Raw genomic sequence first — 112,227 nt, 5'->3', positions numbered from 1 at the left:
CCCAGAGTTATCAGAATGCTAACATTTTTCAACATTTGCGTTCTCACTATATATTTTCCCACTGAACCAGTGGAAAGTTGACATCATGTAACAAGACATTAAATATATTTTCAATCATATCAAATGTACCATTCATGTTTAAATTTCCTCTCCTGTCCCAAAATTTCTCTCTCTCTCTCTCTCTCTCTCTCTCTCTCACACACACACACACACACACACACACACACACAAACACTCTTCAGGATCTATGGAGAATCAGCTTGATGCAGTTGATTTCACATCCCTAAACTCAGTCTGGAACAATACTCTCACTTTTTTTTTTTTTTATTCTTTATAGCTTTCACATATTTGAAGTCCAGGTCAATTGCCTTGCAGACTGCATCACTTCTGGATTTATGGAATTGTTTCCTCATGATTAAATTCAGGTTAAATATTTTAGTGAGAAAAGTAGGAATGATGATGTGTACTTCCCACTGCTTCACTTCAGGAGGCCCACAGTGTTCCTCTGACATCATTATACACCATGTCAAGTCCAACCCCTTTGCTCAAGGTTGCTTCTGTCAACAAAGCTATCTGCTGCATTTGTATTAATATCTGAAGGGATAGACTGAACCCCAGTGAATATTTGTCCCCATTTTCTGACTCCAAATGCAGCATTTCAAATGCAGCCTGAGGCTCTACACTGTCATAAAGGAATGAGAACATTTTGAAAAAAAAAAAAAAACCATAAAGAGATTGTGATGATTAAAGAAATTCTATTAATTTTAATTAAGGAGCACAATCAAAAAGGTACTGCTGATAGGATGTGTCTTCTAAACAATAAAAATGTGCTTAATTTCAGACAGAACCTTAAAATTTTCAGAAGTTGAAGTCATTCTAGAGAACAATAATTTATTCCAACAAATAATATACAAAGATAGCACGCATGTGATTTTTTCCAACTTTTTTTTAAAGGTGAATTCATATAACATAAACCTCTTTGAAGTGAACCACTGAGTGGCATTAGGGCATTCACAATGTTGTACAACTAAATGACTTCAGTATATACCTATGGACACATTATATCCATTGTAATATGGTGGCTTTCCAACTCCACCATTTTTTCTACATTTTTAGCTGACATTCCAATCTTAAAAAAAATGAAAGAGGAGTTCTCCCTTTCTCCCTCCTCTCTCTTTTCTCCCTTTCCCATCCTCTTCCCCTTTCACACTTTCCCTCTTCTTTGTTTTTGAGAAATGGTGTGGACTCCTGGATTCTTTTTATGTTCAGTCCTTACAATCAAATGCCATTATTATTTGTTGGTGCTCAAATTGACCACATTTGACCAGTAGAAGCCCCCTGGCCTGGTTCCTATGTCCTTTCAAATGTCTGAAAATCTTTGAGCTCTTCCTTGCTTTCTAGCAAGAGATCTACCAGTTCTCCTTAAATTTCCTTGTATTGTGCACTTTTAGTTTTATATTTATAATTTTAGGGTTTTGTGAGCCCTAAAGTTCTTTTTATACTTCACTACAATGAACAGTACAAGCCTTTACCCAGATACATACATATGTGTGTATATATAGGTCTATAATTTTTTTTTTTTTTTTTTAGATTGGGTCTCATTATGTTGCCTAGGCTGGCTTTAACTTCTGGGCTCAAGTAATCCTCCTGCCTCAGCCTGCCAAGAAGCTGGGGCTATAGGTATACACAACTACCACTGGCTTCCCTGATCCCAGATGTGTGTGTGTGTGTGTGTGTGTGTGTGTGTAAAACATCATGTAACAAGACATTAAATATTAAATATATGTATATATACATTTTAATTTTTTTTTAGTTATACATGGACACAATATCTTTATTTTGTTTATTTTTATGTGGTGCTGAGGTTGGAGCCCAGTGCCTCACATGTGCGAGGCAAGCGCTCTGCCACTGGGCCACAACCCCAGCCCCTCAGGTATGTCCCCACCCCCTCTCTACTTCCTCCTTTCCATGTTTGTATCTTCCATCTCCTCCAGTAAAAATCCTGGTTCCCATCAGCATCAACAAATTTACTCATTTGTTCTATTCTACAATCTACACAAAACTTACTCACCAGTACCACCAGCAGCAACAAATCTTCTAGGTTTAAGATTTCTTTGCTGTTCGTTTTTGTCTTTATAATATATCATTTTAAATCATTCAGTTAGTGTATTGTATTCTGAAATTGCTTGAATTATTATATGCTTTTTAATATGGCTATATTATCAACTTATGTTTTCATTTTTATTTGTGTCAATTTTAGAATTTTGTTTTTTCATCTTCTTAATTTTATTTTTTGAAAGTATAAAACACTCATATAGAATAAAACAAAATCTTATAAAGTTATACTCTGAGAAATCTTACTCCTATTCCCATTCCCTGAACTCCCTTCCTATTCACCCCTATCAGAAACCAATCAGTAACCATCAGTTATGGTTTGAATATGAGGTGTCCCCCCAAATCCCACATGTGAGACAATGTAGAAATGTTCAAAGATGAGATGAGTAGATTATGAGAGCTGTAACCTCATCACTGGGGTTGACCCATTTGATAGGTCAATAATTTGAAAGAGCTATTGGGCCAGGTGGTAACTATAGGCAAGTAGGGTGTGGCTGGAGGAAGTAGGTTATCTAGGGGCATGCCCTGGGGATTATATTTTGTCCCTGGTGTGTGTGTCTGTCCCCACACCCTCTCTTTCTGCCTCCTGGCTGAGCGGAGCAGTGGTTCTCCACAAGCCTTGTACCATGATGTTCTGCCTTATAGAGCAATGAAACTGTCTGATCATAAACTGAACCTCTGAGACAGCGAGCCCAAAATAAACTTGTCCTCCTCTAAGTTGTTCTTGTCAGGCATTTTGGTCACAGCGATGTAAAGATGACCAACACACCATCTCCTATCAGTTACCAACCACCATTAGTTTATAGATTGTCTCTCCAAAATTGAGAGAGAGAGAGAGAAAATGTGTGTATGTGTGTGTGTGTGTGTTGTGTGTGTGTGTGTGTGTGTGAGAGAGAGAGAGAGAGAGAGAAAATGTGTGTGTGTGTGTGTGTGTGTGTGAGAGAGAGAGAGAACCCGATGGGAGGGAGGAGGGAGATTGCTATATAACAAATCACTCCAAACTTGATTAAAACAGTAAACCTATATTATCTCACAGTTTCTGCAGGTCAGAGATACAGGAGCCACTTGGGTGGCTCCACGTTTCTCATAGGCAACAGTCAAGGTGTCCCTTGGGGGTGCAGTCATCACAAGGCTTAACCTAGAGAGGATCCATTGCCAAGTTCACTCAACCCGGCTGCTGGCAGGCCTCAGAAGATCCTCTTTCAAGCTTATTAGTGGCTGTTGGCAGGACTCAGGTCTTCTCTGGCTACTGGCTGATGTAATAGTTTCCTGTGGCTACTATCACAAATTAACCATAAACTTAAAAAGATCAGAACTTATTCTTTCACAGTTTCAAAGGCTCAAGGCCAGAAATCAATATTTCAGGAATGGCCACATTCTCTCTGAAGACTCAAGGGGAAAACTCCTCTTTGTCAATCTCCTGGCACTTCATTTTCTTGCATCATGAAACTTTCCATAAAATTACAACACAGCAACTTGCCTCACCCTAGAAAGAAAGACTTCAAGACAGGCAGGGTGGCATGTAATCCCAGGAACTCGGGAGACTGTGGCAGGAGGATTGCAAGTGCAATCCTGGGCAACTTAGAGATATGCTGTCTCAAATTGAAAAAAGGTCTGGAGACATACTGCAGCTGTAGAGCACCCCTGGGTTCCATCCTCAGTGACCCTACCACACACATGCACACACAAAGAGAGCCTTCAAGACAGAAATCACAGTCATTTAGTGAGAATGCTGTAGTGACATCTTATTATTTCTGTTGCATTTACTAGGAGCAAGTCAATAAGTTCACCTCACATTCAAGTGGGAAGGAATTATATTCAAGCATGAAGTACAGGAGATAGGAACCTTTGGATGCCATGTTAGCGGCCATATGACACATTACATGTCACCTGGAGAGGGCTCCCTGGCTGTATCAAAACATGATGGTGGCATCACATGGTTAGGACATATGGTGGAAGCTCAGGAAAGAGAGCTCACATGGCAAGAAAGAAAGCAAGAGAGAGCAAGCTGAGAAGGCCAAACTCACTTTCCAGCAATCCATTCTCCCAGGAATTAATCTAGTCTCATGAGATCCAACCACTCTTGGAGACAGCATTAATTTCGCCTGGCACGTGTGAGGCACTGAGTTCGATCCTCAGCTCCTCATAAAAATAAAATAAAGGTATTGTGTCCACCTACAACTAAAAATTAAATGTTTAAAAAAAATTAAAAAAAGAATATTGGGAGGAGGAGATTTTCCTCCTCAATTCTCAGAATGAGAATTCAGTGCAGCCAACATCTTGATTTCAGTTTTGTGGTACCCTGAGTATACAATCCAATCATGCCAAGTAAGACTTCTGATCTGCAGACTTGTGAGCTAATAAACGGATGTGATTTTAAACTGCTAAATTTCTAGTAACTCATTATGCAGTAATCAAAAACTAATATAGATGGCCTATAGGTTGTTGGCAATATAGTGGCATAATGAACAAGCATATATGTAAGTGTGTGTATATATGTATACATGTACATAAACACACAATAAAGCTATACCTCCTCAAATAAAAACAATGCATGTATGTGTGTGTGTGTATATATATATATATATATATACACACACACACACACACACACACACACACACATATATGTGAAAATATACACACATATTGTTTTTATTGGAGGAGGTACAGTCTCAGGATAAATTGCTGGGAGTGGGATTGCTAGGTCAGAATAAACACATAAGCAAAAACTTTTAACTATGGATGCATAGTGCTACTCTCCAGGAATACATTCATTGGTTCATTTAAGCCAAAGAAGTTTTAGCTCCATTTTTCAGATGAGGGAAGAGAAGATTTAGGTGGTAACTGGCCTATGCCATGGCCAGGGCCTGGAGCCATCTCTCTCCCTTGTTCCTTTCTATTATTTCTCTAGCTTAGATTTTAGGTTGGGCTAAGAGCCCCTTTCCTGCTCTCTAACTTGAACTCTAGGTGAATCCCTGTGTTTTTGTCCACACCGAGTTTTGATCAATACAACTTAGGTCTGTTTAAGGTATCACCTGAATCCTGACCATAAAAACAAACACAATTCCCAGTCTGTGGGGAAAGTCATGGGAATGCTTTCTTTTCCAGGGCAGGGAAACAAGTACATGCCTCTGTCTACCCCTACATTCCCCTCACCAAGTCCTGACTCTGTGGCACATGCATACAAAGATGCTAGATTCCTCCCTTTCCTCTAGAGCCTTTAGTCACCCAAACTCCACCACCACACTCAGCCCCAATAGCCTGTGCCCATACACACATAGCACAGTACTTTGTGACATAGTATAAAAATCCCTTTGAGAGTAAACTGAATTTCTAAAAATCTCGAAGTTTCTGTAAAATAGATGGTAGTATTTTCAGCATCCGTTATGAAAATGCATATTGAATCTGAAGATCTCCTGAAGTAAACTTGGGTCCCCATGATGGTCTTAGTGCATGGGTTGGAAACCACTTCTCCAAAGACTTGTAACTTGGTTTCGGTAGCATAACCAATTTAGAAATATCCAGAATACAAAAAGCAGTATAATCTAGAAATATTCCTAGTAAATATTTAGTGCTAGTTCCTGCTGGACACAACTTATTTTGTAGCTATTCTTTGCCTTCAATGTTACCCCCATACCAGCTGTGTTTATGTGCGTGTGTGTGTGTATGTGAGTGTGTGTGTGTGTGTGTGTGTGTGTGTGGTGCTGGGGGGTCAAATCCAAGACCTTGCACATGCAAAGCAAGCACTCCACACTGAACTACATCTCCAACCCTGTATTTTTTTTATCTAACTACAGTAAACATATCCAGATGGCAATATTAAATGAAGACTTTGTTTCTATTCAGTTCTAGCTACAACCCCATTAGCTCTCTGACCTTGGTTAATTAATGTCTCAGTTAATTAAAGTTCTTAGTTGCAAAATGGAAACAATGTTTACATTAGAGAATGTTAAATGAGGTAATGTATGTTTGTTAGCATTCTGTCATCCTAACAAATACCTGAGACAATCAATTTACAAAGAGAAAAAGTTGATTTTGACCCACAGTTTTGGAGGTCCCAGTTCACATTGCTTTCAGGCTTCTAGTGGTGTGGGCCGCAAGAAAGAAGGCAAGAGAGAGCAAGCTGAGAAGGAGCATGTGGTACCACATAAGTATGTGGTAGAGCAGAACCACTGCCCTTGTGGCCAGGAAGAAAAAGAGAAAAAGAAGAAGAGACTGAGGTCCCACAATCCCTTTGAGGACAAACCCTCAACCACCTAAAGACCTCCCACTAGGCTCCACCTCTAAAAGTTTCCACCACATCCCAAGTGCCAAGCTGGGGACCAAGCCTTTAATACATATCTACCTTTGGGAGATATTTCAGATCTAAACTATAGGAGTGTGCATGTTTTGTGAAATGTTAAGTCCTGTAGAAATATCTTCGAAATTTATCTTGTTGTGTCACTTGCCAATTTAAAAGTCTTCAATGGCTCTCCAGTGTGCTCAGGATTATGGTAAGCCCCGAGGCTGCCTTACAAGCCCTAGCTTTCTAGGCATATAGGGATCCTGTTTCCCATCCTCCTTTCCCTTTCACCTGCCTCTTAACCGTGTATTCTGAAGTCTGACCATTTTGTGGGGAAGCTGGACCTTTAGGCTTCTTTTCATTTAGGCCTTGTGTTAACACACTGTGCATGCCATTATTGGTACAGCAAGGTGGCACAGCTGTAAGCCAGCACTGCATTCCCTGAGGTGGACAGCGGCCATCCCTGTGAAGAGCTAGGCAGTCCTCACCCACATGGTAACTTTCATCATCTCTGCAGCTGCATTTGAACACTGAATAACAAATGCCTTGGAATTAGCTGAAATTTAATAGATGTGTGTCCAACTACATTGGGCTACAGGAATGAAGCTGATGCATTGTAATATGGCCTCCATCTTGTCAGGAAAGAGTCTCTTGGGTGTTCCTGGATGCTTGGTGTAATGCACATTGAAAGGCTTTAATCAGACTCCTTTTAGGAGGAGTCTTCAGTGGTTGGTGGAGGGAGGAAGTTGTATCTGACTGAGACATTTGGTCACTTTCTCCCTTTGAGTAATTAGAGATTGCTACTCCTAACAAGAACACCTATACTGACAAGAGTTCCCAGCTGGTGTACTGGGATTGAGCCAGTGAAATTCTTTGTCATATCATATAGAGGAGGTTCCCAATCAGAAGATTTTGCTCCCCAGGAGACTTCTGGCAATGTCTGGAGCTTTTTGGTTTTTATAACCTGGCATCTAGTGGGTAGGGACCAGAGATGCTGCCAAACATCCTACAATGCCTAGGACAGTTCCCACAACAATGAATTATCCAAATGGAAATATACCGAAGTATGAGAAATACTGTTTTATAGGAATATTGCTTTTGGTAAGTTTTCTTGGTTTCAGGTTCTTTGTTATAAACTTGTATTTATGGTACTAAAAAAATCAAAACAAAACATATATTTATCAGGGTGCTATAGATGCACCTGTGTCCCAGCATTCAGGAGGCCAAGGCAGGAGGATCCCTTGAATCCAGAAGTTCAAGACAAACCTGAACAACAAAGTGAGGCAACATCCTCATTTTGTTTTTTTAAATCTGTAAGCAGGAATGCCTATTTTGTGTGTGTAGAGAGAGTTTGTAAAACACCTACAGCTTCCCAAACAGGCCAATAGTCACTTTCAGCTGTGGAACTTGGCATATGCTACCTTGCACTTACTGAGTTCTTTCTCTTGCTAATCCCCTCTCATCCTTCAAGCCTGTTGGGACACTATCTCCTCCAGCAAATCTCTCCTCATCCTGGCAGCCTGATAGGACAAACCAGCTGTCAATACAAACTCTGAATATGATTGAGGCAGTTTATATTCTTAGCCAAATTCTCTTGCAGTTTCTATTTAAAATCACAAGTATAAAAATCAATTGCACATTTCAAATTAAAATAATAGGATAAATTGTTAGATTGTTTAAGGAGAATAATTTCCACCTTTGCTATTGTATTTCACATAAATAATAAACTCATGCAGATTGTCTTACACTTTATAGCCAGTACTAAAAATATTAGTACTGTGAGTTTAATTTAGATCATCGTTTCTATATTTAATCCTAAACCTTTCTGGAGTTACATAATCATATAACTAACAATAGATTTACCAGGTCAGATCATCTGAATAAATGAATGATGGGGGAAAAAATCAGGATATAGATGAGAATTATTTATTTTGAAGAAATGTGAGAATGGAGCCCAGGATGTGGGAGCAACACTGTGGTATGGCCTTTCTTACAGAGTGTCTGAAACATAAGCAGGAATCTCAGGTCTGAGCCTTTCCACTGGAGTATTTTCTCTCCCTTCACCTCTGGGTACCCCCAGTTATACACTTACCCAATTTGTCTGTGTCCTGCTTTGACCTTTGCAGAATGATTTAGGTGCAGAGAGAGAGAGATCACATTTAAAGGATTAAAAAAATAAGAGTAACTTCAAACTTCTCAACAGTAATGCTGGAAACTAGAGAAAAAGGGAGCTATGCCTCAACTTGACGGGAAATTATTGTCAAATTGTAATACCTGCCTACCCAAAGTAGAAATGGGGAAATTAAAAAAAAATTACAGTTAAAGAACTGATTTTTCAGCGTTTATCATCAGGGAAGCTAAGGAGCCTATGCTTTCACAAGACTAGAGAATAAACACAAAAGGAAGATATAGAGCTCAGGAAATAGGAGATTACACACGCAGGGAAGTGAGGAATCCCCAAGATGGCAGTACAAAGAAATCTCAGAGGACAACAGCAAATAGTCCAGACTGCAGCAGGGGTAGATGAGATCCTGGAAATTCATTGCCAAGAAAAGCCATGCAACATCTTCATTACCTGATATCTGTAAAAATATTGATAGGAGAGCTCAAAGATGAATTAGAAATAGATACCTGGGAAATTAAGCCTCCAAAATTTTTTATAATAAAGGCAATTATTAATTCCAGGAAAAAACAGAGGTTATATAAAAAAGGAAGTATAATCATGGTATACTACCTGGCTCAGCTATGAATACCATTTATAAAGTCAGAGTAATAAAAAGACTATATTATTGATTTAACCAAAAATTGTGAGGTGCAGATGCTCTTCAATTTACAATGAGGTTACACGCCAGTAAACCCATTATAAGCTGAATATATCACACATCAAAAATGTGCTTAATGCAATTCACAATAGCTAAACTGTGGAACCAACCCAGATGCCCTTCAGTAGATGAATGGATAAAGAAAATGTGGTATGTATACACAATGGAATATTATTTAGCATGAAAAGAGAATAAGATCATGGTATTTGCAGGTAAATGGTTGAAGTTGGAGAATATAATGCTAAGTGAAGCAAGCCAATCCCAAAAAAACAAATGCCAAATGCTTTCTCTGATTTAAGGATGTTGATTCATAATGGGGATGGGGAGAGGAGCATGGGAGGAATGGAGGAACTTTAGATAGGGCAAAGGGGAGGGAGGCAAAGGGAAGGGGCATGAGGCTAGGAAAGATGGTGGAATGAGATGGACATCATTACCCTAAGTACATGTATGAAGACACAAATGGTGTGACTCTACTTTGTGTACAACCAGAGACATGAAAAATTGTGCTCTATATGTGTAATATGAATTGTAATGCATTCTTCCGTCATATATAACAAACTAAAATAAATATTTACCACCAAAAAAATGTGCTTAATGAATCTAACCTACCAAACAGCATAGCTTAGCCTAATCTAGCCTACCTTAAACCTGTTAGAACATCTGTATTGGGCAAAACCATCTGATTCAAAGCCTATTTCATAATAAGAGCTTGAATATCTTATGTAATCTGTTGAATAACTGTATCTGAAAAAAAGGCTGGCAACACAGTACACTGTAGATTAGTGTTGTGTCCCCTGCCGATTACATGGCTGACGGGAGCTATGGTTCGTCTCCATTGCCTACACCACAAGAGAATGTGAAGCTCCATATTGCCAGCCCAGGAAAAGATCACAATGCAAAGTAGGGTTTTTGCTGAATGCATATGGCTTTCACACCATCGTTAAAGTCTGTGAAGGTAAACCAGGGGCCATCTTTAACCAGAATTGGAGGATAGTGAAGAAGTGTCTATGAGTGTGCACATGTGAGCACATGTGGGAGTGAGTATGTACAAGATAAAGAGAAACCACCTTTAGTGAAAGAAAGTGTATTGGTGCCAAGAGATAGGGCAAGAAATTGCAGATACAACAGCTGTTTAGAGATTCTGACCAAGTGCAAGTGGTTCCCTCTGGGAATCAGGAATCAGTAAGGGAGAAGGGTGGAGAAGGCTACTGTTACTTTTACCGTGAACCCTGTAGAGCAATGTTACTTTTAAAACTAAGAACACATATTATTTTTTAAATTTTATTTTATTAATGAAAAAAAAATACATTTCTCATGTTCCTCCTTGGCCATCCCTGGTTGGACCAAACCTGCTCAGTCTCTCTTTCACTGATCTTCTTTCTATAGATCTTTAAATACTAGAATGCTAAGGTTTCTACTGAGCTCCTTCTCTCAAGCCACACTCTCTCTGATGGTCTCACCTAGTACTGTGGTTATGAAAACACCTGACAGTTGCACATTTAAATCTAGTACTGCTCTGTTTGCTCCTCCACACCCATATCCTTCTTCCTGTTAGATGCCTCCTATTGGGTGTACTTAGCCTCAAACCCAACACAGCTAAGATTCTCCTCATCTTGTTTCTGAAGACTATTCCTTCCACATTGTCTCTTAGTAAATGTTACACCATCCTCTCAAGTGCAAGCCAAAAATTAGACATCATACTTAATTTTTTCGTTCGCTTTCAACTTCAGTATCCATATTTGATGTCCGGGTGGCTCTGCACTTAAAATGCACTCAGGCTTGTGTGTGGTTTAGCAGTAGAACTTTTGCCTAGCATGTGGGACTCCCTGGGTTTGATCTCTGGCACTGCAAACAAAACAAAAACAACCTAAGGTCATATCCATTCTGAACTAGATGGCAATATAGAAACATTGTTACTATTTACAAAGCAAAGGCCCTGGGTTGGACCTCCAGTACTACAAACAACAATTATTGCATCTCAAATCTGGTTACTTCTGTCCATCAATGCTGCAATCAACCTAGTCTAAGCCACCACAATCACTTGTCTAGACTTTTGCAATAGCCACCCCCTGCTTCCTCTCTTGCCAACCATGTACTGTGCCACTCTTCCTCACTATGCCCCTCCTGGTGGCATTAGTTAGAAGAGCAGGTGAAGGCATTGCTTCCTGTGCATACATTCTCCAGCAGACACCCTCTTAGAAATCGAATGTTTGCACAAAAGCGGTTGCATGAAAGGAGTTGCGCCAAAGCTGGTAGCTTGCCATGAACCCTTCCCTAAGGAGAGCCTCTGCTAAGCTTCTGGTTCCAGCCACACTGGCCCCTTTTCTATTCCTGCCAGTGTGTCCCATGTTTTTCCCATTCAGGTTTGTTGCATTTATTAGTTTCTTTATTCTGAAAGCTCTTCCCTCTCTCTTCTCAGAACTACTGCTTCTCATCTTTCAGGCCTCAGATGAAATGTCACTGCATCAGAAATGCCTTTCATGAGTACACTTTTTGAAATAGCATCCCTTCTGGTTATTCTGTATTATTTTATGCACTTGTTTCCTTCATAGCTCTTATTAAAACTTGAAATTACTTTATTTACTTGTTTGCTGCTTGTGTATTAATCCAGATTAGCTAACTACCATGAGTGATAATCCTAAAATCTCAATAGCTTAATGGAGTGAAGATTACTGCTCTCTCTCTCTCACCCCCACCAATCATAATGGTAATGGGGTTCTGCTACACAGGGTCATTTGGGGGCCCAGGCTTCTTCTTATAATGCAATCATCTTTATACCTGGCATCCTAGATCTCCATAGAATAGGAAGAAAAAGAACATGGAGCACAGACACTGGCTCCTTTTCCACCTCTGGCCACAGTCCACTGGCAAAAGCTAATCATAAAATCTCACTTAAATACAGGACGCTGGAAGACATGGTTTAACCATATATTTAGTGAGAGGAAATAAATTTTGGTGAACAAACAGTCAGTCTATGTCTAACTTTGGTGGAACAGAGTTCCATAGGGACAGGCATATGATAGTAACTAGTAACTCATTCCACTCTTCTCTCTCCTACCCATCTCCACAGCGCAGAGATCAGGATCAAGCTTTCCTGTTGCTAAAAGACCTTTAACAATGTTAAAGCTATTAAGGAAATAGATTTGTTTCTAGAAAATGAAGTAAAAAAAAAATAGATTCCCTCAGAGAGTCACCAGAGAGGAACACAGACCTGCAGAATCCTTGGTTTTAGCCCAGTGAGTCCCATTTCAGATCATCTAGAACTAAAAGAAAGGAGGTTTATATTGTTGTAATGCACTGAATTTGCGGTGATTTATTATAGCAGCAATAGGAAATGTATGTACTTTTCCTGCCTCCCTGACTCCCCACCTCTCTGCCATGTTAATTGGATGTACATCTTATTTTCTTTGTTCTCCCTTTGCAGGCATAAATCTCAGTCGGTTCTCTGCACCTTCTGGGAATGAACCTGACCTTCACCTTCACCTTCACTTCACCCAGTTTCACCCTAAACACTTAGAAGTCTGTTCCTCCCCACCCCACACACTCCAAATTGTGTGCACCCAGTGAGTTGACAAGCAAAATAGGCAAGAGGGGGAACAAAAATGTAGAGGTCCCCTCAGGAAAAATGGCCAAGAGGGCTACTCTTGTCTGAATGAATTCTTTCCCTCCACGTAGATTCTGCAAGAGAACTTAGCATTCTAATAGTAAGAAACTTAAGAATACTTACATTCTTTATTTCAGTTTCTTAAAAATGAGCAGTTATACTTTCTTAGGTGGATTTTGTAAGAATTAAAGGAAATAAATGAAATAATTAATAATACTCTGCATATAATAAACATTCCAATGACCATTGTTATTATTACCATTATTATTCCAGATGTCTCTATCATGTTACATTCAATGGATCCACCCTATTTAGACCAGAAAAACTGCTATAAAGAGTTCAATATTTTAATTTTTCTCATTAGTTTATACTCAGTACTGTTAAATATTTTTTTGAGCAGTCCTATTTCAAAAATCTTAGTTGAAACCAAAATATTGTTGTGGTTAGTTATATCTATGAGACATTAAGAAAACCAACCAATCCGACATGTTAAGAAAAAATCAATTTAAGCCTTCAGCAGAGTTGTCTGAATTATTTTTTAGCCTATTATCTGGCTAAATATTTGATTCTCCAACTTTCTGTCTTACCTTCATATTAGATACTTGCCAGAGCAAACTATTGGACTTAATTTTTTCAGAAACCACATTTAAAAGGCAAATTTTAACCTCCAAAAATAGATGGAAAAATAACTTTTTCCATGAAAAAGAATTTAGGGAACTGTAAGTGATCTGAGATTTGAGACACAGCAGAAAAGGAATTAAACAGGTGGCTCCCATGGGGTAATTTTAGCCAGTGTGCTCTGCAGCATGCCTCTTAGTGTAAGGGAAGTTGGTTAGGTACATTCACAGAACAACCAGGGACAGCAGAGTCAGAACTGATACTATTTTCAACAGTTGGAAAATTGAAAAGTTATATGATCCTATGAGGACTGTGTTTTCAGTTCTTGGAACTTACCCTAGGAACAGATCATCGTGTTCAGTTTTTACCTCTGATAAGAAGTGAGCATGAGCTTAGCAGGAGGACTCTGATCATATCAGGGTAATATTGGAAGGATCAAGGAAGCATGCTGAGGCCCAGGGCTGGCAAGGAGGAAAAGTCTGAGCAGTTCTGATGGGGCCATTGAAGTGGCACCCCCTTTCTCCACTGAAAAGTCTTAACTGGGCTTCTCCAGAAATCTTCACCATGGCTGATTTTAGGACTATCAGCAAGAGTCTCTACAAAAGAGTTCAATGTAGATAAACTTCCAATTTTTGTGTTGTCCTGTTTTACTTGGCCACTGGCTGGGAAGAAATCAGCACTCCAATGCTGCACACCCCCTTACTAGTTTTTCACCAACATGTATCTAGTATAGTAGTTTGTAGAAATGTATAAACAAGGCCTCTGGCCTTAAGCTGGGGCTTCACAGAGATGTCTACATTTCTAAGATAGGAGAACTTACCAATTGGGCTCCATGGTAACAGCTGGCAGAGGGAGGAAAAAAAGGGGAGAAGAAGCTCTCCCCTTCTCAGGTGCTGTCCTTAATAGTTCACATAAAAGCAGCTTTTTCTTTCACTTCTGCAGACTGTGAACTTCTGAGCCCCTCCCCTTATATGCTGGGTATAAAATTCTGAAACTTCCTGAACTCGGTGTTCAGGGGATTGATTGATTACAGCAAAAGCTGTGCCCTCTGAACCTGGCTGCAGCCAAATAAAAATGTTTCCTGCTATCTTTGGTGCCTTGCCTTGCCTGTTCCTACAATAATCCTAGCTACTAGGGCACTGAGGCAGGAGGATCATGAGTTCAAGGCCAGACTGGGCAACTTAGAAAGACCCTGTCACTAGATAAATATTTTTTAGAAGGGATGGGGATGTAGTTCAGAGGCAGAATGCTCCTGGGTAATCCCCATTACCATTAAAAAAAAAAAAGTTGAGTGGCAACTGATCCTCTGCTAACTCATATTGAGGCATTAAGCTGGAAAATTCCTCTTCCAATGAGTAAATGAAAGAAGAGCTTCTGTTTTCATGTCGGACATAGTTACCCATGACCTTGATGGTGACTCACATTGATCATCATTTGGTTTGCTTTTGGGTGAATCTAATTGCTGGCTAAGCCACCATAAAATATTAAACAATAAATGACCAGCAAATAATCTGCATCTTACTGCAAGAGCCATTTGAGAATAGACAGCAAGAGACTGAGAGGGTGATCCTATTACATTTGCTCAGGAAGATACCTTTTCCTTAAAGCCTATCAAGAAGATTAGTTAATTTCATAAACTATACCTACTGGGGTCAGTCTGACAGGCAGTATTGACAGTCTTTTCCATATAGAAGATGAGATCATCCCTAACATTAATACACAAATTCAAAGAGCTTGATCATACAACAGTGTGATGCATTAAATGCCACCAAATTTATGCACTTCCCCTTCCTCGGGTGCTAGGGATTGAATCCAGGGGAGCTTTACTACCAAGACACATCCCTAACCCTTTTTATGTTTAATTTTAAGACCTTATTAAGAAGCTGAGGCTGCCCTTGAACTTGCAATCCTCCTGCCTTTGCCTCCTTAATCGCTGAGATTATACAGGTGCACCACATCTAGCCAAATTTGTGCACTTTAAAATAATTAGACTTTATCTTATGCAAATTTCACTTCAATTTTAAAAAATCCAATGACATCACAGTTTGTTTTATTTTGTTCTGGCTTTCTGGCACTCTGGATAGTAAAAGCAGAAAGCTTTTATGGCTTTAATTTTAAACAAGTAAATAAAGATGAATCAACAGTGGAACCACTGTAATACAAAAACAACAAAACAAAACAAAAAAACCAGCAGATGGCCTAGGGCTAGCCTTTGCTCCATTAGCTCCATTAGCTCATCTGGAAAGCCTCAGGAAGCTTAAGTCACCCATGTCCCCTCCGAGAGGGACCAAGAGTGGTTAGACAATTAATCTACCACAACAGCCACACACATGAGCCAAGGAGGCCATTGATAGCAGCTGGAGGTGGCCTTCAGAGCTCTGCAACAGGTGCACCTCTACTGCCTGGTGAAGACTGAACTATAGAAACTCACTTGGGATATTTGCTGTAAAATACAAGGAAAAAGTCTTCTGATAGGTCAGGAGTAGTCAATTCAGAGGCAAAATATTAGAGGCACCATCATGGTGGAGCCTCAGAGCTGGGCTCCACAGTTGTCCAATTCAGAGGAGTCCCCCAATAGGAATTGTGACTGCTATTGGAGTAATGGGGCTACAAGTCCTCTGTGGCCTGGGACAACTTCCCAACTCCTTTATTTCCCTATGTAGCCTTCCAATTGACCCTCATTCCCAGAAATAATCTGAGGATGTAGGTACTTTGAAACCCAGAATCTAATTTACATTTAAATGCCATGAAAAGGAGTAATCAAAAGGATTCTGGCCATTCCTTTATTCCCTAATGGAGGATTGGTGGTAACTTGGTAGCCATTTACTGGTAGGGCAGCTCAGTTCCTATTCCTCCTCTGCTTTGCCAGTCTCCACTAGAAGCAGAAAACACCAAATACTTCTTTCCCAGCATTTCTTGCAGCTAAGTATGGCCAAGTGACAAGTACTGCCCAAGGAGACAAAAGTGAAACTCTTAGGGGGATACTGAAGGGAGTGTTTGAAAACGGTTTCCCTTCTATAGTCACCCTTCCTTATCTGTAACTTCAGTATCCTTGGTTTCATTACCTCAGATTCAACCAATTTGGGATAAAAATTATTTGGAATAAATTCCAGAAATCTCCAGAAAGAAAAACTTTAATTTGTCATGTGCTGAGCACTTGGCTGAATTCAGACAAATGCAGTGATATGTAGGCACACTCTGCTGTGGCCCCTTGGCATTTCACAGGTCCTCAGTCTCTCCAACACTCTTTGGACTCTGTTTGCCTTGAATCTCATTTGTGTACCAGGCAGTTGGCTCTGATAATTGTGTCTGTATTGAGAATGTGCACACTTTTTTTCTTCTCATTGTTCCCTAAACAATATAGTACGATTACTATGTACATAGCATTTTCATTGTATTAGGCATTGTAAGTAATCTAGAGATGATTTAAGGTATATGGGAGGATGTGTGTAGGTTATATGGAAATACTAATACATTTTATATAAAAAAACCTGATCATCTATGAGTTTTTATATCCTACAGGGTCCTGGAACCAATGCCTTTGGGATACCAAGGACTGCATATAAAAGGGCCAGGTACAAGAACAATGTGCCCTGATTCTGCCCCTTCCCCAAACTCCTGCCTTGAACACAAACATGGTAGCTGGAATAGTTGCCACCATCTTACTATTGTAAAATAACAAGCTTTTTTAAAAAAAGTCCCAGGAATTAAGAAGTATAGGACTGAAAAATAGCAAGAGTCAAGATTCTTATTGGGCATCTAAGCCAACACCCAAAACTTCCAACCTCCAGAATTCTTGTTCCAAGAGAGAAATACCTGCCTGGATATTGTAAACTTGCACTATACATGTAAAACTAATAAAATATGTTTCATAAATTTATAATTTCCTAAGTCAACTTTTCAGCAAATCACATCATCATCCCATGGTAGAATTTAGTCACTCCAACTATTTCCTATACAATCTCAAGTTTTCAAAAATCACTTTAGGTTTTGTTAAGGAGAGGCTTACAGGGGATACAGCCTTGTCATATGCCAATGCTCAAGCTTTCATATATGCCTGAAAAGGACTGATTTCTATTTGAATGAACCACCTCTTACATGGACAATATTCATGTGGCCTGGTGACATAGTTTCATGCAATAAGAAAGTGGAGACCTAAATCATACATGCAGTGAAGCCTGCTGTGTCGTTACTCCCTCTCTCATGAATCAATGTCCTAAGCAACTTATAAGAATTGTCACTAAATAAAATATTTTTTAAAAGGCTGGTCAATTCCAAAGAAAAGGTCTTATTAAGCAAGGATAAAAAATAAATAAATAAAGTTAGGTAAAGAAGAGAGAAGCAGGGGAGGAAAGAGGCACTGTAACTTAAAATCTACAAACTGACAAATGCCCTCACCTTCACCCCTCTGGCCTGTTTTCCTCTAGGCCTAAATCCTTAAAAGATCTAAGAAATCTAGAGTACTAAAAGTCCAATCAATTAGTGCCCATATACTTTGTTATCTTACAGAATGTATTTTCAGAATGATTAAAAGAAGCCAACAGGGAGCTATTGTTAGAGACCCAAGATATGGATATAGTCCAAGCACCATATATTAACTTGATAATGTCAACCTTAAGATTTTAAAAAGAACCAGACCTCCATCAACAATCAAAGGAGTTCAGCTTTCTTTCTTTCTTTTTTTTTTTTTTTTAATGTTTTTTCAGTTATACATGGATGAAAGGCGAGTGACTCACCAGAGATGGAGATTCAACCAGAGAATTATTGGGGGGCTGCCCAAAGGGGAAGAAAAGGAGGGGCAGAGAGCAGAGAGAGAGGAGAGGAGGAGGGCAGAGAGAAAGAGAGAGGAGAGAGAGGAGAGGAAGAGGGCAGAGAGCATGAGCTTGCAAGGTCTGGCTTGAGAAGGGTTGTGTAGGTGTCCTGCAGGTGCTGATTGGCAGGGTGACTCAGGAATGGCGAGAGAACACCGTGCGGGACCCTGTAAACTTTGAATTTGGTGTTCTTCGGCTTGGCGCCCTTAGGAGAGGAGGGGGAGGGGTAAGGGATTCTGTGATATTCTCCAAGAGACAGAAACTTAACTTCAGCAGGGAGTCCCCCCCACACCCAACAATGGACACAATGTCTTTATTTTGTTTGTTTATTTTTATGTGGTGCTGACGATGGAACCCAGTGCCTCACAAGTGCAAGGCAAACGTTCTGCCACTAAGCCACATTCCAAATCCAGGAGTCCAGCTCTTTAGGCTGTCACCACCCAGGTTTTGCTTGTCATGTTCATCAGTTACAAAGTTTCCTTTAAAAGAAGACTGAGAGCCACACAGTCCCCTCCCCCACCCTTCCTCTCCCAGAGAGTACACACCCTGCTCTGTTGTTTGCTCTCCTGAATAAATTTCCTTGCTTCCCTAAATAAGGCTCTACTTGTGCCTGGTGTGACCCCACCTTGAAATTCTTGTGTTGTGTAGGTCAAGAGCTTGCCACAGCTGAGCTGATACCCTACTGCCTTCTAGGGATTGGTGGAGAAAACTGGGACCTCATCTGGCATGTCTGTCTGTCTGTCTCTCTCTCTCTTTCACACACACACACACACACACACAGTCAATCAAATGGACACAGAGGAACTTTTGGAGACAGTGTTACCCTGATTATGGCAATGGTATCACAGGTATATCACAGTTATATCCTCATCAAATTGCATACCTTAAGTATGTGCAGTTTTTGTGAATCAATTATACCTTGTAAAGCTTTTTGAAAATTAGAATAAAGAAAAGGACCATTGTAGAGTCTAATATGAACATGATATAAAAAAAATTATTAGGGAGTTGCTCTTGTGGAAATACACAGCTATGCATATATTCACTATCTATCCCAAATGTTCAATATATGTATGGACTAAAGAGTTCATCATAGCTAACCCATGCAGCAGGAGCTCTAAATAGATGGCTCAACAAATGCTAGTTAACTAACAAATTCCTCAGGAGAGGGAAGTTCAGGCAGCAGGCATAGTTAACTGGTGCTTGTGTAGCACCTGACACCAGAATGGTGCTGGGTTTCTTCCCTTATCATGTCCTTCCCCACAGCTCAAGGTCAGTGCTCAATTGATGTTTCAAGTCACATGGACATGCATTCCTCTTACAGTGGACAAGTGCCAAACTTGTTCTATTGTAGTAGAGCAAAATGGGAACTTTAGCAGTTCAAGAGCTGACAGGGTGAGGTTTTGCCCAATGACACACAGTAGCTTTGCTTACTGACATTTAACCATAGGCTTACAGTGGCTGACAGGTGCCTGTAAAAGATGCAGAAGCAGGAAACAAAGCAACAGGGACAGAACAACCCCGTCTAGGCTTAGTGCAGTACAAGTCCCTTAGCTGTATGAGCTAAAAGTCCCTAGGTTGTTGACAAGCTTGTATTCATATAAGGAATGTGGAATGTACCTTCCAATAGAATTGCGCCAACTCTTTTGCCTTGATGTCCCCAAAACTTTCTTATATACAAAGTAAAAGCCCTGCTGCACTTTTTTGGGGGGAATTATCCCTCTGAGCCATGGTGCCACTAATAGTGTTGCTTCCAGATCTCCGTGTCCTGACCCTCATTTCCCAATACACTATGAGCACCATAAAAAAGTATTGAACTGACAGAGGTCTCCATGTGACCAGGAAGCCCTGTCCAGATTTTGGATTTTCCAACAGCCTGGGAAAAATTCCACAGCTAAAGCTGTAAGTACCCCACGTTACCTCTGTCACTCTTTCACCTATTTACTTAAAAAGGGAGAACAAGACCTTGGCCTGAGGTTATTGATCTAATTCAGAGACTTCCCTCTGACACAGTATGTATAAAAAAAAAAAAAAAAATCCTATCTAAATAAATAGGATAACCTTTTCCCCAAATAAGTTTCCTTTAGTCAGAGTTTATTGAAATACACAAGCTAAGGAGGAGACACATGTGCTGCTGTTTCTTGCCATGTGATGCTGAATCACTTCCAGAAATTCCATCAACAGTTGTAGCACATAACCTTCTACTTCTAGAACCAGAGCCAGAATAAACCCCTTTTCTTAAGTAAAACAAGCAAACAAAAAAGCTAAAGAGGATTTGACAAAGTGATTTCCATGTGGTATTCATTGTCCTCATTCCATTTGTTCTAAAAAGAAAAAAAATCTTGATGGGCTGGGCAGATGGCTTTCCCAGGTGTGTCACATGCAGCATGATGTGAGTGCTCAACAAATGTGAGGTGAATAGCAATCAGCACAGCCAATCTGGAAATTGGTAAGATTCAGCTAAGAACAGTTTTCTGTGAGAATACCACAGGGTCATCATCACCTTGGGATTTGTCCATGATGGATGTCTCCAACTTTAGATTCTATTACTTGCTCTCACCCTCCAACAACATTTCACCTTAAAATGAATCACAACAGCAAACTATCCCACAAAGTCAGGAAGGAAGATAAATTGTATCATTGTGGTAATTCTATAGCCAGCCTCAGGAAGGACATAAAGAGACTCTTTCTTCTAGGAAAATATTTCCGATTGTTAACTTTGTCTGGTTTACAAATTCAATTTCCTTTGAATATCTACATTCACTTAATCCTCTGGCTCAGGAAATTAGAATTAAGCACCAGAGTATACCCTGAAATTTTTTTCTTGTGGTGCTGGAGATCAAACCCAGTGTCTTACACAATGCTGGGAAAGCTCCTTACCACCGAGCTCCACCCCCAGCTCTGCCCTGAGTCTTAAGACTTATTTTACTAATGTAGATAATGAAACAGAAACACAAGAGAAGGAAACAGGCAGGAAAAAAAATTGATAAAACTTGTGGAGAAGCAGTAATGGAGACTCCTCAGAAAACTTGGAATGGAACCACCATCTGTCCCAGTTATCTCACTTCTCAGTATATACCCAAAGTCCTTAAAATCAGCATACTATGTCAATGTTATAGCAGCTCAATTCTCAATAGCTAAGCTATGGAATCAACATAGGTACCCTTCAACAGATGAATGGATAAAGAAAATGTGGTATATATATACACAATGGGATATTACTCAACCTTAAAGAATGAAATTATGGCATTTGCCGGTAAATGAATGGAATTAGAGAAGTGAAATAAGCCAATCCCACCAAACCAAAGACTGAATGTTCTCTCAGATACATGGATGCCAACACACAAAGTGTGTGGGGGTAGGGGGCAGGGGGGATGAGATTAGAAATTCATTCGATTAGACAAGGGAAGGAAGGGAAGGAAGAGGGTATGGGAATAGGAAAGACATCAGAATGAATCAGACATAACTTTTTAATGTTCATATATGAATACATGACCAGTGAAACTCCACATCATGTAAAATCGACAGGAATAGGAAGATATACTCCATGTATGTATAATTATTCTAAATATGCTCTACTGTCATGTTTATCTAAAAAGAACAAATTTTAAAAATTTTTAAGAAGAAAACAAACTTGTGGAAAGCTGTAGGGAAACATGGAAACATCCTATATATAACCACATAACTTACATTTATTGTTTGGTTTGGTTTTGGTTTTAGTGTGTGGTGATACTGGGGATAGAACCCAGGGCCTTGCGCATGCTAGGCACATGCTCTACCACTGAGCTACTACATCCCTATATCTTACTTTTATGATTGGCTATAAAAACATTACTTTCTCACTTTGTTCACTTATTTACTCATGCATGTGTGCATTTAACAATCATTGAGTGCAGTGCTGGGTATGAAGATTGCAGAGTAGGGGTGCTTTGCCTTTAGAGATTTATGGTCTGTTAGAAGAGAAAAAAAAGAAAAACTTACATAATGGCCTGAAGAGGCTCTTTGAAAGCTTTCTGGGAAAGATGACTGACACTGGAGCTGACTAAGTTTTAAAGTATAAATGTAGGTTCCCAGTGGAAGAGCTAAATTAAGACAGAGTTAACTGAGGAAATGGATTCAAGACGGTTAAGAAAGTAGAATCTATAAAACTGACTGATCTGCTATGGATGTGGAAGAGAAGTAATCAAGGCAAATATCTGGGTTCCTGGCTTGTGGTGAAAGGTGTCTGATGGAGCCACTCAGAGCACAGATTTCAAGAAAAGGGGCAGCTGAGATGTTCTGATGATTCTATTTAAGATATTCGAAGAGACTTTAAGGAGATATGTCTACAGTCAGTTTGCTATATGGGTCTAGAGCTCCAGAAATAGATATGAGCTGGAAACAAATGTAGAATCATTGAAGTTACACAAGCAGAGGGTGAATCCGTAACTCCTGATGAAGGCTCCCAGAGGCAGTGAGATGACCAGCAAGTCAGGAGTCTCCTTAGGAAGTGCCAACATGGAGGATGTGAGCCAGAGAGAAAGAGAGAGGGCCGTGACCCACAGCTGAGGAGGGAGTGGCCAGCAAATCACATATAAAAGGACTGCTATGGGCTGAATGTTTGTGTCCCTCCCAGATGCACATGTTGAAACCCTCATCTCACTGTGATGGTATTAGAAGGTGGGACCTTAGGGGAAGCCAGGAGTGCTTGGTCCTCTGAATGGGATGAGTGTTTATAATAGAGGATGAAGGATGTGTCCTGGTACCGTTCCCTTCCAACTCCTGCACTATGTGAGGACACAGTATTTATCCCTTTCAGCAGATGCAGCATTGAAGTGCCATCCTGGAAGAAGAGAGCAGCTCTCACTGGACATGAAATCTGCTGATGCCTGGATCTCAGACTTCCATCCTCCAGAGCAGTTAGAGAATAAATTTCGGTTGTTTATAAATTACTTAGTTTGTGTTACTTTGTGATAGCATCCAGAAAGGACTAAGACAGAAGGTAATTGTGTCTCGAGGATGGGGCGCTCATGAGATTAATGCCTTTGTAAGAAGAAGCAGGAGAGAGTTGTCTCTCTCTGCTCTCTTCCAGGGAAGAACACAAGGAGAAGGCATCCATCTGTGAGTCAAGAGGAGGGCTCTCCACCAGAGTCCAACCATGCTAGCACCTTAATCTTATACCTCCAGCCTCCAGAACCATAAGAAACAAAGTTTTTATTGTTTCAGTCACCCTGTCTATGGAAATTTGTTATAGTAGCCCAGATTGGCTAAAACATGACAAATAAGGTAAATATTGGGATGGAGGATGTTACCTTTTCTTCTGAGAAGAAAGCAAAGGACAAAAGGAGAGTAAAGGAATGATTTAGAGAGAAAGAAAAAGGTAAATGATAGTGTAAGAAACACACTGGAGGTAAGTTTACAAGGACAGTTCATGGAGTTGAACAACAAAACATTTTCACAAAATACAGGGACCCATGACAGAGATGAGGGTCAGCTCTGTCACTAACAGGCTGGGTGATTCTGTGCAATGGTGAGTTGCAGTGACCTCTAAGTTTTCTTCTTCCTCTAAGAAGTTGGACTCTCTTGTCACTATGCTGCTCCAGTGTGCTTTTTATTGGCCTTCTCAAAACCAAGACGGGTCCTACTTGAGCCTCAGAAACCGAATCCTACCAGGTGCAGTAGTGGGTGGGATGAGGTTTGTTCACATGGGTCTTCCACCCCTAAAGAACTTGGAGTTCTGGCATCCTGATTGTAATAGGAAGACCCACCACAGCTGGGCAGGGCCCCTGTCTCTGCAGTTAGAACCCAGGGTATTTGGCTATGTGAGTCATTGCTGATGCAGGCCCCATGGTTTTTGGTCTGCAAAGCTACAGAGAAGCTGGCTTCAAACAGGTGTGACAGTTCCCACATTGCTCTTAGCTTTCATGATGTGCCTCGAGATCATCCCAGACCTTTATCCTGTATATTGTGCCAGGTTCCAGCACAACAGAGACCTTTTATGACCAGAGAGTGAAAGCAACTGACCTTATTTTGTGGAGTTCATAGCTGCTCTGTTAAAAATTAAGCTTCTGAACAATTTCCTTTCACTTGGCTATTAAAAGGATCCAGGTCTAGCTGATCAGTTTGGAAGAAATGATTCAAATGATTCACTCACAATCCTGTAAATCCATCTTGGTGTCTCTGTTCACACCATCATTTTCTTCTTTCCTCCTCTTATTCAAGACCAGGTGAAACTTCCCATCCTCTAGAAATGGTTTGTTCACCATGACACCTAGGTCCTTAGATGCCTACGACCAAATATGTTACAGATTAATGAATCTGACCTCATAAAAGGTTTTGAAGATGCTATTACTTCAGTAATTAATATCATCCACAATCAACATGTCTTGGCACATTTCACATAATTTCACTTTATGTAAGTGTGTAGATTATCACCTAGGGCTAGTGTTGATAGCGTCTCTTTGGGCTTCACTTTAGCATCAGTGAACACAGTATGTTGTTCTTTTTTTTTTTTTATTTTTTATTGTTGGTTGTTCAAAACATTACAAATTTCTTGACATATCATATTCCACACTTTGATTCAAGTGGGTTATGAACTCCCACCTTCACCCCATACACAGACTGCAGAATCACATCAGTTACACATCCATTGATTTACATATTGCCATACTAGTGTCTGTTGTGCTCCGCTGCCTTTCCCATCCTCCACCCTCCCCCCTCCCCACCTCTCCCCTCCCCTCCCCTCCTCTCTCTCTACCCCCTCCACTGTATAACCCTGAGGGTCTCCTTCCATTTCCATGCAATTTCCCTTCTCTCTCCCTTTCCCTCCCACCTCTCATCCCTGTTAAATGTTAATCTTCTTCTCCTGCTCTTCGTCCCTACTCTGATCTTAGTTACTCTCCTTATATCAAAGAAGACATTTGGCATTTGTTTTTTAGGGATTGGCTAGCTTCACTTAGCATAATCTGCTCTAATGCCATCCATTTCCCTGCAAATTCTATGATTTTGTCATTTTTTAATGCAGAGTAATACTCCATTGTGTATAAATGCCACACTTTTTTTATCCATTCGTCTATTGAAGGGCATCTAGGTTGGTTCCACAGTCTTGCTATTGTGAATTGTGCTGCTATGAACATCGATGTAGCAGTGTCCCTGTAGCATGCTCTTTTTAGGTCTTTAGGGAATAGACCGAGAATGGGAATAGCTGGGTCAAATGGTGGCTCCATTCCCAGCTTTCCAAGAAATCTCCATACTGCTTTCCAAATTGGCTGCACCAATCTGCAGTCCCACCAGCAATGTACAAGTGTACCCTTTTCCCCACATCCTCGCCAGCACTTGTTGTTGTTTGACTTCATAATGGCTGCCAATCTTACTGGAGTGAGATGGTATCTTAGGGTGGTTTTGATTTGCATTTCTCTGACAGCTAGAGATGGTGAGCATTTTTTCATGTACTTGTTGATTGACTGTATGTCCTCCTCTGAGAAGTGTCTGTTCAGGTCCTTGGCCCATTTGTTGATTGGGTTGTTTGTTCTCTTATTGTCTAATTTTTTGAGTTCTTTGTATACTCTGGATATTAGGGCTCTATCTGAAGTGTGAGGAGTAAAGATTTGTTCCCAGGGTGTAGGCTCCCTATTTACCTCTCTTATTGTTTCTTTTGCTGAGAAAAAACTTTTTAGTTTGAGTAAGTCCCATTTGTTGATTCTAGTTATTAACTTTTGTGCTATGGGTGTCCTATTGAGGAATTTGGAGCCCGACCCCACCGAATGTAGATCGTAGCCAACTTTTTCTTCTATCAGACGGCATGTCTCTGATTTGATATCAAGCTCCTTGATCCATTTTGAATTCACTTTTGTGCATGGCGAGAGAAAGGGATTCAGTTTCATTTTGTTGCATATGGATTTCCAGTTTTCCCAGCACCATTTGTTGAAGATGCTAGCCTATGTATGTCTTTTCCTATCAAATGCATCTCCTGTAGGCAGCATATTGTTGGGTCTTGTTTTGTGATCCATTCTACTAGCCTGTGTCTCTTAATTGGTGAGTTTAAGCCATTAACATTTAGGGTTATTATTGAGATATGGGTTGTTCTTCCAGCCATATTTGTTTATTTCTGTTACTAAACATGGTTTGTTTTCCTCTTTGATTATTTTCCCCCCCCTTTACTGTCCTACCTCCCACTGTTGGTTTTCATTGTTATTTTCCATTTCCTCTTCCTGTAATGTTTTGCCGAGGATGTTTTGAAGAGATGGTTTTCTAGCTGCGAATTCTTTAAACTTTTGTTTATCGTGGAAGGTTTTAATTTCATCTTCCATCCTGAAGCTTAATTTTGCTGGATACACAATTCTTGGTTGGAACCCATTTTCTTTCAGTGTTTGAAATATGTTATTCCAGGATCTTCTAGCTTTCAGAGTCTGTGTTGAAAGATCAGCTGTTATCCTGATTGGCTTACCCCTAAATGTAATCTGCTTCCTTTCTCTTGTAGCTTTTAAAATTCTCTCCTTATTCTGTATGTTGGGCATCTTCATTATAATGTGTCTAGGTGTGGATCTCTTATGATTTTGCACATTCGGCGTCCTGTAGGCTTCTAGGATTTGGGATTCTGTCTCATTCTTCAAGTCTGGGAAGTTTTCTCGTATTATTTCATTGAATAGACTGCTCATTCCTTTGGTTTGGAGCTCTGTACCTTCCTGTATCCCAATGACTCTTAAGTTTGGTCTCTTAATGTTATCCCATATTTCTTGGATGTTCTGCTCATGGTTTCTTAACAGTCTTGCTGAGCTGTCTATGTTCTTTTCCAGTTGAAATACTTTGTCTTCATTGTCTGATGTTCTATCTTCTAAGTGTTCTACTCTGCTGGTAGTATTCTCAATTGAGTTTTTAAGTTGGTTATTGCTTCCTGCATTTCTAGGATTTCTGTTTGTTTGTTTTTTATAACCTCTATCTCCCTGTATAGTTGATCCTTTGCTTCCTGGATTTGTTTGCGTAATTCATTGTCGAAGTGATCTTTCATTGTCTGATTTTGCTGTCTAATGTCTTCCTTGATACTCCAGATCATCTGAAGCATGTATATCCTGAATTCTTTATCTGACATTCCATCTGCTGCAGCTGTTACCTCTTCTAAAGTTGTGTTGACCTGCATTGCTTGTGGTCCTTTCTTTCCTTGTCTTTTCATACTGCTTGCGTATCTTTCCTGCAGGCGCAGGCGGCGGCTCTGCTCTCTCCTTATTCCAATTGGGGTGTCGTGGCTACCACGCCGGGAGGTCACTGGGCCTGTTCTGGGCGCTGGCGGCGGCTCTGTTCTGCCCCTACTCCAATTGGGGTGACGAGTGTACCACGCCGGCAGGCCACCGGGCCTGATCCGCCGGTCGGTTGCAGGTTTGCCTACCCTGCAGGCGCAGGCGGCGGCTCTACACTGCCCCTACTCCAAATGGGGTGACGTGTCTGTTGTACCGGCAGGCCACTGGGCCTGTCCCGCTGGTCGGTCGCAGATCTGCCCACCTTTCGGGCACGGGTGGAGGCTCTGCTCTGCCCCTATTCCAATTGGGGTGTCGTGACTACCCCGCCTGCAGGTCGCTGGGCCTGTTCCTGGCACGGGCAGCGACTCTGCTCTGCCCCTACTCCAATTGGGGTGACGTGTTTACCATGCCGGCAGGCTCCTGGGCCTGATCCGCCGGTCTGTCGCAGGTCTGCCTACCTTGGAGGCGTGGGTGGCGGATCTGCCCTGCCCCTCCTACCACACCTGCGGACCCCTGGGCCTGATCTGCAGGTTGGTCACAGGTCTGCTCACCCTGCGGGCACGGGTGGCAGTTCCGCTCCGCCCCCACTCCAATTGGGGTCACGTGGCCACCACACCGGCAGGGCCTGATCCGGGCGTGGGAGAAGGATCTGCTCTGCCCCTACTCCAGTTGGGGTGACGTGTGTACCACACTGGCAGGCCACTGGGCCTGACCCGCCAGTCTGTGACAGGTCTGTTTACCTTGCAAGCGCGGGCGGCAGCTCTGCCCTGCCCCTCCTACCACGCCCATGTACCACTGGGTCGCGGGTCTGCCCACCTTGCGGGTGCGGGTGGCGGCTCCGCTCCACCCCCTCTCCAATTGGGGTCACGCGGTCACCACGCTGGCGAGCCGCTGGGCCTGCTCCGGGCGCTGGCGGCGGCCCGGCTCCTCCCCTCTGGCTCGACGACAAATTGAGGAGACTCGGGTGTCTGTGCCTCACCCCCCCTACCAGGAGACCAACTGTTTCTGTCGCCGCTGGTATTGATGAAGTTCTCTCCTCCGCCGCTTTCTGATGACATCAGATCTCTGCCATGTTGGTATCCTATGCAAATGGCAGCATTTCGTTCCCCTTGCCGGGCAACCAAAGCAACGGGTGAGTCCTGACCGGCCCTCAGCAGGACCCGGACCAAGAAGCAGTTTCCGTGGGCTCCTAGCCCTGGGCCAGGGCAGTTCCGGGAGCCGGAACTCAGCCGCTCCGTGCTCGGTGTAAGCTCCGATAAGATTAGGCTCCAAGAAGCAGTCCCCGCGGGCTCAGTTCCGGGACCCGGAATTCGGCCGCTTAGTGCTTGGTGTATGCTCTGATAGGAGCAGGGTCCAAGAAGCAGCCTCCGCAGGCTCCCCAGCCCTGGGCCAGGGCGGTTCCGGGAGCCGGAACTCGTCCGCCCCGCGCTCGGTGTTCGCTCCGATAAGATCAGGTTCTAAGAAGCACCCAGGCACTGAACCCTAGCAATCTGTCTGCAAGCCGCAGGCGAATGGCAGCCTGAAATTACCTGTTGTATGGCTGAATGAGCTGCGGTCAGTCGAAAACAGGGATGGTGATGTCAGCTTTCCAACATGGTGGCTGCTGGCCTCCTCTGTGGTCTGACCGGTGTGGAGAACCGAGATGGACCGCTTCCTTCCCCCGTCTCAAACCCAGAATTCAGCCCTGAGTACGGTGCTTGCTCGGCTGGCAGAAACTGCAGCGCTGTATCCCTGCGTCGCTATCTCCTCGTTTCCCAGCGCGCGCTGCAGACTCTAGCCGCGGGGTGATTTGCTGAATAAGAGTGTTACCCTCCGTGCGACAAACCTCTCGCGTTTGAGTCCCCGTAGCCGATCCTCGTGCGATGGAAATCCTTCCTCCAGGTTCCGGAGCACCCCACTATTGCTGGAAATTCCTAACAAGATAGCCTTTAGCCGTCTTGACTTGTCATACTCCCACACAGTGAAGCAGCACACGGGGGCAATGCACTCCCCTCGCCGCCATCTTCTAAACCATGTTGTTCTTTTTTGATAGAGAAGTTAGAATTTTGCCAAAGGCTTTCCTTCCCCTGGACTCTTTTCAGACTCAGTTTTACTCTGCACTCATTTGTCCTGGGACGTTAAACACAACCCTCTAACAAGCTTCTCTCTCATCTTTAGAAAAACACAGAATGATCCAGAGAAAACAACAAAACTCAGAAAGAGCAGTTAAATGGAATGAAGCTTCCCTGGGAAAACATTCTGGATAAATGAAAGCATGGTGAGAAGAAATCTTTCAAACTGAAAAAGTCCTGAAAGCAAATCACTACTTTGTGCTGTAAACAGTATCATGAGGCACTGTTAATTGGGAGATGACCTTGACATGAATAGTTAAAGCAGACAAAGGCAGTAAATTGCAAAATCGACAGTGGAAGTCACTTCAAGAGATGATTCTTTTAATGTTTTCCAGGGACTTACCAGAAAACCAGGCGAGGCCATACAAAAAACACCAAGCCAAACACTACCTCAAGGAGGGTTTTACAGGTGAGTTTTTGATCAACTTTTATTTCTTATGTATTACCTTTATTAGGTACTTCAGGATTCACCTTGGCCAGGTTCCAATTTTTTTGACTTCTGAATTAATTAGATCTGATTGTCAAGAATGTATATATCTGACATGGCTATTTATAGTGTTATTGATTATAAAATTATTCATACTGTACTCAGTTTAAAATGTATTTCAGCAATTAATTATTAGGCTCACTGAATATATATATTCACATCCACGTGCTATGTGTGTTTCGTGTTATTTTGTTTAGTCCTTGTAACAACTCATGGGAGAAAGGGGTTATTACTCTCACCTTCCAGACATGGAAACTGAGGCTCAGGAGATGAAGTTATTAAGCACCTTGATCTCATTCAGCATTCTGTGTAGCTTTGCTTATTGAGAAAGAAGGCCCTGAGCAGTGATTGTACATTTCTTAACTAGTCCATATTTTCCATTGAACATAAAGTAGCATTCTGGATTTTTATGTTCAGACTCTTGCAAAACTGTTTGATCTGAGCAGTTTTCTGTAGTTAGATCACATCAAACCAGCTCTCAAGATGGGCCAAGCACAAAGTGGTGACATCAAGAGCCCCTGGTCCAACAACACCCATCTCAGAATTTCCACTCAAAGGGTACCAGGCCTGTTGGAACCACTCAGACATACCTTGAAGCTGGACTGTGTTTGACAGCACCAGGAGCACAGAAGTCCATCCTTTGAGGGCTGGCAGGTGGTCATTAATTACTCTGTTTCTTTTTTTAGGTGACTGAGGATAACAAAATTCTGAAAATACGCCTGGTATTGAACTGAACAAGAAGTGCATTTTTCAATCAGCCCAAGCCAATGTGGAATTCATTCACTTCTCTGAATACATGGATTTATCTCCTTTCCTTAACTGCAGACTATGAAGCCTCCAACCTCTGGTCCTGCCTAGGCTACACTGTTCTCTACATCCAAATGGAAAGGTTTTTCAAAAATGAATTTATGTTCATTTCCTCTTCTTTGTGTTTCTCTGATTCCTTCCAAGAAAAATCTGAGTGCCCTAGCCTGGCACCCAAGAGCCTTCTAGATCCAGCCTTTATCTTTGCTTTAGTCCCTCTAAGCTTTAGCTCTGGTAAAGCAGGAACATTTTGCTAAAATACTGGGCCTCCTCCCACTCCTCTGTCCTGGCTAACTTCTTACTAGATTCTGTGTGATAACTGCCCCCATCACTTCCTTCTTGGGATCCAGACCCTTTACAAGGTGCCTCTGCAGCTTCAATCTGAGAGATAGAGTCTGTTTCCATGAACCTGGAATCTGGACTGACCTGTGACTTGCCTTGACCAATAGAGTGTGCTAGAAGTCCACGTGTGGACTTCTAGCCTCAGCCAGGCCTTAAAATGCTGGCAGTCACTGTTAGCTCTCTTGGATCCTTGCCCAACCACTGCATGAACCTGAACTTCATTTTTGGACATAAATATATCAGTATGAAATAAGGCTTTAGATATGATTCCTGAGCAGCCTCTGAGGAGAGACTGAATGGAAAAAAGCAGAAGTTCTGGGGCATTAACTGCCCATGGGTGAGCCTTGACCACTTGGGAAACAAAAAGAAGCCAGACATACATATTTCCCCCTCTTCCCCTTTCTCTCTGAGCCATGGGTCTTCTTTGTAACTCTCACTGTGAGTGGATGTACCTGTTGAGCAAACCCTTGGTGTCTCCTCACAGATCACTGCAAATCAGTGGCCAGGGCTAGGTGTGGTGGCATATGCCTGTAATCCCAGTAATTCAGGAGGCTGACCCAGGAAGATTGTAAGTTCAAAGTCAACCTCAGCAACTTAGCAAGGCCCTAAGCAACTTAGCAAGACCCTGTCTCAAAATATAAAAAAAAAAAAACACCATAGCTCAGTGGTTAAGCACCCCTGGGTACAATCCCTAGTACAAAACAAAAAACAAACAAACAAAAAAAAACATACAATTGAAGATGAAATAAAACCCTTCCATGATAAACAGAAGCTAAAAGTATTCATAACCAGAAAACCTGCACTATGAAACATACTCAATGAAATATTTCATGAAGAAGAAAGGAAAAATACAAATTGAAAATCAGCATAGGGATGAACTACACTAGAAGAATAGTCAATTAAATGAGAATAAAGTCTGATTTAAACACTACAGATACATCATAATGGCACAAATTAAAGAGCATCTCTCTATAATAACATGGAATATAAATGGTCTAAACTCTTCAATCAAAAGACAAAGTTTGGTGCTTGAGTTGTGGCTTAGTGGTACAGCACTCATCTAGCACGTGTAAGGCCCTGAATTTGATCCTCAGCACCACATAAAAGTAAATAAATAAAATAAAGGTATTGTGTCCATCTACAACTAAAAAATAAAACAAAATTGAAGAAAAAGAGACACAGGTTGGCAGATTAGATAAAAATAAAAAACAAGACCCAATGATATGTTGTTTGCAAGAGACTCACCTCATAGGCAAAGACATCCACAAACTGAAGGTGAAAGCATAGGGGAAAAATCCCATGCAAATAATTCTCTTAAATAAGTAGGACCAATTATTCTCCTATCAGACAAAATGGATTTCAAGTTAAAATTAATCCAAAGAGACACAGAAGCTCACTTCATATGCTTGAGGGAATCATGCAACAAGATATAATGTTTATAAATATTCATGCCCCAAACAATGGTGCATCTACATACATAAAGCAAACCATTCTCAATAATAAGTATCAAATAGACCAGAATACAATAATATTGGGTAACTGTAACACAACTGTCTCACCACTAGATAGACATCCAGATTCTACAGAACTAAAAACTATGATTAATAATGTGACCCTAACAGACATCTTTAGAATATTTATCCATCAATGACTAAATTTACCTACTTCTCAGGAGCACATGGAGCATTTTCTAAAATAGACAATATTTTAGGTCACGAGTATCAACAGTTATGAACTTAGAACTGATATGACTCTTGAAAGTAGCTGCTGTGGAATCCTAGAATTAAAAAAAAAAAAATTGCATCCCTGAGAAAAGCCCCACTTGATCATGGTATATACTCTTTTCAATGTGTGCTTGGATTCCATTTGCTAGTGTTTTGTTGAGAATTTTTACATCCATACCACCCCTTGGTTTGCGTGAGGACAGGGCCATTCAGGTGAGCTCAACTGGGTACAGTGCAGCATGCCTGGGGCTGGGTGTCTGCATAGGTGAATTAGTTTTTACTATATATTTTTATTTGTTCATAATGGTAGAACATATTTTGATATATCATACATACATGGAGTATAACTTCTCATTCTTCTGGTTGTACATGATGTAGAATTACATTGATCCTGTAATCATATATGCATATAGGAAAATAACATCCAATTCATTCTACTGTCTTTCCTATTCCCATTCCCCCTTTCTTCCCTTCATTCGCCTTTGTCTAATCCAAAGTATTTGTATTCTTCCCCTCTCCAACCCCCCATTGTGAATTAGCATCCTCATAGCCTTTGGTTTTTGGGAATTGACTTATTTCACTTAGCATGATATTATTAGATCTTGCTTAGCAAAATTTTCTTTTAATCTTCAGTTGTGAAGACTCTTACTATCTGAGCAACAAGTTTAGAACACTAAATACTCTTACCAGTGACCCGCGCAAATAAACTGGGTTTAAAAGAACTGGCTGCAACATTAAGCTAAGAGGCAAAAAACCACACAACACAGAGAGTAGTTTTCTAATTGAGGGAGGGATGGTTCTGAGACCTTAAGGGTCAGCTTCCACGCTGGAAAGAGCTCTGGAGAAGAGAGCATGCACCTGGAATCTCTTTATTTTCATAAGGGGACTAGCAAAGGAGTTTCAATAAAATGTTCTTCACCAAATAAGGCAGGGGATAAGGTTTCAAGTGTGGAATCTTGCTTGGTGAGGTCTATTGACATCTTGGTGAGTTCACACCCATCTCAGGTGCTGTGTGGGATCTTAGGCAGAGCTTGAGAGGGAGGTCCACCTGCATCATGGGATCTCTCCCTGCAATGCCAGCCTAGCCCCTCATATGGCTACAATGCACAATAGCTCAGGTAAATCTCCCTCTATGCCCATCTCAGGATTCCTTCTACAGAGACAGAGAGGCCTGGGATGTTGAGAATTCAAGCAGTACAGAGTTTGGGATCTGAAGCTAGGTAGGTTTGGCCATGGGTGTTAAGGCATGGCCACTTACAATGAAAGTGGATCATACCAAGGGGAAAGGAGGAAAAAACAACATAGACACTTTAAATTAACACAGGGCCTGGGTTTAAAAAAAAAAAAAAAAAAACACCTAACTCAGTCTTTACATCTGGACAAACACTTAGAATTCATATTACTTTGCAACTCCTCCTCCCTGCCCTCCTCTCCACAATCCTGTCAGGCTGAATTTGTTGTGTGTTTGCCTTTTTTTAAAAAAAAAGATAACTCAGCTTTCAAACATAATTTAGTTACAACATTTCTATAATTGCAGAGAAGCAGTAAGGTCTGTGCCAACAACCTGGGAACTAGTGGTTGGTGTTTAGTTCTTGTTCTGCAACTTAGGAGTTTTGAAAATTTGTCCAAGACTCAAATTACCAATACCTCAGTTTTCTCATCTCTTAAATAATGATGAATCCATATGCCCTCACAGAGTTGTTGTAGATTCGAGTAAGACATGAACCAGTTGTGTGACTCTAAGGAAAGTACTTAAGCTCCGTGGATTTCAGTTTGTTCATCTACAGAAGGAATAGGTTGCAATCAGACAGGACTCTAATTCATTTCTAGCTTGGAACCTGTTTATAGCTACATTAAGAATGGTTTGAAAAAATGTGAAGTACCACTCAAATAATTACACATTAGAAACATCATGAAAATAAAACAGATGAAAGGAGAACTCATTTTATATATTTACTATGCATTTTTGTAAATTCCTGCCATTTCTATGACTATTTTTGTTTGTGTACCGACCATCTGAAATCAAGGCAGCAAATAAGTGGCTTAGAAAGAGAATTTAGAATGAAAAGGACAGTGGCCCAGGAGGAAAATGAATCTGCAAAGGAGACTGAGGTGGAGCAGTCAGGAAAGGCAGGAGGAAAATTGGGATGAGATTACCATGGAAGCCAAGGGAAGAATGAGCTTCAAAGCAGTGTGCTGAGTTCAGTGCAGCTCAGGGACCAATAAGATGATGACCAAAAAGGGCACACTGAATTTAGCAACATGGAGGCTACTCATGACATGAGCAAGGACTACTCTGCAGGGGGAGGAGGGGATGAAATGGAGGTCTGGCAGTAGCCACATGTATGGGGACACTTATGTGAAGAGGTTTTGCTGTGAACAGGGTTAGAATTATATAAGTTAGAGTGAGAGTAACAGGAGACTTGATCTTTGGGAACCATGAGATTAATGTCTGAGAATTTGGGGGAAAGTGGCTTGAGGTCTGAAGAATGTGAAGACTGCATGAGACTGTCAAGACTAGGCTTAACAGATGGGGTAGAGAGGGAAGATGAGAGGGAAGGGGAGGGGGGATAGTAGGGGATAGGAAAGGTAGCAGAATACAACAGTCATTAATATGGTATTATGTAAAAATGTGGATGAGTAACCGATGTGATTCTGCAACTTGTATTTGGGGTAAAAAATGGGAGTTCATAACCCACTTGAATCAAATGTATGGAAGATGATATGTCATGAGCTTTGTAATGTTTTGAACAACCAATAAAAAAATAAAAAATAAAGACTAGGCTTAAAAGACTCCTCCCTTTTCATCTCAAAAGAATTTCCAAATATGCTCCTTGAAATGGAAGTTTTGGGGGTGAATAACATTTTTTTTTTGGAGATATTAAGTGCTAGATGGAAGTGCATGGTCTGAGAAAGAGAAAAGGAGGCTAGATCAGTGGAACCTAAGGCTACTTTCTGTACAAATTGCAAGTATTCCAACATGAGGGCAACTGGTACCTCCCAGAAGTTGAACTTGAATTTCCCAAACAAAAGATGCTTTCATTCCTCTGGGCTTTCACAGCACTCTGTAAATCTCCATGTTGTCCTCTGGGCTACAACAGTCTCATCAATCCATGTAAGCTAGATCCACTACTAACCCCTAGGCTCCTCCAAGTCAAAGTCCCTGGTTCACAGCTGTGTTGCACAGTGTGTCTTCCACTATATGCAATCTGTGAAATGCTATTTAAGTTAAGGAGGAAGTGTCATCGGGTATATGCAGATTAACTTTACACATGACACTGAGTGACATATCTTGCAAGAACAAAGGTCTCCAGAAACAGCAACACAAAAACACTTGGGCCAGCCATGCTTGGAAGCAACATGCTGCCTATGAAAACTGCATGGCCACTCTGTTTTACAATTTTAAGAGAGCCCTGGGTAGCCTAGGAAAGCCTCCATGCTCCTAAACTTATTAGGTACAAAAGCCAGATAATTACCTAAAAGCATTTCCCAAAATGAACAAAATGGAAAAGTGACCTTTGAGTCTGTGACAGCCTATTCACGACATGTTTTAAACATGAGCAAAGCATTGTCAAGGCTTAGAGAAGCTCACAGGAGCCAACTTTTTTGCTCTCCCTTATGTACATATGCCATAAATTAAAAAAAAAAAAAAAAAAAAAAACTAGTTTACCAACAGCCAGAACCAGAACCCAATGGCTCATAATCACCCTGAGGAGTGATAAAATTCTGCTGCTGGTAGACTTACATAAACCAAGATGGAAAGAATTTTTTTAAGAATATTCCCATTGCTCAATAAACCTTAATGTTTTAAACCTGAAAGATAACTAGACTAAGAAGGAAAAGAAATCCATTTGGCAAGAAAAAGCAATTATTCAGAGTGTTGGTAGTTTAACTGAAATACATAGACTATCATATTTAGAGATTTTGAAACTATGCTTGCTAGTTAAAAATCACTGTTTGTAGCTCTTTACCAATTTTTTAAAATGCACTAAAATGGCTTTATCTAGTGATTCAGCTACTTAATGCTAAAAGTTGGAGCTTCTGTTCAATTTCTGATTTCTCTGTATTCAAAAGAGAAGATACAATAAATTTCAAAGTCTGAAACTTTTAAAAGATTCATCTGTTGTTCAATTGCAACTGAAACAAAAGTACTTCCCCAGATATAATAAGTCAGTCCAGTTGATAATCCTGACAATAATGAAAACGTAGAGGCTTTTTAAAGAAGAAAGTAACATTTCTAATTTGTTGAGGCAACGTATCCAAACGATTTATTGTTTTATTTAAAAAGAAAACCACAAAAACAATTTTTTTTTATTTGAGAAGTCCTCCTACCCAGTCCTAATCTCTGATAACCACTGGGATTGCAATAATTTGCTAAAGTAATAGTACAATTTCTCTTCTAAATAGCCTTTGCTTTGTTCCTCCAACATATGTATACATATATTTCAGTCTTTAGGCACACACTTGAATGTAGCCAAAGGACTAAGAGGACTGGCAGGGGACTTATGGTATTTGTGGGCAAGGTACAGATAATCAATAGGCTGGAAACATTTTCTAGGAAAAGAATGTACTAGACCTGCAGTTCTTATGGGAAAAAGGTGATCTTAAAAATTAATGAAACAAAGCAACACTGAAATATGAATTCTATGAAGAATAAGTTCCAAAGCATTTAGAGAGACTTACTGGTTTTGGAAAAATGACAATGCTAGTGTTAATAGATTATTTTACTTAGCAATCTCGTTAGAAATGTAACCGGGCACCTGCTTAGGGTTATACACAGCCTGTCTGGAGCTGTCTGGAATTCTGGACCCTCTTATATGTACTGGCTCAGCTTTTCAACAGTTTCAATGTCTGCTGATTGGCGAGAGTTCTGTCATGCTGTGTTGCTTACTACTCTTTTTCATTTTTTACATCTATTTGTTCTTTTTAGATATACATGACAGTACAGTGTATTTTGAATAATTATACATAGAGTATAACTTATTCTAATTAGGATCCCATTCTTGAGGTTGTACGTTGCATGGAGTTATACTACTCGTGTATTCATATATGAACATAAGAAGGTTGTGTTCGTTTCATTCTACTGTCTCTCCTATTCACATTCCCCCTCCCTTCCCTTCATTCCCCATTATCTAATCCAATATTCTTCCTCTCCTTGCCATCCCTAGCATCCACATATCAGAGAGATCATTTGGCCTTTGGTTTTGGGGTTTGGCTTAGTTCACTTAGCATGATATTCTCCAGTTTTATTCATTTACCTACAAACGCCATAATTTCATTCTTCTTTATAACTGAGTAATATTCCATGGTGTATATGTAGCACATTTTCATTATCCATTCATCTGTTGAAGGACACCTACATTGTTTCCATAGCTTGGCTATTGTGAATTGAGTTGCTACAAACATTGATGTGGCTGCATCACTGTAGTATGTTGATTTTAAGCCCTTTGGGTATAAACCAAGGAGTGGTATAGCAGGGTCAAATGGTGGTTACATTCCAAGTTTTCTGAGGAATCTCCATACTGCTTTCCAGAATAGTTGCACCAATTTGCAGTCCCACCAGCAATGTATGAATGAACCAGTTTCCCCACATGCTCACCAACATTTATTGTTACTTGTATTTTTTTAAACAAACTTTATTTTGCTTATTTATTTTTATGTGGTGCTGAGGATCGAACTCAGTGCCTCACATGCACGAGGCAAGCGCTCTGCCATTGAGCCACAACCCCAGCCCCTACTGGGGTTGAAAATTGCCATTCTCACCGGAGATGAAATCTCAGTGTACTTTAATTTGCATTTCCCTAATTGCTAGGGATGTTGAATATTTTTTCATATATTTGTTGACCATTCACATTTCTTCTTCTGCGAAGTGCCTATCCAGTTCCTTTGCCCATTTATTGACTGGGTTATTTGTTCTTTCAATGTTAAGATTTTTGAGTTATTTATATATCCTGGAGATTAATGCTCTATCTGATGTGCAGGTGACAAAGATATTCTCCCATTCTGTAGGCTCTCTCTTCACATTCTTATTATTTCCTTTTCTGTGAAGCAGCTTTTTAGTTGATACCATCTCATTTATTCATTCTTGATTTCACTTCTTGCACTTTGGGAGTCTTATTTAGGAAGTTGGTTCCTCAGCTGACATAATGGAGAGTTGGGCCTAATTTTTTCCTAGCAGGCACAGTGTCTTTTGTCAATGCCTAGGTCTTTGATCCACTTTGAGATTTGGGCAAGGTGGCAGGATAGGGGTTCAATTTCATTCTACTACATATGAATTTTCAGTTTCCCCAGAACAATTTGTTGAATAGGCTATCTTTTTGCCAATGTACGTTTATGGCGACTTTGTCTAGTATAAGATATGTATTTATGTGGGTTTGTCTCCGTGTCTTTTATTCTGTACAATTGGTTTTCATGTCTGTTTTGGTACCAATACCATGCTTTTTTTTGATACTATACCTCTGTACTATAATTTAAGGTCTGGTATTGTGATGCTTCCTGCATCACTTTTCTCACTAAGAACTGCTTTAGCTATTCTGGGCATTTTATTTTTCCAAATGAATTTCACAATTGATTTTTCTATTTCTATGAAAGTGTCTTTGCAATTTTAATAGAAATTGCATTAAATGTGTATAGCACATTTTGTAGTACAGCCATTTTGACAATATGTGTATCTAAGAACATGGGAGATCTTTTCATTTCTGAGGTCTTCTTCAATTTCTTTCTTTAGTGTTTTGTAGTTTTCATTGTAGAGGTCTTTCACTTCTTTTGTTAGATTGATTCCCAAACATTTTTTTGAGGCTATTATGAATGGTATAGCTTTTATATCCCTTTCTTTCGTCTAATTGCTTTGGCTAGGCTTTCAAGGACTATGTTGAATAGAAATGGTGAAAGAGGGTATAACTGTCTTGTTCCAGTTTTTAAAGGATAAAAAATGTCATTCTCCATTTAGAATGATGTTGATATGGGTTTAGCATATATAGCTTTTACAATGCTGAGGTTTATTCCTACCATCCCTAGTTTTTCTAGTGTTTTGAGCATGAATGGATGCTGAATTTTCTTAAATGCTTTTTCTGTATCTACTGAAATAGTCATGTGATTCTTGTCTTTAAGTCTATTGATGTGAAGAATTGCATTTATTGATTTCCATATGTTGCAATAACCCTGCATCCCTGGGATGAACCTCACTTGATCATGATGCACTATCTTTAAAATATGTTTTTGTATGTGATTCACCAGTATTTTATTAAGAATTTTTGCATCTATGTTTATCAGGGATATTGGTCTGAAAGTTTTCTTTCCTGATGTGTCTTCATCTGTTTTTGGTATCAGAGTGACACTAGCTTCATAGAATAAGTTTAGAAGGGTTCCCTCCTTTTGTATTTTATGGAATAATTTGAGAAGGATTGGTGTACTTCTTTGAAGATCTAATAGGATGTAGTTGAGAATCCATCTGGTCCTGGGCTTTTCTTTGTTAGTAGCCTTTTGATGTCATCCTCAATTTTATTGGTTGAAATTGATGTTTATATTTTCTGTGCCCTCATAATTCAATTTGGGTAGGTCATATGTCTATAGAAATCTGTCAATGTCTTCATGATTTTCTATTTTGTTGGATATACATTTTTAAAGTAGTTTCTGATTATTATCTGTATTTCATTAGTGTCCATGGTGGTATTTCCTTTTTCATCATGAATTTTAGTAATTGGAGTTTTCTCTTTTTCCTTGTTAGCTTGGCTGAAAGTTTATCAATTTTACTTTTTTAAATAACCAAATTTTTGATTTGTTGATTTTTTGATTTTTTTTCAATTTTTTAAATTTCAGCTTTGATTTTAATTATTTCCTGTCTTTTGCTGCTTTGGTATTAATTTGTTCTTATTTTTCTAGGACTTTGAGATGTAAAGTTAGGTTATTTATTTGGTGACTTTCTTTTAAAGAATGAGCTCAGTGCACTTTCCTCTTAAAAGCACCTTCCTTGTGTCCAGAGATTTTGATATGTTCTGTAGCTATTCTCATTTGCCTTTAAGTATTTTTTATTTCATCCCTGATTTCTTCAGTTATCAATTGGTCATTCAATAGCATATTATTTAGTCTCCAGGTGTTAGAGTAGCTTCTATTTTTTATTTTATCTTTGATTGCTAATTTCATTCCATTATGATGTGATAAAATGCAAAGTATCATCTGTATTTTTTATATTTGCTACGTTTTGCTTTGTGGCATAACGTATGGTTTTTTTTAAAGAAGGATCCATGTGCTGCTAAAAATAAAGTGTTTTCAGTCATTGATGGATGAAATATTCTATATGTGTCTGTTAAGTCTAAATTATTAATTGCATTTTTAGTTCTATAGCTCTATATTTAGTTTTTGTTTGGAAGATCTATCAAGTAGTGAGAGAGGCATATTAAAGTCATTCAATATTATGGTGTTGTGGACTATCTTCCTGTTGAAATTGAGAAGGGTTTATTTGATATATGTAGATGCTGCATTGTTGGGGCATTATATATTTATGTCTTGTATGTTATATTGTTATGTCTTGTTGATTTTTAGTTCCCTTAAGTAGTATGAAATGTCCTTCTTTGTTCCTTCTGATTAACTCTGCCTTGAAGTCCACTTTATCTGATATGAGGATAGAAACTCCAACTGTTTATGAGATCCATGTGAATGATGTTTTTTTCCCCATCCTTTTATCTTCAAACTGTGGATGTCTTTGCCTATGAGGTGAGTCTCTTGGAGACAGCATATTGTTCAGTCTTGTTTTTTAATCCAATCTGCCAATCTATGTCTTTTGATTAATGAGTCTAGGCCATCTACATTCAATGTTATTATTTAGAAATTATTTTTATTCCCTGTCATTTTGATTTATTTTTTATTTTTTTATTTGAATTGGTTTCTCCTTTGATTGATTATTCCTTTAGTGTAGTTCCTCCCTTTGCTGGTTTTCACTTTTATTTTAAATTTCTTCTACATGAAATATTTTATTGAGCATGTTTTGCAGTACAGGCTTTCTAGTTGCAAATACTTTTTTTAAAAAAAATCATGGAATGTTTTTATTTCATTGTTAGTTCTGCAATTTAATTTTTCTGGGTATAGTATTTTTTTAATTTTTATTGTTGGTTGCTCAAAACATTACATAGTTCTTGATATATCATATTTCACACTTTGATTCAAGTGGGTTATGAACTCCCATTTTTACCCCGTATACAGATTGCAGAATCACATCAGTTACACATCCATTGATTTACATATTGCCATACTAGTGTCTGTTGCATTCTGCTGCCTTTCCTATCCTCTACTATCCCCCCTCCCCTCCCCTCTTCTCTCTCTACCCCCTCTACTGTCATTCATTTCTCCCTCTTGTATTATTTTTCCCTTTCCCCTCACTTCCTCTTGTATGTAATTTTGTATAACCCTGAGGGTATCCTTCCATTTCCATGTAATTTCCCTTCTCTCTCCCTTTCCCTCCCACCTCTCATCCCTGTTTAATGTTAATCTTCTTCTCATGCTCGTCGTCCCTACTCTGTTCTTAGTTACTCTCCTTATATCAAAGAAGACATTTGGCATTTGTTTTTTAGGGATTGGCTAGCTTCACTTAGCATAATCTGCTCTAATGCCATCCATTTCCCTGAAAATTCTATGATTTTGTCATTTTTTAATGCAGAGTAATACTCCATTGTGTATAAATGCCACATTTTTTTATCCATTCGTCTATTGAAGGGCATCTAGGTTGGTTCCACAGTCTTGCTATTGTGAACTGTGCTTCTATGAACATCGATGTAGCAGTGTCCCTGTAGCATGCTCTTTTTAGGTCTTTAGGGAATAGACCGAGAAGGGGAATAGCTGGGTCAAATGGTGGTTCCATTCCCAGCTTTCCAAGAAATCTCCATACTGCTTTCCAAATTGGCTGCACCAATTTGCAGTCCCACCAGCAATGTACAAGTGTACCCTTTTCCCCACATCCTCGCCAGCACTTGTTGTTGTTTGACTTCATAATGGCTGCCAATCTTACTGGAGTGAGATGGTATCTTAGGGTGGTTTTGATCTGCATTTCTCTGACAGCTAGAGATGGTGAGCATTTTTTCATGTACTTGTTGATTGATTGTATGTCCTCCTCTGAGAAGTGTCTGTTCAGGTCCTTGGCCCATTTGTTGATTGGGTTATTTGTTATCTTATTGTCTAATTTTTTGAGTTCTTTGTATACTCTGGATCTGGGTATAGTATTCTTGGTTGGCATCCGTTTACTTTCAGAGCTTGGTATATATTATTCCAAGTCCTTTTAGGGCCTGGGTTGAAAAATCAGCTGAGATCCAGATTAGTTTCCCTCTAAATGTGACCTGTTATTTTTCTCTGGAAGCCTTTAAACTTCTATCCTTATTCTGTATGTTAGGCATTTTCATAAGAATGTGCCTTGGTGTGGGTCTGTTGTAATTTTGTATATTTGGGGTCCTGTATGCTTCCTATATTTGATTTTCCATTTCTTTCTTAAGGTTTGGGAAATTTTCAGATGTTATTTTATTAAAAAGATTGTGCATTCGTTGGTTTGTATCTCCAAGCTTTCTTTTATCCCATAAATCTAAGTTTGATCTTTTCATGTTATCCCATATTTCTTGGAAGTTCTTTTCATAGTCTGTTAACATTTTCTCCATGATCAAGTTTATTTTCAAGATTATATATTTTTCTTCATTGTCTGAAACTCCATCTTACAAATGGTCTAGTCTGCTGTTGATGCTTTCCAATGAATTTTTAATTTGGTGTGTTGATTTCTTCAGTTTAAAGATTTCTCCTTAGTTTTTTTCCAGAATCTCTATGTCATTTAAGTGATCTTTTGCTTTCTGTTTTTTCTCCCTTAAACCATCCTTTACCTCACAGATCAATTTAAATATGAATATTATAATCTCCTTCTCTGACATTTCTTCCACTGGGGTATTGATAGTTTCTGATATCAAAGTATTTTGGTTTGTTTGGGGTGATTTATTCCCTTGTTTTTTGTGTGTCTAACCATCTAACAGTTTGTTTTGAGGCAGTAGAGTTTCTGTCCTGTGGGCTTGCAGTGTCCCTGAAGGTTTCCAGTACCTTACCGTTAAGGGGGAGACAGATAATAACAACAACTGATGCAGCATTAAACCAAATAGCTCTTGCCATGAAATCTACAATGTTGATTGTCACAATAATCAGAAATGATACGGTCAGTTAGTTATTGCAATGGTAAAAACATTAAGTTTACAAAAGGTTTTACAATTTCATGTGGTGAACAAGGATAGAACAGAAGTGATGTATGATGTGATGATTATGAGAGAGGAGGAGAGAAAATAGAAGTAAAAAAATGTTAAGGGAGATCAATAGAGATTGGCTGATAGCAGAGGAGAAGGGAGAAAGAGAGTTGAGGGAAACCAGTAAGGGAGAGAAGAAAATGTAAAAAATAAAAATTAAGAAGATTACAACGACAAAACTGATATATACTACTCAAACATCTTAGTCCTCAAAATTTTGATCCATGGCTGGGGCTGTGTCTACCTTCAAAATGGGGTGAAGAGATGCATCGAGGAAGCTCGATCCCCAAAGAAAAGAAGGAGCATATAGAACAGGAGTATGCAGGGTCCTGGTGGGCGCCGCTCTGCTCCAGGCCATGGTGCAAGTGGAGCTCTGGGCTATCCCCAGGTGAGGGCAGAGGCTCTGCCAGGGGTTTCCACCTCAGCAGAGCCAGTAAATGAGGGTTGGGGAAGAAAGGATGTTGCCTGCACTGCTTGGTGGTAGCATCCTCAGCAGCCATAGTTGCATCAGGAGCAGCACAAAGCACAGTGCCAGCCCAGGAGGTGGCTGGAGCTGTTAGTGAAGTCACCTAATAGCTCTTTCTCCCTAGTATGCAAATTGACAAACAACCACAGAATAGGGCTCCGCATTTCATAATATCCTTTGAGCTATTTTTCCTCGCTATGCCGATCTGATTTATGCGAAAATATGCCTTGCACGTGTATGTGGAGGACCTGGAGACAGTGGATTCGACCTTTAGCTGTGGTCATCTACCTGGTGTCCATATAGTCATTGCGATTCCCCTATGCGTGTGGGAAATACAGAAACTGGATGATGGAATACATACCAAGGCTTGTTTTATTGCTGGAATCTTGTTGCTGTTGACTGTACCTATATCGCCGTGGGTGCTACTGCAACACCTACTGCATTATACACAACCTGAACCACAAAATCTAATAATGATTCTTTGGATGGTAACCATATACAGTTTAGGTAGTTAGATAGCTTTAAAATATCCCAGCATTGCACTATATGTGATTACCTGCAGAGAATGCTATGAAGCTTATGTCATTTACAACTTTATGGGATTCCTTACTAATTATTTAACTAACCAATATCCAAATCCGGTATGAATCCTTGAAGCCAAAGATCAGCAGAAATGTTTTCCACCTTCATGTTGGTGTCCATCATGGCCGAGAAGTGTTGCTATTTAGGTACAAACTGGGTGTACTGCAGTACAAAGGTGTCAGACCATTCACCACCATCTTTGCTTGAATCCGTGAACTGCTTGGTATATATGATGAAGGAAACTTCAGCTTTTCAAATGCTTGGACTTATTTGGTTATAATAAATAATATGTCACAATTGTTTGCCATGTATGTCTCCTGCTGTTTTATAAAGTACTAAAGGAAGAACTGAGTCCAATCCAACCTATTGGCAAATTTATTTTGGCATAAGGATGGTGGGTTCTGTTTCTTTTTGACAAGCAGTACTGCTTTGTTTGTAAAAGTTGATGCTATTTCTGAAAAGCATACATGAGAATGACAAGCTATAGAAGCCATGGCCACAGGACTCCAGGACCTTATTATCTGTATTGAGACGTTCCTTGCTGCTGTTGCTCATGGCTACACATTCTCATATAAACCTTATGTCCAAAAAGCAGGAGGGCTCCTGCTTTGATTCCTTTCTGGACATGTGGGATGTTGTTTCAAATATCAGAGATGATATTTCTGAACAAGTGAGGCATGTTGGACGGACAGTTGGGGGACATCCTAGGAAAAAAATTTTCCTGAGGATCAAGATCAAAATGTACACACAAGCTTGTTATCATCATCATCATCACAAGATGCAGTTTCTGTTGCCTCTTCTATGCCACCTTCATCCATGGGTCATACCAAGGGTTTGGACACAGACTCCACAGACTATACATACTACAGCTAAGATATGTGAGGAAATACTTAATGAAACTACTACAGAATAGAAAAAAAAGAGGCTTTAGATAAATCTGTGGACTCTTGAACAGTGTGCAAAAGCAAACTGCTACAACCATGCTATTCTATTACCTGGTATCCCTTGGCTCAGGATTTTGTTACTTGGGACAAGCCATAAATGATGGAAAATTTCAACATAAACACAGGTGAAGACCAAGTACAACTATTGGATTTATACATTTTGAGTTTTGTATATCACAAAATAATCAGTCTAAATTTCCTAGACTTAGACTTGATTTCTGAACTAGAACATCACATACTCAAATGATAGAAAATGACTACAGCTAAAATGCTCCTAATGTTTTACTGCATTATCAAGAGGATGGACCTAAATGAAGAAAATTTAAAAATCAGTGCTTCTGACTACTGCTGCATGAATATAATGCTCTGGATAGAAAGCATAAATTCAGAAGTATGAATTAGTAGACTTAATAATCATGTGCCATACAAGCTTACCTAACAATTATTTATCTACTTCCCAACTGAACATCTTTCAATAAAGAAGAGTTTATCATTTATTTTCTGCAAAATAAAATTGATCCATGAAAAATATCTGCCTTCAAAAAATTCCAAAAATGAGAAAAAGTAAATGAAGATGAATATCTATAAGTATCCTGTAAAAGACAGAGTTCATTAACAGGAAAGAAGAAGAGAGGGGGTAGAAAAGTGTTTTTTGATTTGAGAGACTAATTAGACAAATGCAGAGGAGAGATAGGATATGTTTATGAAGAAGAAGAGGAAGAGGAAGAGAAGGAGGAGGAGGAGGAAAAAGAAGAAGAAGAAGAAGAAGAAGGAGAAGGAGAAGAAGAAGGAGAATGAGAAGGAGAAGGAGAAGGAGAAGGAGAAGGAGAAGAAGAAGAAGAAGAAGAAAATAAAATAATTAAAGGAAGAGTGAAAAAGCGAACACTAGAGTTTGGTTGTTAGGAAGAGGAGAAAAAGGGAAATAGAGTTATGAAACATAAAAAAGAAAATCAATCCAGAAGATACTAATCAAAATTTCTAACCCTGAAAAAAAGAGCACTGAAAAATAGCTACCTTCAAGAAATGCTAAAAATGAAAAAGTGGAAACAAATATGTGTACAAATGTATAAATGTCCATCATGTATCAATCAATACACATTCAAAAACAGAACAACAAAATAAAAACAAAAACAACATAACAGAATAGTCAATGAGAGTATATGCACACTGTCTATGCCAAACTGTCCTTCATTTCTTAGCTTCCTTTGTCAGAGGAATGGTGTGAGGGTCTGTGGAAGACATTTTTGGCTTCACTTCCAGGGTATGGTTGCCTCTGGGTTCTATGAGATGAGTTTCTGCAAATGAAGCTCCCAGGGATGGCACAGGTTCTGGTGTTGCCCCAGGTATTTCATTGCAGGGGAGTTTGTGGGTGTTAAATGAATCAACGTACTTTTAGGACTGTACCCCACTACTCTCCCCAGGGTACCAATTGTGGGAAGAGGGAGTCAGTCCTTCTCTGGTTCTTTTGTTTGGGGACACTGCCCTTTTTGGCCTCTCAGAGACTGTTTTTGAGCACTGAGCTCAGTCACTCCGCCTGTTCAGATTCTCCCTGCTGCTGGTCCTATAGCTGCTGGGTTCAAGGAGGTGGGGAGGACTGGCTTTCTCGGGCCTCTCTGATCTGTGTTGCCCCCCGGACAAAGTAGTGTCCGTGCCAGTAATACTCTGTGCCAAAGATTCTCCTGATTTTCTAGGCTCAGTTTAGATTTCGTGGTTGGCATTTGCTGGATTCATGTATTGGACTCAGCCTGGAACTCACAGATCTAAGTTCCTGGTCTGAGTTTGTGCTGCTGTCACTTGGAGATACTAAAATGTCTCCAGCCCCACAACAGGCAGACTGTGACTTTCCCACAGCAGTTTAATGAGCCAAAAGTCCCTGGGTTGGCCCAGGGCAGGCTGCCCCTCTGACCCTGGGATTCCCCATACCAAGACCTCCCCACCACTTTTCTTCAGTCCTTTCTGACCTTGTGTATTAATTTTGCCCACCCCCACCCAGGAGCTCAGCTCCAATTCTGTTCCTTAGCCTTGTCTGATATATCCAAAATTTCCCAGTCTTCAAGGCTCTCTGTCCAATATTGAGTGCCAGTGGGGTGTTTTCACTCACAGAGAAGTAGTTGTCTCCCTGTTTGAGTCTGAGTTACTGAGCTTTGAGAAAAGCCACTTCCCACTAATCCGCCATCTTGGAATCCTATGGTTAGATAAGAGAAAGGAATCGGTTGCTCTAGTGGTTTAGAATGACGCTGGGTTTCTAGTCAAATACCCTGTTGCAACTGTGCTTGTTGTCACCTCCTTCATGTTAGTAGGCTTGCTCTTCTAGAAACCAAGATCAGATCCTCTTGTCTTGCTCACGGAATGGCACAGCAAAATAAGCAACATCTGTATTTATTTACCAAAGGAAAGAGTGCCTCAGGGATTTAGGAAATGTCATAAGAAACACTGAAAACTGCTTTCTATTATTCATATTTTAGGGCATCCCAAATCAGCCTCACTGCTGCTTGCCTCTGAGCTGTATAACATTACTTGGCTGCACAGAAACATTGTCTTCCATGGAAACCAAGGTGATCTTATGGGGTTACACAGAGACAAGATTTTTAATGTCAGTAGCATTTTCAGATTTTGGCAGGGTAGACACTGCCAAAATCAGGGTGCACACAGATTTTTGGCTAGTTGGTCACTATCTGACCAAATGGTAAAGTAGGAAATGCTGCTTGTACTACAGGCCATGATGGATAAAGAGTACAAATTACATAATCACTAATCCTGCTGTATGACCTGGGGCAAGTTACTTAACCTCTCTGGGCCTCAAATTTCCCCAATTATGAATTATACACTTGGAATATTTTCTTGTTCCCATATTGATAACAAAGGACAGAAATCTGTTTTTAGACTCTTTAATCAAACTGCTTTTTAAACCTTAAGATTTATAAAATATTAGCTTGAAATAATGTTGTAATTAGTTTCATATTCTCTTGATAATAGTAACAATGAGCAATAGAAGACACAGTAGATGTCACTTACTATTGTATACTATTATTATTCTTGGGCTTACAGCTATCAGGTAATTTTATTTATGTATTTTAAATTTTATTTTTATTTTTGTAAATGAATGGTTTTTTAAAGTTGTTTGTTTTGTATATAGATATCAAATTTTTCCAGCACCATTCATTGACTACCCTTTCTCCATTAAACTGCTTTTGTGGCCTGACTGAAATTAATTGACAACATATCTCTACGTCTATTTTGGACACTCTAATGTGTTCTATTGATTTGGTTTTTTGTTCTTTTGATAACATCATAATGTCTTGATTATTGGAGTTTCATAATAAATCTTAAAATTGTGTAGTTTGATTCTTCCAAATTTATTCTTCTGGGGCTGGGGATGTGGCTCAAGCGGTAGTGCGCTCGCCTGGCATGCATGCGGCCCGGGTTCGATCCTCAGCACCACATACAAAGATGTTGTGTCCGGCGAAAACTAAAAAATAAACATTAAAAAAAAATTTATTCTTCTTTTAGAAATTGTTTTGGCTATTTTAGTTTCTTTCCTTTTATCTACAAATTTTAGAATCAGCTTGTCTATAGCTATAAAAATGTTTCTGGGACTTTGGTTGGATTGTATTAAACCTATGAGTCAATGTGGAGAGAACTGTCCTCTTTATTATGTCAAATCTTCTGATCTACAAAATCAGTCTCTTTCCACTTATTTAGGCTTTTGATTTCTTTCTCCCACTCTGTAGGCTCGCTCTTCACATTATTGATTGTTTCCTTTGCTCAGAAGAAGGTTTTTTAGTTTGAATCCATCCTATTTGTTGATTCTTGATTTTATTGTTTTTGCTTTAGGGGACTTGTTAAGGAAGTCACAGTTCCTAAGCTGACATTTAGGCCTACATTTTCTTCTACAAGCACAGAGTCTCTAGTCCAGTGCCTAAGTCTTTGATCCACTTGAGTTGGGCTTCGTGCAGGGTGAGAAATAGGGGTTTAATTTCATTTTGCTACATATGAATTTTCAGTTTTCCCAGCACCTTTTGTTGAAGAGGCTATATTTTCTCCAATGAATGTCTTTGGCACCCTTGTCTAGTATGAGATAACTGTATTTATGGGGGTTTGTCTCTGTGTCATCTATTCTGTACCATTGGTCTGCATGTCTCTTTTGGTGCCAATACCATGCTATTTTTCTTACTATGGCTCTGTAGTATAGTTTAAGGTCTGGTATTGTGAGGATGTGGGGGAAAAGGTACACTCATACATTTCTGGTGGGACTGCAAATTGGTGCAACTGCTATGGAAAGCATTATGTAGAAAAGTTGGAATGGAACTAACATTTGACCCAGCTATTCCATTCCTTGGTTTATACCCAAAGGGCTTAAAATCAGCATACTAGAGTGATGCACCACATCAGTGTTTATAGCAGCTCAAGTCATAATAACTAAACTATGAAACCAATCCAGGTGCCCTTCAGCAGATGAATAGATAAAGAAATTGTAGTATATATACACAATAGAAATTGCAGTATATATACACAAACCATAAAGAAGAATGAAATTATAGCATTTGCTGGTAAATGGGTGGAGCTGAAGAATATCATGCTAAGCAAAATAAGCTAGTCCCCCAAAAACAAAGGTTGAATGTTTCGTCTGAAAGGCCAATGTTAACTTAAATGGGGGGAGGGGCGAGGGAAGAATAAAGGTGTTTTGGATTGGTCATAGCGCAGTGAAGGGAGGGAAGGATGTATGGGGGTAGGAAGGACAGTAGAATGAATCAGATATTATTACCCTATGAGCATATATGACTACATGACTGGTATGAATCTACATCATGTACAGCCAGAAAAAAGAGAAATTATAATCTGTTTATGTATGATATGTCAAAATGCATTCTACTGTTATGTATAACTAATGAGAACAAATGGGCAAGTGCATGTGTGCATACATGCACACACATAAACACACAAGAAATGCAAGGCAAAAAAAAATACACAGATTCAATAACCATCAAAATATCAATGACAAATACCAATGACATTCTTCAGAGAATAGTCCTTAAATTCATTTGGAAGAATAGCCAAAGCAATACTGAATAAGAAAAGTGAAGTAGGAGGCACTACTATCCCCAATCTCAAATTACACTATAGAGCTACAGTAGCAAAAGCAGTATGTATTGGAATCAAAATAGACAGGAAGACCAATGGAACAAAATGGAAGACACGGAAATAACCCAAATTTATACAGTCATGTGATACTTGACAAATGTTAAATAAATAAATGTTGGAGAAAACGCAGCCTGTTTAATAAATGATGCTGGAAAAACTGGATATCCATGTATAGAAGAATGAATTTGGATTTTTATCTTTCACCCTGTACAAAAGTCGAATCAAAAATGGATCAAAGTCTTAGGATTCAGACCAGAAACCTAACAATTGCTAAAAAAAAAAAAAAAAATCATATCCTCAACACTCTATCACATAATTATAGAAACAAATTTCCTTAACAAGGCCCCTAAAGCTCAAGAGATAAAACCAAGAACCATTAAATAGGATAGGATGCCATCAAATTAAAAAGCTTCTGCACAGCAAACAAGATGATTAAGGGTAAAGAGAGGACCTTTGGAATGGGAAAAAAAATCTTTGCCAGCTGATGGAGGATTATTATCCAGAATACATAAAGAATTCAAAATACTCAATGCCAAAAAAACAAATAACCCAATCAATAAATGGGCAAAAGAACTAAACAGAAATTTCTCAAAAGAAGAAACACAAATGGTCAACAAATATATAAAAAATGTTCAACATCTCTAGCAATCAGGGAAATGCCAATCAAAATTACACTAAGATTTCATCTCACTCTAGTCATAATGGTAATCATCAAGGATACAAATGTTAAACCACGACGCAAGAAAAGACCACTGACTCCAATTAAAATCAAATTAAAGCAAGCTTATTATTTCGACCGGCGAGGCTGCCTTTCCCATCAAAATCGTGGGAGCCAAGGACAGCCCCAAAGCTTTCTTGCAGCCCAGCTTTATAGCCCAAAAAGTTACACAAAGTGGGGTTACAGATAATAAAACTCTGAGGAGCATAACAGTTAGTTTACATTTTTGCTGGCCCCGACATCAGAATTTATGAAGGTCGTTAGAGCCTCAGAGAGGGTCGTTATTTGGCCAGGGAAGGCCAGGATTTATGAGGTGTCACTAAGATTTAGGAAAGGGTTGTTATCTGGTCAGAGAAAACCAGGCAAGGGTGAGTTCAAGGCACGGGCAGGCATTCCAAGCAGCGTTACAACATCAACTTATGGCCAGGCTATACAGACATCCTAATATTTTTACAGAAAACAGAAATGAATCCTTCATAACTTGTGACAAGCTGGTTTCTGATCTAAAGAGAATTAGGCTAGGTATATCAACAAATAATAATAAATGTTGGCAAAAATGTAAAGGAAAAGGTGTTCTTCAGTGTTTATCCAAAAGAACTAAAATCAGCATTTTGTAACAATATACCCACTACAATGGTTATAGCAGCATAGTTCACAATGGCCGAATTAGGAAAAAAACCCAGATGTCCATCAACAGATGAATGGTTCAAGAAAATGAGGTATATACAAACAATGGAGTTGTATTCAGCCATAAAGAAGAATGAAATAATTTGTATTTTACACTTATAGCACATCTCATTTCAAATTAGATACATTTCAAGCACTCAAAATCCACACTTGAATACAATATTATACTGTTCACTATAATACGATATTATACTATTTATTTAGTTTATAAACCAGCAAAGGTGAAGGACAGTCTGAAGAAGGTATGATGTAGAAACTGCCATAGTTAATGTTATGGATCCTAATCACAATGACAGTAATCATCAAGAAGGCAATGCAGTTGTAAACACCTAAATAAAAATGGGATGATCTGGGATGAAGATCAAGCATATGGGCCAATGTCCCCAGAATGGAACTTTTGGAAAGACTTATCTGTCTCAGTTATGGGAAAATGTTTACACAGGCAGCCAAACCAGTCAGTAAATGCTTACCTCTGTGATGCTCTAAGATGTTTCATAACAGACAAGAAAACAGCAGGCATTGGGCCAGAAACTACAACATGCCATGATAATCACAGGAATTGTCAGCAGATTATAAAGCACCATTTAGATCTGATTCACAGGGTCAATCAATGATTAATGAATACTAAAGAGCTGGCTCTGTCCTAATACACCTCAGGATTAAGAAAAGCTTGTACCCAGCATTTCGCCTTAACTTCCCACCCTCCTGGATGCCTTAGCCAGTGTCTGTCCTTCTGAATCAAATCATGTAGCTCCTCCAGCCACTCAAGATGACTCCTGGTGATCTCCTTCAAGTGCACTACCTACTTTCTCTGACAAATCCTCTGTCTCTTAAATGATAGTCTGTGAGCATTTTCTGATTTCATGGTATTAACCAGTATCCTGTGACTCCGAAGACCCATCATAGGCAATATCCTCTGATTTTGTTAATGTAAAAATGGGTAATGCTCAGTTTAAGACTGGATTGAGGCTAGATTACCACTCTTCAGTATCTATAACTATACACAGAATTACTACCTACAATAATTTACAAAATAATTTACAAAATAATTTCAATGATTTACAAAATAAAGCAAAGAGAAACAGAATTTTTTTGACTCTATATGAGAAGGAGTCAAATTACTAGTAATAGCAATTAAAGTGCCCTATTGAAAGCTATTTATTATAGGTTAGAGAGGTGTGACAAATTTTTAAAAGTCTGAGGACATAACTTTCTGAATGTCAAAAAACAACTCTGGATAGCTGGGCGTGGTGGTACACGCCTGTAATTCCAGCGGCTTGGGAGGCTGAGGCAGGAGGATTGCAAGTTCAAAGCCAACCTCAGCAAAAGCAAGGTGCTAAGCAACTCAGTGAGACCCTATCTCTAAATAAAATACAAAATAGAGCTGGGGGTGTGGCTCAGTAGTCGAGTGCCCCTGAGTTCAATCAGTACCAAAAAAAAACAATTCTGGATAATGTAACTGGCCTCTTATAAACTGAGACCAATGCCAGGTTCCACATGCATTCTATATGAGGCCCATTATTACCTAATACAGAATCTCAGGCCACTTAAGATAAAGGTTTTAGGTAGCAGAAAGTTAACACCCCAAATCCCTACGTAGGATGCCCAATGTCTGGGACCACACTACATGAATGTCATGATGAGCAACTATCTGCAGTGAGCTAATCTCAATAGCTGAGAAAATACGAGCAAAGGAGCTGGCTTCAGAAACAAAGGCCCCTTGTGTATGTACACTTCAAAACCATATCTGGAAATTTAACCAATAAAGATGAAGTCTGCTTTAATTACCTTTAAATTTGAATAAATGAACCACACATCCTTACTTTTGTTTTCTTTCTCCTAAGCATTTACAATATTCTCCCATTTCATAAAACTTTTAGTTCAATTGAATATTATAAAAAATTCACTTGGATATTTTATTAGATTTGTTTGTATACACCAGGAGTTAAACATCAGACAGTCTATTCAATCCTAAGTGTCTCTTGTTGCAAGATAGTTTGTTTCATACACAATTGGAATCTAATTCAATATTTCCATTATGTGCTATAAAGCACATGAGAACAAAACATCAGTTTAATGCAAGTAAAGTCCTATATTACAAACCTCTAATTCATGTGAGAATTTGTGATAGACAAATACTAATTAGCTATATGCATATCTAAGTATTCATCAAGGCTTATTAAAGACAGAATGACTTTGTGTTGATTCTTTAAAACTTTTTCTTGGCTCTATTAATGTAAAATACATTGGTATAGGAATTATAAGTGGAAATACAAATGTAGCTGAATTGAAAATTATTTATAATACTTACATATTTCCAGTAGTCAATTTCTCCAAAATGTCCAGTAATAATCCAAGTCCCTGACATCCAAAGCTTTCCACCCAACTGAAAAATGGAAAAGGTGGGGTTATACATTGTCAGTTTTTATTTTGGAATATCATAATAATGCTACATACCCACAGATATTTTATACTTGGCTATACTCAAAATCATAACTATAGTATAAGAACAATACCAACTAGAAAATCATTCATGATTCATTATCTTTGTAGTAGAATTAGGGCTAAGATGGGATAAGCCAGGGTGAGCAATTCAGCTTGCACCAGCCTGTGAGAGCCCATCTCCTCCATGCTCTGTGTCCATAGCATCACATAGGTAGCTTGAAGTCATCCACAGCCATAACAAGTATTTTACATCTCAGGAATTGTCAAAAACCAGAGTTTCACCACCCATTCTCCAAGATCTGGCTATAAAACATTACCAGCACACCACTGGATAAACCCCATCTTGGACTACATCAAAGAGCAGAAAATGGGTAAATGAATGATGGTCTGTGGAGGAAAGATGCAAAGAAAAACAGATTACTCACAATAATTAACATTAAAAATCAATGCTGTAGGAGAATATCACAAAGTACTGAAATGCAGCTCATTAAATGGTAAGAACTTCATATGTTTCAAATATTAGTTGCTTAAAAATAATTTGAATGAATATTTCCATCCTGACTAAATTACACCTATTCTATAAAACCAATGACCCAATCATTATGTTTAAATAAGTAGGACCTTGTTACCCACTGGACAACAACAGCTCACCCTGACCCCAGAAAGATTACGTTGGTAAAAATGAATACCTTCTTACACTGGTGACTTGGAAGCCTAGACCAATAACTAATAGAATGATAATAATCTGTCTCCAAAACAGTTGGGTGGGGAAGAAAAGCTATCCTAGGAATTTATAGGTGAATATTTATTTGTATAAACGTGTTCATATGTAAGAATTTATATGGTGTGTACAGAGTTGAACAGTAAGATATTAGAAACAAATTTTTATCAATAAAAAAGGACTTCATAAAGGAAAAAAAATTAAGTCATGTGTAAGAAAACACTACTTTTTTTTTAATGTAAGATACAACATTCCCAACTAAATGAGAGTGAAAGCTGTAAGAACAGCATGATATTTGCATAAAAGCAGTCACATACACAGAATAGAGGGCCTAGAAGTAAACCTACAAATTAACAACCAACTAATTTTCAACAAAAGTGCTAGGAACATGGAGAGAAGATAGGTTTTTCAGTAAATGTTGTTGGTAAAACAAGGAAATTCATATGCAGAAGAGTGAGACTAGATTCCTAACCTATCACCATTTTTTTAAAAAAATCAATTCCAAATGGATTAAAGACTAAATGTAAAACCTGAAACTGTGAAACTACTAGATGAAAACATGGGAAATGCTTCAGGACATCACTAATCATGAGGAAAATATATATCAAATCCACGATGTCAAATCCTCATTCTGGTATGAATGACTAATATCCAAAAGGACAACATCAAGTGCTGATAAGGACATGGAGTGAAGGGAACTCTTACACACTATTGGTAGGAGCAGCTGGTGAACTCAGCCATCATGGAAACAGTATGGAGGTTCCTCAGAATTTCAAAAACAGAACTACCACATGATCCAGCCATCCCCCTACTGGGATATATCTACAGGAAATGAAATCAGTGAGTCATAGAGACATCTGCACTCCCATGATTGTGCAGCACTATTCACAATAACCAAGATATGGGAACAATCTAAGTACTCATCAGCTGATGAATGAATAAAGAAAATGTGGTACATGTACACAATGGAATACCACTCAGCCATAAAAAGGAGGAAACCCTGGCATTTGTGACAGCATGGATGGAACTAGAGATTATTAAATGAAGTAAGCCAGGTGCAGGAAGACAAAGACTGCATGATCTCACAAATACATGGATCTAGAAGAGTTGATTTCACAGAAGTTGGAAATAGAATTGTGCTTACCAGTGACTGGGCGGAGGGGGGGGGGAGTAGAGGAGAGGAGGGTTGGGGAAATGTTGATCAAAGCATACGAAGTCACCATTAAGATAGGAGCAAGAACTCTTGGGGTGCTCTTGTACAACACAGTAACTACACATTAACAATTTTGAACTGGGTATCTGCAAAAGCCAGAAGGATTTTGAATTTCTATTTCCTCAAACACATAAAAATGTGTTTGAGGAAATAGATATGTTTAACCTGATCTAAACATTTTACAATATACACATGTATCAAAATATTACATAACTTTACATTATGATTTTGTGTTTATGTTCCAAAATAAATTTAAGTACAAAATATACTGTTCAAAATCAATGTTGTTCTTTTTCACTCTGAAACAGGTTTACTGTCTACAAATTTTCAGAATTTCTGATATTCAAAAAAGAAAAAAATTCTAAACAGGAAATTTCTTGCCATTTACATTGGCAATCTTCTGTCAAGATGATTTTCTTCTTCTCTGTGCAATAAAGTCATGGAATATCTAATTTAAGAATGCAAATATGAGGCTGGGGTTGTGGCTCAGTGGTACAGTGCTCGCCTAGCATATGCAAGGCTCTGGGTTCGATCCTCAGCACCACATAACAATAAATAAAATAAAGGCATTGTGTCCAACTAAAAAAAAAATTTTTTTTAAAGAATGCAAATAAATTGGAAAGATACTCCCTACAAAAGATGGACACCTGCCTGTTGTTATGGCTAAAAAAAAGTAGATGTTGCGAGTTTTCCAATCAAGATGATAAATCAAAAGAGACCCTCATCATTATACAAAATACACGTATGAAGATGTGAATTTGGTGTCAACATACCTTATATATAATCAGAAATATGATAAATTATGGTATAATGGTGTATTAAGAATTTTAATGCAAAATTTTTTTAAAAATTGAAGAGTCTACCCTCCACTATCAGCAAAAGACAGACTGCCTGCAGACATTTCATTTCTTACTTTCATATCTCACTTTGATGTCTCATGAGGATACCTAAGCACCCACTACACTGATTGCCTTGTTGACATCCTATTTTGTATTTATCCCTATTTCACATGGAGAGGGGAAGCTTTAAATCAAACATACACGGAGTAATTTGAAACTTGACTTGGTTGGTATTGAGGTATCTGGAGAATCTGGGCTCTTCAACCCTCTTGTATTAGAACTTCCCAGTGGGCCTTCAATATTTTGTTTCTAGTGAAGTTTCAATCACTCTATATTCAAAGGATATCCATACAGATATCCTAAAGCTAATATAAATGATTTTAGGATTATTAATATGGCTACCACGTTGATTCTATTCATAAAATACCTTATACCAAAATATGCAAAATCCATTTAAATTACAATAATGCAACATAAGATGGTATTTCAGTTAATACACTTATGTGTGACCAGCTAAAAACTTTAGGAAAAAAAGCCAATCCCTGTAAATCAGTAAAGCTTTCTGAATAATTAATAACACAACATAGTTATTTAAAATTTGTCACCCCTAACATAAAAAGTACGACTAATTAATGGGACCTACATAAGGTCTCCAATCAACTATTTCTAAACCTACTACATAGCTCTCTTTTAACCTACAGAATAGGAATCAATAAAATAAAATTTATAACAACTCATGTATATGTCATATTCTCATAATATACTCATGTATATATGTCAATTCTCAGAAAAAAAATTATTAAAATTCCATGTAAAGAGACATTACACCAAATGTCTATATATTTCAGTCTTTTAATTCACTGTGGAAATTCATTTTTCAACCAAAAAAAAAATCAGAGAGGTGGGCAGTACTGTAAAGACCTATATGTTTGCAGTCCTAACAGAGGTTTCTTGAAATACATAGTTTTCTCAATACTGAAAAAATTTCCATCAGTGTAAGAAACCACCAGAAAAAAAAAATCTGTCAACTGATCAATAGATGATCAATCTTCAGGAAACAGAATCTACACCACTTGCTCTGTCAGCACAGCAACATCAGACATTACCCAGGTGAACTATAAAATATATTCATGGAAAACTGAGCACTTTGTTAGTGCGGCTTCTTAAAAAAATAGAAAAGATGGAGATCAGTATGACATTTGAATTTGGAAACACCAGAATATTGATAGAATGGTAAATATCAATTTAAACATAATCTGCTGTGTGTGTGTGTGTGTGTGTGTGTGAGAGAGAGAGAGAGAGAGAGAGAGAGAGAGAGAGAGAGAGAAAGAGAGAGAGAGAGAGAGATTGGAGACTGTGCCTACAGGTCCTCTACTGCTGAGCTGCATCCCCAGTCTGTTTTAGTATTATTGCTTAATTTTAATATGAGAAAGATGCTTACTATTTTGCTAAAGTTGCCTTTCAAATTGTGATCCTCCTGCCTCTGCTTGCCAAGTCATTTGGGATTATAGATATGAGCCAGACCAAAATCACCTCTTAAAATTCTGTAACGGGAGATATCAAACTCTTCCTGAAATGATTTAAAAAAAAAAAAAAACTTATATGATCAAATTGCACATCCTAGTAGGAGTCTCAATGTAGCCTAAGAAGCAAAGAGGTAACCGAGAAAGAAAAGAGAAAAGTCAGAGAAGGATCAAGAGGAGAGAGCAAAGGGCAAGACTAGAATCACAATGTTCAAATCACCTTTGAATGTTAAAAAGTAGATTAGTCTTTGAAATGCAGTTATTGCTTGCAGAGAGACAGGGTGAAATAAAAGTGTGTAAAGCTGTTTCCAACATCTCATTGGTTTTAGGAAGCAAATATATCCAGTCATCTCAAGGAGCAATGGAGACAACTAGTAAGATTTAATTTTCTATCACTCTAAAAATGAGACCTATTCTACTCAGTGTTTGTGAAGATGAAAGATATCACATCTGGCTTTCTAGACCACTTCAGATAAACTCCTGTCAGTTGGAGATATGCACTGCCCATACCATCACCTCTTGACTATACTTGTGTCCAACAGGCAGGAAGAGTCAAGGAGGCCCTGGAGGGAACAGGCATCTTAGAAAAGTGGAAAAGCTGGTGTAGGTTGTAAGGATGGAACCCATGGTTTGTGCTCTACTTAACAGAAAGTCCTCAGCATAAAGGAGCTCGACATCAACATATATAAATATTTGAGTAAATGAAACAGCCCTTTCTTCCTACCTAGGGCAGGAGTTACACTGACCCCAGAGGAAAGGCCAACATCTGTTTCTAGGAGCCACAGGGAGAACACCTGCCTGACAAGTGCCAGCCTGGCCCAGGGGCAGGCCTCGAGGAAAATGCCAACCCAACACCCTGTCCTTCTGCTCCCGAGAACAACCACACAAAATGCAAAAAGGCGTTCCTTCTTTACACTGCCTCTCTCCCGGCCTCTAGGATCCCACACGTCTGTGACTGTCCCAATGTGGGCCTGGAGTTGTCACCTGGGCCTGGGCTTCCTCCCCAGGACACTCCTCCATGATCCTCAGTAGGCCTCTCCTGCTTCCCAGAACCCCCTGCACATTGTGACCTTTCAGGCAGCTCTTAGGCAATTCCTTCTGTAGGCCAAGATTGGGTCAGAAAATGGCCGTTTCCTGGCTGCACACCTGTGCCCCTGCCTCAAGCTGGGAAGTGGTTTTGCCTTAGAGGGATTCACCACCATTGGGATTTTTTTTCTATATAAAACATGCAAAGTGTTTCTCTTAAAAAAAAATAATAATAATCCCAAGCATCTGATAATTTCGCAAATGGGGCCCAATTTCAGAAAATGGAAAAAACCACTAAAATGACACATGTGACCTACATTTTTTTAAGGTATCCACACCTGATCATTGAGGGAATAGCAAGAAGAAGCTGCAAGAGAACCCCAAAGCATAGAGCAGTTCCACATGAGTACATTTTGCTTTTATGCAAATATCATCCATAGATGGCTTGTCATCTCCACTCTCCAAACCCCATGTGCTTCCTTCCCTACTACCTTCAGCAAGGGCCACGAGGAATGGTGAGGCAGCATGGCAGGTGGTGAGGCACACAGTCAGGGCGATAGGCAGGCCCTTCCCAACCCTTGGCCCTCCTCAGCCTTACTTGCAAACAGTATGGAGATGATGCCATAGAAATCTCTGGGGTTTCCAATGTCTTCTCAGATGTGATTTCTCCAACAGTTGCCACCCATCCCCTCCACACACCTCAGGAATGGATTCCTTCTGTCAAAGGCTGCCAGCTCAAAGTCAGTTATGTCCCATCCAACTGGGTTAAGGGGAGCAAATCTCCAATGGCACTAGGTCAAAGCATGTGAGAGCTAATTTACACTGGCTAGAGGCAAGAGACCCTCTACACTAAGGAAACAGTCCACATCTACATTGGCTAAAGGTGAGCATGTTACTTTATACACAGGCTAAAGTGATTGAGTCCTCATCTGCACTGGTTCAAGGTGAGCAAGTCTATGTACATTAAACAGGAGAGGGAGGCACAGTGTTAGGTCTAGGAGAGGATGCCTGGTGGGCTCTAACACAGACACTTCCCCCTTTTATAGATCAGCCTCTTTTTAAAAAAATTTTAGAATATCAGGTAGACTATGCAATTTCAGAGAAACCAATTTATTAAGAAATATCACTGCATACAAAAGCATGGGAAAAGGCAGGGGAAGGGTCTCAGGAAAAACAGTCCCGGCAGGTGGAGGCATGGGAGATGCCTGATGTCCAGGTAGATCCAGATGTGCTCCTGGCTGGACCCCCCATGTGGAGAAACCCAGCCAGTAGGCACTCAGTCCTACAGCTGTTGGAGTCCATGCGACAAATGCCAACATAGTGACAGCATCCACGGAGCAAAGGCTCCTCTGGCTGGCTGTTTCTTCGTTTGGTCCATCTGAACTGTCCATTTATGTAGGAACCACCCGATTTGTGAACCTAGCAGGTTTCTGCTCTCCTGGTGTAGGAGCCTCATTTTCGCCATCACATGAGGGTGTGCAACAGCACAGTCTGCGCAAGCAGGCAGCCATCCTCCGCCTCACCCGCTTCCAGCCCTTCCTGTGGCCCCGGGGATGCACTGTGGTGGCATCTTGGGAGACATGGCTGGCTGCTATTGATGGGCAGGGCTGGGGTAGGTCAGACACAGAGTGATGCTGGGAGGCTAGCCTGGGAGTGGGGGGCTTCTCATGTAGGAAGCGGAGTCTAATGGCAGGCCAGCTGGCCCTTCTGAAGCCCTTCTGCCCTGACTCCTTGGCCTCCTGAGGCTGATGATGCTCACAGGGCAGGGAGAAGGTGTGAAGGGCAGGCTCACTCGCCCTCCTCTGCGGGAGGGCAGGGGAAATGGAAGGATCCCTTCTCCCAGGCTTCATGCAGCCTGCCCCCTGGCTTATCTGCTGCTGGATTATGAGATAGGAAGCCATCACATCATCAAACTTTCTCTGGGACAGCGACAACCAGGTACTGTAAGGGTCGTACCCCATGTCGAACAGCATTGTCAGTACTGTGGGGTCTGAGAGGTTGGGGAGGGGCACATCATGGAAAGGTAACTTCTCCTCACCCTGATTCAGCCATGGGTCCACCAAGATCTCCTCTGCCGAGAGCCTTACTCTGGGGTCCACTGTCAAGATTTTCTTGATGAGTCTTTTGGCTTTGGCTGAGACGTGCCAGGGAAATTTCAACTTGGGGTGTAAGATCTTCCTCAACATCTTCTTCATGCTGGCCGCCGTAAATGGGCGCTGTCCAGTCAACATAAAATACAAAATGACACCCAGGCTCCAGCTGTCCGCTGGGGGACCCTCGTGTACTTCCTTGAGCACACATTCCGGGGCGAGGTAGTCCAGAGTGCCCCAAAACTGGGTCAGCTTCTGCCCAGGCTTGAACATGATACTGAAGCCAAAGTCGATGATTCGGATGTTGCCTCTGGCATCCAGCACAACGTTCTTGGGCTTCAGGTCTCCGTGCAAGATGTGCATCTTGTGGCAGTAGCACACCGCACACACGATCTGCCTGAAGAGTCTCCTGGCCTCCTCCTCCTGCATGCCCCCAGGCGGGACGAGGTCAAATAAAGATCCCCCAACCCCGTACTCCATCACGATGTAGATCTGTTTGTGGGTTTCAATCACCTGAAAGAGCTGGATCACGTTCGGGTGGTTCAGGGTCTTCAATGCCAGTATTTCAGGAAGGACCAAACTCTCCCATATGCTCCTTGGCAGGACTTTCACCGCCACCTCGGCCCCAGTGCGCAGATGGCGGGCTAGGATCACCTGACCAAATGCCCCATGATCAATGTCCTTCACGACCTGGTAATGGTCTGTGAAGGCCTTCTCCTGGCAGGAGCCAGGCCCCTGCGGCACTACACTAAACTCACTACTCTTACTATGCATCCTAAGCAGGAACACCAACTAAGGATGCTAGCTAAAAACAAAATAAGAAAATAAAACAACAAACCAAAATCAAAAAACAAAACAAGATAAAACAAAAAACCCAAATCAAAGAACCAATCGCCAAAGACCACAATCACCAACCGCCAACCACCAAACGCACTAACTAGCTGGGAGTCCGACAGGTCACCACCAAGAGCTTCCTGTACTTATGGACAAAAACCCAGCCTCAGTCACTCTGTTATATACCCGGGGATTGAGACTCCCTCACAATGGCTCCTTGTGAGGTCAGAGCAAGAAATGGCCCAATCATGCTTGAGTATCACCCCCACTGGCCATCACCCTTTGGGCCTATAGGACCTTTTCTACTTTCACAGTAATAAGAATGGAATCCAAGAAGTATTTCACTTCAATGGGTTATGGAAACTGACATGTATTTTTTTAAAATTAAAATTTGTACATTGCGCTTGTAGGGGACAGATGATGCAGGGAACCTAAGACAGCAGGAAACAGTTTTATTTGGCTGCAGCCAGGTTCAGAGGGTACAGTTTTCACTGTAATCAATTAATGCCTTGACTCCCAAGTTCAAGTAGTTTCAGAATTTTATACCCAGTTTGTTAGGGGAGGGGCTCAGAAGTGCACAGTCTGCAGAAGTTCACACAAAAGCACATTTTTCTTTTACTCTTTTGGGAAAATTAACCCTTCAAAGACAGTGCCTGAGAAGGGAGAGCTTCTTCTCCCCTTTCTTTCCTCCTCCTGCCAGCTGTGACTCTGGAGCCCAATTGGTAGCCTGTACTATCTTAGAAGTATAGACATCTCTGTGAAGTTCCAGCTCAAGGCCAGACGCCTGGTTAAAGGATTTGTCTTTTTTTAAATCAGATTTTGCAGCTATAAAGTACTATATTGGATCTATGTTTGTGAAAAACTAGTAAAAGGGCACACAGCACCAGAGTGCTGATTTCTTTCCAGGGCAGTGGCCAAGTAAAATACAGCAACAGGATAATAGGAAGTTTACCTACATAGAACTCTTCTGTAGAGACTCTTCTGCTGAGAGTCTTAAAATCAATTACGGTGAAAATTTCTGGAGAAGCTTAGTTAAGATTTTCTGTGGAGGAAGGAATGCCACAATAGGATCTCAATGGACTTTTCATTTCAAGTCTAGAAGTCTGTAATAACTTAGCCTTTGAATGACCTCATTATATCTACACTGAAGATATTCAACTTCTTTATTTCCAACACTGAATAATGAGTGTCAAAAGGATCGTAGCCCCTCACATCATGATACTATATAATGCTCTCTTCCCTAAGATACTCTCAAGCATGGTATGCACAGCTATGGGGTTTAGAGAGAGGAAGCACTAAAGAACAAAACACAGCGGGTTCAAACATTCAAAGTGATAAAGAACAAACCCTGATTGCCAAGAATCCTAGAACCAGTAATAGTGTCCTTCCCAGATGGGGAAGACATGGAGGCATTCTCAGGGCCCCTTCATGCTGCTGAAAGCAAATGCCGTGGACTGGGTGATTTATTAACAAATTATCTAGTCCCAGATCTGTAGACTGGCAACTTCTAGGTCAATGCAATTTGGTGCTGTGTCCTCATATGATGGAAAGGCAGAAAATGGAACTCATTTCCTCAGAACCCCTCACCCTACATCTTTTCTATTTTTTCTTTTTGTATTGTACTGGAACTCAACCCATCACCCAGGAGCCTTTCACACTTTAAGCAAGTGCTGTACCACTGAGTTAGATCTGTCCCCTTTTCATTGTGAGACAAGTTCTTGCTGAGTTGCTTAAGCTGGGCTTGAATATGTGATTCCCCCTGCCTCAGTGTACCGAGCAGATAGGCTTAAGGCACTTGTGGTTTAAAAATGAGGTGTTCCCCAAAAGCTGCTGTGTTAAGGCAGGAATATTCAAAGGTAAAATGAGTGGATTGTGAGAGCTGTACCTAATCTGACCCTATTCGTTTCAATGGATAAATTGGGTGTTAACTGTAGGCAGGTGGAAAGTGACTGGAGGAGATGGGTCACTGGAGTAAAGCCCTGAGAGGTACTTCTTTCCTGTGTCTCCTTTCCTTGTTTGTCCCATGTTGCTATGAAAGGAGAAGCTTGGCCCTTGCCCCAGGATGTGCTGCGTCACGTTTCGACCAGTACAATGTTTTTGGCCATCTATGGATTGGGAACTCTGAAATCCTGAGCTCCTAATAAAGTAGTCATCCCTAAGTTGTGCTTGTTGGGTGGTGTGACTACAGCATCAAAGAAAGCTAAGAGAAACATAAATTGGTACTGAGAAGTAGGGTCATTGCTACTAACTGGACCACATTGATCACAAACCATTAAAGCTGGTTTGCACTAAGAATACTTAACAGTTTAGAGATGCAAGCCTCAGAAATTTTGGAATGTAGTAAGCAGAGCTTGATGAGGAATTTTGGGAGGAGCTCAGAAGACCAGAATACCAACAGAAATGCTGACCATACTAATGAAGTTTCAAAGGAAATGGAGACTCTACATGAAATTGGACTAGAGGCTGCTTGTGTTATTTTCTGTCAAAGAACTTGATCGCATTTTGCCCATTTGCGGAGACCCTGTTTTAGGGTGAATTTTGAAGCAAGGAAGTAATTAATAGAGTTGAGGAAATTTACACACAGTACAGCATTTAGTCACTGGCATGGATATAACTGGCAGCTTTTAGCCCAGTTTACTGTGAGAATGGGGAGTAGCAAGCAGACTTAAAAAAATTTTACAACCTGCAGTTTGGACAGTTATGCACATGGAAAGCTGAGGCTAGAAAAGATGTGCTTGTTGAAGAGATTACAGATCCTAAAGAGATGCTATGTTCATTGCACAAAAACAATAGGGAAGATGTCTTGAGAGTATCTCAGGAATTTGCAAGACCATACCCACTCAGATTGGATCCAAGGCACAGAAGAGAATAATTCTTTGAATACAGGTCATGGGATCCTCTGCTGACCCAATGCCTAAAATGTTGTTTCACCATGCTAAGGTACACAGGCCCTCAGAGGCCACTTTAGCCTTGATTCCACACACAATGCATACACTTGTTATATTCCTGACACCAGGAACCAAGGGAGTTGGGATGCAGATATATATTTGCAGCATTCTGCAAGTTACTGAAGTTATGCTGCTGTATGGTAACATCAGACTGGTTTCTCTTTCTCATGTAAAACGACCCTCATGGGAACCAAAAGAAATACCTGGGGAATATCTTCTAAATGAAAGGAATTGGAATTTAAATGTTTCACTATAAAAATCAACTAGATTGGAAAGAAGATAATTTTGGAAAAATGAAAGGCACAGCAAATTTAATGCTTCCCTAGTCTTTTTATAAGGGTGCAAGACATAGCCAACTTGCCACCTGGCCTGCTCTCCTTATAAGGACACTGGTGCCAATGAACCAGATGCCCATCCTATCCTCAAAAGGTCAGAAGTCCCAATGGACAACTGCCCATCCTGCTCTCCTCATAGGGACACAAGTCCCATTGAACCACTAACCTAATCTGCTCTCTTTATGAGACAAAAATACAACAGTACCAACATCACACCCTGCTCTTTCTATAAAGCAACTCACACTGAACCAAAAGCTTGTCCTATTCCCTTAGGAGCCAATCTTGTGGTAATCACAGCATCATAATGCCATTTCCTTCAGTCTTGTCAGAACCTAAGCATGCTTTCCAGGGATATATTTCAACCCATATCATTATATTCTTAGTTTTCTAACAGTTTTTATCCATAGATGTTGAATTTGCCCTGTTATTCTATTCTTATCAATGAAATGTATTATTATATAGGGATTTTCATGTTTACTTTAGGATGGAATTTGAACACTCAATTTTGGGTTTCTTCCATTGTTTATTTTGACACTATAATTTCTAGTTAATGATCTAGTAATGCTAGCCTCATAAAATAAGTTGTGAATTGCTCCTTGCTCTTCTACTTCCCGGAAATGATTGCATAGAATTGTATTGATTCTTCTTTAATTGTTAGGTAGAATTCTCCATCTATACCCAAGATTCCTGTGGAGATTCTCAAATTAGGAACATAACTTCCTAATGATCATTGAACCCTGAAAGGTTCATAGTGTTGGGTAGTTCATGCTTTTCAAAAATTGGTTTATTTCAGTCCATTGTAGCTTATATTTTCTGTTGTTCAGTTCACATTTTCTGATACTCACATGAAAATAACAAGATTTTGCTCTGTTGCTAAGCCTGGGCTTGAACATATGATCCCCCTGTTTCAGAGTTCCAAGCAGATAGGCTTTTAAGCCTTTTGTGGTTTCAAAATTAGGTGTTCCCCAAAAAGCTGCTGTGTGAAGGCAGGAATATTCAAAGGCAAAATGACTGAATAGTAGTGCTGTACCTAATCAGACCCTACTCATTTCAATGGACTAAATGGGTGTTAACTGTAGGCAGGTGGAAAGTGAATGGAGGAGATGGGTCACTGGAGTCATGCCCTGAGGGGGTGCTTCTTCCCTGTGTCTCCTTCCCCTCTCTCTGCTCTGATATTGCCATGAAGGGAGCAGCTCTCCTTTGATTGGCCCTTGCCCCATGATGTGCTGCCTCACTGAGCTCACACTGGTGCTCAAGCAACCTTGCTCTTCTACATCTCCAAGTGCCATTTGTCTCTTTCCAATGCCATCATTTTCCATATTTCTCTATCCCACCCATGGCCCATGCAGGTGGTGGAATTGAAGGTTCCTCTTGGGTGGAATAGGCTGGCTGTGAAATAAAGCTAAGAAATAGAAAACAGCAAAGAAACTAAAGGACACCGGAAATATTTTTAAAAAGCGGGGTGTTGGGGGGGGGAGGGCGTGGAGGAGGGTTGGAAGGCTCTTATATCTTAGGGACAGAGCTTTCACACTGGAAAGAGGATAAGAGCTTGCATTTGCTTTATTTGTATGGCAGAAATATCAAATGTCTTCCATAGAATGTTCTTCACCAATTAAGATAGGAGATGGGCTGTCCAGTTTCCAACAGGTTACACCCAACTTCACAGCTAGCAGTGCAGTCTCCCTAGCATTGCTCAATCCATTGAGTGAAAGGAGCCACAAAATAGTTTGCAATGCCAAACCTAAATCTCAAGGCCAAGTAAAGATGTTCAAATAAGCTCAAATAATTCACAAATGGCATCCCACATTTCCTTATGTTCCATAACACTGGTTCAGGTACATGAGTACTTGATGCTCTGCAAGACCATTTTTCAACCCTGCAATCCACACAGTGCTGATAATACCAGCTCTCAAACTATGCTCACCATTATGTCAGCTCGTCTCCACATACTTTACATTTACAACTCATTTAATTTTTGCAATTACCTCCCATGGCAGGGACTATTATTCTCCCTTTTCTTACATGAGAAACTGGAGACCCAAATGGTTGAATAGTGTGCACATACCCATACGAATGGTGAATAAATAACCAGGATTTAAATACGTGTGTCCTAGATGCTGATGCACTTCCCCACCCTGACCCCCAGCTCGTCTGTGTCTAAACACACAGTCATAATAGCATTATGACAATAAGGCCAACTGGGCTTATCAGGAAACCACTCATGGTACAGTATGGTGCTTTGAAATGATTAAAAAAAAAAAAGTTAAAAAAATCAACTATTCCTTTTTAAAAAGTGACTTCTTCTCCTTATAATAAAAAAAAAATCAGGTCAATTTGTGTAGTAAAATATTACTCAGTTTAGTCCAGTTTCTTTAACTAGATCCTCTGGTGGTTCTGTTACCGCTGTTGACCGGTGAGGAGTCCTTGCTTCCCCGATGTTGAAGAATAACACCAAAGAAGCACGCCGCCGAGGCAAGGTCAGAGTAGAAATTAGAAGTTTATTAAAGGACAGCAGAAAAGACTTCTCCCGGAGGAAGAAGGGGACCCAAGAGGTGGAATCTGTGGAAGGGATGTTGTCTCCCCTTTTTATAGTTCTTTCAGTGATGGAATGTAGGTGGGAAGGCCCGAGGGGTGGGACACAGGTGGGCCAAAGAAGTAATCTGGTCAGGAAGGACTTCTGAGTCAGCACCTTTTTGCTGGGGGCTGTTCATTAACATTTCTTTGAGGTGGACTTTGGCCTAGGGCCTTTTCGGGACTTCATTAACATTCCATGAGTTGTCCTGTGTTTTCCCTGAGTCATTCTCCGCAGGGTCTCCATTTTAGATTTCACTCGATATTAGACCGATTTATCTAACTACACTGACTACCTAACTTTAAATCTGGCTTCAGTTCCAAAGAAAAATTCATTGCATGTTGAATTATGGAAATGCTTTCAGGCTTCACTGGGGTATTCACATGACTGTATGCATCTGCCAAACTTCATTAAACAATGCAAGTAAATGTTATTTTATGGTATATAAGTTTCAGTTCAATATTATGGCATTCTTTTTAAAGAATGTGGGCCCTGAAAAAAAGATCACACCATGACCAGAACCAACTTTTTAGAGTCCCAAATAGCAGTTCCCTGTTAGAAGTGCTCCTGAGACAGTGAAACATAGAGGTATTGTGAAGAGTTAAGAAGGTAGCTGAACGGCACACACATAGAAACTAAAAGCTTGATCTTTCTGCCAAGACGGCAGCCTGAACATTACTTTTCTTTTGTATGTCCCTCTATAACAAGAACAAAAAGACTGCTCAAAAACAATTAAGGATTTAAAGACATGAACCCTAAAGGACAGAAAGGATGGTGTATTTTTCAGGATTCTGTAGAGAAACAGAATCAATAGGAAGTATGATTATGAAAAAGAGATTGACTAGATTGGCTTATACACCCAGAATCAGGATAGCCCACAGTGGCCATCTGCAAGCTGGAGAGCTGGAGGAACCAGTAGCTGTGCAGATCCAAGAGGCTGAAGCCACAAAACTAGAGGGATCAATGATGATATCCCAGTCTGAGATGGAATCCTAGAAAGTGCCTGGAGAATCACTAGCATAGTCCCCTTTAGAAGAGAAAGGAGCAAGAATCTGATGTCCATTGGTGATTAAAGCAACTATTAAGAAACCATTCCCCCAAAAAATGGATCTTGCATCTTCCATTGATTCTTTGTTCTTCCAAGCCTCCAATCTATTGGGCTGTGCTATCCCACATGACAAACATTCCTACACACCCCTCAGTTGAGAAACTGATGTGACTCCATTTTTGAAAATAAATAACTGTCTAATTAGGAGCTATTAGATTTATGGCTACGTATTGTTTGCATTGGGTATTGTAAACATTGATCTCCCCTTTAAAGGCAAGGTATTAGTAACCTGTAGGAACACAACAAGATTATAGGGTAGAAACTGTAATATCTCAGCTCTGAACTGCAAGAGAGGAAGACTCACCAACACATGAAAAAACAAGGGAAGAAAGTGCCCCAAACAAACCAAGGTGATACAATAATAGAATCCATTGACACTGCAGTCGATGAAATGTCAGAGAAGGAGTTCAGAATGTACATGATATGAGCATCAAAGAATAACATAAGAGAGCAAATAAAGGCAAAATTGATCACTGCAACAAAAAGACAAGAGAGCAAATACAAGTAGCAAAAGATTTCTTAAAGAAAGAGACAGAGATTCTGAAAAAAAGCCAAACAGAAATCCTTGAAATTAAAGAAAAAATAAATCAGATTTTAAAAACCTCAATAGAAAGCATCACTAACAGACTAGATCTTGGAAGACAGAACCTCAGACAATGAAGACAAAATATACAATCCTGAAAATAAAGTTGACCACATAGTGAATATGGTAAGAAACCATGAACAGAATATCCAAGAATTATGGGATAGCATCAAAAGACCAAATCTAAGAGTCATTTGAATAAAGGAAGGCATGGATATTCAAACCAAAGGAATGCACAGTCTCTTCAATAAAATATCTGAAAATTTTCCAAACAGAAAGAATGAATTGGAAAATCCAATACAAGAGGCTTACAGGATACCAAATGTACAAAATTACAACAGATTTACATGTAATTATATATAATATATATATATATATTGTATAATATATAATAATTAAAATTTACACATTATAATGAAAATGCCTATCATGCAGAATAAGGATAGAATTTTAAAGTCAGGAAGAGAGAGGAATCAGATCACACATAGGGGGACCCCAATTCAGATCTCAGGAGATTTCTCAACCCAGACTCTCAAAGCCAAGAGATCCTGGAACAACATACCAAGCTCTGAAACAAAATGGATGCAAACTAAGATTCTTATACCTAGCAAAATTAACCTTCAGATTTGATGATGAATTAAAAACCTTTCATGATAAAAGAAAGTTAAAAGAATTTATGGCAAGAAAGCCTGCACTACAGAACAGTCTTGGCAAAATATTCCATGAGGAGGAAATGAAATAAACAGTAAAAATCAGCAAAGGTAGGAACTACACTAAGGGAAAGGACAATCAAAGGAGAAGCCAAGTTCTGTTAAAAACCAAAAATAAACCAAAATGCCTGGGAATACAAATGAAAATGAAATACATAAACCCTGAAATACAGGGTTATTATTGAATAACCCTGAATGTAAATGGCCTAAACTCATCAATTAAAAGACATAGTCTAACATATTGGATTTTTTAAAAAGACCCAACAATATGTGGCCTTCAAGAGACTCATCTCACAGGAAAAGATATCCACAGACTAATGGTAAAACAATGGGAAAAAACATTCACTCACATGGGCCACATCAACAAGCAGGGGCTTCCATCCTCATATAAGATAAAGTAGACTTCAAACCAAAGTTAGTGAAAAGCAATAAAGAAGTCATTTCATACTACTCAAGGGAGTCATATATCAACAAGACAAAACAATCATAAATATCTATGTATATCAAAAAACCCTTCTCAATTTCAAGAAGCAAACAGACCACAACACAATTAATACTGAGTGTCATTAACACACCTCCCTCACCACCTGGATAGATCTTCCAAACAAAAACTAAACAAAGAAACTACAGAATTCAATAATACAATCAATAACTTAGATTAACAGACATATATAGAATATTCCATCCATCATCGAGTGAACACACTTTCTTCTCAGCAGCACATGGATCCTTCTCCAAAATAGATCATATGTTAAGCCACAAAGCAAGTCTTAGCAAATACAGAAAAAAAAATAGAGATACTGCCCTGCATTCTGTCTGACCATAATGAAATGAAATTAGAAGTCAATGATAAAATTAAAAAGAAAAGCTACTCCAACACCTGAAGACTAAACAGTATGCTATTGAATAATGCATGGATAACAGAAGACATCAGGAAGGAGATTTAAAAAAATTCTTAGAGATAAATGAGAACTCCAAGACAACTTATCCAAATCTCTGGGACACTGCCAAGGCAGTACTAAGAGGAAAGTTCATTGCATGGAGTTCTTTCATTAAAAGAAGAAAAAGTCAACAAATAAATGACCTGACATAATAGGTAAAAGCCCAAGAAAAGGAAGAACAAACCAACATCAACATAGTAGAAGACAGAAAATAATTAAAATCAGGGTGGAAAGCAATGAAATTGAAACAAAAGAAACAAGTTCAGAAAATTGACAAAACAAATAGCTGGTTCTTTGAAAAAATATAAAATTGACAAGCCCTTAGACACTCTAATGAAAAGAAGGAGGGAGAAAACTCAAATTACTAAAATTTGTGATGAAAAAGGAAATATCACGACAGACGCAATTGAAATATAGAAGATAGTTAGAAACTATTTTGAAAATTTATAATTCAGTAAAATAGGAAACCTCAAAGACACTAACAAATTTCTAGAGGCATATGATCAACTCAAACTGAGGCAAGAGGACATGCACAATTTGAACAGATCAATTTCAAGCAAAGAAATAGAAGATGCCATCAAAAGCCTACCAATCAAGAAAAGCCTAGGACCAGACAGATTCACAGCTGAGTTCTACAAGACCTACAAAAAAGAATTAATCTCAGTACTCCTCAAATTATTCCATGAAATAGAAGGGAAGAAACCCTCCCAAACTCATTCCACAAAGCTAGTATCATCCTGATACCAAAACCAGACAGAGACACATCAAGGAAAGAAAATTTCTGACTAATTTCCCTGATGAACATTGATGCAAAAATTATCAATAAAATTCTGGCAAATCGCATACAAAAACATATTTTAAAAATAGTGCACCATGATCAAATGGGGTTTATTCCAGGAATGCAAGATTGGTTCAACACACAGAAATCAATAAATATAATTCATCACATCGATAGACTTAAAGATAAGAATCATGATTATATCAATTGATGCAGAAAATGTATTTGACAAAACACAGTACCCTTTCATGTTCCAAACATTAGAAAAACCATAATGGCAGCTATTAAGACAACAGTAAGAACATCCTCAACATTGTAAAAGCTATCTATGCTAAAACCAAGGCCAACATCATTCCTAATGGAGAAAAATTGGAAGCACTTCCTCTAAAACAGGAACAACCCAGGGATGCCCTCTTTCACTACTTCTATTCAACATAGTCCTTGAAACTCTAGCCAGAGCAATGAGACAGAAGAAACTTCAGAACACTAAAGAAACACACTGAAAAAGACCTGAGAAGATGGAAAGATCTCCCATGCTCTTGAAGAGGCAAAATTAATATTATCAAAATGGCCATACTACCCAAAGCGTTATACAGATTCAAAGTGATACAAATTAAAATTCCAACATCATTCCTTATAGAAATAGAAAATGAAACCATGAAATTTATTTGTAAAAATAAGAGACCCAGAGGGGCTGGAGCTGGGGCTCAGTGGTAGCACACTTGCCTAGCATGCGGGAGGCATTGGATTCGATTCTCAGCACCACCATATACAAATAAATAAAATAAAGGTCCATCAACAACTAAAAAATATTTAAAAAAAAAAATAAGAGACCCAGAATAACCAAAGCAATCCTTAGCAAGAAGAATGAAGCAGCAGGCATCACAATACCAGATCTTTTATACTATAAAGCTATAGTAACAAAAAATGATATGGTATTGGCACAAAAAATAGACATGTAGACCAATGGTATAGAACAGAAGACACAGAGACAAACCCACATAAATACAGTTATCTTATACTAGACATACATTGGAGAAGGTGCCAAAAACATACATTGGAGACAATATAGCCTATTCAACAAATGGTGCTGGGAAAACTGGAAATCCATATGCATCAAAATGAAACTAAACCCTATCTCTCACCATGCACAAAATTCAACTCAAAGTGGATCAAGGACCTAGGAATTAGACCAGAGACCCTGAGCCTAATAGAGGAAAATGTAGGCCCAAATCTTCATCACATCAGATTAGGCCCCAACTTCCTTAACAAGACTCCTAAAGTGAAAAAAAATAAAGAAAAGGTTTAGTAAACTGGATGCAATCAAACTAAAAAGCTCCTTCTCAGCAAAAGAAACAATCAATGAGGTGAAGAGAGAGAGCCTACAGAATGGGAGCAAATTTTTGCCACATGCATGTCAGATAGAGCACTAATCTCCAGAATATATAAAGAACTCAAAAACTTAACACCAAAAAAAAAAAACTCAATCAATAATTGAGCTAAAGAGCTGAACAGACACTTCTCAGAAGAAGATATACAATTGATCAACAAATATATGAAAAAATGTTCAACATCTCTAGTAATTAAAGAAATACAAATTCCTGTCTGTACACCCTGTGCCTACTCTAAGAGTTCATCTCATGCCAATAAGAATGGAGCTATTAAGACAACAGTAACTGTTGGCGAGGATGTAGGGGGAAAGGCACACTCATACATTGCTGGTGGGACTGCATTTTGGTGCAACCAATCTGGAAAGCAGTATGGCGATTCCTTAGAAAACTTGGAATGGAACCACCATTTCACCCAGCTATCCCACTCCTCGGTCTACACCCATATTAATATAGTATGTCTCAGCATACTATACTAATATAACAGCATCAATGATGATACATTCAATTCACAATAGCTAAACTATGAAAATAGTATGAAGGCTCCTCAAAATTTCAAAAACGTAACTACTACATGATCCAACTATCCCTCTAATGGGATATATCCACAGGAAATAAAATCAGGGTGTCATAGAGACATCAGCAGTCCCATGATTGTGCAGCACTATTCACAATAACCAAGATATGAAAACAATTTAAGTACCCATTAGCTGCTGAACCAATAAAGAAAATGTGTTACATAAACACAATGGAATACCACTCAGCCATAAAAAGGAGGAAACCCTGGCATTTGTGACTGCATAGATGGAACTAGGGATTATTAAGTGAAGTAAGCCAGGTGCAAGAAACAAAGGCTGCATGATTTCACAAATGCATGGAATCTAGAAGAGTTGATTTCAAAGAAGATGTAAATAGAATGGTGCTTACCAGTGATTGGGGAGAGTAGGGGGGAGGAGGAATGGGGAAATGTTGATCAAAGGGTACTAAGACACCATTAAGATAGGAGCAAGAACTCCTGGGGTGCTCTTGTACAACATGACACCTACATATAACAGTTATGAACTGGGTATCTGCAAAATCCAGAGGATTTTGAATTTTTTTACCATAAAAATTTTGTTTTAGGAAATAGGTATGTTTAACCTGATCTAAACATTTCACAATGTACCCATGTATTAAAATATCACGAAACCTCATCGTGTGTATACTTTTTGTTTTGATGTATCAGCTTGAAAAAATAATTTAAGTTCAAAAATACACTGTTTAAAATCCATTTTTCTTGGCTGGCCATGGTGGCCTACACTTGTAATCCCAGCAGTTTAGAAGGCTGAGACAGGAGGATCAGAAGTCCAAAGCCAGCCTCAGCAATGGCGAAGCGTAAGCAACTCAATGAGACCCTGTCTTTAAATGAAATACAAAATAGGGCTGGGATGTCCTTCTGCTCCTGAGAACAAGCCACACAAAATGCAAAAAGGCGTTCCTCCTCTATACTGCCTCCCTCCCATTCTCCAGGATCCCTGCACACCTCTGTGACTGTCCCAGTGTGGGCCTGGAGTTGTCACCTGGGCCTGGGCTTCCTCCCCAGGACACTCCTCCATGATCCTCAGTAGGCCTCTCCTGCTTCCCAGAACCCCCTGCACATTGTGACCTTTCAGGCAGCTCTTAGGCAATCCCTTCCCTAGGCCAAGGTTGGGTCAGAAAATGGCCATTTCCTGTCTGTACACCCTGTGCCCTGCCTCAAGCTGGGAAGTGGCTTTGCCTTAGGGGGATTCACCACCATTGGGATTTTTCTATAGAAAAATGTGTGAAGACTTTCTCTTTAAAAAAACTTCCATCGGATAACCTTACAACTAGAGCCCTATCACAAAATAGCAAACTACTAAAATGACACATGTGACATACTTTTTTTTTTAATAGGTATCCATATCTGACCACTGAGAGAATAATAGGAAAAAACTGTCAGATAAACTCTGGGGGCGCAGTCCTGTAAAGGTATCAGGGCAGAAGGAGTTAGAGCCTCCCCTCCTGGCCAACACAGTATTCCCACTCTTCATTTGGGCACCCTTTAATTTACAAACTTCAGCATCAAGAGAACCCAAAACAAAGAGCAATTCCACATGGGTACACTTTGCTTTTATGTAAATAGCATCCATAAGATGGCCTGTCATCTGACTCCCCAAATCCCATGTGCTCCCTCCTCTGCTACCTCTAGTGTTATGCCAGATTCATGGGACCCCAATAGACCTCCAGGAGCTGAAACCAGTGCAATCACACAAGAGTCGTTATTGCAGGCTCAAGCCAGGATTCACAACCGTTTCCAATGCAGCAGTCCCAGGGAGTGAGTCCTGGTCGTTTGTTAAGTGAGATTTTATAGGTTTTGGGGGGATACTCTATGCATCACAACATCATACAGCAAATCATTCCATACCGCGGGAAAGCCAAACAACAACTCTTAACATTGATTAGCACATTCACTGGCGGGAACAAGTTGGGTAGGGGTGATTGGTTAGTTCAAGAGGGAGATTCCTTTGAACTGATTGGTTTAAACCACGAGGGGTGTATGTACAAAACTACATGGTTTCCCAACATGTTATCAACCACCATAAACTACTGGGTGGGGGGGGCGGTCATCTGGCATCCCAGGTATTTTCCCTGTCTCATGCTGATTGGTGGTTACTAGGGGGTTGCTATGGGTCCTCACCTAGCCTGAGTCAGGGACACCTGGCGCTGCAGGTCTCTCATTATTTGCAGACAAGCAACTCAGCAGGGTGGGTATGTGCTTAGGAGTGCTCTGTGGGTTTTTCCAAGGACAAGGGTCATGCCCCCTTCCTGGACAGGCTTTGCTCTGAGATAGAGGCTGGTTTCTCAAAAATGGAGTCACATTAGTTTCTCACAAGCAGGAGCCATGAGGATTTGGGTGATGAGGCAGCATGGCAGGTGGTGAGGCACACAGTCACTGCTGCAGGCAGGCCCACCCCTAACCCCTGGCCCTCCTCTGACTTCCTAGCAAACAGTATGAAGGAGATGATGCCATAGAACACTCTGGGGTCTTCTCGGATATGATTTCTCCAACAGTTCCCACCCACCTTCTTCTCCACATACCTCAGAGAGGGATTCCTTCTGCCAAAAGCTACCAGATCAAAGTCACTCATAAGTCAAAATATGGCTCTAAGTCAAAATATTCATCCATTAGTTTAATGGGAACAAGTCTCCACTGGCACTAGATCAAAGCAAGTGAGTCCCCATCTACATTGGCTAAAGGTGAGTGTGTTCCCTTGTACACAAGCTAAAGCGAGTGAGTCCTCATCTGCACTGGTTCAAGGTGAGTAGGTCTCTGTACATTGAACAGGAGAGGGAGGCACAGTGGTGCAGGCCTTAGAAAGGATGCCTGGTGGGCTCCAGCCCTCACTCACAGACACCCCCCCACCCCGTTTGTTAGATCAGGTTTTTTTTAATCTTTAGAATATCAATTTGACTATGCAATTTGAGAGAAACAAATTTATTAAGAAATATCTCTGCCATAACAAGAGCATGGGAGAGAGGACAGAGAAGAGCAGAGTAGGGGAAGGGTCCCAGGGTAAATAGTCTCATCTGATGTCCCTGGCAGGTGAAGGCAAGGGAAACACCTGATGTCCAGGTAGATCCAGGTGTGCTCCTGGCTGGACCCTATGTGGAGAAGCCCAGCCAGTGTGCACTCTCAGTCCTGCAGCTGTTGGGGTCCACATGACCAATGCCCACATAGTGATGACAGCATCCACAGAGCAAAAGGTCCTCTGGCTGGCTGTTTCTTCGTTTGGTCCATCTGAACTGTAGTAACATAGGATTCTAATCTCCTTGTAGGAGTCTCGTTTTCGCCAACACATGAGGATGTGCTACAGCACAGTACGCGAAAGGAGGCAGCGATCCTCTGCCTCACCCGCTTCCAGCCCTTCCTGTGGCCCCAGGGACGCCCTGTGGTGGCATCTTGGGTGACATGGCTGTCTGTTGATGGCCAGGGTTGGGGTGAGTTGAACATAGAGTGATGCTGGGAGGCTAACCTGGGAGTAGGGGGCTTCTCATGCAGGAAGCAGAGACTAATGGCAGGCCAGCTGGCCCTTCTGAAGCCCTTCTGCCCTGACTCCTTGGCCTCCTGAGGCTGATGATGCTCACAGGGCAGGGGGAAGGTGTGAAGGGCAGGCTCACTCGCCCTCCTCTGCGGGAGGGCAGGGAAAATGGAAGGATCCCTTCTCACAGGCTTCATGCAGCCTGCCCCCTGGCTTATCTGCTGCTGGATTATGAGATAGGAAGCCATCACATCATCAAACTTTTTCTGGGACAGTGACACCCAGGTACTGTAAGGGTCGTACCCCATGTCGAATAGCATTGTCAGTACTGTGGGGTCTGAGAAGTTGGGGAGGGGCACATCATGGTAAGATAAACTCTCCTCATCCTGATTCAGCCACGGGTCCGCCAAGATTTCCTCTACCGAGAGCCTTGCTCTAGGGTCCACTATCAAGATTTTCTTCAAGAGTCTTTGTGCTTCGGCCGAGACATGCTGGGGAAATTTCACCTTGGGGTGTAAGATCTTCTTCCTTAGCCTCTTCTTGCTGGATGCCTTAAATGGGCGGTGTCCAGTCAACATAAAATACAAAATGACACCCAGGCTCCAGCTGTCCACTGGGGGACCCTCATGTACTTCCTTGCGCACAAGTTCGGGGGCATGGTACTCCAGAGTGCCCCAAAACTGGGTCAGCTTCTGCCCAGGCTTGAACATGGTGCTTAAGCCAAAGTCGATGATTCGGATGTTGCCTTTGGCATCCAGCACAATGTTCTCGGGCTTCAGGTCTCCATGCAAGATGTGCATCTTGTGGCAGTAGCACACCGCACACGTGATCTGCCTAAACAGTCTCTTGGCCTCATTCTCCTGCATGCCCCCAGGCAGGATGAGGTCAAATAAAGTTCCTCTAACCCCGTACTCCATCACGATGTAGATCTGTTTGCAGGTTTCAATCACCTGAAAGAGCTGGATCACGTTCGGGTGGTTCAGGGTCTTCATTGCCCGTATTTCAGGGAGGACCAAAGTCTTCCACATGCTCCTTGGCAGGACTTTCACTGCCACCTCAGCTCCAGTGCGCAGATGGCGAGCTAGTTTGACTTGACAAAACAATCCATACCCAATGTCCTTCAAGACCTGGTAATGGTCTGTGAAGGCCTTCTCCTGGCAGGAATAAGGCCTCTGCGACACTACACTAGTCTCACCACTATGCATCCTAAGCAGGAACACCAAATAAGGATGCTACCTAAAAAATAAATAAATAAATAAAACAAAGCAAACAAACCAAAAAAAAAAAAAAAAACAAGACTAAACAAGAAACCCAAATCAAAGAACCAATCTCCAAAGACCATAACCACCAACGGCCAACCACCAAACAAATGTGCTAACTAGCTGGGAGTCCAACAGGTCACCACCAAGAGCTTCCTGTACTTATGGACAAATACCCAGCTGCAGCCACCCTCTTATACATCCAGTGTTTGAAATTCGCTCACATTGGTGAGAAATGTCCTGGTCACGCCTGGACATCACCCACACTGGCCATCTCCCTTTAGGCCACTTTCACAGTAAGAATCAGAAAGGAATCCAGAAGTTTTTCAATTCAATGGGTTATAGAAACTGACATGTATCTTTTTTAATTAAAATTTGTACAGTAGTCAATGGACTTTTCATTTCAAGTCTAGAAGTCTGTAATCACTTTGGCATTGAAAGACCTCATCAGATCTACATTCAAGGTATCCCACTTCTTTTTCTTCTATCCAACACTGAATAATGGGTGTCAAAAGGATGGTTGCACCTCACACACATCATTATAATATAACAATGCTCTGTTCCTAAGACCCTCTAGAGCATGGTAGGCACACCTACAGGGTTGACAGGGAGAAAGGGCTCATCATAATTTCCCCATAAGGTCTTCATCAGATCTCTGCTTAGAAACACTAGAGCACAAAACAGTGTGTTGAAACATTCAAAGTGATAAAAGATATACTCTGGAAGCCAAGAATCCTAGAACCAGTACAGGTGTCCATCCCAAAGCGGGAAGAAATGGAGGCATTCTCAGATGACTGGGTACCTTCCTGCTATGGTAACCAAATTCATTAGACTGGGCAATTTATTAACAAATTAATTTGTCCAAGTTTTGTAGACTGGCAAGTTCAAGGTCAAAGCACAACTTTGGTTCTATGTCCTCACATAATAGAAGGGCAGAGGGTGGAACTCATTCCCTCAAAAACCCCTCACCCTTTTTCTTTCTTTCTCCTCCCCCCGCCCCAACATACTGGCAACTCAACACATCAACCCAGAGTATCACATGCTTTAAGCAAGTGCTCTGACACTGAGTTAGATCCATATCCTTTTAATTGTGAGAAAAGGTCTTGCTAAGTTGTTCAAGCTGGGCTTGAACATGTCATTTCCCCGGTTTCACTGTCCTGAGCAGATAGGCTTACAACTTCTTGTGGTTTCAAAATGAGGTGTTCCCCAAAAGCTGTTGTGTTAATGCAGGAATATTCGAAGACAAAACGACTGGATTGTGAGAGCTGTACCTAATCAGACCCTCCTAGTTCCAATGGACTAACTGGGTGGTTAGTTAACTATAGGCAGGTGGAAGCTGAAAAGGTGCTTCTCCCCTGTGTCTCCTTTAACTCTGTCTACTTCATTTTTGCAATGAAGAGAGCAGCTTTCCTTTGCTTGGTCCTTGCCCCATGATGTGCTGCCTCACATTGGGCCCAGAGCAATGTTTTCAGCCATCTACAGACTGTGACCTCTAAAAGCATGTGCTTGGGATAAAGTTTTCATCCCTAAGTTGTTCTCATTGGGTGGTGTGGTTAGTGCCAAATTAAGCTTAAAAACAGAAATTGGCACCCAAAAAGTGGGGTCATTCCTGTGACAACTGGACCACATGGATCAGAAACCTTTAGAGATGGTTTTCACAGTTCAAAGATGGAAGCCTGAAAAGTTTTGGAATGTAGTAAGCAGAGCTTAATGAGCAATTCTGGGGGGAGCTCAGAAGACCAGAATATCAGTAGGAATGCTTACCATGCTAATGAGGTTTCAGAAAGAAATGAAGACTGTGAAATCAGACTAGAGGTCGTTTGTGTATTTTCTGTCAAAGAACTTGATCATATTTTGCCCATTTGCTAAGACTCTGTTTTAGGCTGAATTTGAAAGCAAGGGGCTAATTAACCGAGTGGAGGAAATTTCAAGATAGCACAGCATTCAGTCACTGGCATGTATATTGCTGGCAGCTTTTAGCCCACTTTACTGTGAGAATGGGGAGCAACAAACAGAGCAAAAGGATTTTTGAAATTTGCAGTTTGGAGAGAAATGCACATGCAAAGTTGATGCTAAAGAAGATGTGATTGTTGAAGATCTTATCGACCCTAAAGACATGCTAGATTCTTTGCACAAACACAATAGGGAAGATGCTTTGAGGGTATCTCAGGAACGTGCAAGATCATACCCACTGAGAGTAGCTCCAAAGAACAGAATATTTATTTGAATAGAGATCATGGGATCTTCTGCTGACCCAGAGGATGCCTAAAATGTTGTTTCACCAGGCTTAAGTACACAGGCCCTCAGAGGAACTTCATCCTTGACTCTGCACACAATGCATACACTTGTTACATTTCTGACATCAGTGAGACAGAGTACAGATGTACGGGAGCAGCATTCTTCATGTTACTGAAGTTATGCTACTATATGTTCACATCAGATAATTTCTCTTTCCCCTGTTAAAGGGACCCTTCTGGGAACCACAGAGAAATACATGAAGAACAAACCCAAAATGAAAAGGGATAGGAATTCAAATATTTCACTAAAAAAATCAAATAGACAGAATACAATCATAGAAGGATGAAAAGCATAGTGAATCAGAGCTCTCCCTGTTCTTTTAATAAGGGCACAAGTTCCAGTGAACCACTAGCCCACTCTGTTCTCCTTATAAGGACAAAACTGCAACAGTATCAACATCCCACCCTGCTCTCCTTATAAGAAAGCAAGTCACACTGAACCAATAGCCCATCCTATATTCCCTTATGACCCCGTCTTGGGGTAAATACCTCATAATAATGCCATTTCTAAAAATACATTCCTTTTTCTTAGGTCTGGGGTTGAAATCTAAACATGCATTGCAGGGATATATCAACCCACTATCTATTCCTATTTTTCTAAGAGGTTTTTAATTCATAGATGTGATTTTGCTACACTTGTCAATAAAAATAGCTTATTATATAGAAACTTTCATGTCTAGTTCATGATGGAATTTGGCCAGTCAATTTTGGGTTTCTTCCATTGTTTTTTTGGCACTGTCTTTTCTGGTTGAATGATCTGGCAATGCCATCCTCACAAAAATAAGTTGAGAATTGCTCCCTGCATTAATGCCCTGTCCTTTGATACACTGCCAATGAGGAAGCAGAGGAATTCAGAAAGCGTTCATGGCACCTTATGGAGCATAAGGAGTGCAAACAGTAAGAACCTACAATGTTAGTTTGCTTTTAAAAATCAGCTCTGAGTGTGACCTGGGCCTGAGGGATAATTGGGGCAGATGCAGAGGCATCAGCTTTTCCCCTTCCCTCCACCAAGTGCAGCAGAGGAGGTGCAGGGCTTGACAGCCATAGCTGGAGCTAATTAATATGTTCTTGATTCTGCACTCTAATTCCTGATCAAACTTGGCAAGACTGGAAGAGAAACAAGGAAAGGAGGGCCAATAAATTTTCCTGATGGAATTCATCTTCTTCTAACATCTAAAGCTCCTAACATCTCAACATCTGTTCACTCATTCAAACAAAACAAGTGTTATACCTATACAGAATAAATTATGCTCATCTCTTCTGGTTTCCTAATATCTTTAATTAAAACAGAACAAAGTTTCCTAAACTAGTGACTCTCATTCTTCAAAGAACATTTAGAAATAGCAGGAGACATTTTCAGTTGATATTACTGGGGGCTCCTACTGCCAAATGCTGCTGCTAAATATCCTACAAGGCACAGGACATCCCCCACAAGAAAGGCAACAGCACTAAATTAGAGAAATCCTGCTCTAAGCAGCAACTGTTCTTCTATCATGAAAAGTTAATGACATGGAAAATATAGGAGGGAAATATTCTAAAATGGGATTATCCAAATAGAACTTTCTGGAAATATTCTATATCTGTGATTTCCACCATAGTAGCCACCTGTTACATATGTTAGCTGAGCACTTAGAATGTAGCTAATGTGAATAAGGAACAGGATTTAAATTTTACTTAGTTTAAATTTCATTTTACTTTGCCACGTGAGCAAATCACTACCATAGCAGATAGAAAGATTCTAGAATACAGCTAACTAAAGAGATATAACTCAAAGCACAATATGAAATTCAACTATAATATTAATGGAAAATTAGCCATAATTGATATCTTAGGAGCAGCAATAAAAATGGAATACTAACAGACAATGTTGAATTGTTATTATTTTTTGGTGTGATAACTGTTTATCATCCTCATTTTTATGATAAGCTGAAGTAGTGAAATGTCATGTTCAGAGTGTGAGATTGGAAGAGACTTAGGAGAATGATAACTAAATCCAATGCAAAATTCAATAGCTGTTTCACAGTAGTGAAAACCTGAAAAAAAATCTATAATAACTGGTATTGCATCAATGCTAATGTTTCAGATTCAATAATTATACTATGATTACATTAGATGTTGACATTGGGGGAAGCTGGGTGAAAGGGATTTGGGAACTGTTTCTGCAACACTTCTATAAGTCTAAAATTATGTCCAAATACAAAGTTTAAAAAATTACCCTAAGAGGGACTGGGGCTATGGCTCAATGGTAGAGCACTTGCCTGGCATGTGTGAGGCACTGGGTTCAATTCTCAGCACCCACATAAATAAAGTAAAGGTCCATTGACAACTAAAAAATATTTTTAAAAATTACCCTAAGAGGTAGAGGAAGTTTGCAGGAAAAGCCCAAAATTGTTTGCATATTGTTAACAAAATCTACAATCTGTGCTCCTGCCTCCCCCTCCAGCATGCGTTCTCTCTTTCTCACTCTCCAGTCACACAGGGCTTCTTCTCAGCTATCACACTCACTCTGCACATGATGAGCACCCACCTCTAGAGGACAATCCCTTCCTTATAAAATCTTCCACTTCCAGCAGGCCCCTCAAGCCCAGATTAAGTTCCCTTGCTGTAATGGAGTGTTACTCAGCCACAAAGAATGAAATTATGTCATTTGCAGGAAAATGGATTGAATTTGAGACCATTACATTAAGGAAAATAAGCCAAACCCAGAAAGTTAAGCATTGTTACGTTCTCAATCACATGTGGAAGCCAAAGAGGGAACAAAAAAATAAAAAATAAAAAGATGGGGTGTGAGCATATCTCATTAAAAATCAAAGGGAGATCAGTAGAGGACAGGAAAATTACCAGGAGGAGGCAGAAGGGAGGTAAAGGAGAAATACTGGGGAGTGATATTAGCCAAATTATATGGTTATTTCATGTGCATGTACGAATCTCACCATTATGTACAATTATAATGCACCAAAAGTTTCATTGCTATAAATTTCATGGCATTCTCGCCTTTCTCTTTTTCCTTACATACAAAATCCTTGTTTTTACTTCTGCTTTACTTCTGGCTGATGATTATGTGGACTCCATGAGGGCAACACCATGTTTTTTAAGATTCACCACGGTGTCTGTGTACAATGAATCAAAATGCATTCTGCTGTCATATATACCTAATTAAAATAAATAAATTTAAAAAAAAAAAGATTCACCACTGTGCCAATCCTGCAGATCCTAGTTCCATATTTAAACAAACTAGGCAAGTACGTTAGTGGGATTCACAGTCACATGTCTATAGTTTCTAACTCACACATCTGATACTTACTGAGGCACCAGGATACAGTTGGTAACCAACAGACATGGTCCTTACAAGACTAAATGGGTAAGTGAGTCAGCCAAAGAAAACTAGTTGTAACTGTGCTGCCTGTCGGCACTGTCATCCAACAGAGTAGAGGAAGTCCAGAAAGATTTCTGCTTTCTATTTTTATCTCTTGAAGTAGAGTGCTTGATAGGGGTGAAAGGAATTCCCAGTTCCAAGAGGGAAACTTGCATTTCCAGGTAGAGAAACCTGGCTTTCTAGGTCTCAGCTTAGAAGTGATCAATCCTCGCAGGCTACCTCCCCAAACTCTCTCCAAAAAGGCTGGCCAGCTTCTTGGCAGGTATATTTGTCAGCTATTTCTCTGCTGTAACTAAAAGGCCCAACTAGCACAATTGTAGAAAAGGAAAGGTTCATTTAAGAGCTCATGGTTCCAGAGGCCTTAGTCCATAGAAGTCTGGCTCCATTCCTCAGAGTTCAAGGTAAGTCAGAACATCATGGCAAAAGAGTACGGCAGAGAGAAGCAGCTCCCATGAACATCAGGAACTGAGAGATAAAGAAACTCCATTCTCCAGATAGAAAATATATACCCCCTAACCATGCCCCCAGTGAATTACTTCCTCCAGCCACGCCCCACCTGCCTCCAGCCACCACTCAGTTAATCCCATCTGTGATAAATTCACTGACTAGGTTAAGACTATAACCCAATCATTTCTCCTCCAGGCTTCTTACATAGTCTTACATGTGAACTTTTGGGGGACACTACATCTAAACCATCACAGCATGCCATTCATTCTCTCAACAAATACCTTTTGAGGACCAGCTATGAGCCCAACACTCTTCTAGGAGTTGGAGATAAAACAATGAACAAAACAAGCAACATATCTGCCTTGAGGCTTACAATCTAGTGATGGAGACAGTTAAGGAGACAAATCAGTAAAATAAAAGAGTATTCTAGTAAGAACATGCAAAGAATTAAACATAATGACAGTTTATACAAAGTGTTCATGTAATTGCTTGTGGCCAGTATGGAAAGCTGGGAATTTTCCACAGGGTAACCAGGGAAGACCCCAAGATTTTTGAGTAAAAATGTTACAGAAGTAAAGGAACCAGTCATAGTATGTCTGTGGGAGTTAAGGAGGTGGACACTGGAGGGAGAAGAACACAGGTGCAAATCCCTCAGTCAAGAATGAGCTGGCCCCTTGAAGGTCCAACAGGGAGGCCATGTGACTAGAGCCAAATGCTTAATGGGGAGGCAGCTAGGACTCAGGTCCTCCTGATTTCTGGTCAGTCATACAACATTGTGGTCACCATGGCCCTTTTATAAATGGGGGAGAATGTACATGAATCTCTTACAACAAATCCCTGTCAATGCATCTTACACAAAAATAATGCACTGTCCACTATTCTGATATTCTTTACTCTGTCATCACATAATAACAGAGTAATCCATTATCCACATTTACTAGGCTCTATTGGAGTGCCACAGCCAGCACAGAAAGCATTCCCCCACTACCACCAGCTCTCTCCTGAGGACAGAAAGTGGTTATGATTAACTTTCAGAGGTGGCCAACCAGAGATTTTTCACCAAAGGACATCATGATGTGTTTCTTGGCTTGGGATCTTAATTTTGTCATTTTTCGTTTGTAAAAAGAAATGGAGTTATTCAGTTCAATGTTCTAATTGAACTATCTGCATCTTTTAAAGCTAGAACCCTTTAAACCTCTCTACTGTACCTTAAGTAGAATCACAAATTTCTAGTCCATCCAGGGGCCTTTAAGCACTTCTCCCTGCCCATGCACGGGGAGTCTATCTCTGGAGAGCTAGGGAGACGTTACACTGGAAGACGGTTCAGGAAGACAGACACCAGAAGATGATGTCTTTACCAAGTTCACAAACAGATCCAAAGAAATTCAATGAAAAGAAGTAATGCAAGAAAAAGTATCAAACATTTCTGTGAAGAAATACCCCATGGAAATGCTTCCTGCTGAACTCCTGTACTCCATTTCACCTGTGATTTGGAATCTAAACAAAGTGGTTCAAATTCAACTGGAGTTCGAGGTCAGCAAGAATTACCAATGCAAAAATATTCTAAGTTTTTGCCATTTACCTTACAGATGACCTTGAGAAAACCTAGAGAAAAGATATCCCTATTCAAGTAAAATGACCTCTCACAAGGTCATCTGTAGAGGGCCAGTGAGCTCTTCTGCCCAAGCAGCTCCAGAGACCTTCTTGCCATCCTCTCTAAAGAAAAAGACACCAGAAAGAGTCCATGAAATACCTCCTTAGGTCAAGTCAACAAGGCTCAACAGGCCCTTTATGACCCTCCGGAGTGTGCTGGCCACATTGAACACAAACCAAGAGGAGTGGAAAAACGACTCGGTGAAGATGTTTTGTCTGTAGTCTCTCTATAATCTGTCATATAGTCTCAGAACAAATTACAATTAAACTACTGCATGTGTGTGTGTGTGTGTGTGTGTGTGTGTCTACACTCACATGAATGGATAGTTTCCTTCTTGCAGCATTTTAGTTATTTTGTCTTTTACGACTTTTGCTTTTTCTTAGAGAATTAGGATGTTTTTATTTACTTTCTGCTATATTTCTCAATTATAGAAATGCACCTCAAGGTTGAATTTTCCTTTTTGAAAATTTGCTTATTCATTTTTAGTACACACTAACTGCACTGGAAAAATGGGATGGTCTAGTCTTCTCAAATTGTAATATTTGATTTTTTTAGTCTCATTATTAACCACTTTAAAATCTTCTTTAAGCCTATTTAATTTTCCATTGCTATAGAATACTTGTACTTAAGGATGTGTAGTCACATTCACAATTTGTCAAAACCTACAATGCCCCGCCCCAAAGCCCATGATAAACAACATGTCAGAAAAATTAAGCCAGAAAAATATGCATAACTTTCCCTTGCCAAAATTCCCTGTGTCCCTCAGCATGCTATTTTTTTCCTTTCTTTATTTTCATAAAGAATCAGTGGAGCCAAGCAGAGTGGCGCACACCTAAAATCTCAGCAACTCTGGAGGTTGAGGCAGGAGGACCACAAGTTCAATGCCAGCGTCAGCAACTTAACAAGGCCCTAAGCTACTTAGTGAGATCCTGTCTCAAGATAAAATGGGCTGGAAATGTGGTAAAGCACCCTCGGATCAATCCCCAGAAAAATAAAGAAGAAAAAAAAATTAGTGGCCAGGGAAGCAACATATCTTAGAGTCAATAATTTAGGCAACTTTTCTTGCTTCACTTCCCCTTTTCTCACCTTACTATCCCAGATTTGCACCCCTCATAAAGATGTTAGCATCCTATCCTTTGCCAAACGTCCTGCTTTCTGGGAAACAAGGTGAAGGCAGCAGCCAGTGTGCATGGGTGTCACAGCTAGGAAGCTTGCTTCCAATTCAGATGCTCTGGTATCCACTCCTTGGAAGCAAAGTATTCCCAGAAAACACATGTATTAGTTTCCTATTGCTGCTGTAACAAGTTATCAGGTGTCTAGTTACTTAGTACAAACATAACAATGTCTCTTCCAGTTCTGTAAGTCAGAAATCTGAAATCAATTTCACTGAGTCAAAACCAAGGTGTTGGCAGAGCTGTTCCTTCTGGAGGCTTTGCAAGGAGAATGTCTCTGTTCTTTTCAACTTCTAGTGATACCTTTATTCCTGGGCTTGTGGCTCCTTCCTTCGACTTCCAGGTGTCCCATCTGATCTCTGTTATCATCATCACATTGCCTTCTCCTCTCCTATTGTCAAGTCTCCTCTATCTCCCTCTTATAAGGACCCTTGTGGTTATGATTAGGGCCCACCCAGATAATTTAGGATGATCTCAAGTCTCAAGATCCCTAACCTAATGCCACCTGCAAAGTTTCTTTTGCCATATAAGTTAACATTTATAGGTTCCAGGAATTAGTACCTTGACATTCTTGGGGCCATTATCCAAACCACTACCGTACACAGAATCCTTTTGCACCCATACATTCACTCCCAAATGTGACAGAGCATTCTCTCTTAATGACTTCTCAGTTATGTTTTACCTCGGTGAAAGGCCCTTATGTAAATATGAAAAGTCAAGTGTATGACACAGTTCTTAGCAAATCTAGACAATGTCCTATCCCATTCTCTCATTATTTCAATAAGTGAAGTCTTCAACAGTGCTTCATGGTCTCTGGTCATCATGACATAAAACAAAGACTTAGTAATTACCAACATAATTTGACCAATTTAGAAGTCAGATGCCCCAATTTTACCCAATCTGTACTTCCTTTTGTGCTAACTATACCCATCTGGTTCTGAAGAAGCAATTTTCCAAGTTCCTAATATAAAATTAGTGCTTAATACAATTGATATCATTCTTAATCTTCTTTATGCCCTGATTTTATGAATTCAGAAAATTCATGATGTACCAAGAATATAAATTGAATGCAGATCAGCAGATTACCCTACTGTCTAGGTCTTATTTCCTCACAACTTTAATCTCATAATCTTAATCTTGATTTAAATCAATTTAAATACATAGAATGGAAAAAAAGTGTGGTGAAAGCCTAGCTCTAAGGTAGGTACCCAGTTAGTTATAGTCTCAAAAAAATATATTCTTTTAGATAAATTATACAACCAATGCATATTTATTAATTTCATTTTTATGCCAGCTACTATAGTAGGCACAATCCATGCAACAATGAATAAATCAAAGCTCTTTTCCTCTTGGACTTTGCCCCTTACTTAGGAAGAGAGAGATAATAAACAAACATGTAAGTAAATATTGCCAGTGAGACTTGTTATAAAGAAAAATAAAGCTAGTTGTGTGGCATGGACCTGCAACTCCAGCTACTTGGGAGGCAGGGCAATCTAGCAAGACCTCATCAAAGAGAAAAAAGAAAGCAAGGTAAAAAATAAAGAGAATGATGGCGGGGGTGCTGTGTGTTGGATGGGTGGCCAGGGAAAGGTGTGACTGAGAGGAGACTGAATGGAATGAGAGCACATGTGGATGAGAGCAGAGGCAACACTCAGTTTTCAAGAACTGAGAAATGAGCGCTGGGAAATACAATGGCGCTGAAGCTAGAGCACTTGGGTTGTATGAGGAACAGCTAGGAGACCAGTGTGGCTGAGACTGAAGGGATGGGAGATGTATTAGTCAGGGTTCTCTAGAGGAACAGAATCAACAGGAAGTATAATTATAAAAAAGGGACACAGGCTGGGGTTGTGGCTCAGTGGTAGTGCACTTGCCTAGCACATGTGAGGCACTTGGTTCGATCCTCAGCACCACATAAAAAAATTTTAAAAATAAGGCATTTCTGTATATCAGTGACAACTCCTCTGAGAAGGAAATGAGGAAAACTACCCCATTCACAATATCCTCAAATAAATAAGACACTTGGGAATCAACTTAACAAAAGAAGTGAAGAATCTATACCATGAAAACTACAGAACCCTAAAGAGAGAAATCAAAGAAGACCTTAGAAGATGGAAAGATCTACCTTGCTCATGGATAGGCAGGATTAATATTATCAAAATGACCATACTACCAAAAAGCACTGTACAGATTTAATGCAATTCCGATCATCTATGGCATTCCTCATAGAAATAGAAAAAGCAATCATGAAATTCATCTGGAAAATTAGCGACCCAGAATAGTTAAAGCAATTCTAAGCAGTAAGAGTGAAACAGATTGTATCACTATACCAGACCTTAAACTATACTACAGAGCAATAGTAACAAAAACAGCATGGTACTGGCACCAAAAGGCTAGTAGACCAATGGTACAGAATAGAGGACACAGAGACTAACCCACAAAATTACAACTATCTTATATTAGACAAAGATGCCAAAAACATGCACTGGAGAAAAGATAGCATCTTCAACAAATGGTGCTGGGAAAACTGGAAATCCAGATGCATCAAAATGAAATTGAGTCCCTATCTCTCAACATGCATAAAAGTTAACTCAAAATGTATCAAGGATCTAGGGGCTGGAGATGTGGCTCAAGCGGTAGCGCGCTCGCCTGGCATGCGTGCGGCCCGGGTTCGATCCTCAGCACCACATACAAACAAAGATGTTGTGTCCGCCGAAAACTAAAAAAATTAATTAATTTTAAAAAAATGTATCAAGGATCTAGGAATTAAACCAGAGACTCTGCGTCTAATAGAAGAAAAAGTAGGCCCATCTCCATCATGTGGGATTAGGCCCAACTTCCTTAATAGGACTCTTATAGAGCAAGAATTAAAACCAAGAATCAAAAATGGGATGGAATCAAACTAAAAAGTTTCTTCTCAGCAAAAGAAACAATCTGTGAGATGAACAGACAGCCTACATCCTGGGAGCAAATTTTTACCCCTCATACATCAGATAGAGCACTAATTAATCTCTAGGGTATATAAAGAAATCCACAAGCTCAAGCACCAAAAAAAAAAAAAAAAAAAAAAAAACCACCAAATAATTCAATCAATAAATGGACCAAGGACTTGAACAGATACTTCTCAGAAGAGGATATACAATCAATCAACAAATATATGAAAAAATGCTCATCATCTCTAGCAATCAGAGAAATGCAAATCAAAACTACTCTAAGATATCATCTCACTCCAGTCAGAATGGCAGCTATTATGAAGACAACAACAAGTGTTGGGGAGGATGTGGGGGAAAAGGTACACTCATACACTGCTGGTGGGACTGCAAATTGGTGCAGCCAATTTGGAAAGCAGTATGGAGATTCCTTGGAAATTTGGGAATGAAACCACCATTTGACCCAGCTATTCCTATTCTCTGACTATACCCAAAGGACCTAAAACAGCATATCAGACACAGACACAGGGACGCAGACACATCAATGTTTATAGCAGCACAATTCATAATAGCTAAACTGTGGAGCCAACCTAGATGTCCTTCAGTGGATGAATGGATTTTAAAAAAAAAAGTGACAATTATACACAATGGAATATTATTCAGCACTAAAAAAGAAGAAAATCATGGCATTTGCAGGTAAATGGATGGCGTTAAAGAAGTTAATGCTAAGTGAAATTAGCCAATCCCAAAAAAACAAATGTCGAATGTTTTCTCTGATATAAGGGGGGTGACTCAAAGTGGGGATAGGGAGGGAGAGCATGGGAGAATTAGATTATTTCTAGATAGGGAAGAGGGGTGGGAGGGAAAGGGAGGGGGAAGAGGATTAGCAAGGATGGTGAAATGTGATGCTCATTAGTATTCAAAATACATGAATGAAGATTTGAATTTGGTGCCAACATACAAACAGAGATATGAAAAATCGTGGTATATCTGTGTATTAAGAATTGTAATACAAAAAAAAGAGGAACATGTATAATGGAATAAATTGGCATGAACATACTTTATATAAAGAGATATGAAAAATTGTGCTGTATATGTGTAATAAGGATTGTAATGCATTCCACTATTGTCATGTATTTAAAAAATAAAATTTAAAAATAATAAAATAAAATATATTGTGGATATTGTGTCTGTTAGGTGCAGGGCAGGCTGAACTAAGTTGTCTGCAGGGTGGGCTGAAGGAATGTTAGCTGCAGGATCACCCAGGCACTCAAACCCCCCCACCTCTGGTCCTTTCTATCTGTTCTTCTTCTCCTCCTCCTCCTCCTCCTCCTCCTCCGCACTGCTGCAATAAAGATCTCTTCTGAGTGTTGTGGTCACTTTCATTTCAGTGTCCATTTATAACTAAAAATATTTTTTAAATAAGTAAAAAGGGGACTTACTAGGTTGGCTTCCGTCGCCAGAAGCTGTCTAGTCCACAATGGCCGTCCGAAGGCTGGAGAGCTGGAAGAACCAGCAGCTGTGCGGTGAGAGAGGCTGAAGCCCCAGAACAAGAGAGATCAAGGGTGCTCCCCTAGTCTGAGAAGGCTCTGGAGAATCACTGGCAGAGTCCGATATTCTCAGAGGATCGCAGCAGCACTCAAGAAACCGGTAGAAGAGAATCGAGCTTGCCTCTGCAGCTGCTTCCCTGTTCTTCCAACTTTTATTCCAACCAAGCCATCATCCCATTGGTCGATGCTGCCCACGCTTAGGGAGGGTCTCCATTTCAATTGGCTATCCCACATGCCAAAACCAATCATTCCTAGATAAACCCTCATCAATACACCCATAATCTCTTAATCCAATCAAGCTGACAATTCAAATTGACTATTACTGGAGACAAGGCCAGGTACAGTAGAGGCTCTGTAATTAGGCTCTCACATGAAATCACTGCCAGATGTCACCAGTGGAAAAGAAGTTTCTGCCCACCCCTAATCATCCCCTGAGTTACTATAGAAGAGGTTGCACCTGATGTCATTTAAATACTCAAGGACCAGTAATTCTTCTTCGTACAAGAAGACAGGGACACCAGAGGGTTGCTTCCTGAGTTCTGGACTTGTTTGAGTTTTGCTTTGGGAGACAAATTAGAATACCCAGATGAGTGTTAAGGTTGGGTTCTATTTTAGTTGGCCTTTTCACTGCTGTGACTAATAGGCCTGACAAGAACCATTTTAAGGAGGAAAAGTTTCTTTGGGGACTCAGAGTTTCAGAGGTCGCAATCCATAGGCAGCAATCTCCATTCCTCGGGGCTCAAGGGGAGGCAGAACATCATGGCAGAAGAGTGAATTTGAAGAAAGAGACAGGATTGAAACCAGAATTAGACAGGCAGTCAGTAGAGATGGGTAAATCCAGTCAGGTTGGATCAAGGAGGCCAATTTGAGTCCAGGAAGTTGGAGACTGTCCCCTGAGGGAATGAAATGTTAATTCCTTCAGACCCCTTCCTGCTTATCAAGAACTTGCCCCCCCCCCTCCAAACTGTTGCTAAAGTAACCTGTCCCAGGGAGTAATAAAGTCATTTTTTAATGTGTCCCGGGATGCTCTATCCTGCCCTTCCCCCAGCCATCTGCTTCTCACCAGGAAGCATCCCCTAAGCCTAGTCACTTCCACAAGGAGAGAGATAAGAGGAAAAGGCAGGAGAACAGAGGAAGCCTAGGACATATAAAAAAAGGGCAGAACACCCTGCTTCTGAGGATACCAGGATACCAGCTATGGCTCCTTTTTCCCTCCCGGGAGAAGTCCGTGTTACCCCTTTTTAAATAAACCCTGCTTCATATGCTTGCCTCGGCATGGCATGCCTCTCTAGTGTTACACTTCAACATGTGGAGAGGCAGGACTCGTCACCGGTAACCACCAGTGGTATCAGTAACACATGAGGAAGGAGTCACAGGGAGAGATGGGAAGCGACGGAGTGGAAAGGGGCCAGTTTTTTTTATAACAACACACTCTAGAGAACTAACTCAGGGTCCTAGAAGGACCTTAATCCCTTCTGAGGAGATGCCCCCTGTGACCTAGTGACCTCCCACTAGGCCCCACTTCCTAAAGGTCTCACTGCCTCTTAGCATTCACATACTGGGGACCAAGCTTCCAGTGAATGAACCTGAGGGGACAAACCACATCCAGACCACAGCTACTATGATGTGCCTCACCATAGTTTACTTTGTATTTATTCTGTTGTTTTCCTCAGCTTCTTGTGTGTGTAGTATTGGGGATTGAACTCAGAACCTTGCACATGCTAGGCCACCACTTTACCACTGAGCCTCATCCCTAGACCTTTACTCAGCTTCTTGTATCTGTAAATGTCTTTCATCAAATATGAATCATTTTCTGGTGCACATCTGTAATCCCAGCAGTTTAGAAGGCTGAGGCAAGAGAATGGCAAGTTCTAGGTCAACCTTAGCAATTTAGTAAGACCCTAGGCAACTTAGCAAGACCATGTCTCAAAATAAAAAATAAGGAATTGAGTTGTGGCTCAGAGGTAGAGCACTTGCCTCGCATGTGTTAGGCACTGGGTTTGTTTTTTCAGCACCACATATAAATAAATTATTAAAATAAAGATCCATTGACAACTAAAAAAATATTTTAGAATGAGTAAATACTAAATAAAATGGGATGGGGATGTGGCTCATTGGTTAAGTATCTCTGGGTTCAATCTCTAGTACCGCCCCCCCCAATTTTTTTTTCAACAATTATTTCTTCAGCTGCTTTTTCAGTCCTATTTTTCTCTCCTAGTGTTCCTCAAACCCATATGTTAGCCACATGTTTTCAGAATGGAAGCCATAAAGCAGAAACTAACCCTTTTTCTAAGTATTGACTCCTTTCCAGAGTCTTTTGGTTTTGTTTTGTTTTGTTTCACTTTCAGATAGTTTTTCTACCCCTCACCAGGTCAGTTTGACAGAAGATCATGTGGCTATCACCAGAAGTGATCCCTGATAAGTGACCAGCTTTCCCCTCTGGCCTCCCAAGAAGTCCACCAGACTGTGGGGAAACAGAACTACTCTACCTGCAAAGTCCCAATCCCAGCCATGGCCTTACAATTCACATGTCAATTTGATTTGAGAAGTTAATGGAACGGTTTGTTAGATGGCCCCATCCTGAATCCACCTGTTCTAAAAGATTAAAATTCAAAAGATTAAAATTCCACAGGGATAAAAACAGATTCAAAAGACCTGAGTTGGGCCCAGTTCTTCCAGGAACTAGCTGTGTGACCTTGGACAAAGCACCTTTTCTAAGCCAGCAACATGTGAGGAGCCCATCCCCCCACCACACACACACACACACACACACACACACACACACACACACACACCTCGCAGCCCTGTAGCCTCATGGGTTGATTATGAAGATCAAATGAGGCAACATATGGGAACATTTCTATACACTGTGTCTGACATTGTGAGTCTACTGTGATTCCCTAAAGTTCAAAGCATTGATTGTATCCCCAGGGCGTGGCACACATATATGTCAACATAATAATGTATGGCACAAATCCCACCAGACTCTTTTCCAGTCAGTGTTTAGAGAGACAGGACCACTCAGTAAGTCCCAGAGGGAGGAAGTTCTGCTTTTCTTTCCTTAAAAACCCAAAGCTGGTGACATTTATTGATAAAATCCAGATTAGAATAAAATCCTAATTTAACTTGTGTCACTAGTTCTGCTGCTCAGGACACCTCCCTTTCCAAGGGGAAACATGAGCTCAGATGGTGTTACTTAATAAACCAAAGGAGAGGGGACAAGGCATAAACTAGCAGTAGACCTCTACAAAAAAAGGAAACTGGGCTCTAATTTCAATAGGAATGGAAATCTGAGAACTTGACAAGATGCTGCAAAGTCCCCAGGAGAGCTCAGCACCGAGCTGGGAGGAGAGGAGGTGGGGCTGAGTGAGACCAGGGTGGGAGCCGGGATAGGCTGAGTGGAAAGGCGGTGCTGGGAAGGCACTGAGCAGAGGCAGGCAGTCACAGGTACAAATAGGAATAGAGACAGATGCAGGAACAGGAGGAATTCAAGATGGGAGCCACCATTCAGTCCGCCCTACCTTTGGTGCTTCACATATGAAATGAGTTAAATAAATGCCCAGCACCTAAGCCTGGGTAATTATTTTCCCAAAATTTCTAGCACCACTACCACCACCACCTCTCAAGGCCCATTAGCCTCCATGACATTAATCCCAAGAGAAGGGGAAACTGTTCTCCATTTCAGTGTAAGGCCAGCACAGGGCCTTGATCAGCTTAAATCTGCTCCTCCTCCTCTCCAGCTGTTTCCAGCTGCATTCTGAGTCTCCCTCTCTCACCATTTCCCAGCTCTACCAGCTTCCTTCCAGTTCCTCTGAATGCACCAAATTCATTCCTTGGGGCTTTTTTTTTTTTTTTAAGAGAGAGAGAGAGAGAGAGAGAGAGAGAGAGAAAGAAATTTTTTAATATTTATTTTTTAGTTTTTGGCGGACACAACATCTTTGTTTGTATGTGGTGCTGAGGATCGAACCCGGGCCGCACGCATGCCAGGCGAGCGCGCTACCGCTTGAGCCACATCCCCAGCCCCACCTTGGGGCTTTTGATGACTAGCCTTTTCCTCTCCCCAGAAATCTTTCCTCCCAGATCTTGGTGCAGTTGGCACTTTCTTTGTGCAGGTCTCCACTCAAATCTCACCTCCTTGGAAAGGCACAACAACCTTATTCCCAGACACTAGCACATCTCAAAGTTCTTGTCCCTATCCAAAATTATTTATTTGTATAATTGTGATTGTCATTTTCTCTCCACTAGAATACCTCTTTGCTCCTTGCAGCATCCCTAGTGCTTAGAACCCTTAATATTGATGAGTGAATGGATAGGTAAAGGTGAGGTTTGAGTGAGATGATGTACCCAAGTCCTTGCAGAGTGCCAGGCACTTTAACAATGGCATCAATTATTATTACAGTTACTATTATCCTTTTTTGTTGTTGTTGTTGCTGGTCAGATAAGGTAGTGATAATGACCCCAAAGTGAGAGAGCAGGAAACCTGCTTTTTCAAGAAAGCCACCATTATTTTCCTCTAGAGGACAAGAAAAAGATTCAAATAGATTCATCACCCCACCTTTCCAAGGCAGAGGTGTGTAGTGGTGAGATCACTCCATGGCTCTGAATTCAGTTTCCCCATTTAAGAAATATAGTAAGTTCACTGGGAGTTGTGTGAAATCCCTTCTGATTTGAAACCTCCTCCACTTCCTCTCAACTGTTCTTGCCTGCCTCCTAGAGGAAAAGAGGCAGAGATAGCTAGGAGCCCCTGAACTAAATTTTGTTGTCAATTCCCAAATGACTAGATTGGACAGTGTCCTCCTCCACAGGATAGTGGGCAGAAAGCCCAGGTGACGCACTGGAAGCCCTCCTCTGCCTTTGATTCAGAACAGTGTCTAACTTGCTTTGCACACTTATCGTGAGCAGCTTTACACCGGATACCCTTTCCTACTAACCTTACAAGGAGGGCATCTTTATTGCTTTCCTTTTTAAGTGCATATGGGGGGAGGAGGGAGGGTAAGGGGACATAAACAGAAAGGTCACACAGTCCTAAAGCAACAGGGTTAAGAGTGGCAATCAGATCTACTTTCTTTTGGCTCTTAGCCCCAAGGAATTCTCACCAAAGGGTCTTAAACCCCTTGATCATCAAAATCAGCAGGGAAGATCTTCAAAGGCTCCAAAGCCTGCCGGATTCCTGCTGAATCTTTAAGGGTGATGAACAGACATCCATCTTTTTCAAAAGCTCTCCAAGTCCCCAACACTCAGCCGGAGTTGGAAACCACCCCATTTCGCTGGGCAGTGAAGCCGTCTAGCCGTTGGGAAGAGGCCAGTGAATGTGCTAATCCTTCCTACTGTCGTCATTGAGAACGTCATTCTATTCTTCCCTGCCGGTCCGGGCTCCGCGCCTGAGTGCACGGCAGCCGCGTCTCGGCACCGCCCTCTACTGGACATACGGCGAAACCTCTACTGCAGCCAAACCCTCCACCTGGAAGCATGCAAGTGTAGAGGCGTCAAGGAATGCTCCCCAACTCCTTTATAATTCCCCACGGTGAAGCGGAGATGAGTGTTAATTATACGCTGCCCCCAAAAATGCATAGTGATCAAGTTATACTAATAAATGCACACAAATAAATAAATTAAGAATTTGGAGCCAGGTTCAGTGGCCCAGGCCTGTAATCCCAGCAGCTCAGTAGTCTGAGGCAGGAGGATCACAAGTTCAAAGCCAACCTCAGCAACTTAGCTAGACCCTGTCTCAAAATAAAAATAAAAAAAGGATGGAAATGTGGCTCAGTGGTTAAACCCCTCTGAGTTCAACCCTGGTACAAAAAAAAAAATGTTTTGGCTGGGGTTGAACAGTTGCTTAGCATACCCAAGGCCATGGGTTCAATCCCCAGCATCTAACATATAGATAGATAAATTGATTGAATGATTTTTTTTTCCTTGTAATTAGAACAGTACTAGCTAAACACTTGGTTGAAAAGAAAAGACAAGTACTTATGTGACTCATTCAGTAAAAGGTCACCACTGGGTAGAGAGTTTCTTCCCTAGGAGATGCCCAGACTTCATTTACTTATTTACTCACACATTTTTTTCAACAGTTATTTACTGAATTCTTAGGAAATACCAAGAACCCTTCTGTCAGTAGGACTTTGCAAGACAAGAAATTCTCCCTTTGTGGAGTTTATAGTCTAGTGATGGATACAGATACAGGTATTAAATAGATAAACATCTATGTAAGGGCTATCAAGGAAAAGAACTAGGTTTTTGAAAGTCCTGTTTTGGGAAGAATGGTCAAGGACAGTCACCCTCTGGAGCTAACTTAAAGCCATGAAAAGAAATTTGACATGAAATCAGTCATGCAAAACTGGGAGAGGTCCAGGTGGCTTAATAAGTTCTCCTTTAAGACACTCAGAGGGAGCCAGTGTGGCTGGAGAACCATGAATGGGGGAGGGGGCAGGGTGTGGATTGAGATGAGATTAAAGAGATGGGGATTAACAAGTATTTAGGAAGTGGCAGGCACCATTCCACAAGATGCAGAGAGATTAAATTCTTTGCCCAAAGTTCTGAAGATAGTGGGTAGCAAAACTAGGATGTAAACCCAAACAGTCCTGCATCAATACCCAGGCTCAGTACATGTCCTTTACTCTACCTTGCCTTCCAGGCAGTATTAAGAAGCTTGAGTTTTGATGTAAGTGCAGTGAGATATCTTTGTAAGTCTTTAATCTGGGCTTTAGGCAATCTCTTGTGTTTTGACAGGACGGTGCTAGATGGGTAATAAGGAGGTAAGAGTGAAGGGACAAGATGAGAGCTTCCTCTTCCAGACTACCCCACCTGTCTCTTCTATTTTAAATATGTTTACCTCTCTCCCATCTTCATATCTACACTCTTTTCCAAGCCATCATCCTCCCTCACCTCACCTATGGTCCTTGTAACTCTTCTCTGTGTACCTGTCCTCCCTTGATAGTAGCCTTCATTTCTGTAACTTTATCAGTATCTATAATATATATGTTATGGTTTGGATATTGCGGTGTCCCTGGTGTCCCCACTAAGTTCCTGTGTTCATGTTCAGGCAAGGGAGAATAGTGGCTTAGACAAGGGTATAGAGATGGAGATAGGAAAGAGGTGAACAGATTTAAGAGAGAAGTGAGGGTGGGTGGGGCGGGGGTGATATGGGAGAAAAAGCTGTCAAAGATGGCACCTGGGCTCAGGAAACTGGGTTCTGGTGTTGTCAACTGAGATGGAAGGAAAAGAAGTTTAGGAGAGTGGGTAGAATTCAATAATGCAGACATTGAGTTTGAGATGCCATCAAACTTAATGTACATCAAAGTGAAAACCAAGAAGACTGTAGTATAAATGACCAGCATCTCAAACTTAATGTGTATAAAGGCAAACTCTTCATTTACCTAATTCTGAAGTGCAGAAATGGAAATATAGGCTAGAAATGGAAATATACTCCCTATAAATGCTGTTAGTCCGCTTTTTGTTACTGTGACCAAAATATCTGACAAGAACAACTTAGAGGAGGAGAAGTTCATTTTGGCTCACAGTTTTAGAGGTTCATTCCATGGTCAGCTGATTCTATTGCTCTGGGCCCAAGATGAAGCAGAACATCATAATAGAAGGGTGTGGAAGAAGGACACTGCCCTGCTCATGGTGGCCAGAAAACAGAGAGCAAGAGGAAGCAGCCTCAGATAAGTTAAAGCCTTGCAAGGCACCCACCTCATCTAGCCCTACTCCATCTGCCTACAGTTAACACTCAGTCCATTCAAACTAGGATGGGTCTAACAATCATTTTTACCTCTGAACATTACTACGTTAACACAGAAGCTTTGGGTGTGGGGGGGGCAACTCATAACAAATGCATTATAGGTGCCATTTTATTCACAGAAATGAAGGATACTATCCAAGAAGAGCATGTCCACAGAGAAGAGTTCCAAGGACCAAAACCTCTCCAACATTTGAAGATTGGATCCAGGAAGAGAAGAATGGATAGAAAGATTGCCAATATCTGAGGAGGGTCAAAAAGGAAGGAATAAATCACAAGCCAGAAGCAGCCTAGGGCTGTGCACATATTGTTCTCTGCAAAAGAGACACCTCATTCCTGTTTCCTTACACATGAAAAGAATTGGCTCAGACTTGTGGAGTTCCTGAGTCAAAGTCCAGGCTAGTGTAGGGAGCCCACATGCTTGTCTCAGTGTAGACTAGAAGGTAGTTGGGTATGCCTGAAATAGAAGTGTTGTAGGGAAAACAAGGCAAGGCACCAAAGATAGCAGGAAACAGTTTTATTTGGCTGCATCCAGGTTCAGAGGGTACAGCCTTTGCTGTAATCAATCAATCCCCTGAACCCCGAGTTCAGGGAGTTTCAGAGTTTTATACCCAACATGTAAGGGGAGGGGCTCAGAAGTTCACAGTCTGCAGAAGTTCACATAAAAGCAGCTTTTTCTTTCATTGTTCTGGGCAAGTTAACTCTTCAAGGACAACATCTGAGAAAGGGGGAGCTTCATCTCCCCTTTCTTACTTCCCCCTGCCAGCTGTTACCATGGGCCCATTTATAACATATCTAAAAAATGTAGACATCTCTGTGAAGCCCAGCTCAAGGCCAGAGGCCTTGTTTGCACATTTCTTCAAAGTACTATACTGGATACGTTTGTGAAAAACTAGTAAGGGGGTGTCCAGCACCTGGAGTGCTGGTATCTTTTCGGCCAGTAGCCAAGTAAACAGGGTGACATGAAAATAGGAAGTTTATCTACAATGGACTCTTTTGCTGACAGTCCTAAAATCAGCCATGGGGAAGAGGGCTTTTCTGTGGAGAAAGGGGGTGCCACTTCAGAAGGACAAGTGTCAACACTTTCCCTTTGATTCCTACCGAGAGGAGCGGACAGGGTAAGTCAGCTCAGGTGCAGATGCCCACGGGCCTGTGGAAGACAGAATCCACTCCCAGAGAGGATGTGTGGGTGGGCTTTATTACTTAAATTCTTCTTGTCATTTCCTGTGGTACTTTTCCTTTTTTTATTCTCTCCCTGCCACCACTTCTGTTTTCACCCTTTCCCCCTCTTTCTTCCTTATTATCTTCCTCCCCAGAAAGCATTCTGATGTTAGCAATCATTTGTCTCCATAATCCCATGATAATAAAAACAGCATCATCAAAGAATCTGCTGATTTAATGGGTTTTTTTCTTCCTTGAGAATTGCTGACATCATGTTTTAAGAGGATTTTGTCTAGGAATGGTGATGCGCGCCTATAATCCAATGACTCAGGAGGCTGAGGCAGGAGGATCGGTTCAAAGCCAGCCTCAGCAACTTAGCAAGATCCTGTCTCAGAATTGAAAATAAAAAGGATCTGGGAGTGTAATTTAGTGGTAAAGTGCCCCTGGGTTCAATCCCTAATGCCAAAAACTTTAAATTTAAATTTAAAAAGTAAATGTTTTAAGAGGATTTTTGTCTCTGTGGTAAGGAGAAAGGAAAAATGAGTCCTCACCCTGAAGCCCAGCACTTGCATAGTGAAAAGCAATTCTATGAAAAACAGTCTCTAGCTTCTTGCCTGACAGCCCAGAAATATGGGTGGGTAAGTCACTGGGGAAATTCTACCATTAAAACCAAAAGAAAACAACAATGCCCCCTATCATTTCCTAATTATAAAAGCAAATCTTGTAGAAAGAGACTTCTCAAAGTGTAATGAGCATACAAATCATCTGGGACTGTATTAAAATGCAGCTTTTGACTTAGGAGGTCGCAGTGGGGAGCAGTCACCACATTTCCAGCAAGCTCCCAGGTGATGCTGAGGTTACTGGCCAAAGAACCACTCTTTGAACATCAAGCATTTAGCAGACAAAACATAGCTAGGTATCAGAAATGATAGTGTTAAATTAAAATCTAAGTTTAGTTAAAAAGAAAGGATTTCAAAAGCCAACTATAAATGAATCTCTTTGGGTGGGACATTCTGTTTCCTGCTTGTCCCTCCTGACCCCTCCCCAGCATCACCACCAGTGTCTAGAGAGGGGACAGATCTAGTTGAGGATGTGGAGTCCCTGGGGTGTGGGGTCGAGAGAAGGTGCCCAGGGAAGCAGAAAGTCAGAGAAGGGTCTAGCCCTGCTGCTGCTTGAGATAACCGGTCTTTTGCTGCCTCGCCTGAGGCTTGTCAGATGTAGGGTCTGCAGGTTCAAGAGGAGCATCAGTGCAGAGCCAGAGGTGGATGGGGGAGAATGTGGGGAAAAGAGGTGGGACTGACCAGAACCAGGATTTGCCTCTCTACCTTCCCCACTAAACCCTAAGTCTGGAGGATGGTCTCCAAGGGATGCTCCCCTCCCCAGAGCTCACAGTTCCCTGCCTGGAAGGAATAAGAGAAAGCTCTGAGCTTGTTTCTGGGGTGAGATTCTCGTTCTTGGGACTTTCTACCCTAGGATGTATCCACCTCCCTTATCTCCAGGTCCCGCTCTCATCCCAACCCTCACCAGCACTGGCATGCCACAAAAATAAGAAACCGCACAGAAGACTCAATGGAAAAACTGGAATAGAAAATAAATAATGAAATAAAAAACAAAATACATGGGAAAATTGATAGAGCTAAGAAAAGAATAACTGGAAATAATAGAGCTGAGAAATTCTAATGGAAAGAAGGAACAAAGACATTGAAAAGATAAAAGAGCAAGGTGTGGTGGCACACGCCTGTAATCCTAGCAACTTGAGAGGCTGAGGCAGGAGGATCATAAGTTCAAAGCGGGCCTCAGCAATTTAGCAAGGCCCTAAGCAACTTGACAAGACCCTGTCTCTAAATAAAATACAAAAAGAGATGGGGTGTGGCTCAGTGGTTAAGCACCCCTGGGTTCAGTCCTTGTTACCAAAAAAAAGAAAAAGAAAAGTTGAGAATCATGGAAGATAGAAATAAGAGTCTCAACATCCAAGTAACTGGATTCATAAAAGGAAGAGAAGAGGGGAAGGGGATATAGCTCAGTTGGTAGAGTGCTTGCCTTGTATGCACAAGGCCCTGGGTTCTATCCCCAGCATCACACACACACATACACACACAAAAAAAAAAAGAAGAAGAAGAAGAAGAAGGGAAGTATATGGAGAGGAGCCGATATCTGAAGACAGAGTAGAAATTAATTTCCCAGAATTAAAGAGATGGAAGATCTCAACTAAGAGGATCCAGAAAGGCTAAAGTGGAGACATGTGGGAAAACTGACACCTATACACATTATTGTGAATTTAAGATCAAAGAAATTTCTAAAAATTTTCATTGGGAAAGAGCACATCATTGATAAATACAGTCCCCTTGGTCTCTAACCTCCCACTCAGTGAACATGTCTGTGTAACACTGACTGGTAGGGAGAGAGGGGAGGAGGGGGGTGGGAGGACTGAGGGGGCTCACAGAGGATCCTGCCTGCCAGGGCACTGTGAGTAGACCCCAGGATACAGCAATGATATACAGCATTCTTACCAACAGGACCACCACTCTTACCTGCCTCTGGAAAGGTCAGTGCTCAGCCCTGTGAGGTCAGGGAGTACCCATAGAGAAATGGCATGGACAGGGTCTACCTGCTCTACTCTTCTCTCTTACCAGCCACATGATGCCCCTAAGGCCCTTTTTCTAATCAAAGCTTGTTTCCTCATCTGTAAAATACTATTTTTGCTCAAGATCCCATCCCCTCAGAACACACTGTAGTAATTATAATTTTGTACTTTCAGGCACTTACCGTGTCCGTCAGATGCTGGTGCTTCCTGATTTTAAACTTTCAGAGGCAACCCCGTTGGCCACCCTCCTTTGTTCTGTTCCCTACTGTTGGAAACTGAGGCAGGATCATCACTTTATCTCTGGCCAGTGGCTGTAATCTTATCAATTTCAGTTTCTTCACCTACAAAATGAGGGGACTTGATGACTTTTTAAAATATTTATTTTTTACTTGTAGTTGGACACAAAACCTTTATTTATTATTTATTTATTTATCTATCTATCTATCTATCTAGAACCAGAAAGTAGAGCAAAGGTTACAGGAGGAAGGAGGGAGTGATAAGGAGAATAATTTAACTGATGCTAAGTCTCTGTTTGGAGTGAGAAAAGTGTTCTGAAAATGGATAATGGTGATGGTTACACAATACTGTAAATGTAATTAATACCATGGAGCAATGGCCTTAAAAATAGTTAACATCAGGCAAGGAATGTAGCCCGGTGGTAGAAGTGTACAAGACCCTAAGTCCATTCCCATTACCACACATGCAAAAAAACAGTACATGGTAAATTCTATGCATATTTTACTAAAAAAAAATTAAATAAATAGAAGAAAAAGAAAAGGGAACATGCTAGATTTGGCCCACACCAGTCTCTGTCTAGTCCAGACTAATGGTTGAAACCCTTCTAGGATTACATCACCAAGTACTGTAAATAATAGAGAACAACAAATCTCTTCTCCCTTTTTTGTTGTTTTGGAGTTTTTTTTTGTTTGTTTGTTTGTTTGTTTTGGTACTGGGGATTGAACCAGAGGTGCTTTACCACTCAGCTATATCCCCAGACATTTGTAATTATTATTTTTTTAGTTTTCAGACAGGCTTTTGCTAAATTGCTGGGATTGGCCTTGAATTTGCGTATCTCCTGCTTCAGCCCCCTAGTTGCTGGGTTTACAGGTATATACCACAGCACCCTAGAATAACAAGTCTCAAGAGGAAAAGCGGACATGTCTGAATTTTTTATTTTGTTGAGGTAATTACACCTCAAGAAAAATGACAGGAATCATCAAGTGTTTACTTGTGGTATCAATTGTCTCCGAGGAGCAATTATTTTCTGAGCTGCTAGCTACACCAGTTGGTACACCATGGGATTTCAACCATCTTCTCAAGTGAATTTGTAAAGAAAAGTTTGGCTTCTTCAAAGAATTGTTAATATGTTACAGCATATTATCTAATGGTCTACTGTTGTAATTATATAATTATTGATCCCTTTGAGCAATCGATGACACCAAGTAAGAAAACTTCAACAAAACTGTTATGCAAATTTATTCCATAAACTAGTGTTTTTAGCCCATCCTCTGAACAAATTGGAAACAGTGTGTTCCTCTGTATGTGCTTACCCTGTGACTTAATTGTTTGATAAATTAGGAGGCTTATACCAAAGACCAGTACAAATCTGGGCAGCTTCTGACTTGCGCACAAGACCTGCACCGCTAAGTCATTGATGCCCATCTGCCTCCCTAGTTGCATCTTCCTGAGTTACGTACAGTTTGTGTGTGTGCATTTTACCTCCTTGAGAATTAACATCAGTGGAAATGCTGAACCAACAAAGAGGATAAAGAGTACCTTGAAAGCCAGTAATCCCAGTTACTGATGATGCTGAGGCAAGAGGATCTCAGGTTCAAGACCTGCCTGGGCAATTTGGCAAAACCCTATCTCACAATAAAAAGGATGGGGGATGTGGCTCAATGGTAGAGCACCCTTGAGTTCAATCCTAGTACCAAAATTAAACAAGAGAGATCACCATGATTGATTTTAAAAACTAAATCTGGAAAAGCAAGAGAAGTAGGACTCCTCCACCTGTTCATCAGTCAGAAATATGTAATATTTATGTAATAGGCTGGGCATTTTCCTTCCCCACCATAGCACAGAGCCTGCCTTCAGGTCCAGCCTATGTGCCCACAGTTGTCAGTTTGGCCTTCCATAGGAGCAAACTAATCTTTGGAGTATGGCTTGGAGTTCTAGCTAGACTTATGACAGCCCAAGAGATGGTCACCTTACTTGTTCTCTATTGTGAAAATGCCCACCATTCATGTGAAGACATGCTTTGGACAAATATGGTAGTGCAGGAATTCTTTATTTAGAATCCATGATGGGCATTAGAGAGTCCATAAACCTAAATATTGTATGCAAACTCTTGTGACTGTGTACATTTTCCTGGGGGAGAAGGTCTTTGTGTTTGATCAAATTCTCAAAGTGGTATAAGATTTCTTTTCTTTTTTAATCAAGAAACTTGAAAGAAATTACAGAATAGTGTCACATGGGTTCCATGGAATCAAGTATCAGTCATTTTCTGACTGAGCTAATGTGAGAAACGTGCTTTAGATTCTCCTCTACTCCTAATCTTAATTTAGCCTCTATTCCCAATGAGAAGCAGATCATTTTAGAAATATCCTTAGCTACTGATTCAGGCTGTACCAGTTTTTTATTTTGTCTTGTTTTTTTAATTTGTGGGGCTAGGGATCTAACAATCCAGGTTCTTGTGCATGCTAGACAAGTGCTCTGCCACTGAACTGCACCTCCAGTTGTCCTGTACTGTTTTTAAAGGTCCCAGGTTAAGCCCTGCTCACACAATCTTAAGGACCCAAATACTTATACCACACCCAGGCAGAGGTCCTCTTCAGATTTCCCCCAGTGACTTGAATTAGGGCTATAAGTCAGGTGTTTTAATAATAGAATATGTTCTAGGTATCACTCAGAGAAAATTAAATGAGATCTCTTACAAATTAAAGCCTATACCTTTGACTTTTGGGGGGGGGGTGCTTGGGATTGAACCCAAGGCCTTGAGCATGCTAAGCAAGCACTCTACCACTGAGCTACATCCACAACCTGTAAAGCTTATGCATTTCATTGAACCATTGTCCATAAAACAATGAGTTAATAAGTGTTTGTTTGAAACAGTCCTTAATGAGTGAGTGTGTGTGTGTGTGTGTGTAAAGAGATTTTGGAAAGATGGCAGTAAGCAGGGATGGAGTAGTTTTAAAATGTCTCTGAATCTTCAAATAAAATAATGGAACTACAACAAACCAAAAACCTATAGAGACTTTCAACAGAATTAGGAAATAAGATATCTCCATGACACAAGAATATAAGCAGATAAGGGCAAATTTCTGAAAGCCCCAGACTACCTGGGATTTGCATCTGAGCAGGAAAAGGCAGAGTGGAACAAGTGGTGTCTATCAGTCTTAAGTACATTTTATGAGACTAAATAATTCATTTAAAAAGAGAGGTTTATTTTGGCTCATGGTTCTGGAGGCTGGGAAGTCCAAAAATGGAACAGCCTCATCTGGCAAGGGTCTTGTACTACTTTGACTATGGCTGAAAGTGGAAGGGCAAGCAGTCACATGCAAGAGACAAAACATGAGGGGTGGCCAACTGTATCACAGTCCACTCTCCTGGTAACTAATCTAGTTCCTCAAGAGTGAGAATTAACTCCCATGAGAGCATTAATCCAAGAGGATAGATCCCTTGTGACCCAAACACATCTTAAAGGTCTCGCCTCATCCTCACACTGTTATTTTGGGGACTAAGCCTCAACATAAGTTATGTTAGGGACAAACTATATCCAAACCATTGCACTGAAGACCTGAAAACAGTAAAATGCCCAAATATTTGCTGGAAAGCATGAAACCTGAGGAGGTTTGCCCACTCCAAAATGTAACAAAGTAAGGAGTCTGCAGTGGGATTGAAGAGACTGGAATGGCCTAGCTCAGTGAAGCGAAGAAATTGGGACATAAGAAACAGCAGGTCCAGGTAAAAGTGAGGGAAGGAAGCAGAGCCAGGAAGTCCCAGATCAAAAGCTGCTATGTATTGAAACCTAACAAAAATAACGGAAAAGGGGTTAAAGCCCACTTCTTTCAAAGATTCAGGAAAATGCACTTCACACAATAATGAACAACAGAGAAGCATTGAGGTAAAATCCTGTACAATGTAATTTGCTGATATTAGAAGTATAAAAATAAGTCAGGCAAGATGGCATATGCCTGTAATCCCATCGACTCAGGAGGCTGAGGCTGGAGAACTGCATGTTCTCCAGCCCCAGGCAATTTAATGAGAATCTTCTTTCAAAAAATAAGAAGGGATTGGGGTGCAGCTCAGTGGTAAGAGCAGCCCTACCATTGCTCTAGAATAAATAAATAAATAAGAGCAAAAGTAAACATCCCAAGCTCCCAATGAAACAATTCACCCTACCTGTGAACTGAACCTGAGTCTCATCAAGCCACTGAATTTAGCAGATCTTTGCAGGAAATACACAGGACAGAGGAGCATGAACCTCACAGATCCAGATTGTGACAGGTCAAATGATCCAGATTGTGAGAGAGACAGGTCAAACCATCTAAATTCTTTCTATAAGCATATTATTCTTGATCTCCTATTTATTTGCTTTGTTTGGTATTATGCTTTAATTTTTAAATGTATAAAGAACCAAAAGTCCCTTCTACTTCTCAGATTCTCCTTGAGGGAACCATCCAATACTTATGATAGAATTAAAGAATGCAATTGTAGTCCTTTCCACTCATTAATTATCCATGAAATGAAATTAGACCTGACTAATTTTTTTAAATTATTTTTATTTATTTTTTATTTTTCGGCAGACACAACATCTTTGTTTGCATGTGTTGCTGAGGATCCAACCCAGGCCGCACGCATGCCAGGCAAGTGCACTACCGATTGAGCCACATCCCCAGCCCATAGACCTGACTCATTGACTCTTTTTTTTTTGTTGTTGTTGTTGTTGTGTTGTTTTTGGATACCAGTGATTGAACTCAGGTGTGCTTAACCACTGAGACACATCCCCAGACATTTTTTAATTGTTTTTAAATTTTGAGACAGGGTCTCACTAAGTTGCTTATAGCCTCACTAAATTGCTGTCTTTGAATATTCGATCCTCCTGCCTCAGCCTCCAGAAATGCTGGGATTTCAGGTATGTGCCACTGTACCTGGCTTGAATTCTTTAATTGATAAATCAGAGGAGAAAGGACAAAGGAATGAAGGGATGTCTGCAAATCAAGAAAAGCCCTTTTTTTTTTTAAATAGATAAGACCAAACTATGATGTCTAAGGATACAATTTGGCTGATAAGGACAATTTAAAATGTAATAAAGCAATCACTATTATCAAATCAAGTTTATTTTATAGAAAAGGAGGGATAGAATTAATTGAAAGGCACAAAAAGGTGATATTCTAATTCTACCATTTCTTGTTTTAGTTTATAATTGGTAATTTTAAATTCCTATTTCTTATTTTTAAAGTTACTAATTGGGGCTCTCTGCTCCTCCCCATTCAACAGACAGCCTCATCTTCTTGTCTTATGTGGTGTCAGCAGCATCTGTGACATGATGGTGAAGGTTGGGGTGAACAGATTTGGCCCTATTGGGTCCGTGGTCACCAGGGCTGCTTTCAACGCTGGCAAAGTGGATATTGTCACCATCAATGACCCCTTCATTGACCTCAACTACATGGTCTACGTATTCCAGTATGATTTCACCCATGCTAAGTAAGTTCAATAGCACAGTCAAGGCTAAGAATGGGAAGCTTGTCATCATTGGAAAGTCTGTCTCCATCTTTCAGGAACAAGATCCCACCAGTATCAAATGGGGTGATGCTGGTGCTGAATATGTTGTGGAGTCCACTGTTGTCTTCACTACATGGAGAAAACCAGGGCTTATTTGAAGGGCAGTGCCAAAAGAGTCATCACCTCTGCTCCTTCTGCTTCCATATTTGTGAAGGGCATAAACCACAAGAAGCATGACAATTCCCTCAAGATAATCAGCAATGCCTCCCGTATCAACTGCTAGCCTCCCTCTGGCCAAGGTCATCCATGACAACTTTGGCATTGTAGAAGGACTCATGACCACAGTCCATGCCATCACTGTCACTCAGATGGCTCCTCTGAGAAACTGTGATGGCCTGGGGCTGCCCAGAATATCATCCCTGCATCCACTGGTGCTGCCAAGGCTGTGGGCAAGGTCATACCTGAACCGAATGGGAAGCTCACTGGCATGGCTTTCCATGTGTCCACCCCCAATGTGGATCTGACCTGTCAACGTGGAGTAAGCTGCCAAATATGATGACATCAAGAAGATGGTGAAGCATGCATCAGAAGGTCCCCTGCAGGGCATCCTGGGCTACACAGAGAACCAGGTTATCTCCTATGACTTTAACAGTGATACCACTCTTCCACCTTCAATGCTGGGGCTGGCATTGCCCTTGATGACTACTTTGTCAAGCTCATTTTCTGGAATTACAATGAATTTGGCTATAGCAACAGGGTGGCCGACCTTATGGTCTACATGGCCTCCAAGGAGTCAGAGCCCCTTGTGGAAGGACTCATTGACCACCTGCCGCAGCAAGAACAAAGAAGAAGAGAGAGGCCTTCAGCTTCTGGGCAGTCCCTCTACCAGAATCTCCTGTCATCCCAATTTCCATCCAAGACCTCCTGGAGAAGGGGAGGGGCTTAGGGAGCCTTAGTTCACATACCATCAATAAAGTTCATTGTATCCCAATAAATAAATAAAAGTTATTAATTGGTCACCTTTTGTTAAAAGATGATTTCCTGCATTTTCCTTGGTTTCCCTGGGAGTATGGTTCATATAGAAAGACAGGACATATGCTTAGTGGAATGGGGCACAGGAGGCAGCTTCTGGGGTGACACAAACTGTTCTATTCCTTGTCCTGATTACAAAAATGTGCAAAGTAGTGAGATTAGTGTGCATGGAGGAGAGGTAGAAGGGAGCCAGCTGAAAAAAAAAAATGTTCTACTAATACAGAAAAGCACATATTATCAATGGCATTAATGCATTTGCATAAAACTAATAAGTAGGTGTGGGTCTATCTCAAAATAAATTTTATTTTTTTTTTCCTAAAGAGAGAGTGAGAGTGAGAGAGAGGTAGAGAGAGAGAGAGAATTTTAATATTTATTTTTTAGTATTTGGCAGACACAACATCTTTGTTTTTTTGTATGTGGTGCTGAGGATCGAACCTGGGCCGCACACATGCCAGGCGAGCGCGCTACAGCTTGAGC

The 112,227-nt window shown here is 40.5% G+C and overlaps 2 protein-coding genes, 1 long non-coding RNA gene, 1 other non-coding gene and 1 pseudogene across 4 annotated transcripts; 1 reads left to right on the top strand and 4 right to left on the bottom strand.

Annotated features, from left to right (window-relative positions):
- Positions 1-21,976: 21,976 nt before the first annotated feature.
- Trnaa-agc (transfer RNA alanine (anticodon AGC)) lies at positions 21,977-22,045 on the bottom strand. The gene has a single exon. It is a non-coding gene; the product is annotated as a tRNA-Ala (tRNA).
- A 27,032-nt stretch (positions 22,046-49,077) lies between these two features.
- Positions 49,078-105,268, bottom strand: LOC139705450 (uncharacterized). Its single transcript, XR_011707384.1, has 4 exons — positions 105,177-105,268; positions 55,495-55,564; positions 55,044-55,118; positions 49,078-49,654 (listed from the first exon to the last, which is right to left on the bottom strand). It is a non-coding gene; the product is annotated as an uncharacterized lncRNA (long non-coding RNA).
- Positions 61,891-63,363, bottom strand: LOC114087276 (sperm motility kinase 2B-like). The gene has a single exon (XM_027928713.2). The coding sequence runs from the start codon at positions 63,361-63,363 to the stop codon at positions 61,891-61,893; it is 1,473 nt and encodes a 490-aa protein (XP_027784514.2).
- LOC114087275 (sperm motility kinase 2B-like) lies at positions 78,481-80,222 on the bottom strand. The gene has a single exon (XM_027928712.2). It carries the CDS (start codon positions 80,029-80,031, stop codon positions 78,481-78,483), a length of 1,551 nt encoding a protein of 516 aa, XP_027784513.2. The 5' UTR covers positions 80,032-80,222.
- A 5,274-nt stretch (positions 105,269-110,542) lies between the features above and the next one.
- On the top strand, positions 110,543-111,664 carry LOC114087274 (glyceraldehyde-3-phosphate dehydrogenase-like; annotated as a pseudogene).
- Positions 111,665-112,227: the final 563 nt, after the last annotated feature.

The sequence above is a fragment of the Marmota flaviventris genome, chromosome 4 (assembly GCF_047511675.1).
Source record: "Marmota flaviventris isolate mMarFla1 chromosome 4, mMarFla1.hap1, whole genome shotgun sequence".
Lineage (NCBI taxonomy): Eukaryota > Metazoa > Chordata > Mammalia > Rodentia > Sciuridae > Marmota > Marmota flaviventris.
Note: the sequence above shows the minus strand (reverse complement) of the source record. Positions and strands in the feature narration are given on the sequence as shown.

Bases quoted from the DNA above. Each gene is read 5' to 3' on its own strand.
- LOC114087276 (XM_027928713.2), bottom strand. From the start codon at position 63,363: ATGCATAGTAAGAGTAGTGAGTTTAGTGTAGTGCCGCAGGGGCCTGGC.
- LOC114087275 (XM_027928712.2), bottom strand. From the start codon at position 80,031: ATGCATAGTGGTGAGACTAGTGTAGTGTCGCAGAGGCCTTATTCCTGC.